We start from the raw sequence: 144,179 nt of genomic DNA, 5'->3' as shown, positions 1-144,179 counted from the left end.
CTCTGCAGACAGGGGTCCTTTCCTTATACCCCCCAATGTCTTTGAAGTTCATTGTGCATGGAGGCCCTGGGTCCAGTCTAAACCAGTTCTGGGGGTTGCGGAGCACTGAGGTGTCTCTGGCTTTCTTCTTCCTGTCAGCTTCAGGGCCAGTGGGGTCAGTTGACCACCAGGAGAGAGCGAATGTGGGGGAGGTAGGCAGGCACAGCCCAGCACTTATCTGGCATTCCTTCCTCCCTCCTCCCAAGCAGGCAGATGTGCCCTTTCATCCCCGGGATGGCTCCGACCCTCTCCTCTGGGGCTCTGCAGCCCCTTCCTGTCACATCCAGACCAGGCAGACATTCCACAAACCCAGGCACACAGAAAGGTTTAGACAAGAGAACAGCCACTTTCTAAAAGTGCTATTCTCCCACACAGGATTTAAAAACACCCTTCACTAAAAGATGTGTCATTAAATTCTGAGTCCAGGGATATCTTTCACTTATGTCCCATCTTGTTCCTATGGGGAGATAGGCTGGTATCACATGGGCCCAGCCCCCCTCCATGTTACTCTATGGAGCAAGATAGCCTTACAGCAGTGAGCACACAAAATGGCTGCAGCCCACTACCAGAGCATAGTACCTGCACTAGCACATGCTCTACCTTATCCATACACTGCACCCTGCCCAGGGGGGTACCTTGAGCCTTCCATAGGGGTGACTGATGTGCACAGACAGGGAAGGATTAGGCCTAGCCAGTGGGGACACTGGCCAGGCTGACATGGCAGTCACTGACTGCACACAGGCCCTGCGCTGGCAGGCCTGAGTCACCTTTTAAAAGCTACTCATGTGGGTGGCGCAATCTGCGCTGCAGGCCCACTAGTAGCATTTGTCATCACCAGCCCTGGCACACACAGTGCCTTCTACTAGGGACTTCGTGGTGATACAAATATGCCAATTAGGTATACTCAATCAATATCACAATTTACAGAAGGAGCACTTACACTCTGACACTGATCAGCAGTGGCAGAGTGTCCAAAACATCTAAATCAGCAAAAACGAAATCCAGCACAGCATCAAAACATATGAGTCAGAGGCAAACAGATGGGGGAAGAACCACGCCAAAAGGTGTCAGGTCTAACATCTACCATCTCTGTCTCTGCAAGCATTATGTGTGTCTCTGCTCATATTATTTCACTGTATCTACAGGCCAAAAACAGGCCACCTATATATAAGCAAGACATAACATTAATTAGTAAATCGTTTTTGACACAAAGCAAAACACATGTAATGTAAATCAGCCTTTTGTTGTATACTAGTGTTATATTGTTTACTTATTATAATTGCTATGTAATATGTTTGTAGTATTCTGTAATATGTTATTTTTTGTTTACCACAGATTATAATCTATACAAACAAAGAAAGAAATGCCTTCGAAACAAAGACGTGAAAAAGTTTATAAAAGAAAATTAAGGTCTAAGGAAAAAGAAAATCAAGAACCAACCAAAATAAAATCTTCAGAGAAAAAAAAATGCTCCTGGTAAGCAAACTAAAAATTTTCTCAGGAACTTATTGAAATGTCAAGAAAAAAACATGTTTTTGCAAACAAGAAAGAAACACCTGTAATTAGAAGAAGACAGGATGTCCTTCTAAAAATGTTAGACCTGTACAAGGAGATGATATTTTCTATAACAAAAGAAGGAGAAATCAATTTATTCAAATTCGTAGACGAATGTTTTATAACAGAATAGTATAAAATGTATTAAAAAATGTAAAGAGGTATCAAAAAAAGACCGCTTTTTACAAGAAAAAAAAAACATAGTTAAGATTGTGGATGAAGCATTTAAAGTGAAAAATAAATTGTTTAGTTTAGTAATGAATAGAATTCGTACACTCGATAAGGTAATCAATGTGTTCAAATCAAAATGTAAGTGGAGGAGAGTAATTAATCAGACTAATTTCTGTGATGTTTTTTCTGGAGAATGGAAGCATAGTTCAAGTTGTGAGCCATTTTTTAATGAAGAAAGTTACTTTCAGGATAATGATTTGGTGCATGCAGTTGACACCAGTGGTCGAGCATATGAGGTGAAGGACGGTTGTCTGGTTGAAAAAGAAGAGATTGTGCCTAGAAATACAGAAGAGGTGTTAGCTGATGAAGTTTTAGGGAGATGTCCTAAGGCTCCAGTGTATACATGGAATTGTAGTAGTATTTGTAGTGTGCGACAGGATTCAATTGATTTGTTTCGCTCTTTCTTACGGACATATACTAAGAAAAGTGTGAAATAAAAAATGAAAATTTTACAAGAGTTAGATCCTTGTAGAGTGAGAGAAAAAACAGGTTTGCATGGGCATTCACTGGCTTGTCTTTCAAGAAAAGTATGTCAGAGTGTTTTTCACCATTTTAGGATGTTGGCAGTGCATCATAATAAAGTGAGGAAATTAGTGAGAAGGTTTTATTATGCAAAAAGTCCAGCACTTGAACTAAAACAGTTAAACAGTGCTCTTTTGCATGGAACTGTATTAGATGTCAAAAAGATGTGTGATGAAATTGAGTTTTGTTACTTTGGTGAAAAAGAGGTCAGTGCAGAAATTGATACAGTAATAGAAGGTAATGTAGAAGAGAATGTAGAGATTTTAAGTATAGAAACATTTGAAAATGAAATTGCAAAGTTTAAGGTCAATTCAAGTGAAAGGCCTAATTTTTCTTGTGTGTGTTGTCGACGAACTCATTATAAGCATCAGACTAGATTAGTTGATTTATATGTAAAAAGCAAAAAGATAAATAATAATGAGTGGAAGGATTTTGCAACTTATTTGTTGGTTGAAAATTGTCTTGATTTGGGCTCTGATCAACGTATTTGTAAATATTGCTATAATAAATTAAATGAAAACAGAATGCCTGCTAGAGCTGTTCATAATAATCTGGAGTTGGTAGACATTCCTTCTGAATTGATGGATTTAAATACCTACGAGTGTATTCTGATTCAATGGGTGCATCCTTTTCAGGCTATTGTTCGCATGGAGCCTAAGACAGGGAAATTGCCTCCTTCAGATTTACAGAGATGATTAAAGGGAAGAGTTGTTAATTTGCCTCTAGATTTTAAGAAAAATATTGATATAATTGGTGTCAAAAAAGTAGAAGAGAAACCTCTGGTTATTCTAGTTAATGGTGTTCCGACAAAAAGTAAGAAAATCTGGCAAGAATTAGTGGATGTTAGGAAAGTCAAAAAGGCAACATTGTATTTGGTAAAAAATAATCAATACTATAAAAATGTGTATGTGGGAGAAGAGGAAACAACTGTACAAGACGACACTGATGTCTCTGCTGGGCAAATAGAAAAAGTTGATGTCTCTAGAAGTAAAGAAATTTATGAACATTATAGTGTTCATCCATTGCATTCCAAAGAAGTAATGGGGAATGCTATTGACTTGTTTCAGATGACGAAAGCCGAAGGAAGTCCCATTAGTGTATGGGAAGAAAGTTTGGAAGCTCTTTGTTTTCCACAGTTATTTCCAACAGGTGAAGGTGGACGATATGACGACCAACCTGTTCAAATTCCTCCATCTGAATACTGGACTTCAAGATTATATGCAGAAGATCCAAGGTTTCGTCAATGCATTCCATATTTGTTCCATCTACTGTTTGAGAGTGACTTGTCTGGACTTTCCTATGCAGTAAACCATACACTGAAAAGTGGAACACATCTACAAAATGTTTCGGCAAGGGATTTTATGGATAAAGTGAAACTGCAAAACAGTGTTTTGGAATCTCAGCTAATTAATCTCATGGCATTTCAGCGTGGTACTAACGAGTATTGGTATCGTCGTCATGGGTAGTTGAAATGTATGCTAAGAAACTTAGGAACTCCTACATGGTCCTCACTCTTAACTGTGCTGAGTATGCTTGGGAAGACTTACTTGAATTTCTACAAGAGGCAAATAAAAACATTGAAAATATTGAATACAAGACACCTGGAGAACTGTGCTCTTTGGATCCAGTTAATTTATGCAGGTATTTCAATCATAGGTTTGAAGCTATGATGTCTTTTATTACAAACAAAAAAAATCCTCCGCTTGGAGAGGTGTTGGATTTCTTTTGGAGAAAGGAGTATCAAGCAAGAGGTGCTCCTAATATACATATGCTGCTATGGATTAAAGATGCACCAAAATTTGGAACAGATTCAAATGAGAAAGTGATGAGTTTAATTGAGCAGTATTCTACATGTGCTGTTCCAAAAAGTACGGAAGAAAACAATTTAAGACATCAAGTTTTACGCTTTCAAAGCCATCATTTTGGGAAATACTGTCGTCGAAAATACAAATCCAAGTACAAGTTCTACACGAAATGTCGTTTTGCATTTCCACGTCCAGTAACATCGAAAGGAAGAGTCAACAATTTTATGTCTTCTCTGAGACATACTGTGACAAGAAAATCACCCAAAAATACATACAACCTAAGAAGAAATGAGGAATCCAAATTCATAAATGACTACAACCCAGTCATTTTGTCCATGTGGAATGCTAACATGGATATTCAATATGTGGCTGACAACTCTATTGCTGTGGCTCGATATGTGACGTCTTACATCACAAAATCAGAAAAGACGGAACTGAAGGAAATGTGGAAGGAAATTTCACATGAAAAGAGTCTAAGCAAGAAATTATACAGTTACAGTCTGAAGATGTTGTCGCATCGAGAAATTGGAGTATATGAATGTTCTGATCGGTTGTCATCAGCAAGTCTATATGCCAAATCTAGAACCATCATTTGGGTGAGTCTAGGTCTTGCTGCAACACGAAACCGAGTTTTTAAATCTGTACAAGAAATAGAGTTTTTGGCGGAGAAAGAACCAGACAGTACAGATATTTTGAAGACAAACATGTTGGATACATACTATCCAAATAGAAGTACTCACCTTGAGAATGCTTGTCTCTATGAAGTTCTGCAAACCTATATTTTTAAAAAGAACGTCACAGAAGACATCAATAAAGGTGTATATGCTGTAATTGGTTGCGAAGGCTGTCTAGTGAAACAAAGAAAAGGCCATTTGATTAATCATCGAAAATTGAGTTGTGATTCTCCAGACAAAAGGGAATTTTATTACTTAGCTCTTTTGCAACTCTTTAAGCCTTGGCGTACAGAAGAGGAACTACTTGGAGATTTACTTACTTATGAAGAATTGTTCAATGCAACCAAGGATACGATAGAATGTCCTGTTTTTTCAAATTATCTGTAAACGTTGAACAAGGAAATACAGCAAGAAGGTACAATTGCAGCAGAGATTGCTAGAGACAGTTCTCAAGATAGTCAGAGTTCTGCTTCATTGAGTCAGGATCCACTAGGAGGACCAATTATACAAAATGAAGCTGCTACTGCCATGGATGAAGTTGAAAGAGCCATGGAACAAGCTCAGGAGGAGGAGTTGACTTTGAAGATTTGGAAAAAGAACTAAACGTTGAGCAGATGCAAATATATGACGAAGTCACAGAACACATTGAGAATGGTTTATCTCATGAGAAAAAAGAGTGCTCATGTACATCATTTGTACCTGTCCGACTATATGTGAGTGGAGAAGCAGGACCCGGGAAAAGTTTCCTGATTAAAGCGATTGCAACATATTTGCAGAAAACAACGGAGTCATCGCTCTCTTGTGTTGTTACTGCTCCAACTGGGTTGGCAGCACACAACATTAAAGGGATTACTTTACATCACTTATTGATGCTGCCAGTGGAGCATGATAACAAATTACAATACCACAAGCTATCTGGAGAAGCTTGTTGTGAAGTTTCAAGAGTCCTAAAGAAAATGAAACTTCTTATCATTGATGAAGTAAGCATGGTATCAAATGTAATGCTTGCTTTTGTGCATTTAAGAATGCAAGAAATTCTTAAAACAGACTATGATGTGTTATTTGGAGGCAAACACGTCATTGTTTTTGGAGATCTACTGCAACTAACTCCAGTGAAAGGACAGCCAGTGTTTAAAATGCTTACGCATGAAGATACCAGGAAGTGCTTAGGAAGCATTGGAAATGTTAACATATGGTTAAATTTCAAATGTGCAGAACTGCTTCAAAATATGCGACAGACAAAGGATGAAGATTATAAAAATATTCTACAAGATGTAAGAATTGGAAAACTAACTGAACATGGCAAAGAAGCTTTACATGGACGATTAATTTCAAATTTGTTTCCAAATGAAAATATTCTCCCAGAGAATATTTTTAAGAAAATTCCTGAGAACAAATCTGTCGTATGCTTGATGCCAACTCTGCAAGAATGTTCAATCTTCAATAAAAAAAAATTAAAGTTGGAAAATCAAGAGATTGTGAAACTGGAAGCTATTGATAAAATTGAACATGAAGGAGCAACTATTATTTTGTCAGAAAAGTTGAAATCAAAATTGGATTCTTTAGAGAAGACAATATCTAAAACTGCTGGTATGGAAAAGACTCTGTATGCATCTTTAAATTGTCGTATAATTTTATGACATAATTTACATGTGGAAAGAGGTTTAGTATATGGAGCAATGGGTCATGTTGTGGATTTTGTGAATTACCGAAATTTAATTTGATGGTATTGAAGAAGTACAACAAATCAGTTGTTGTTCTGCCCCATTTTTGCTAGTGAAAGATTTATATGTCCGTAGAAAACAGTTTCCTGTTTCTTTGGCATATGCAGTGACTATTCATAAATCTCAAGGTTTAAGTGTTGATAGTGCTTTGGTGAATATTGGAAATTCTGGGTTCAAGGAGGGTATGGCATATGTTGCTTTATCTTGAGTCAGAACTTTATCAGGATTGTACTTGATTGATTTTGATGAGACAAAGATTAATGCATATCTAAATTGTGTAAAAGAATATAATAGGTTAAGAAGAGAGTATGCTCCGAATTTACCTCAATATCCACTGTTTGAAAAGCGTGTGGGAGGCCGGAAAAGTAGAAATGAGAAAAATCGTAGTGAAGTTGTAGCAAAAAGAAAAAAGCTAGAGGAACCAGTAATTGTAAGCAGAAACTAAATGGATTCAGATAAATATGTTGTTGGATTTCAGTTTAAAAACAGTTCTGGTGTCAACTGCTATGCTAATGTAGTGGTTAACGTTGTTTTTTTCTCCAAACTGTACAAGAACAGATTGCTGAAAATCGTGATCAAACATTTTGTTGTTTAGTAAATTCTGTGTTTGACAAATGTAGCAGTGATAGAACAAAAATACAAAGTGTTTCTGAAATTCGAAATGTTTTAGACATGTTCTGGTCAAAAACAATTTTCACAGAATATTCAGCAAGATTGTCAGTAATTTGTAATGTATATGCTGGTTGTTTTAAAAGATGAAGGTGTAGATGTAGAACATCTTTTTGGCCTTTCTTATAAATGGCAGCATGACTGCGACAATTGCTCCTTTTCAAGTAGTACTACAATAAACACTGAAAGATTTATATATTTGACTTTACCAGACTGCAAATCAGTGTCATTTAATAATCTAGTTAGACAAGCAAATCAAAGCATGGTCTGTACTCAATGTAAATCTGCAATGCTATCAACATTATTCATACAAAGATATGGACAGTATGTCATTTTAATGTTCCAACGATGTAGACCTGATGGAACTAAATTAACAACTTTAATAAAAAAAATTGTGGCTTTTCAATTATCAATTTCAGGAAGAACCTTTACAACTGCAGCAATTATTTACCATGATGGTCCTTCAACAAAATCAGGACATTACACAGCTTCTTTAAAGTGTCATAAAGGATGGAATCACTGTAATGATACTCAATTGACTTTCAAACAACGTTTGCCTTCTGACTTACGAAATTCTTACCTAGTGTTCTTACAACCGAAATTTTAGGGAAGGGTAATTGGCCTATGAAGATTGCAGCAGTTAATATAACTTAGTTTGCTGTTCAAAATTACTTTCTGAATAAGAGTGATGAAGATAATAAAAAACATGTAGTTCTCATAGAGATAGTATATGTATATCATATAGTGTGTGCTGTGGGTATTATACAAAATATTTATAAAAAGTAAGCTAGAGGTGGAAAAAAACTCTTGTTTCATATTGTAAAAGATGTTGGAGCTTTTCTTTCAGAAAGTCGGTTAAATGAGAAATTAAGAATACTCTAGACTAATTTCCAAAAAAAGGACTTTCCATATACCATTTGGCCTCCTGGAAAATTGGATGTATCAAAAGTGAGTTTAGATATGTTTTTTCAAAATTTTACATTATATACGAAAAGATTTTATGGGTTTTTTAAACACAATAATTTCGATTGTGTTTTTTTGTGCCTGCTGTTATATGATGAGTACTATTGAAGTCACTGTTTTAAGTGAAATTAAATATATTCTGAGAACAGCAAAAATAAACCATGTAACATGTTGTTGAAATTATTTTGTATTTTCTATTATTAAATATATATTATTTTCCCATTCTCTTATGCTCACTTACCTATTTCCACCTTCTAGCACTCCTCTTAACTCACCCTCACTGGCCTTTTTTCACTCTCCCTCACCTCCCTTCCCTTATTCCACTTTCCTTACTTATTCTCATTAACCACTCCTTCACGGCCCTTTCCCTCTCTCCCATACACTACTTTCCAGCTGTCAGTCGCTCTACTTCACTCCCCTTTCCCTTGTTTCCTTTCTTTGTTCCCTCATTAATTCCCCTTCTCTCACTCACCTTATTACACTTCACTCACTCCTTCTCTCACTTCCTCTGTTCTCTCACATCCTCACTCCCTTTCCCTCACTCCCTGTCTCTTATCTTCAGTCTCTCGATCCTCTCACTCTCTCACTCCTCTTCCGTCATGCTTACTCCCTAAAACTCACCCACACTCCCTTACTTACCTTTGTTTGGTCTTTTACTCAGTTCCTTTCTGCCACTCTTTCCTACACTACCTCTATGTTCTCACTCCTTCACTTCCTTTGTCTCAAGCTCACTTGCTTTTCTCCTCTCTCTATCTTCCCTTTTTCCTCAACTTCACTGCCCTTCACTCACCCTCCCTCACCCTTGTTCCCTTACTCTGGTTCCCTCAGTTATCCTCATTCATCATCCTTAACTCCCGTTCCTCTTTCTCTCTTCACACACTCACCTTTTCCCAGTCCCTTTGCTTTACTTCTCTTCCCTTTCTTTCCTTCCTTTGCTCTCTCAGTCATTCTCCTTCCCTTACTCACCTTACTGCTCTTTACTCACTTTTTTTCTCACTCCCTCTGTTCTCTCATATTCTCACTTGTCTTCCCTCATTCCCTCTCTGTTACCTTCACTCCCATTGTCTCCTCACTGTCTTACGACCCTACATTCACCCTCACTCACCTTCCATGCCTCGTTGTCATTAATCCACCGTTATTCACCCCTGCTTCTCTGTCACTCACTCCCCTTTCTTTACTCCTGTTTCTTCCTTTAGTTTTCCTAATGCACATTCCTTTAGTATCTTACTCACCTTCACTTCATTTCTCTCTCCTGCTCTTCTTCTCTGTCACTGAATGTATTCATGTCATTATCCTTTTAGCAAATTGCTCTCCCTCTATTTCTTTTTAACTCTCTCTGACCTTCACCATTCCTTTGTTTTCCTTTCTGAGTCCTTCACTCCCACTTCATCTCTTACTAACCTTTTATGACTTTTAATCTCCTACTTTGTCTCTTGTATTGTGAAACATATATTATAAATATTATATTGCCCACAGCACTTCCCCGATCAGGAAGAATTCTCACGGACACCTCCAATGGGTTTGCAGGTAATTTATTCACACAACAGACTGCACAGCAACGCGTTTCGACTTTCCTCTTGGTCACGCTAAAAAGCATAACAGTTTGCACATTCTTATACACATCTTTACTAAACATGAAAAAAGAACTGAACCACCGTGATAAATAACAATGATAAATGAAACAAACGGTGTGTAGCGGTGCCGCCATTTTAGCCTAGTCAACAATGCTGATAAGATCAAGTCTGAAGGTGACACATGCATTCTAATACAGCTCAAATTCATCAAGATTAGATTGATTCGATCACATAGTTCATTCAGCAATTGCCATATTCGACTTGATCAAGATATTACACATAACTCAATGCGTATTAGCGTATCATTTTCTTATTTATTTTTTTTACCATTTTTATTGATTGCAAGAGAGAATATTTACAATACTGAAATCGCACTAATTATGCATACATATATGAAAAATGAAACAGTGCATATAATATTCATTGTATATAAAAAAAGAGAAAAAAGAAAAAACCAGAGGCGTGCCGGTAGCGCAATACAATCATACATTTAGTTTATAAATGATCCCCATATTTTTTCCCTTCGTTCTAGTGCTTTTGGGCCTCTCAGTTTGGCCAGTGATAGCTCCATTGAATAGATTTCATGAATTAGATACCACCAATCCATAACAGTTGGGGGTTCTTTTGATATCCAGGTTCACGCAATGGCCAATCTCGCACAAGAAAAAATAATAGTTATTAAATCCTTGAAATTACTATTATTATCTTGTATATCAAGTAAAATTAAGTGGGCAGATAAGGCCGTAAAGGTTATTTGTTTTTTATCAAGGACCTCAGTTATTCCTGCCCAAAAAGTTGAGAGTTTCGGACATTTGTAAAGCATGTGTTCAATAGCAGCGGCTTCTTTATTACATTTTGGACATTTGGTACGTTCATTAGAAGTATTGCCAGATGTCCAGTTTGAGATTCTCACCCAAGCTTTATGGGTTACAAATTAAATGATATACTCATGAGAATTTTTTCATGAGAATTTTTAGTTCATTATTTCATGAGGATAACAGGATGGTCTCGCCCAAGTGGGCTAACAATTCCACAGTGAATCACGCGGCCCCAAAACATCTTATATAAGGGGTACCAAGCAAACATGTAAGTTCTCAGTATACATATAATAACACCTCATGAAAAAGGATATAATCATGCCCAAGTGGGCTAACGAGTTAAATCACAGATTCCGCCCCAGTGGGCACAATGCATCAAAGATACTTCTAATATATATTTACAAATAGTCTTGTTGCAGGTAAGATCCAAAGGAAACAACCGCCCACACCAAATAATGTGCCACAACCTAAAATAAAACAAAATAATAAAATCAGCTAATTGTATCACCTGATACACTGATGAATATTAAAATTCAAACGACAGCAGATATATATATACACATACACATGTAAACTGCACCACAGGCGCCTATACACATAAAGCAATATTTTAACAACTACGGCCCATGGCATCTCATCTCATTTTTAAAGTGCCAATTTAATGCAGTTGTATGGATAACTCTTCATTGGAATTTAATCCAAGCGGAATCTTTGTTTCTAGGTCAATGATGTATTTAGACTCTAGTTTACGCAGTAAGAGTTTCCAATTGCCTCCACGTGTACTTATAGGAACATCATCGATAACTACCATCCGTAGTAATTTCTCATCCTGAAAATGTTGTTCGTAGAAGTGTCTAGCGACAGGATACTGTCTGTTATTGTGCCTGATGGCCCTTACATGTTCTAGGACACGTTTCTTGGCACAATGGATCGTACTGCCAATATATGCCTTATTGCATGGACACAATAGTGCATACACACAATACGTGGTATTACAACTTAACTTCTTCTTGATGGTAATCTCTCTCTTGGTGCCCGCAATAGATAAAGTCATACAGTCAACGCTGTGGCTACAGGACTTGCATTTTCTACACCTTATGAATCCCCCCTGTACAGTTTTACTGGTCTTCCCTGTTACAGTGACCAAACTGCGACTCAACTCATCTCTAAGTGACTTACACTTTTGAAATGTAATCTGGGGGTTTATATTCAGGTGTTTCTCAAGATTGTTGTCTGCCAATAATACATGCCAGTGCTTCTGCAGTATCTTACGTACTTGTGTAAATATTATAACATACTTTTTTTTCTCTTTTACAGATATTAAATTTACTGAAAATATGTAATTAAGTTTACATTACTTATAAGGTAAGTTGGATGTACAAAATTTACTTTCTCAACACTTTTTTCCTTAACCTCACTACTCTTCTCTTATGCTCCCACGCCTCTGTTCCCTTATTGCGGTTGCCTCACTTATTCTGAATCCCCACATTTACTCCCCTTTTCCTCACTCCTCTCTCACACTCACCTTCTTTCAAACCTTCTCCTTTACTTTCTTTCCTCTCTCTTCCCTTCTTTCGCTCCTTCACTCTTTTCCCTTCCCTTACTCTTCTTACTCCACTTCATTAACTCCTTCTGTTTTTTCCTCTGTCCTCTTTGTTCTACAGTCCACTTCCCTCAATCTCTCTCTGTTAGCGTCATTCTCTCCGTCCCCTTAGTCTCTCACTCCTCTTTTGTCACGCTCACTGCCTATAACTCAGCCATACTCCTACACTCACCTTCTTTCAGACCTTCTCCTTTACTTTCCTTCCTGTCTCTTCCCTTCTTTCGCTCCTTCCCACTTTTCCCTTCCCTTACTCTCCTAACTCCATTTCACTAACTCCTTCTCTTACTCCACCCTGTGCTCTTACTTCTACACTCCCCTTCTCCTCATTTTCTCTCTGTTAGCCTCATTCTCTCCGTCCCCTTAGTCTGTCACTCCTCTTCTATCACGCTCACTACCTATAACTCAGCAACATTCCAACACTCACCTTCTTACAGACCTTCTCGTTTACTTTCCTTCCTGTCCCTTCCCTTCTTTCGCTCCATCACTCTTTTCCCTTCCCTTACTTTCCTTACTCCACTTCACTAACTCCTTCTCTTACTCCATCTGTCCTCTTAGTTCTACACTCCCCTTCCCTCATTCTCTCTGTGTTAGCCTCATTCTCTCCGTCCCCTTAGTCTCTCACTCCTCTTCTGTCACACTCACTCCCAATAACTCAGCCATACTCCCACACTCACCTTCTTTCAGATCTTATCCTTTACTTTCCTTCCTCTCTCTTCGCTTACTTCATTCCTTTACTCTTTTCCCTTCCCTTACTCTCGTTACTCCACTTCACTAACTCCTTCTCTTACTCCCTCTGTCCTCTTACTTCTACACTCCTCTTCCCTCATTCTCTGTCTGTTACCCTCATTCTCTCAGTCACTTTAGTGTCTCAAGCCTCTTCTATCACGCTCACTCCCTATAACACAGCAATACTCCCACATTCACCTTCTTACAGACCTTCTCCTTTACTTTCCTTCCTCTCTCTTCCCTTGTTTCGCTCTTTCACTCTTTTCCCTTTCCTTATTCTCCTTACTCCACTTTACTAACTCCTTCTCTTACTCCCTCTGTCCTGTTAGTTCTACACTTTCCTTCCCTCATTCTCTCTCTGTTAGCCTCATTCTCTCCATCCCCTTAATCTCTCACTCCTCTTCTATCACGCTCACTCGTTTAACTCAGCCATACTCCCACACTCACCTTCTTTCTAACCTTCTTCTTTACTTTCCTTCCTCTCTCTTCCCTTACTTCATTCTTTTATACTTTTCATTTACACTACTCGCCTTAGTCCATTTCACTAACTCCTTCTTTAACTACCTCTGTCCTCTTACTTCTACACTCCTCTTCCCTCATTCTCTCTCTGTTAGCCTCATTCTCTCCATTCCCTTAGTCTCTCACTCCTCTTCTATCACGCTCACTCCTTAGAACTCAGCCATACTCCCACACTCACCTTCTTTCAAACCTTCTCCTTTACTTTTCTAGTACTCTCGTCCCTTCTTTTACTCCTTAACTCTTTTCTCTTCCCCTACTCTGCTTACTCCACTTCACTAACTCCTTCTCTTACTCCGTCTGTCCTCTTAGTTCTACACTCTCCTTTCCTCATTCTCTCTCTGTTAACCTTATTGTCTCCGTCTCCGTATCCTTGGTCTGTCACTCCTCTTCTGTCACGCTCACTCCCTACAACTCAGCCACACTCCTACACTCACCTTCTTTCAGACTTTCTCCTTTAGTTTCCTTCCTCTCTTTTCACTTACTTCATTCCTTTACTCTTTTCCCTTCACTTACTCTCCTTACTCCACTTCACTAACTCCTTCCCTCTCTCCTCTTACTTCTACACTTCCCTTGCCTCATTCGTTCTCTGTTAGCCTCATTCTCTCCGTCCCCTTAATCTCTCATACCTCTTCTGTCACGCTCACTCCCTATAACTCAGCAATATTCCCACACTCACCTTCTTTCAGACCTTAACCTTTACTTTCCTTCCTGTCTCTTTCCTTCTTTTGCTCCTTCACTCTTTTCTCTTCCCTTACTCTCCTTACTCCACTTCACTAACTCCTTCTCTTACTCCCTCTGTCCTCTTACTTCTACACTCCCCTTCCCTCATTCTCTCTCTGTTTGCCTCATTCTCTCCGACCCCTTAGTCTGTCACTCCTCTTCTATCACGCTCACTCCCTATAACACAGCCACACTCCCTCACTTATGTTTCTTTCCTCCCTCACTCAGTCCTCTACTCTCACTTTTTCTTTCACTTTCTCTGCCTCTTCACTCCCTTACTCCCCTTGTCTCACACTCACTTGCCTTTATCCAGTCTGTATCTCCACTCTTTCCTCAACATCACTGCTCTTTTCTTACCCTTCCACACCCCCGTTCCTTTACTACATTTTCTTCACTTATCCTCATTCCCCTTGTTCACTCTCCTTCTCCTCACTCACCTCCCACACTCACCTTCTTTCAGTCCCCCTACTTCACTTCCCTTCCCCTCTCGTCCCTTTCTTTGCTTTCTCGCTTATTTTCCTTTCCTCTCTCACTGCACTCCACTTCAGTTACTCCTTTTGAATTTGTTAAGAATACAGCTCTTTTTTGAGAATTGGAGGTAGTTCTAAAAAGAACAGTTTTTTTTCTTCTTTTTTCATTTTTTTCTTAACAAAAACAAAAACAGGGAATGCAAAACTGCTCAACAGGAGCAATAAAAAGGGGAAAAATTAGGGATGTTTTTGAGCTCTCCCTAGCGAGAGGCACTAGGGCTGCGAGCGCTTTTATCTGGACTCAATTGCTGGCATATTTAACTGTCTAAAGTGTGTTTTTAAGCTGATAATACCGCGTTTTTACGAATTGCACTTGGGGGTTCTAAATACAAGTTTTAATTGGGGAATTTTACAGGCACACTGACACCTCTTTCCCACGCTGAATTTTCCTATCCCTGCCTCGCCCAGCCGTCTTTTGTAAATTGCTGTTGGCGGCGGCGGGCGCCATCTTAGGTAGGGCTGGGGGTGCGCTCTACTCGCGCCGCCCTCCCACCCTCCTTACACACTATATAATGTGCATCCCGGCCAGACGGCGCAGCGGGCTGGCGCAGCGGGCGCGCCGGATGCGCGCCGAAGCCGCGCCTAAGCCAAGCCCGTCTGCGCCCGTCCGCGACCGGACACGGCCCAGGGCCCCTACCCCTGGTCCGGCCGGTAGACTCACCTGGAGCAGGAATATACTACTAGGCTGTGCTACAAATATTTGCACCCCTGGGCTCCATAGTGTTAGAGTAGGGGAGAATGAAGGGTGTCGTCACTGCCAATTTCGCTTCAGCACAGCGATAGTAGACAACAAGATCTGCAACCTTTCACTGTCTTGTGGCCTCATCAATGTTAGATCGTTGAGCTGTCATAAACATGATGTATACGATCTTCTCATTGATAAACACCCCGATCTGCTGTTCATCACAGAAACCTGGCTCGACACCAACTCCGAGCCAGATATTGTACAGGCCTTACCAGAGGATTACCAGATGGTGCGCCTGGACAGACCGATAGGCAGAGGAGGCGGAATTGCGATCGCCTTTAAACGACATTGGGCGTGCAAACTAGAGCCAATTAGTTTGGCAAACTGTGAGGCGGGCTTTTTTACCATAACTATTGACGGAAGCACGACTATAAAAGGTCTGCTTGTCTATCGCCAACCTGGACCCATGGTTAGATTTAAAGGTAACCTTCTAGAGTGTGTCACTGAAACAGCAATAAGAAGAGACAAGTTTCTGCTGCTGGGTGACTTAAACACACATCTGGAAGATCCGCAAGATAAAGGAGCGATGGAGTTCAGGGAAGAACTTCACACCCTACAGCTAGAGCTCAAGGGGCAGCTCCCAACACATAACCGTGGGCATCTGTTAGATCCTATATTTGCCAATTGGGAGGATGTCCTGGTTGCCTCCCCAGAACCCCTACCCTGGACAGATCACTTTTATGTCCCATTTGTTATACACGTGCCTAAGCATAAAGTAACCGATCCTGCCCCTCTCAATTACCCCCGTCGCAGGTGGGCGAATTTCTCCTTGCCAGAGTTCAACAAAGCTCTCATCGAGGGTGGGCCCCCAGGAGGCAATGATGTGGCAACAGCTAGCAAATTACTCAATGACCGCATCACTGCTGCTCTGGACTGCGAAGCCCCATTAGGCCGGCCAACAAAAAATGCCCACAGACATAGAACTGCTCCCTGGTTTAGCGATGCGTTGCGCTGCGCCAAAAGGGAATGTAAAAGAGCAGAGAGACAATGGAGAGTGGCTTACGACGATCGGTCGAAAGAGGCCTATCTCATTAAGAGGCGCACCTATCATAATAAAATCCGGATAGAGAAAGCCACATATTATGCAGACAGAATTCAGGGGGCAGAGAACTCTGCCAGGGAACTGTTCAGTATATATAAATCTTTGGCCACTCCTAAAACCTCTACTCAAGAGGATGATTACTCAGTAGCAGCTTGCAACCGCATTGCTAGCTACTTTGGAGATAAAGTGTCCAAAATTTATTCTGCTTTTCCCGAAATTCCTCCTGCAGCGGAAGAGCCTGCAGACCTAGCAGAGATGGAAGACGATCAAAATCTGCTTCTCAACTTCACCACCCCCTCACAGGCAGAGCTAGTCAAAATCTGCAGATCTGTTAAATCCGGTTCCCCCCGTGACCCTGCATCCCCAAAAAGGTTGAGTGACAGTCTGGAGACCCTTGAACCCTATATCAGGCACGTGCTGGATGTCTCTTTCCGATCCAGTTCTATACCTGAGGACTGGAAACAGGCTGTGGTGCTTCCCCTCCGCAAGAAGCCTAATATTAGCTTTGAGAAGCTGGACAACCTACGCCCCATCTCTCTGCTGCCTTATTTTTCTAAGGTAGCGGAGAAGGTGGTAAACAAACAGCTTATGAAGTATGTGGAGGAAGGCAACATTCTTCACCCTACCCAATTCGGGTTCCGGCCCCGTCATTCTACGGAATCTGCCCTTCTTAGGGCCACCGAATCCCTCAGACAGGGTGCAGACGAGGGACAAACCATGGCTCTAATTCTATTAGATCTCAGTGCTGCATTCGACACTGTAGCACATTCCATCTTGCTACAGTGTCTGAACAAAGGAGGGGTGAGAGGAGCAGCATTGAAATGGATTTATTCATTTCTCACTGGCCGAGGCTTCCAAGTGAGGCAGGGCGACCACTACTCTGAGCGAATTTCTTTGGACCAGGGGGTGCCGCAGGGCTCGTCCCTGAGTCCAACACTTTTCAATCTTTATGTCGCTCCTATCGCCACCTTAGTAGAGAGTCACGGCCTCCGCTTGGTGTCTTATGCCGACGACACGCAGTTGGTGATCTCCCTGTCGCGTGCACCCAGTCTCTCGGCGGACATCTTCAGAGCTTGCATGCAAGATCTAGCTGCCTGGATGTCCGCCAACTGCCTCAAGCTCAACGGAGGCAAGACTGAGGTGCTGGTCGTGGGGGGCTGCCAATCAGCGTGGACGTCGGCATGGTGGCCATCCTGCCTAGGTCCAACACCCTCTCCGTGCCAGAAAGCAAAGAATCTGGGCATCTGGTTTGACACTGACCTCTCCTTTGGCCCCCAGATTAATCAGGTGGTTGGATCATGTTTTGGGACCCTTAAAAGTCTCAGGAAGACTTTGAAGTTTTTACCTGTGAGAGCCCGACAAACCCTGGTGCATGCACTAGTCACATCAAAGATGGACTATGGCAATCTTCTCTATTTAGGGACTTTGGAGAAGAACCTCAACCGCCTACAGGTCCTACAGAATGCCGCTGCCCGCTTAGTGCTTAAACTACCCAGACGAGCTGCATCGGCCGCGGCCCTCCGATCTCTGCATTGGCTTCCGGTCAGAAGCAGGGTAGAATTTAAAGCTCTATGTACGTGCCATCGGATCATCAACGGGAGATCCCCTCTTCCCCTGCAGGGACTTCTGACTACTTATGAGCCGTCCCGCTCGTTGAGATCATCTGGCTCTGGACTCCTGGTCGTTCCCAAGGTGTCTAGAGCTCGAATGGGCGGAAGATCTTTCAGGTACCTTGCAGCCTCAAGATGGAACAAACTACCCATGGCACTGAGATTAGAGCCATCAGAATCAATTTTCAGAGTCAAACTTAAAACTGCACTATTTGCCCAGTAAGGTACGCCGCTTCTATAGGTTCCAGTAAGAGTTGCTCCTCAGCGCGGGGACACGCCGTTGTGCGTCACCAAGCGCTTTACAAAACCCCCTAAATAGAAATAGAAAATAGGATGGGGAGGGCAGGGGTGTTCTTGCCTCTTACGTGTAATGAGCTTGATGCTCTGCTCACCATAGCAAAGCAATTCATCGCATTGCTTGCATTTTATAGTAATGTAATTAAAAACAGGTTGAATGTTCAGAATCATCTCTAATTCCGCTGCACGTCCTCTCCCTGATGTTGTGGCTCCTCCTGTTGATGTAGAGGCACCATCCCATGGGGGATTACGTGCCAGGTCTCAGACACTCTCCCAGGCATAGTTCTGAGGATGCCTGCGTTGAACGTGGCGAATCATTGTTGAATTTCCAAAACTGTACTTCCTTCTGGGGTCTCCTCGGGAAAGCACAGTTTGGCAGATTTTACATTCAACTTTGGGAGCATTCACCTTTTTTAATCCTTCAGGTATTGAAAAAAACTTCCAAATAAAATGTTCCTTGACCTTGGGCTGAGGAGGCTCTTCATCAATGAAACCATCTGACTCTTCACTGCTGCTGGGTGCTCTGGCAGCCATTCTTTCCACAAAATGGTAGGACAGAAAAAAACAGGGCTTGCTGTCTCCAAAGTGAAAGAAGAAGTGAAGGAAAAGGGTGGGGTTTTCATTTGTTGTAAAAAAAACTGTTAACAACCAATGAAAAGAGTTATTTTAAGGTCACATGACTTAATAATAATAACTTTATTGCGTGATTAATAAAAATCTTTGCAATGACTCTTTAGAAAGAACATTGGAGAAGATGCATGATCAACAGTTAAAAACAATAAAAGAGAATTTAAAATGAGGACAAAAGAACCGTGCAAACTGTTGTGATACATTGTGATTGTAAGAAAGAGCAGTTCAAGATTTGCCGAGTCTTTGTTAATCAAAAAAGAGTTTTCTTAAGATGCAAAAACAGGGCTTTTTGAGTCAAGTTCAATCGCTGGGTTCTGGATTTTGGATCATGTTAACTGTTTTCATGAAGCGCACTAGACTGCAGGCTAATTGGATATCATCTCCCTTGAAGCTGATCAACAGGGCTTGTCTGCGGGTTCGCACACCGTTTTGGTTCCAGAGCTGTGTTAGTTGGCCCCTGCGGGCTCTGTCTAGAGGTTTACAGCTGCATACCAAGTGCAGAGCGTCCTCTATTGGATTGTCGCAAAGCCTGCAATTGGTATTCAATTCCTGGCGTTTCCATGGGGGTAGATGTACTTTTGACGGGATTACCCCCATCCTCAGCCGCAGGAAATCTTCCTTCACCTTCCTTGAGAAGCTGGTCCTGAGGTATGGCTGAGGTAGAGCGTTAGTGTAGCCTTGAATCACGAACCACCCATGTGATCTCCTGGTTAGTGCTGCTTTGTCTTCTTCCATTGAAAGAGTTTTCACTGTCTTGTTGACAAGGCGCTTGAAGCACTTGTGTGAGCAGCTCGAGTGCCAGAGGTCTTTTAATGCAAGAGATTTTATAGCTGCCTGAAGGTAGGCCGCGGCGGGGGATCCCTTGTTTGTCTCCTGCTCTTTCCAAAGGTGGACGTTCAAGGAGTCTGGTTCAGCGTTCTTTATTTTGTGCCAGCATTTTGCATATGCACCTTTACGTGCAATTTGCTGCTTCTGTAATCCAAACTCCAGCCTTAACTGTGCGGGGGAGGTGTAGGCGGGGAGTGAGAAGAGTATTCGGAGTGTTTTACTGACCACATTGTCTAGAATGACCTCGTCGCTCCCTCTCATACATTCACTGCCATATGTTATTGATGGTAACAGTTTTGCACGAAATACGTCCAGCAAGGGGATTAAGTTTGGGCCCGCTATTTTGTTCTTGATATTTTTTAAAGCGATGGCCAGTGAAATCCCTTTGTTTTTTGTTGTTGTAGCATGTCGCTGGAATGAGCCGTTGGAATCAAAAATGATCCCCAGATATGTATATTCTTTAACTGTATCCATTTTGAGGTCATGCAGAGACCATTGAAATGTTTGCTTTTTTGATTTGTGGTTAAAAACCATCACCTTCGATTTTTCCATGTTGATGGTCAGGCCGTTTTTGTCAGAGAATGTGCTTGTTGAATTGATAAGATGTTGCAGGCCTACTGGGGTGTGGCTGATTAATATCAGATCGTCTGCATATAATAAGTTCGACAGTGTAAGACCCCCTAGCTTTGGGGTGTGGTGGTTGCAGTTGTCCAGATCTTTAGAGAGGTCAGACATAAAAAGGTTGAATAGGGTTGGTGCGAGAACGCACCCCTGCTTCAGTCCTTTTGTGGTTGGGATTTCTTTTGATAAACAGTTGCCGGCCCCCAGTTTTATTCGGATCCAGGTGTCTGAATGTAATAAGATCAATAAATTGAGCAATTTGGAGTCCACCTCCCACTTCGAAAGTTTTGACCACAGCTTCCCTCTGTCAATGCTATCAAAAGCGGCTGAGAAGTCGATGTAGCACGCATATAGTGTTTTTTTGTGTTTAATGGCAGCATCTATCAACAGGGAAAGGGCTAGAATGTTTGTCGAGGTACCTAGATTTTTTTGGAATCCAGTCTGGTTGATAGGGATTAATTTTTTCACATGACTTGACGCGCTTACGCTGCGCGCACCGGGGCGCTTCCGGGGGCGCTTACGCAGCACGCCTGAATGACGTTTTGGTAGCTTTACGGAAATGCAAAATCATTTTCATTCGGAAAATCAAAAATACTACTTTTATAAGTATGGTACTGAATGTCTTGCATTATTATTTAGTTTTCATACATATTCTTTTTTACGAACGCAGAAATAGCACTCTCGCTGCACTCTCGGGAGAGCTTACCGGTGCGCGCACCCTGAGCGCTCCAAGTCAAAATGATACGGGTAAGCTTACCGGTGCGTGCACCTTGAGCGCCCCAGGACAAAATGATTAAAAAAACATGAAAAATACATTGAAAAAATAATTAAAAATAATAATAATAATAATTAATAGTTATAAAAAACAGCTAATAAAAAACAGTTTAAAAATCATAGGTTACAAACTCGATATATAAAGGAATTAGTTTTTAAAAAACCTTGGAAATTCACTGAAAAAAACATAGGTTTCACAATCGTTATAGTTAGGAATTAGCTTTTAAAAAACCTTTGAAATCACTGAAAAAACCATAGGTTTAACACTCGTTATAGTTAGGAATTAGCATTTAAAAAACCTTTGAAATTCACTGAAAAAACCATAGGTTTCACACCAGTTATAGTTAGCTGGACATTTTACTCATACAAAACCATTGAAATTCCCACGTTATAGTTAGTTGGACTCACTATAACTCGCGCGCCCGCAATCCACTGCTGATGATGTCACATATTACATCATTCATGACATGGTCAGTGGCATCACTGATGACATCTCAAATGACATCACTGATGACATCACTGATGACATCTCAAATGACATCACTGATTACATCATCCATGTGGTAATACAATACACCTCCTCACACTCTAATCTAACCTATGATACACCTAGCGTTAAATACAAACTACCATTCCTGAAACCATTGACACAGTAAAACCACTTACCACATACGCACTCACTGATTTCTAGGTCTACACACACATCCACTCATTTACCCATACAATCTTTCATACATACAGTCACTCATCAATACAACACTATCATATGCACTCATACACCTATACAGACACTCACACACTGCCACTCATCCATGGAGTTACTCACACACCTAGTCAGTCATGTAAAGAATCAATCATAGCATAGGAGGGAGAGGTGTGGCGCCGCGGCCAGGGCGACTGACGCTGGAATCTGGGGACCACGGTTCGATCCCCGGCTCCGGCGGCAGAATAGCCCAGCACCATGTGACTCTGGGCAATAGCTTGCTTAATCTTCCCGACGGCCCCCAGTGCCTAGAGACACTTACGGGTGATTGTGCGCTTTACAAATGTGGACTTTACTTTATCACACTCCCATTTCCACAACTATACAGTTATACACACAAAACCTTGCTTATTTAAAGATAGACTAACACATACTTACTGTCTTTTACAATCACTGATACAAGTACATATTGATAGATACAGTCACTTATGCAATCACAGGCTGTTATATATAGTCATTTATATATGACAACTCTCACGTGCACTGTGTTTTACATATGTACTTACTTGGACATGTAGCACTGAGATATCCATTCAGTCACCAACACACCCATGCACACAGTAAACCGCCTACACAGCTGTTTCCTCATGCACTCTTGAACCCATACACCAAGCGAATCAACTGCTCACACATCTATCCACAGAGTCACACACCTCCCAGCCACCTCCACTCACACTCACCCTCACATACAAATACTTGGGTTATCAATCATTAACCCATATAGCCAGTCATATATCTACTAATCAATACATGCAGCAGGTTACACAACAGACATAATGATGCACACATTCTAACACTTTAGTCACTAACCCATGCATTCAGTAAGACACATTTAATCTCCCACTCATACAGTCGTTCACGCACCTACTAAATCCATTAGCCAAACACTCATACATACACTCATTCTACAATATGTTAAACACATTTTTAATTTTTAATTTACAGGAACACACATTTACTGGATGATGTCATCAGTGATGTCATCAGTGATGTCATTTGAGATGTCATCAGTGATGCCATCAGTGATGTCACTGACCATGTCATGAATGATGGAATATGTGGCATCATCAGCAGTGGATTGCGGGCGCGCGAGTTATAGTGAGTCCAACTAACTATAACGTGGGAATTTCAATGGTTTTGTATGAGTAAAATGTCCAGCTAACTATAACTGTTGTGAAACCTATGTTTTTTCAGTCAATATATATATATATATATATAACACTAACACATGCATTTAGTAAGACACGATTAATCCCTCTCTGATACAGTCAGTCACACACCTATTAAATCATCCATTCACCCACTAATTCTTCAATACGCATATATATGTACATATATATATATATATATCTCCAACACATTCGTTTGTTTTAACGAAAGTAGACGGCACTCGTGAGCTGTGATTAAAAAGTGATTTTAATGGCAGACCCCCTGCCCCCACGACAACAGACGCATTTCACCAGTAAGGCTTCTTCAGTGTCAACCCGTGAATTCGAAAAAACACCATTATATCCCCACCTCTATACCAACATAGACAGAGGACTGAAGCGCCAGCTTCGAAATGGCAGCCATCTTTCAATGCACAAACATTGCCAGAGATAAACTTTTAACTTGTTATACATGGGGAATGGTGTTAATGAAGTGCATGGGTGATTAAAACATGTTTTTGTGCAACCATAAATATACAATACGTTGCATATAAGATGCATGATAACCCATAATTCATATAACAAAGATAGCTAAGAAGGTGATCATTTTAAATCATGACATAAATGTCCACCTTAAAACATTCAGTTCTTGAGCGGTGTGTTTTACAAGGCGCAATTTGCGTAATTATAATCAAAATAAAAGACTTTGAAAATGTTATCACATTCTCAGTCTTATTGTAAAAGCCCAATTGGTCCTTAATGGACCTCGTTGTAGAGGCGCTACCTCTGTTTTGAACAATGTCTCAATGGGTGACCTGCCATCATTACTGTGCACTATATGCGCAATAAGAGTAGAACAATTTATTATTTATTTCTATTGTTTTGTTAAACATTTTCATCATAACCCTTTCGTTTCTTTTGTTTTATTCTCTTTGTTATCTCGCCCTGTATGGGCAAGGATGTTAATATGACCTTGTATGCGGTCCCACACAGCTGAGTAATAGAGAGGCTCATAGATGTTAGTGATCTATCTCTTTCAATGATACAATTCTTATTTCTCCTATATAGTTTTTTGTATGATGTTATAAACTGTCACTGGAGGATCTTATTGTTTCAGAATTTGGACCATGTTGTTATTCGAGGTGTATCCACAGTTCTTCATCCTTATTCTATCCCCTAGGCTGCATAGTCTGGAGATCGATAATATATTTGGACTCTAGTGCCCTTAGGGATCTGATTTTGTCTCTACCTCGTTCCTTGTTCTCAAGTTGGTCAATGAGAAAAAAGGTTAGTAGATCCCTATAGCTTCTGTGGTGGATTTCGAAGTGGCGTGCCACAGGATCATTTTTGTCTTTATTTGTTATGGCACGCATGTGCTCCAGGATATGCTTTTTTGCTGGGTTGATGGTACTCCCAATGTATCTCTTGGAGCAGGGGCAGACCAGGCAATAAATTACAAATTCTGAATTGCAGTTCAGAAATTTTCTGATTGTCCTAGTGGGTCGTGGGTCATTGGGCCTTCCCTCGTATTTGGTTCGCTTTTTGCTGTGTTTGCAAGCTTTACAGTGCATACACGGGAAAAAGCCTGAGATAGGTTTCATTTTAGATGTTCTTGGGGGTCCTCAAAGTGACTGCTGGTCAGATGGTCGCTGAGGGACTGGCAACGTCTATAGGTTACAGATGGTTTTGATGGTAGCCTATTTTTTAAGACTGTATCTGTTTGGAGGATATGCCTGTTTTTGTTTAGAATTTGGACCAATTAGTTTGATCTCATATTATAAGTGGTGATCATTCTAGTCACTGGTTCCGGATCTGTCGTCTTTGTTTTGTTTTTTAGGAGATCCCTCCTATTAATACGATCTACTCTGCTTGAAGCATCTGACAAAGATGCTGTCGAGTATCCTCTAGCTTGGAAACGTGCTACGGCTGCTTCTTTTGCTTCTGAAAAATCAATTGTATCAGAGCAATTTCTCTTAAGACGGAGCAATTCACCGAAAGGGATGTTAACTTTCATGCTCCTGGGGTGGTGGCTAGCCGCATGCAAAAGGGTATTACCCGCCGTAGGTTTCTGGTAGAGTTTTGTATTTAGGGATCGGCCTACCGTGAAGACCTCTAGATCCAGATAGTGCACAGACGTGTCACTGATGGTACTGGTAAATCTTAAATTGAGACTGTTGTCATTCAGCGCTGCAACGAACTCCTCGGCCGAGGTTCGATCGCCGCGCCAAATGACAAACAGATCATCATATATCTGGTCCAGATCATTATATTGTTCAACCACTTTTCATTGCTCCCTCCCCAGGCCACGTGCTTCTCCCACCAGCCCACGAATAAATTTGCTTTGCTGGGGGCGAAGCACGTTCCCATGGCAGTCCCTCTGATTTGGCGGTACATCATCCCTGCAAATAAAAAGATGTTATTGTATAGGCAGAATTCAGTCATTTGAATGAGCATGCGGTTGTGCTGATGGTATTGCATATTTTTCTTCCCAAGGAACCATTTCACTGCAGCCAACCCTTGTTGATGTCCAATACAGGTGTATAGGTTGGCGACGTCAAGGGTAATCAGCAACATATCTGATTCCCATATGATGCCGTCTATTAACCTGAGGAAGTCTTGGGTATCTCTGATAAACAAGGGTAAGTCTTTTACAAAGGGGGACAGGTAGTTGTCGATAAACCTAGATGTCGCTTCCAGGAGGCTTCCTATTGAGGAGACAATAGTTCTCCCCGGTGGATTGCTGGTGTCCTTATGCACCTTAGGTAGGTGGTAAAATGTTGGGATTATTGAATATTCACAATATAGATATTCAAATTCATCCTTGTTGAGCATCCCTTCATCCCTCCACCCTTTTAGTAAAACATGATAGTCCATGGTGCATTTTTCAAAGTCCTTTCTGTTAATGATGGAATAACAGTCTTGGTCTTGTAACTGTCTTAGGGCCTCCTTTTTGTAGTTGATGTTGTTAAAAATAACAATATTCTCCCCTTTGTCAGAGGGTTTGATTTCAATTGATTTGCCCTCCTTCAACGCGGTGATTGCTTGCCACTCCATGCGTGAGATTTTTTAGTTTTTTCTGGTTAGTACCACATTAGTGATAGTCATCTTTTCCAGGTCCTGTAAGATCACATCATTAAAAACGTCAATTGCATCATGCGTGACGTGTGGTAGAAACCTTGAGGTTTCTGGGATCCCTCTTTTGTGTTATGTCTTCTCTTCTCAAGGTCTCCATGGAGCTAGGTATTTCCTCCAGTCCTGCCAGGGAGTGCGTAGTCATCAGCAATGGTAGGTCATTGTCTATCAGGCTACTTCCGGGTTCTTCCATTCCTTCCGGTGTAGCTGCGAATGGTATTGTAGATTTAGACGCAAATATTTTCTGTAGGTTTAGCTTACGCACAAATTTGAAGATATCGATTCTGGTTTGTAGAAAAAAAAAAAAAATATATATATATATATATACATATATATATATATATATATTCACTGAAAAAACCATAGGTTATAGACCATATATAGTTAGGAATTAGCATTTAAAAAACCTTATTTTACTCACACAAAACCATTGAAATTCCATATATAGTTAGTTGCACTAACTATATATCGCGCACCCGCAATCCACTGCTGATGATGTCACATATTACATCATTCATGACATGGTCAGTGACATCACTGATGACATCACTGATGACATCTCAAATGACATCACTGATGACATCACTGATGACATCATCCAGTGACTGTGTGTTTCTGTAAAGTTTAAATATGTTTTACATATTGAAGAATGAGTAGATGTATAACTGTCTGGACGAAGGATTTAGTAGGTGCATGAATGAATGTATGAGTGAGTGATTAAATGTGTCTCACTGAGTGCATGGGTTAGTGACTAAACTGTCTTAATTTGTGCATCATTATGTCTGTTGTTCTGTAAACTGCTGCATGTGTTGATCAGTAGCTATATGATTAACTATATGGGTTATTGATTGATTGTCCAAGTATTTGTATGGGAGACTGAGTGTGTGTGTGGCTGGCTGGGAGGTGTGTGACTTTGTGCAGATCAATGTGTACTTGTATCAATGATTGTATAAGAAAGTAAGTATGTGTTAGTATATGTTTGAAAATGTAAGGTGCTCTATGTTTAACTGTATAGACAAGAAAATGGAAGTGTGATTGATTCTTTACAGGACTGACTAGGTGTGTGAGTAACTCCATGGATGAGTGGCAGAGTGTGAGTGTCTGTATAGGTGTATGAGTGCATATGATAGTGTTGTAAAGATGAGTGATTGTATGTATGAATGATTGTATGGGTGAATGAGTGAATGTGTGTGTAGACGTAGGAATCAGTGAGTACGTATGTAGTAACTAGTATTGGTGTGTCAATGGTTTCAAAAATTATACTCTGTATTTAACACTGGGTGAAACAGAGGTTATATTAAAATGTGAGGAGATGCATTGTATTGTCACATGAATGATATCATCAGTGATGTGGTCATTGATGTCAAATGAGATGTCATCAGTGATGTCATCAGTGATGTCATTTGAGATGTCATCAGTGATGTCATCAGTGATGTCACTGACCATGTCATGAATGATGTAATATGTGACATCATCAGCAGTGGATTGCGGGTGCGCGATATATAGTTAGTGCAACTAACTATATATGGAATTTCAATGGTTTTGTGTGAGTAAAATAAGGTTTTTTAAATGCTAATTCCTAACTATATATGGTCTATAACCTATGGTTTTTTCAGTGAATTTTCAAGGTTTTGTAAATGCTAATTCCTAACTATATATGGTCTATAACCTATGGTTTTTTCAGTGAATTTCAATGGTTTTTTAATAGCAAATATCATAAGCTGTCGAATGTCAAGTACGTGGTAAGTGAAAACATTTTCGTGTTTATGCACACTGATCTGCTTTGAATGGTGCCCCCCCCCTCATTTCTTTTAGGAGTACTCTCTCTTTGCACATAGTGAAGGGTAGTTAACGCAGGCCTTTGCCCCCGTTGTAATACGTCGTGCCTGCTTCTCTCTCCATTTGATTGATTGTTATCCAAGTATTTACTGTTTTAGAATTGGTTCTCTTTGGTTCATTCTCTATTTACAAACAAACACAGAGTCGCAATACTCTGTTTAGTCTTTGCAGATAACGAAAAATCGTGTAAAAAAAAAAGAAAAGGAATCGAGCAAAATCAGTAGGCCACTAATGGGATCTCTTTTTGACCTCGCTAAAATAGAAACATTAGGAACAACCCCTCATGACAAATACAAAACTAGTGAAATGAACTGAACTCCACACGATGATGGCTGCAAAACAGCTCGGCTCCGCCACCCACCCCGCCCAAAATAACGATAAAGAGCGGCTGCCATGATTGGTTGCGGAATGGCCACGACGGAGCTACGAAATGGTGCTGCTCTCATGCTAACCCCAGCTTCAGTCTGAAACATCCAGAAACACTGTAGACTACCAATTCGATCAGTTCCGGTAGCGCCCCAATGTAACCCGGTAGAGAAGAACTAGCCCTCCCCTCTTTGACTAATGGTTCTTGTTGCCTGTCCCTTCTGTTGTCATTTAACAGAACTATTTAGCCTGCTGAAAGGGGTTGTGTTCCGACCGCTGGTTGGTGCAGACATTTTGACTATATTCTGGACCTGCGTTGTCGCGTAATGCGTCATATGACGCGCCGCGTTAGCGCATCCGGAAGTCATCCGGGGCGCGACGCGCAGCGCGTAACGTAAGCATAACAGGTCATGTGACTTGTTAATAAAACTTTGCATTGGTTCTTTTTACTTTTCTTATTCTAATGATGAAAGGCTTGGTCATATGACCTAAAAATGACGCTTTTTATTACTTCCGAACATTATTTTTTCTTAAATATATGTTATAATGTTCCAGGCTAATGTACTTTCCCGGAAAATTTACAACTGTCCTGCAAGTAAAATATATTCTTTTTTCGAGAAAAAGAGCGTTTCTTCATCCCATGACGGAGCCGTTGAGCAAAACAGGGTCGACCTGCTGTCTTAGTCGCCGATACGCCTGAATATGAGATTCTTATCGATCACTTTATGTTGCAGGAATAGAAAACACAACAGCCCTTGACCATTTATCTTTACTGCGTTCCTTCGTATTATACCTTTTACCCTTCATGTAATTGGTCTGCTTTATTTCACTTGCCTTTTAATGATTCTAAAACAGTGACTATTATTAAAAACTTTACCAATGTATATACTACTACCATGTTTTCTTTTAAAAACCTTTATTGTGAAAATTTCATTATACAAATACGGGCCTATAACCACGTGGGCCGGCCACGGAGCAAACTGTAATCGTATATGATGAGTAGACATTTACACTGTAGAGGAACGTAACGGGCGGGCCATTAGGTTGCAAGAACTAAGGTGTCTAACAGTTACGGAATCGGTGGACGTACATTTTATAATTAAAATACGACAGGGCCAGTTACAATAAAATTATCTAGATATACATTTGCGGGCAAGTACCATGGGTGACGTTAATTCGAACTTTCAATAGTACAGTAATCAATAACACATCAGAACTTAATATCAATAGGGATGTCGAAATATTCAATCAATTCTCGTCCCCGCCCGCCATGTGCTTCAAAACTGCATACGTATCTCGTGATTTCAAGGTTCTGCAACCAGTACACAACAAGGAGTTACGAGTCCCATTTATTCCGGCGCCATTTTGGGCGAGGACGGGCAGGTCCAGGATATAGTCAAAATGTCTCTACCAACCATCGACTATGATGATGTTCATATGCTGTATTTATTAGAGTAACACTCATCTGTCCACATGAAATTAATTTGCCACAATCTAAACATGTCATTTTAATCTTTCCAAAGTTCTTCTAAATATTTGGGACCGTTTCCCTTGCCTCTGATGCTGTCAGTGCCACTTCTTTGATGAATGTACTAGCAGGTCAGGGGTTCTCCTCCAAATCTCTCTTTTATGCAGCACTATAATTAATTGGTGCCACCTCTCCGTATGACGATGCATGGTATAGTTACCATAACTAAAAAAAATTTCGGTTCCTCTGGAGAGTACATCGTGGCAGATTAAGCGTGTAACGTACCGGGCATTTACCTTTTTTTGCATGTACAGGAAAGGAAAATAAAATCGAGCGTCCGAGTTCTAAGGTGTCCCAGGGCCATTTTAGTGGACCAGGCCCAAATCCAAAGAACAGGCCGCCATTTTGAGAGTCCTGTTGCAGCCGCCTGTTGCTGTAGCATCAAGAGCAGCCGAAACTCAGCTGAATGGCAACTGAAACGGTAAAGGGGCGCCCCACTACAGCAGACGAGCCTCCACCTAGGAAGGCCCGTTCACGCCGCCTCCCCCCGCCCTTCGGGCACCCCACGCCGTTATTCGGAGCAGTATTGTAGGATGGCCACACCAGTGCGGCAACTTGCTAGACATCACCTCGGTGGTAACCGAATCTCAGCGCCTTGTGGTGTCTCCTCTTCAGAAAATATTCTTGCGCTACCTTTGCCCCATTCACACATCGGTCCACTACTGACGCCATCTCACAGGCTAATGGGGCGCCCCACGCCGAGTTTCAGCATTGTAGGATGACCACACCAGTACAGCAACTTGCTAGACATCACCTCGGTGCCATCCGGATCTCGGCGCCCCACTGCAGATGAAGTGCCTCTCAACTATGAAACCACCACGGTGACATCCGGATCTTGGCGCCTTGTGCTGGTTCCGGCCTATTCACACATCGGTCCGCTACTGACGCCATCTCACAGGCTAATGGGGCGCCCCACGCCGAGTTTCAGCATTGTAGGATGACCACACCAGTACAGCAACTTGCTAGACATCACCTCGGTGCCATCCGGATCTCGGCGCCCCACTGCAGATGAAGTGCCTCTCAACTATGAAACCACCACGGTGACATCCGGATCTTGGCGCCTTGTGCTGGTTCCGGCCTATTCACACATCGGTCCGCTACTGACGCCATCTCACAGGCTAATGGGGCGCCCCACGCCGAGTTTCAGCATTGTAGGATGACCACACCAGTACAGCAACTTGCTAGACATCACCTCGGTGCCATCCGGATCTTGGCATCTCAACGCCTAGTGGTATCTTCCATACAGAAAATATTGTTGCGCTGCCTTTGGCCCCATTCGCACATCGGTCCGCAACTGACACCATCTCACAGGCCAACAGGGCGCCCCACGCCGACTTTTACCATTGTAGGATGGCCACACCAGTACAGCCACTTGCTAGACATCACCTCGTTACCATCCGGATCTTGGCATCTCAGCGCCTTGTGGTGTCAGTCAGAAACTATTGTTGCGCTGCCTTTGGCCCCATTCGCACATCGGTCCGCTACTGACGCCATCTCACAGGCCAACGGGGCGCCCCACGCCGACTTTCAACATTGTAGGATGGCCACACCAGTACAGCAACTTGCTAGACACCACCTCGGTGCCATCCGGATCTTGGCATCTCAGTGCCTAGTGGTGTCTTCTATTCAGGAAATATTGTTGCGCTGCCTTTGGCCCCATTCGCACATCGGTTCGCAACTGACACCATCTCACAGGCCAACAGGGCGCCCCACGCCGACTTTCAACATTGTAGGATGGCCACACCAGTGCGGCAACTTACTAGACACCACCTCGGTGCCATCCGGATCTTGGCGCGTTGTGCTGACTTCGGCCTATTCGCACATCGGTCCGCTACTGACGCAAACTCACAGGCCAACGGGGCGCCCCACGCCGACTTTCAGCATTGTAAGATGGCCACACCAGTGCTGCAACTTGCTGGACACCACCTCGGTGCCATCCGGATCTTGGCGCGTTGTGTTGCCTTCGGCCTATTCGTACATCGGTCCGCTACTGACGCTGCCTCACGTGCCAACGTATTTTCTCCGCATTTTATACCCTATGCCGCATAACAGGTCATGTGACTTGTTTATAAAACTTTTCATTGGTTCATTTTACTTTTGGTTTCCTAATGATGGAAGGCTTGATCATATGACCTAAAAACAACACTTTTCATTGGATGAAACTTTTTTTTTTTCCCAAACGATGAAAGCCCCACCTTGTTTCTGGATGTTTCAGACTGAAGCTGGCATCAGCATGAGAGCACCACCATCTCGTAGCTCCGTCGTGGTCATTCCGCGAGCAATCATGGCAGCCGCTCCCCACCAGAAGCCTACAGGAGTCGGGGGCCCCCAAAACTTTTGATGAATCCTCAAGGCGGAGGGGACGCTTTCGAGAATGGGGTCCAAGACGTAGCAGACTAGCGTCCGATTTCCAAGGTGTCCCAGGGCCATTTCAGTGGACCAGGCCCAAAAAGGAAACAGCCTGCCGCCATTTTGAGAGTCCTGTGACAGCCGCCTATCGCTGCACCGCAAGAGTGGGCGCAGCCGCCTATCGCTGCACCGCAAGAGTGGGCGCAACTCAGCTGAATTGCGGCTTTTGACACAGTGGACCAAAAGCGGACGGAATGGCAACTGAAACGGTAAAGGGGCGCCCCACTACAACAGATGAGACTCCACCTGGAGAGGCCCGTTCACGCCGCCTCCCCCGGGGCGCCCCACGCCGTTATTCGGAGCAGCATTGTAGGATACCAAAACCAGTGCGGCAACTTACTGGACATCACCTTGGTGCCATCGTTCTGCTGCCTTGGAACTATTCGCACAACAGTTTGCTACTGATGACCCACCCCCCGCGACGCCCCACGCCAGAAATCTGGACGTTGTGCTGCGTTGGGACTATTCGCACAGCCGACCGCTACATCGTTGTTTTTCCCTAAAAATGTTTATATGTTATTACTGTTTTTGTTTTCTTGTATATATTTATAAGTTATTAAAGTTTTATAATCTTACTACTTTGTTGGAGTGCTATATATTTTTAATGTGACACATAATTGTAAAAACTTTGATGTACAAAGAGTCATCCCTGGAATCTTCCGCTTCAGGCTCGGTCCCCTCCCCAATCACAATACAGGATGGTTTTCAGATAATAGGAACGCGTCTGCTGTGACGGATCTCATCGAGTGTGGGCCTTGATCTACTATAACTCCTTTGAAGAGGGGTGATTCTTTAGAGCTGGGGCCATAAACTACATCTGCAGGGCTAGCTGATACCCTAGGACCGGCCTGGACAATCGGACACAGAGGAAAAGGAGTGTCAGAGGGTGCGGTAGTGAATAGGGCGAAAGGGAGGTGTCGGGCGGGCACAGGGTGTGATTCTCAGGGAAGAGCAGCGCAGATGGGGGGTGGTTTATTACCCATGCATAAGACAGAGAGCGGGGGTGACCACTGCCTGGGGGAGATGCTTGCGAGGGTGGGGAGCCATGCTAAGGATCGACAGCGTGCACAGAGTGGGTCTGGTCAAGGCATTTAAAATGACTGCCGTGCACGACAAAAGTGTGGCATTTGAAAAAAGGCAAGATGGCGCAGACAATGTTTTTCAACACTTCCTGATTTCCTTCGAATCGAACGTTAACAGACGTTGGGGCATATTACCAAAATTAAGCGATATTTATCCCTAACGATGCTTAGCAACGATTTTTTTACCGCTAAGCATCGTCAGAAATTATCGCAGATAAACCTTGCTATTATCAAGGTTTATCGCAAATACGATAAAAAACGACCGCAATGCATTAATATCGCTGAAAACTCAGCGATATTCATGCATTACCGAGCTAATGCTCTTAGCCATGTTATCCACCTCCCATTGGATGACATGGCTAAGAACTGCTCAGGGCAGGTGCTAGCTTTTGGAGATATTCGCGCTTATCGCGAATATTTCCAAAAGTTGATAATAGGAGATAGCGATGTTAGCGACTGTTTCCAGTCGCTAACATCTTGGCATCCCCACTTTGCATGTCATTAGTGATAAATATCACTCACATGCAAAGTGGGGCCCAAGATGGTCGCTATCTCCTACTAGCCGTCGCTAACTGGTGTTAGCAACAGCTAGGTAATACAGATATAATTTTATCTCCGCGGAGCGCTGTTACAGATATATATCTTGTTTTTGAACGTTAATTTCTCAAAATCCACTGAAGCACATATATTGACACCTAGCAAAGGCACATCGAGCTACCAGTCCCTACAATTTTGCCAAGTTTTGTGCAAATCCATTCAGCCGTTCGATTATTATTATTATATTTTTTTTTGCCCCACGGGGCCCTTTTAAAACCTCCACATCAAACCTAAGAGGTCAAGGAGGATCTACTATGCCCCCTTATGGTCATTTGCCCCTTCGCTTTGGCCTCCTCTTGTCTCTCGATCCTACCGAGAGACAAAATGGCGGCCGCTACGGACTGTTTGCAATGTTTACAGACGCCGGAGAACCAATCAGCTTCGCAAACCTCCGTTACGCGAAGCGGAGCGCTGTTACAGATATATATCTTTTTTTGAACGTTAATTTCTCAAAATCCACTGGAGCACATATATTGAGACCTAGCAAAGGCACATCGGGCTACCAGTCCCTAATATTTTACCAAGTTTCGTGCAAATCCATTCAGCCGTTCGATTATTATTATTATTTCTTTTTTTTTGCCCCGCGGGGCCCTTTTAAAACCTCCACATCAAACCTAGGGGTCAGCGAGGATCTACTATGCCCCCTTATGGTCATTTGCCCCTTCGCTTTGGCCTCCTCTTGTCTCTCGATCCTACCGAGAGACAAGATGGCGGCCGCTACGGACTGTTTGGAATGTTCACAGACGCCGGAGAACCAATCAGCTTCGCTTCACAAAGCTCCGTACCGCGAAAAGTCCGCGAACCGGAGCGCTGCCCGGTCCGCTGTTACAGATATATATCTTTTTTTGAACGTTAATTTCTCAAAATCCACTGAAGCACATATATTGAGACCTAGCAAAGGCACATCGGGCTACCAGTCCCTACAATTTTGCCAAGTTTCGTGCAAATCCATTCAGCCATTCGGGCTAAAAGTGAGGCCAACCGCCCTATGGAAAACTCAATGTTAAAAACACGTTTTGGGACCCCCCTTTTTTCTCAACCCCCCATTGACGAACCCCCCCCCAAATTTTCAAGGGCTGCTCACCCCCCCCCCAATTTTCAAGGGCTGCTCAGAAACAAAATGTGCCATTTTCCTGAAAATTTCAGCCAATTCCGTCCACAAACGCCAAAGTTATTAGACATAGAATTTTCAAAAATCCCATAGAGAAAAAATCCTAACTATATATACCTACTGGCGACCGCCAGTAGGTAATATATATATATATATCTATATATATATATATATATATCTATATATATATATATATATAGATATATATATATATATATATATATATATATATATAAAACATATCTAAACTTTACCGAAACACAAAGTCACTGGATGATGTCATCAGTGAATTCATCAGTGATGTCTATGACCATGTCATGGATGATGTAATATGTGAAGTCATCAGCAGTGAATTGCTGGGGCACAGGTTCTAGTTAGTTCAACTTACTATAATGGCCGAATTTCTCTGGCTTTGTACGAGTGAAATGTCCAACTAACTATAATGTCCCTGAAACTTATTTTTTTTTCCAGTGAAAAAATATATATATATATATATATATATTTCCTACAATGTGGTTTCTGCCGGAGCGCGCAACAGCAGGTGCAGGCGTTAGGCCGAGCCAATGGCCAAGGTAAATTTTTTAATCAAAGGTCGCCGCACTCTGGAATCTTGAAAATAGCAATTTATTACAGAGCCAGTCTGTCACACTGGTGCGTTTCGGCCAACACGGCCTTTCTCATGGCAGGGGACACTACTGTTACAACTGTTTTTATATCATTTCCTGTGAATGACAATTCCCATAGACTTCTGGGAGTTGTAGTTGTGTTCTCAAATCTAAACAGATTCCCTCGTGACAGGATCACTGTTTGCAAATTGTAAATACATTGTTTACCCTTCTCTCTGTGCACCTAGTCAGTGATAAAACAATATGTTTAGTACAATATTCATTTACATAGATGTAGCACTTGTTGCACTTTATCTGGTTGTATCACTTTACATACACTTTAAGGTAAGTAGTGTGCTGATCACGTTGGTATGTACAGTACCTTCAAGATACTTTTGGTCATTACTTTTGGTTTTATATGGCACAATGTTCAAAGTTAAAGGGGTATAGTAACCCTAATTTTGAAGTAAAGTTCTGAGTTGATCTTACTTCATCAGGCCCCTGATCGCAATTTCTTCTTTGGTTCGTCTTGGCATTGATCCTGTTTTTTAATTGTATTGACGGTTTCAGTAATTTACATTGATGTATCTTGTCTGTCTCAGATGAACGTAAAATTCTTCATCAATGTTCATCCATTTTGGATTCTTTGTACAGACCCTGATTATGTACTTGGATTCCAACTGTCTCAGTTTCTTTTTCCTATCACCCATTCTCTCATTGGTTTCCACTGTATCAATATAAAAGAAACTCAGGCTTCGCCAGTCTCCATTTTGGCACACTAGTAGGTGCTTTGCAGTTACATAGGTTTTATCTTTATTTTTTACAGCGCAGATGTGTTCTAAAATCCGTTTTTTTAGCATGCAAATGTTGCTGCCTATATACATGAGGCTTCAGTTGCATTGGATGGCATAGACTACATATTACGTTGTGCAGGTTATTCTTTAGTTAATGTGGATGATTCTTCCCTCAGGGTCTAATGTCTTTTTTGTTGATTCCAATTTTACAGGCTTTAAAGTTGTTGCATTTCTTAATGCCGGTCTGTTGTTTTTTTTCCTTTGGTTTAGATTGAAAGTGGCTTTGTACTATTACATCTTTGAGTGAGGATGCCTTCCTTTGGTAATTTGTGGTCTTTCGCCGATAATCCTGTCAATGTCTTAATCTTGTTGTAGTAATGGCCAATACTTTTGAATGCTTTGTCTGACTTTGTATGCCTCTTTGCTGAAGGTTAATATGAGCCTTGGGGCTGTTGTTTGTCACCATATTGATTTCTCTTTTTATTTTTCTATCACAATTTATGTATGTGTGACATTTTTGATTTTCTTCATGCTTTTGTTAAGATCTCTTTCTCTGTATCCTCTCTTTCTGAGTCTTTCTACACTTTTAATTATTTCTTTTTTCTGCTTCTTCATCTTTGAAGCAGTTGCGTCACATTTGGATAAATTCCCCAAATGGGATGCTCTTCAATAGCGGTTTGGGGTGAAAGATATCTGCATGAAGGATACTGTTTGTTGCCATTTTCTTTCTGTAAAGGGTAGTGTGTATTTGCCCATTATCAATGTAGACTGTGGTGTCCGTAAAGTCTACTTTGTGATGGCTAACAGAGCATGTGAATGAGAGTATTCCATGAAATCCTCCTTTTTCTGTTCCAAATTAGGAACAAATCATCTATGTAGCGTGTCCATAGTATGATTTTCTCCAGGGCCTTGTTGGTTCTTGGACCCCAGGCTATTTCCTTCTCCCAACACCTCTTCATGATGTTAGCATAGTTTGAGGAGAAGGAAATGCCCATGGCACAGCCACACAGTTGGTGATATATCTGTTTGTCAAAGAAAAAGATGTTGTTTGTCAGGCACATTTTTATCATTGTTAGGAGCATTGTGGAGTGTTCAAGTTCACTAATGTTCTGCTGTTTTAGAAAGTATGCACAGGCATGCAGTCCCACCGAGTGATCAATCTATGGTCAAAGGATACCACGTCAATTGTTATCATAATGTATGATGGATGTCATGCTATGTTCGACAGTACGGGTAAGAAATCTCCTGTGTCCTGAATGTAGGAATTTAGATTTTGAACCATGGGAGCCAGGTAGTGATCTACATAGGATGAGATGTTTCTATATAATGAATCACGCAATGACACTATTGGCCTACCAGGAGGGTTAATTAGCGATTTGTGAATTTTAGGTAAAAAGTATACCTTTGGAATTGTTGGATTTTCTTTAAAGAGATATTGTCGTTCTTTATCATTAATTAAATTGTGTTCATGCCAATTGCCCAAGGTACCTTTTACATCCTAAATCATTCTGTTGATAGGACTGTGTGTTAGTTTCTGATATTTCTCAGTATCATGTAGTTGGCGATATGCATCTTTTTTATAATCACTTGTATTTTAAATCACAATATTTCTGCCCTTATCTGTGGCCTTTATGATTATGCTGGAATTACTCACCAAAGTTTGGATTGCTCGGTTTTCTTTTATTGACATATTTTCCCTTTGTTTGTTGTTTCTCACTTTTTCCATTTTGTCAATTTCATTCATTACTGCTTCAGAGAAAGAGTTAGTTTTATTTCCTGGTGATAATTGTGGGCAGTATCTTGATTTGTTTTTTAGGCCACTGCTCCTATGTTGTTTGGGATTCATTTCAAGATTCTGAAGCATTTCAAACTTGGTAGTCTCGTCATCTTGAAGTTCATTTGCTAGGTCTGATAGGTTTTTTAAATGCAGAATTTCTTCTATAGTTAGTTCTATGTCTCTGATCTCTGCCTGTTCCCTATTATCCTCTTGAGAAATCTCATTCTGATTATTTTGAGGTTGTTTACCAGCATGCACTTTGGTAAGTTTTAGTTTACGCGCATATTTGTATATGGCAATTTTGGTGTCAGTGTGATTAAAATGTCTTTCTGGACAGAAAGAGAGACCTTTATTTATTATTTGGCATTCCATTTTCATTGGTGTGTAATCTGATAAATTGATGGTTAGATTGTCCTCATTCAATTGCTCTTGGTTTGATTCCTCAAAGGATATTGCCTTTTTGTGTTTAGATCGTCGGGTTTTCCTGGAACTTCTGAAGACTTTGTATTGCCTCTTCCAAACTCTCTGCCTCTGTCTCTGCCCCTGCCTTGTCCTTGATTCCGTGATATATTTTGATCCAGGCTGACAAGGCGCATTTCCCCAAAAAAGAAATGTTATTCGGTACATTTCTACTGATGGTTGCTTAATTTCCACTGCCACTAATATCAGATTCACTTCCTGTCTCCCCTCCTGTTTTTAATAGTTTTGTGGCATAAATTATTTTTAGCGCATCAAGGTGTCTTGCAAATGTTAGTATTTGTCCTTGTTTGTAGTCCGTTTTGTCCCTGGTGTATTTCCTTTGTTACCGTTGTTGGATTTCCTCATATTTTTCTAGCCGATCTTCCATTTCTTCGTGTAATTTGTGCATTCCTTCCTTATCGCATTGATTGATTTTAGTCTCCAGATCTTTCATTGCTGTGTGTATTTTGATTAAATAAATTTTAGCATATTTGATAAGAATCCTCAAAATGTTTTTGCTGCATTCCATATTGTTAGCACCCCACTCTTCCAACATATCGTTTCGTGTGTCCGGATGTGTGGGCATCGTAAAAATCCTTAGACCGCATGGGACTCTGTCAACTTCTAGATACTTTTGTAATGCCAACATGTCCCAACTTTTGCTTATTTTTTATATTGTCTTTCCACTTGAAAAAATATTTGCTTCAGTTTTGGATTGGACTCATTTGGAGTCATGGATATTGTTGCGGCTGCGGCTCCTTCCTGGCTGTCTGCTTTAAACATTGTTGCCATTTGTGGCACTCGTTTGGTTTTACGTGCTTCCATTTTTGCTTTAAGACCAATTCATAGGTTCCTAAAGTGGGGTAAAGGACGTTGTTTGTAATGTTGTTCCTTGCGTATTATTTAGCTGTGTCGGTTTAACCGTGATCAAAGGAAGATTTCCCTTTGCAGTCGGAGAGCCGCATATCGCTATGTTAGTTTGCAGAAATGCTGATCTCTGTTTCTTGCCGCAGTCAAATCGCTTCGAATAAGAGAATAAGGCCTACTTTTTCACCTTATAGCTAAAAACTCACAATGCGGGAACACTCCGGTAAGGTTTGAGCTCTCCTCTCCGTCCTCCAGCTCTCAACCCAGCGTGCTTGGCGTTCCATGGCTTTCTCTCGATTGGTCGCTTCCGGTGTCAATTCTGTTTCCTACAATGTGTGTCTATGGGAATTGTCATTCACAGGAAATTATATAAAACCAGTTCTAACGGTAGTGCCCCCTACCGTGAGAAAGGCTGCGTTGGCCAAACCGCGTTGGTGTGACAGATTGGCTCTGTAATAAATTGCACTGTTCAAGATTCCCGAGTGCAGCGTCCTGTGTTTAAAAATAATATATATATATATATATACTTTCACTGAAAAAACAAAGGTTGCAGGGATATTATAGTTTGGAAATAGAATTTAAACAACCATAGAAATCCACTGAAAAAAACAAAGGTTACAGGGACGTTATAATTAGAAATTAGCATTTAAACAATCTTAGCAATTTACTGAAAAATCCAAAGATTAGAGTGACGTTATAGTTAGGAAATGGAATACAAAAAAACTTTCAAATTCACTGAAAAAACTAAAGGTTTCAGAGTTGTTATAGTTAGGATCAGGTTTCACTCACACAAAACAAGTGAAATCCAGCAGTTATAGTTAGCCGAGCTAACTATAACTCGTTCACCCTCAATGCACTGCTTATGACCTAACATATGACATCACTGATGACATGGTCAGTAACATCGTTGATGACATCTCAAATGACATCACTCATGACATTATCCACTGACTATAACTTTCTAAACAGTTTGTGAATGTCTAACATATATATACCAAGGTGTTTTGGTGAATCAGTGAGTATATGAGTGTATGTATGAATGATTCATGGGAAGCATGACTAACTGTATAAGTGAGTGATTAGGTGCCTCAGTGAAGGTATGGGTGAGTGACTGGTCACGTTAACGGCTGTATGAGCATGTTAGTTGGTGTGTAAGTTGCAGAATGGGTGTGTGAGTGGAGGTACACATGTGGCTGTATGGGTGACCGATTGGCTGTCTTAGTACCTGTATGGCTGTATGAGTATCTGTGTGAGTGGGTGAGGTTATGTATGACTGCTTGATGGATGTATGAGTGGGTGAGTCAGTGGTAGTATAGGTTAGGGAGTAAATCTGTGAGGGGCTGTATGGGTGACTGAGTGTGTGTCTGACTGTGTCAGTGAGTGAATGGATATGTCAGTGGTATATGGGTGAATAAATGCATATGTGAAAGGCAGTATAGGTGAGTGTTTGAGTATATGAGTAACTGTATGTGTGAGTGAGTGATTGTGAGAGTGGCTGTAAGGGTGAGTGTGTGCTTGTGTCAGTGATAGTATGCGTAAGTGAGTATGTTTTAGTATCTATACGAATACGTGAGTGGGTGTGTATATAACTATATGGTTGAGTAAGTAGCTGTGTGATTGAATCTAATGGTCAGTAAATAGGTGTGTTATTAGCTCTATGGATGACTGACTGTGTGTGAGTAGCTGTATGGGTATATGAGTGGATGAATTAGTGGCTGTATTAATGAGTGAGTTGGTATATGAGTGACTATATGGGCAAAAGAGTGGATATGTAACTTCTGGTATGGTTTCTCAACCATTTTGATAATGGTAGTGTTTTAAGTTGGAGTGGGTGTTTGGAAATTTATATTGGGATATGAGTGGGTGTATCAGAGATTTTGTGGATGATTTAATCAGTGATTTCATTTGAGATGTCATCAGTGATAGCATCAGTGATTTCGCTGACAATGTCATGTATGATGTAATATGTGAGGTCATAAGCAGTGTATCATCGGGGCATGAGTTCTAATTAGCTCAGATAACTATGACTGCTGAATTTCACTGGTTTTGTACGAGTGAAACCTGAGCCTAAATATAATGTCCCTGTAACCTTTTGTTATTTCAGTGAATTTCTATGTTTTTTTAATTTCATTTCCTAACTATAACGTCCCTGTAACCTTTGATTTTTCAGTGAATTTATAATGTTTTTTAAATGCCAATTTCTACCTATAACATTCCTGTAACCTTTGTATTTTTTACTGATTTTCTATGTCTTTTTAATTATATTTTCTAACTATACCAACCTTGTAACCTTTGGAGGTAGCAGGAGGACATAACAAATGCAAACATTCAAAAACCACCACCACATAAAAAATATAGCTTAAACAATTCATACCAACAATTACAATGCACACATTAATAACTTAAAGAACATTCGTGCACATATATTTGTAATAACTTGTTAAAAACTGTGTTTGAACCCTACGTTCTGTTTTCGTGATTGTGCAGAGAGTCACAATAACTTTGGTAACCACGACAACCATGCCTTTTTTAGGGGGTGCAAAACACAGAAATGGACGCATTTTTACGGTAATTTAGACTTATTACTGCACTGCTTAAAGTCATATTGTTGTAGGGAGTTTGCATTAAATCAACCATTTATACTGATTTTCCATTTTTGTGGTGGCGCTGGGTGTTGCGATAATGTCGGTACCCACGATCACCGTGAATATGTCACAAAATGACAAAACAACTGTATAATAGCATGAACAACTCCCTTAATATCTCTATAACAGAGTCCATAACTTTTTGCAATCTATTACTGTATGCATTACTGTATCACAAAGAGTCTCATTCACTGTATAAGTATTTTGCAGGATCTGTGAGACGATGCATCAGTCTATCAATACTTCTGTAACAAATTGTATGACTGCCTCAGTACATCTATGAGTGGGTGCATCAGAGTCACAAAAAGTCTGTGACTGGTTGCATAAGTCTTTCACTCAATCTGTGATTAGGTGCATGAGTGCATGAGTGCCTTTGTACATTTGTAAGTAAGCATATGACTGACTGAATCTGTGAGAGGGTACATGAGTGTCTAAGTGGATGTCTGAATGGATGAATTAGTTGGTGCATGAGTGTCTGAGTGGATCTGTAACAGAGTGCATAAATCTCTCAGTGGTCTTTTTGTAGTCTTTTCCTAGCGGATCTACCGGGGGAGCAGGAGTGTTTCTGGCAGTGGGTGTGTGGGTTTCTGAGTGTGACTGTGTATTGGTACATGAGTCTCTGAGTGTATAACTAGCTGGGTGCATAAGTCTCTTAGTGGGTCTATGAGTGGCTGTGTGAGTGACTGTATGGTTGTTTGAGTGTCAGGATGAAACCAGTAATCTTAAAAGAATAAGGTGTAACTCTAATAATATAGATGAAATAACAACAACAGCTAAAGTCCTATATTGTCAGATAGAAGCAAATTTAGACCAGCCCTTTTAAAGTTGAGAAAGATTTGTCACATCTTAAGATGGAAAATGTGCATCTAGGCAAAGCCTGAATCAGAAGAGAGCTGCAACAATCATTACTAAGGTGGTAAAGGGCACTGTCTCTAAAAAATTAAAGCAATCTATAAATCGAACTTTAACAACAACAACGCAAATTTCCGGACAACCCGAATCTACAAGGCACTCTCCGTGAATTAAGGACATTGCTTAAACAAAGGAAATGGGTAAATAAAAGAGCAAAGGAAAATAAATTATGGGCATAACTTCTCCATGAGGCAAACCAGAAAAATAGTGCCACATTTAGGCAATCAGTAGACAAACTGCTGACTATCTTTTCAAACACTTTAATGATCTTGAACCAGTACTCGTCACATATCCTGGAAATGTCAGTGCCAATAATGCAACCTGGGCAGCAGCAATCCATCAGCACATAAGCGAAGACAACAGTGTACAACTAAGGTCCATGCAGTGCTGTGAGGACCACCCTTCTGTTGTCACCGTAGCGAGAATGTATTCAGCGTAGCCTCATTTTGTGTGTGCATAGCCGGCTCACTCTGAACACCCCATAGCCTCTAGTTCCCTTCCCTAAAAATATCTAGGGTTTTGTGTGTAGATTTAATGTAAATAGAACTACAGTTGTCATCTTGGATATGACATCTTTCATACATGATGGTGTGGTTTTCCGTTCTAACACCAAGCAAAATACATGATGCAACTTAAGGCACTCTCTGCTACTTACTGCACCACTATCAGCGACAACACAAATGCTACCTGCATCCTAGAGGGCAGGAGGAATATATAGGTGGCGGCAGTCTAAGACTAACTACTTTGCCTCTTGCTTGCCCCTCTTAGATGCAGACTCCTAGTAATTGGGCAGAATGCAGTCACTCACAATGATTAAATGCCCCTGTGGAGACGTTTACGTAGGACACACTGAACGTAAACTAAAAATCCGTATGAATGAGCACAAAAGCACCATCAGACTGAAATCCACGAAAACTAGTGTGGCGGAACATTTCACTCAAATGCAACACAACGCCAGCCAACTACGAGTATGTGTTCTAGAAACATTGCCAAGAATGGAAGGTTCCACGAATAAAAACAGGTTACTCAAGCAGGAGAATTATTGGATTTATAACTTGGGCAGCTTGAAGCCAGGAGGACTGAACGAAAGAACAGAATTTCTTTGTTACTTATAATGAACATAGCTTTAAATCGTGATTTACAATAATATGTATGGTATCATCAATCTACATTTAATAATTTGCTAGCATTTGTAGCAGCACAAATACATAGCGGTAGTGAGCACTGGCGCTGATCCCCATAAACAGGAATTCAATAAAGTTAGAGCGTACATATACAATAAAAAACGGGTTAGAGGGCGTTAAATAGGGCGCACGCGCGATGAAGGTAACACCGGAAGAGAGGAGGATTTGTCCGTAGAGGAATGGCGCGAGAATCGAAAACGCCGAGGTGAGCAGTTAAGCAGCCAGGAACAGGCTCCTTAAGGGCGTAAGATTAGGATAAACATAACTCTCCTTTCTAGAAGGAACAGCATCACGTTAAGTAAGCGCGAGTTTTAAGCACTTGATAGCGCGTTCGTTTAGCACATTTGGAGCTGGTTAGACATTGAGAACAGCATTGCCAGCGCGTAACGCGAGGCCACCATTTCAATATCGCGGCCAAACACGGTAACAACCTTAGCAATCCCCACCCACAGTAGGCGAGCAAAATCATCTGAAACAATTTTAAACAACGAAGCAACATTCACGTTTAATAATATGTGTACAAAGTTAAATGTGAAACGTAATAATGCATTTTATTTAATATGCCAGTTGATTCACCGCTGAAAGAATTCCTTTAATACACGTTGCTAATGGTGAATGAATGTATATGTATAGCGGATGTGTTACATTGGATATAAATCGTTTAGAAATATTATAGGTTAAAACTATATTTTTTTGAATTGTAGATATACTATTTCCCTGATGAAGGCAGGAAGACACTGCCGAAATGCATTGGATTTTCATGTGAAATAATTGAAAGCATTTCATGAAGAATAAATGAAATACATTTGAACAATGGATTAACAGTGTCATTTTGAACTTACACCAATATATTTGGAACTTGAGCAACAGAGAACTCAGAGCTGATTCAGCACACATCGGTGCCCGGGGGGTCAGCTACACCCAATTAGGTATAGCTGCTATCACAGTTCTATATACACAACTCCAGACGGGGAGAGAGCCCCGGAGGCACGAAAAACACGAAGATCTTCCAGTTAGAACAGCGGTGCTCTGTCCTACACTCACAGTATATTACTTAACCCGCCTCAAAGGATAGAAGCACGCATATGAACAATCTTGGAATTGAAAAATGCAATACGAAGACATAACAGCCTCCACAGACAGGAGAGCAGCAACGTTCGCTTATGCGACAGACGCTAGTGAAAAAATCTACTCATTAATTCAACCATCGGGTAAAGAACAAGTCTACTCAAAAAACAAGGAGCAACAAATAAGACACCTGCTATATTTAACCCGGAAGGAGATCAACCAGAGAATGCACGCATCCACTATGATTAAATATCATAAAGCCCAAAGGATACCAAGAGGCCTCAGGATTGCACTCAAACCCAGCTTATGTAAAAATTCGAAAAACTTCACTGAAAAGTGGTTCGCTATTCTGAACAAATGCAGTTTAGATCTCATCCTATTGATCATAGAAGAATTGGCCCAAATATTAGAAGAACTCACTCAAGAAATCGAACAAACTAAAGCAGAAATAGGCAAACTAATCACGCCTGAAGAACTAGCTGCAACTCTAGAAGATATAAACACACAATTAATAAAACACACCCAAGAAGTCAATGAGCGTAAATTACGGAAGTATAAGCGAGATACTTTGGATTACAAGCTACAAGAGGTCTATACATGGGCGGAGGTCTATGCGAGAAAACGACAATCCAAAGGGTACACGTCTCATACTGACACATCTTCCACGGATAGCGAAAGGACAACCCAGTCAAAAAACAAACCTCAAAAAGAACCACAGTCAAAAGAACAAGCCACCACATCCACAGCGGTATCTTTTTTAGAGGAAGGTCGGATAGAAATCGAAGACTCCGGAGGGGACGTAGAAAAAGAAACAGGATCCAACCAACCGCAAACACGCTCCACACTAACCAAGAAAGAGAAGAAGAAACAACAACAGACCAACAAAACTTAGTGTTGAACATATCAGATTACACTTTCAGTGAAATCCAAATAGCGACACTACAAAAAGGATTATCATTTGTCCCAACAGCTCATACCAACACCCTAGAGCTCGAAGTAAGTTTATTCAAACTCACAAGAAAATTGCGCCTCAGACACTTCTTTGAAAACATTGTGGACAAACAACCTACTATGGAGACTAATGAACTAAGGGGATTGAAAACCAGAAGCACATTCATGCCACCTATTAGTCACAAGACCATAGACCTATACGAACAACTATGCAGTAAAGACTTAAAACAACTAAATACTAAACCAAAACCGCACAAAACGAACATCACGAAGAAAGAATTTGGGATTCTCAGATCAATAGCAAAGAATCAGAATATTATATGCCAAAAGGCAGATAAAGGAGGAGCGTTAGTCATCCTCAATAAGACATACTACCAAGACACTATGAAGGAACACTTAGGAGATACCAATCTATACATGGAGATGAACACCAATCCTACAGCAGAAATTAAAAAAGTATTGCAGGTCATTGTCCAAAAAGCACATGATCAAGGAACCATCACGGAGAAGACCCTCAGATACCTCACACAGGAACATCATAGAACACCAACGATTTACCTAGTTCCTAAAGTTCACAAAGACTTATTGAAACCACCTTGTAGACCAATAGTGTCCACCAAACAGAGCATCCACGAACCAGTCGGGAAATACCTTGACAAATATTTGCAACCACTAGTGTTAAAAACTAGATCATATCTGAAAGACACCACAGACTTCCTTTTGAAACTGTCCACCATCCAACCAGACGGAAACATGATTATGGCCACGATTGATGTAAAAGCACTTTATACTTCGATACCGCATCAGCAAGGACTGGAAGCTATTGAAAGCGCCCTTCTACATAGTGAGTACTCAGAAGAACAACAACTATTTATCTTGGAACTAATGCAGTTCACATTACTGCATAGTTACTTTGAACAAGACAAAAAATGGTTTATGCAACAAAGTGGGACATCCATGGGAAATTGCGCCGCTCCGGCGTACGCAAATCTGTTTATGGCAGCATTTGAGGAAGCTCATGTATTTCAAGACTCGGTTTGGATTAACAACATCGTCATGTATGTACGGTTCATAGATGACATTTTTATCATATGGAGAGGCTCTCAGAACCTACTAGAAGAGCAATTACAAGGCATGGACAAGAAAATGGATCAGATTGGGTTCACATGGAACATTCACGAATCCATAATACAATATCTGGATGTTGAAATAACGAAAGAGGTTGATGTATTTTCCACAAACCTATATCGCAAGAGAACAGACAGAAATAATTTGTTGCAATACAAAAGTCATCATCCTCCAGCCCTTATAAAACACCTTCCTTATTCCCAGATGCTAGGGGTGAAGAGAGTGGTCTCAGAGGCGTCCACATGCAGAGAACAACTAAACGCTATGAAACAAAGATTCAGAGAAAGGGGATACCCTTCAGACATTACTCAAACAGCTCTAATACGAGCCCAACAAAAATCCAGAGAAGAGCTACTAACCAGAAAAACATCTCCACCCAGCAATCGCATTACATGCGTGAGTAAATTCTCCACAGTCAGCACCCAATTCAAGCAAATCATTAAGAAGCATTGGCCAATGCTAACAATGGAACCTGATTTCAAAGGAATATTCTCAGAAGAACCCATCTTCGCACACACTCGTGCAAAAAACTTAGCGGATTTTTTAAAACCATTGGATGAAGAACCTCCCAAAATATCATTTAGAGGAACGGTTCCGTGTTATAATTGTGGCACATGTAACAACATCATCAAGGGATCAAGTATAACACATCCACAAAAGGGATATCCCATCTCATTAAAAGTGAATGCAACATGCGACTCTAGTAATTTAATTTACATGATTAAATGCCCCTGTGGAGACGTTTACGTAGGACACACTGAACGTAAACTAAAAATCCGTATGAATGAGCATAAAAGCACCATCAGACTGAAATCCACGAAAACTAGTGTGGCGGAACATTTCACTCAAATGCAACACAACGCCAGCCAACTACGAGTATGTGTTCTAGAAACATTGCCAAGAATGGAAGGTTCCACGAATAAAAACAGGTTACTCAAGCAGGAGAATTATTGGATTTATAACTTGGGCAGCTTGAAGCCAGGAGGACTGAACGAAAGAACAGAATTTCTTTGTTACTTATAATGAACATAGCTTTAAATCGTGATTTACAATAATATGTATGGTATCATCAATCTACATTTAATAATTTGCTAGCATTTGTAGCAGCACAAATACATAGCGGTAGTGAGCACTGGCGCTGATCCCCATAAACAGGAATTCAATAAAGTTAGAGCGTACATATACAATAAAAAACGGGTTAGAGGGAGTTAAATAGGGCGCACGCGCGATGAAGGTAACACCGGAAGAGAGGAGGATTTGTCCGTAGAGGAATGGCGCGAGAATCGAAAACGCCGAGGTGAGCAGTTAAGCAGCCAGGAACAGGCTCCTTAAGGGCGTAAGATTAAGATAAACATAACTCTCCTTTCTAGAAGGAACAGCATCACGTTAAGTAAGCGCGAGTTTTAAGCACTTGATAGCGCGTTCGTTTAGCACATTTGGAGCTGGTTAGACATTGAGAACAGCATTGCCAGCGCGTAACGCGAGGCCACCATTTCAATATCGCGGCCAAACACGGTAACAACCTTAGCAATCCCCACCCACAGTAGGCGAGCAAAATCATCTGAAACAATTTTAAACAACGAAGCAACATTCACGTTTAATAACATGTGTACAAAGTTAAATGTGAAACGTAATAATGCATTTTATTTAATATGCCAGTTGATTCACCGCTGAAAGAATTCCTTTAATACACGTTGCTAATGGTGAATGAATGTATATGTATAGCGGATGTGTTACATTGGATATAAATCGTTTAGAAATATTATAGGTTAAAACTATATTTTTTTGAATTGTAGATATACTATTTCCCTGATGAAGGCAGGAAGACACTGCCGAAATGCATTGGATTTTCATGTGAAATAATTGAAAGCATTTCATGAAGAATAAATGAAATACATTTGAACAATGGATTAACAGTGTCATTTTGAACTTACACCAATATATTTGGAACTTGAGCAACAGAGAACTCAGAGCTGATTCAGCACACATCGGTGCCCGGGGGGTCAGCTACACCCAATTAGGTATAGCTGCTATCACAGTCACTCACAATGCCACACACCACTAGCAGCAATAAATATCCCTATTTAAAAAAAAATACAGAATCAGCTCTTAATTTTTAGGCTAGACTTTTCAGTCCAGCTACCCCGGCCCCAGATCCACAGATGAGTTAGCACAGTAGTAAAGCAAATATATTGACACTGTATGGGTGAAGTACAAAATCAAAAAGTAGGCCAAAATAAGAAAAAAAAGTTTTTCTTATTGCAACTGCATTGGTGTGCACAGATATGAGTGCAACACTGAAAATGGGTGAGCCATCCTGAGGAGACTAAAAAGGCTGAGAGGAGAGATACCTTAGGGTGTATTTAGGGTTTGAAAATGCGACTGATTAATCCTCCCTTGCAACTCCAATGCTTGCTTCTGAGAGAGTTGAACAATAACTAGTAGTTAAACTCAATGCAACATTTTCTTCTCATTATGTAATCGTGGCCAATAGTTGCTTTAGGTTATTTCCTATGGTATCATCCTGCTCCAGTCATGTTAGGTCACTTCCTGTGATGTCATTTCAGGGACTAAAGGCATTAAAGTTTACTCCCTCTGCCTCAGTGAAACTATGTCTGTGTTTTCTTGATTCCCCTGTGAATGTTTGCAGCTTGCTTGCTTGCTTATGAGCACAGCACTTGTGGAGGTCAGAGGCATGTTTTTATTGTGCGTGGCCTACACGACAACACGCACAAGAGGGGCAATGTTCACCTAGCTAGGACTGTTTATGTTGTTCACAGTATCATCTTATACCAGGGTTCTATGTCCTCATGAGAAGAGGATGGAGGGCTTATCAGAGACAAATGAAAGCTGTATATTTTCAAGTTATTGTTGGAAAGTTGCATATCTACACTGCAGTATAAAACACCTCATGTCATGTTTTTTTCAAAAGTAACATTTACTCTATTCGGTTGCAAGCTCCAAAATTAATAGATAAATAAAAAAGCTCCCAATATGTTAAGTGATGGAAATAACATCCTTGCCATTAAAGAACTATTTCCATTGACACACCTCCTGCTTTGAAATTATTTTCAACTGCAGGCCCAAAAATCGCGGAATTTCTAACCACTTGGCTAGTCTTCCATGTAACCTTTTAACTTTGGAAGGAGTAAAAACATTAAAGGGTGGACCCTCAGCTTCCGAAAATTGCAATCATACACTAGAAAGGGGTAGCTCTATATGACGCGTGAATGTTAGATGTTTCTCAAGTGAGGGGGCGGATATCACCCAGGTAAATTAGTGCCCCCACCACATTGGCTGGGATCTGTATCTTATTTCCATGTATGGATCTATCTGCATAGGGTCCTATGATGAAGCAAGCCACAGACCGTACCTGTGGATGAAGACCCTATAATATATATATTTCTATATATAATATATGGAATTATCATCAGATAGTTCAATACATATCTGGAAATAAGATACAGATCCCAGCAAATGTGGTACGGGCACTAATTTACCTGGGTGCTATCCACCCACTTGCTTGGGATACATCTAACATTCACACATAATATAGGGTTACCCTTCTCTAGTGTATTGTAGTCTTCCATATGCCCAACCCCCTTTATTCAATGTTGTCACTTGAACATAATCAAATCAGTTGGATTGCCTCAGAAAAAGACCACGTGGCATTAATAATGGACAATCTTACAACCAAACCCTTTCAAGAGGATTGCACCCGATAGCAAAATCATAATCATAAAAATCATAAAATGTGATCTGCAGCAACGTAAAATATATCTTTTAAATAGGTCTTTGTGCTATAATAACAGGATGTCTGATATGATCTAGCTGTAGCACACAGAATCAGTGTTCCTAGAGTCTCCTTTAGCAATTCATGCTCAACTACCTAAGCTGAGGGTGTCAATACAATAAATCTAAAATGTACCCTGAAATATAGCAAGTGATTACCCTAACATTTTACAATTAATTTAGCCGTCCTGACCTAATCCTTCTGCCCTAATGCATGAGAAATGTAAAAAAAAAGTGATTGATGAAATGCTTGAGTTAATCTCAGACATTGGTAACTACATGGGACAACATTCCAGTCCATCTTCTTTTTGTCTGTCATGCTACATCTGACAGGAACCAGCCGCATCCAAATTTCGCGGGCACTTTTTTAAAAATTGCGGCATTTTTACAAAAGTGCCGATTTCGCGGGCACTTTTGTAAAAATCGCGGCATTTTTACAAAAGTGCTGATTTTGCGGTAAACCGCAAAATCGTGGAATGAAGAAATTCTGGAGGGTCTGCGAACAAAGCGGTACTGGTCTGGACTGTTCCCATGAGGCACAGGGTCGGACTGATTTGCATATGCCCATTGAGGTACTGGGTTTTTAAGAACCGGCACAGAACCGGTATCCCAGCGGTGCCAGGGAATCAACACCCAGAGACCTCGGGTTCTTCCTGATCCAGACCTACAGAAACTCAGAGTCTTCTAGGTGAAGTCAAAGATTAGTTTATTGGCTGCAACCAAGGTAACAAGTGTCCTAGAAGTACAATACGGGTATATTCTCAGGACACTGCACACTTTTACAAAGTCAGGCTTCTCTTCTTATACACGGTTTTGGGCTCCAGGCAAAACATTCTTGGTTGTAAAGTAAATAGTTAACATATTTCTAGTACAAAGAAAAAGCAGAGTCATGATGACATGTCCATATTTCACTTCGTGCTGCCTACAACAAATCACTTGGCAAGGCCCAACATTTCATCAGATATCGCTGGACCCCTAATAAAAACGGTCCCCTCCCCACCATAAAGTAAGTGAAGCAAAAGAGTGGAGATAGATGTGAGCGAGATATGGCAGGTGTGCTCGCTGAAATGGTTTTATGGTTTGTTGAGCCTAGATGCTATCTTGCTCGGCCACTGGGAGGGGAACTGACCTAACGATTTCGGCCTGGGGCAATGGTTCCAACTTGTATAGGTCATGGAAAAGTCAATTAAGGAGCATGTGTCCTTGTGGAGTTGAATTCGACTGGATTAAGGCCTATGTAAAGGGCAACATATAAATGGGAGCCAAGGGTTCAGAATGAAAATGACGATTTCGAGGTGAAATCGTCACTCGAACACGCCGAAAATACATGTACATGATGTACTCGTCATTCTTGGTCTTTTGATACCAAATTCGTCATGTTTCAACGAAGTTTTTAATTCTCGAGCCCAAATAATTATACGAATCCAGATTTTCAGAACCTCAAACCCTCCTTTTGCCCTTACATAGGCAATTAATCTATCCTCATGTTAGTCTGAGTCCAGATCTATATTCCTAAAGTCATTGAGATGTTGCTGTAACATCATTCTAGTACTTAGTTCATCTCTTGACACAGGCTTCCTTACACATGATGTAACACAGAGGCCACACATTGCAGGAGCACACTGTATGCACAGACAGAACAGGAAAAGAATGGCCAAGACCATCCCAATGACCATCAGAATTTTCCATCCCCAGGCAGATATCAGTTCCCAGAACCATCCCATTAATGACCAATCTCCTTTATCCACATGAATAGATTCGGAAATCTTATGTAGTTTGGAGATGGCCCTGTACACGGTTGGAGCATTATCTGGGATGAAAATGCAACAACTAGATTGGATCAATTTGCATACTCCACCTCGGTCTGCAAGTATAACATCCAAAGCGACCCGGTTCTGAAGGGTCATAAGTCGATCCGACTGGAGCTCAGCAGTCAAGTTACTAAGGGCACCAGCAGTTTCAGTCACGGTGGATTCAACTACCCTTGTTAATTGCCTTATGTTTCTGCTGTTAGCCATGGATCCCCAGAACGGCAGAAAACCCTTTGCAAAGTCCTCAAATTCTTGACCTGCAGTGTCTTCTTCACTCAAGACACCTCTAACTACCCTTGTCCGGTGGTAATCCGCCGCTGCTGTGTATGTGGGAGGCAACAGGAATGAAATAAAACATGAGCCAGAGAAGTCAGGGGGCAACCATGTATAGGCTCTATCGTGGCAGATGAAATAAGTACCCTTAGCGGCTAAAAACGCAGGGGAAGTCTGGGATCCAAACACATATGTTTCCGTGCAGACACTCTTCCCTAGCTGAGCTCTGGGATTCTTGCCAATACCTTGCAGACACAGGTGACCCTGATGGGGTACCATCCAGATTGGGGAGGATCTTTTGGCTTGCTGTTTCTCGCTTAAAGCAGTGCCATATCCGGTCACATTCCAACCTACATATGCAAGTATTTCATCATCTGGAGTATCTTCATAAGAAGTTACTTCCCTGATCATGTCGACTATACCTTTGACTAGGGCGCTAGTCTTGAGGTTGTCTTTTACAGAACGTAGGGGTTGGATTTCTCGTGCATATATGAACATGGTCCCATATGCCCATACTGAACCATTGTGACTAAATGGCAAGACCAAATAGGGAATACCTTTATCCGTTGTGTGGGGCATGAGGCCGCACACCCAACAGTTAGTTGTGTTCATTACAAGTTGGTGTTGGTGTAATAACTGAACAAAGGAGTTATTAATGAATTCTAATCTCCTATTTGATTTGTGGTCAGGCAGAGGGTGGAAAGAATGAGAGGAAACAGTAGGAGGAGGTATGGGTGATGCTGTGGGCGCAAATGTTACATGGAAAACATAACTTATCAAAAAAATCATTACGCTGGATAGCATAAAAATACACAATATTATAAAACTCTTCTTTGTCATCGTGTTACACAGTCTCTGCTTCAAGTTTATTTGTCTGGCAGGTATCTCCACATCAGGAAACTCCATCCTCTCTAAGGTGCTGCCCGCGGTGGTAGGTTGCCTCTGCTAAAGGATGCTTCCGTCAGTCTAGGGTAACTCCCTTGGACCAACCAGAACTACCGACCTAACGTCGTCAGCTGCACCCCAAAGACTTTAATCAACCGCGGCCCTAGCAGCGGAACCCGGATGGCGGTTCGAAAAACAAAAATAAGCAAGTTACCTAGATGGGAGATCTGCACTTTCAAAAATAGGACATGGGGAAAAAAGAAGTGTTATATTTGTCCATGGATCTTAGTCTTAAATTGTAAAAAAAAAACAATCACTTTATTAGTCAGTTTTTTCTCGGTCTCAGATTGTAGCGTCTTTTTCCTGGTATTGTCTGGTCATGAAACAGCAGTTCAGGTTCAAAAGAGTTCAATTGTTCTGATGGTGGCACAGTTTTTTGCAAAATGTTCTCTCTTTCACATCCAGGGTTAGTTCCTGTTACACGGTCATCGCTAACAGGTATGATACGTGGCACAGCCGTGTGCTCTGAGTCAGTGACACCCTTCTGGACCCACTGGTCATAGGGCAGAGGGAAGGGTACTTTTTTTACAATGGATCCCGTGGACCCAGTTGGCCTTCCCCTCCACCCGAACGGCTGACCTCGTGGACAGAAGGACGAGGTGAGGCCCGGTCCACCTGGGCTGGTCGTTCTTTGTTCTTTGGAAGTTGCGGACGAGAACCCAGGAACCGGGGTCAATGGCGTGACCTGGAGTCTCAGAGACCGGAGGCAAGGTGTTGTGGACCTGTTGATGCAAAACACGCAATTTAGCCGTCAATTCATACAAGTAATCAAGCAAAATAGGATGTTGCAGCTCGCTGAACTTCGTGGGCCTAGGCACTCCCATATGTTGGCTGGCCGGCCAAAGACAATTTCATAAGGGCTGAGTTTCACTCGCGAATGCACAGTCATTCTGGTGGATAGGAGTGCTAAGGGTAGAGCGTCAGGCCACTTAAGACCTGTGCTCGCTTGGATTTTGGCCAATTTAAGTTTAAGTGTGCCATTGTAACATTCCACTAATCCAGCTGATTGGGGGTGATTTGCAGCGTGGAACTTCTGCCTGATGCCTAGCCCTTCACACACTCTTTTCATCACACGACCCACAAATTCACTTCCGTTGTCAGACCAGACCATTCTAGGCATTCCGAACCTGGGGAAGTACTCTTTTACAAGGGCTTTTGCTGTGGACAAGGCAGTATTGTCTTTTAGGGGATAGGCTTCTACCCATCTTGAGAAAGCACAAACAACCACGAGCACGTATTTTAAGTTGTTGCACCTCTCCATATGTATGAAATCTAGCTGCAAAACCTCGAACGGATACGCAGGAGGTGCAAAATGACCAGCTGGAGTTGGGGTTCCCCTACCAGGATTGTGTTTCAGACATACCATGCAATTCTTGACAACATTCTCTGCACACTTGGGAATCCCTGAATTCTTCCATACTGGGGCCAACAACTCGCAAATCCCTTTCGCACTGATATGAGCCATTCCATGAGCCATTGTAACCATTGCAAGTACATATGCATCGGGTAACAACCATCTCTGATGCTCTGTCAATTCTATCCAACAACCATTTGCATCCATTCTTCCTGTACTCTCTCTCCACATGCTCAACTCTTTCTCTGTGGCCTCAGCTTGGATGGACTTCACACTCTCTATCATGTCCTCACATATTCCAATATCGCCAGTCCATCTTTCAGGGCCTGCAACATACATTCGGCTCATCACATTCTTTGCAGTTTCCTTAGCGGTTTCATCAGCAAATGCATTTCCACGGCCAACATCATCAGTCACCTTCTTGTGAGCACTACATTTCACAATCGCCACTTGCAGGGGTAAGGTCAGTGATTCAAGAAGCTCATTCACCAACTGACCATGCTGAATCCTAGCTCCATGCGAGGTCAGGAATCCACGCTCTCTTCACAATCGTCCAAAACTGTGAGCCACTCCAAACGCATACTGACTATCGGTGTAGATAGTCACTCTCATTCCTTTAGACAATATACATGCTCTCGTCAGTGCGACTAGTTCTGCGGCTTGAGCTGAACCATGTGGTATTCGTGCAGTTTCAACGACTGTGTGCAAAGTTGTGACAGCGTATGCTGTGGTCACGTTCCCATTTGGGAGCTTAAAGCATGAACCATCCACCCATAATGTGCCCTCACATTCAGACAGAGGAGTGTCAAATAAATCCACTCTCCCTTTTGTCTCTTCCTCTGTTGTGAGGAAACAATCGTGCTGTTCTAAAGCGTCTGATTCCTCTGCAATAGGTAACAATGTGGCTAGGTTTCGGGTACTGCACCTTTTTATGTGCACATGGCTCGCTAGCAGCGTTAATTCGTAACTGGACAGTCGAGCACTAGTTAAGTGCTGTGTCTTGGTCCTATTTAATAATGTGTCTACTGCATGCGGGACCATCACGATTAGTGTATTGTTCATTACTAGACCTGCAGACTGTCGAATAGAAACAGCTGCTGCTGCTGTGGCCCTTAAACAACTTGGCAATGCTTGTGCTACCGGATCCAAAGTGGACGAAAAATAGGCGCATGGCCGCTGTCTACATCCGAATGACTGAGTCAACACAGACAATGCACAGCCCTCCTTCTCGTGGACATATAATGTGAAAGGCTTACTGTAGTTGGGGGTACCTAACACAGGAGCCGAACATAATGCTGTGCGTAATTCGAGAAAACTTTTCTGACACTCTTCAGACCAAGGAATGGGATTGGGTGTATTTTTACACGTTAATGCCACCAAGGGTTTGGCCAATAACGAAAAATTTGGAATCCACTGTCTACAGTACGATGTAATGCCCAAGAAAGCACGCACTTCTCTCTGTGTTCTTGGCACACTCAATTTCGCTATTGCCTGAATTCTTTCTGGTGTCAATTTCCTTCCCTCCTTCGATAAGAGGTGACCTAAGTAGGTCACTTCTTGTCGGCTATATTGAAGCTTGGAAAGTGACACTTTGTGATGCAGATCACACAGATGACGCAATAATGTCAATGTGGCCTTTTTACAAATTTCCTCGGTATCTGCAGCAATGAGCAAATCGTCCACATGCTGTACAAGAGTAGCACCTTTAGGCAAAATAATCGTGTCAAGCTGTGTTTTCAGGGCTTGACTGTATATTGAGGGGCTTTCACAGTAGCCTTGAGGAGCGCGTTTGAAGCGGAAGCTTCGACCTCCTAAACTGAAGGAAAAAATATCCCTGCTCTCCTCAGCAATTGGAATGCTGAAGAAAGCATTCTTTAGGTCGATTGCCGAAAACCACGAAGCAGAAGCTGGAATCATGGTTAATAATGTGGTAATGTCGGGGACAACTGGGAATTGTGGCACAACTATCTTATTTACTTCTCTAAGATCAATCACGAATCTGTACACAGGTGGCTGAGAAGGGTCAGTTCGTTTTAAAACAGGCAGAACAGGACTATTGCAAACATTGCCTCATGTTTCTTCAATCACATCCTTTTCAATCAATTCGTAAACGATCGCTAGCAAAGCTTTTTCACCCTCATTAGATATTTTGTATTGAGGAATTCGTGGCATTTTGACATTGGATTTCAATGTTACAACATATGGTGGAATTTCTAAAAGACCTACATCATTAGGACCAGTAGCCCAAAGGATATCTGGGAGAACCGACAATTCTGCTGGAAGTGCATCTCTCGACAAATACATTGGAGAAACCACTTTCTTACCTAAGGTGAGTTGTTCTCCTGAAGGAGAACAGTACAAAGTCGCATACAATCTTTTTAGCAAATCCAATCCTAGCAAATTTTCACCACAACCTGTTGTCAGTATAAGGGGTGCTTCGAATTCGCAGGGACCAACAGAAAGAGATAAAGGGTCAGAAATCGGATTTCTAACTGGGGGGGCCAGAAAAACCTACAGAAACGTTTATTTCGCCAGACAAAGGTGCGCCAGGGAGTTTGGAGTGCATAATAGAACTCTCTGTAGCACCAGTATCCAACAGAAAAGGTTGTGACACACCTGATGTAATCACCTCAACGTAAGGTCCACTCTGATCTACTGGAACTGAAACAACTCCCTCTCTTTGTCTATGGCTGTCCTAGCAATCATTGCTTTCCCACTGCTCATTTTCTGTGTAATAATCATCCACGTAGTATTGAGCTGTCCTGTCGGATACGTTATTTTGCTGATCAAATCTGTTCATAGAGTTTTGTGGTGGAAGGGGACGTGCGTCCTGTGGGGCGTTTCCACGTCCTCTACCTCTAGGTGCTTGCTGACTGCCACGACCTCTAACACCATAAACTCCATTTGCACGTTGTGACAGAATAGGACAATTATACTTGTAATGACCCTCTTGTTTGCAATATAAACACTGGTTGGGGCCTACAAGCACACGGGATTGGTTATACTCGAATCTTGGCGAGTTTCTCTGATACTGTTGATGCTGCTGAAAAGTATTTTGGTAATGATTTTGACCATTATTATTTTGATTACCACCACCGCGTGGCGGATATGCTTGCTGTGGCAAAACCTTCGTTTTTAATTCTCTAGTTTTCTTTTCTACTTTATCTTTCTCATCTTTGTCTCTATTCTGGTAATATTGTGCGGTAGCCAATATCAGGGCTGAAGATGAGACTGCCCAAGAACTTTCTGAATCTTTTAGTTTTTTACACAATTCCGGAAGCAGATGGTGCACGAATTTATCGACAAACAATCTCTGACCACCTTCTGTGGTCATATATTGACCGCTGTGGTCAATGAATGTTTCTTCGAATCTAGTGAAGAAATCTGAAACAGTTTCTTCTTTCTTTTGCTTGCATGCAGACAACTTATCCCAATTTACGCGTATTGCAGGCATTATCGTTTTCATGTAATCTACTATTTTACCAGGGAGTTCTGCTAACAAAGGCTCAGGTTTGGCACCACCAACTTGTCGGGCATCTGCAGCAGTAATATTAGCCCATGAGTCACCTAATTCCTGGTCATGATCTATATGGCGAATTTTACCCCATAAAGGCTGTGGAACAACATTCCCAAATAGCATATCGATATCTGCTAAATTCATTATACATGACCCAGCAGTTTGTGACAACTCTTTATAGTACCCTGCAGGATTTTTACGTGGATCTGGTAATGTTAGTTTGAGTGCTAAAACTTCAGCTCGCTTCCATGGGACATGTACCCATACACGTTGGAAATGTGGCAAAATAGGTGGGTTAGCGGTTGTGTCACCCTCTCTCCATTGTGGGGGAACTTCTCTCATAGGGTATTGTCATGCCTTTTTCCTACTGGATGTACTAGATTCAAATGGTGACCCAGAACTGCTTCCCTTACTTCGATATGATAACAACATTTCAACTGCTTTTTCCACATCTGGACCTACAATCATACCCTCTCCAAATTTAAACCGTACACGACACATCTCTTGTGGGATGCATTCCTGATCATTGTCTTCTAAATCCTCGCAAAGGAAAACACACATTTGTTCGAAAACATATCTCTGGGTCGCTGCTTCCCATTGATGGAAGACTTCCATGACAGACTGTGTTGCAGGGTTTCTGTACTCACACAGAACTGTGCACAGAGGAGTGGAACCAGGTCATCGTTGTCAACAGGACGCGCACCAAAAACCGAATTTACCATCACTGGATTGAGACGCATTCCGCCTCGTTCCATGGGAGCGGCCGCACCCCCCTGGGGACCACCAGGAAGATGTCGACCAATGTATTGCACTAAAGCACGAATCACGGAAATGGAAACTACATGTAGCCTGCGAATTACTGCCAGGGTACAAGCCCCGTGATTCGGGTGCGGGGTAAAGCCACCCAACGCAGGCCAATTAGTACCTGGAATTGAGAGTGGACCTAACCTCGCACGGGACAAAGAGTGGGGGAGGGCGCCATCAAACCAAACTCGATGCTGCCAATGATCAATAGGTATTTCCAATGCCCTGTATGGCGTATATTCAGCCGGGACATCCGAGGCGGTGTAGGAGTGGTACAAACCAGAATTAGCGTCCACAGCCGGAAACGTAACCCAAGAGTAAAACAACTCGTAAGGAAACGCCGGATCTGCACTTACCACGAAAATCACAGCCATCCCATCTACTGGGACCTGGTACGTCTGAAGATGGTTGCGTACCGCTTACGCGACTATGCTGCGCAATAGCCACCGCTGCCGCCATCACAGAATTGGAAACAAGAAAACACAAAGAATACTTTGTAGCACAACTGGGTAGTAATTCAAAGAAACCGTTTAAGTAAGAATCAAGCTTGAATAAAGACCTATTTCAAAAAATAGGTAGGTTTCACCAACACCCCGTTTTCCGGAAACGGATGTGAAGGGGTTAAGGCATGAATGATAAACTACTCGAGTGTCATGATATAAGACCACCGAAACCGTTGGGCGCCATGTTGCAGGGTTTCTGTACTCACACAGAACTGTGCACAGAGGAGTGGAACCTCGGCAAATTAGGGTGTCCCAAAACTTACCTTAGCAACCAACTCACCCCTTACCGAGCTAGCTACAGTGTCTCATTGGACATATCAAACACCCAATGTTTAGACAAACCAGAACATGAACTTACAGTACCTCAGGGTACGTGGGACTCATGAACACTCTTTCGTTATATTATCATTACAAACCAGAACATGGAGTAAAGAAGACACATGTGCATTTGAAATGTTTATTTACTAATGCCGTCTTCTCAGGCGCAGTATCTTTGATAATACAAGTATACTTATTATCAGTAGCAATATTATCAGCATAGTTACTAAGACATAAAAAGCGAATGGTGACAGCATGTTAACATGCTGTAATGAATAAGAGTTAACAACACTTATATCTCACCCTCCCTGACACATATATTATATTATTAGCTAAGAAGGTCTCTTTGGGTTGTTTTAGGGCGGGCCCATACCTTAGTGTCCTAGCATGAAGGAATCACATCAGCATACACCAGCTCTCTCTGCATGTGCACCGCATCAAGTGTGTTAACCATTCTCGTGCAAAGCAATATCAATCCCGCCTCAAGCCCAAGTTGGCAAAGGCTGCACTTGTGTTATGACTATGAAGGCGTGGAGATCAGACCTCATAACAATTCCATATCGTGTTGCTCCTGAAACTTCAGCACTCTCCGTGCAGACATGGTTTATTAAACAAAACTGATATCAGAGCAATAACATATTATTCTCACATACACCACGGCAAACCACTAGGTTGAAAGCTAAGTCAACAATTAAGGGTCGTGTGCAGAAGTTGCAAGAAAGGAAAAATGGCGTTTAAATCTCAAATGTACCTATGCTAACTTAACACGATAGAAGGATATATAGGAGCTATACAACAACTGTATATCATATCTTACAGTGTCCATGACCCGTTTCCGTGCTAAACTATTCAGTGAATCTCTCTCTTGATAATCAGGCAGTCGACTTTGCAACTGTCTTCTTCCCATGTTAGGGGTCGTAGTAGGCGACCCGAAAAGAGGTAAAAGAAGATTAGTAACAGTGTTGGCCATTTTCTGCCGAATAGAAGGTGAAACTGAAGGACAAACAGATGGAAGAACGGGGTGAGATAAGGTAGGTGTAGAGATAGCAGAAGAGGTATCAGGAAAAGTAGAGGGGGCACTAGGCAAAATCGTAGAGGGAGCATTAGAAGACGTAAAAGGTACAGTAGGCAAAATCGTAGAAAACACAGGTGAAACAGAAGTAGTCGGTGGGCCTGGAGGAGGCTGCACCGAAGAAGTAGGAGCCAGCTGAAGAACTGCTGGTGGGTGCTGTTAAAGAGCAGGAGGCATAGTTTGCGCAACTAAAGGTTGCGGGGGTGCTGTGGCATTCTGCGCATAGGGGGGTGGTGAATTTAGTAAATGCGACATTAATGGGTCTTTTTCACGCTCTTTTGCTGCCTCTTGCTGAAGAGACGGCAAAACTGGATAACACTTATCTATTGCCAATTTACGTTGCCTGTGCAACTGCTCATTTATCTGCTCTTCCTCATTATCTTTAAACTGCACAGCAGCTTGCATTACTGATAGTCCCCCTTCTCTCTTATTTTTCTTAGCTAATTTAATTTCTTTTTGTTTGGCTTCTTTACGCCATAAGCGAAAAGAGTCAAACATCGCCGGCCGGGCTTTCTTTTTAAATAGTTTAACTTCGAGGTTGTCTAAGATTTCAGAATCAAAGCTACCATATTGGGGCCATTTTAGAACACCATCTTTCCTGGTGTATTTAATCCACACTTCGTTGTAGATGATGGGGCCTACCCCATGTTTTACATATAGCTCGTAAGTCGGAGTTCCAACTGGAGGAACCGGACATGAGTCCTCCAATCGGGAGTCCCTTTTATTACTACCAAGACAAAACAAATTCCCAAGTCTAAGACTAGGCATCTTCTCTCTCTAGTCTAGTTCCAAACTTCAAAGGATTATCGATTACGATATTTCTCGTGAATACACGAGTCCTTCGGTTATGGTGCTTGCAAGTACCATTACAAAACCTTGTATCCAAAAGATACCACAAAGTAAGTCCACCTAAGGACTGGGAGACGCTCCACTTATACTTAACTGAAATATCGATGACGTCACCAGAAGACTCGTCTCAGTGTTTCGCTATACCAAAAACTTCAAGGGTCCAAATCAGGGCGATAGCCAGGGTAGCAGTCCTTGTAGCCGTCGGGAAGCGGGGAACCTCGCAGCAAAGACCTTCGGACCATGTCGACATTCAGGGGTCGATGAGGTGGTTGGCCGTCCTCCGGAATTTCCACACGAAGCTCCTCACGATCTTCTGGCTGACTGGTACCACTGGAATCGCCCCACGTTGGGCGCCAACTGAGGTACTGGGTTTTTAAGAACCGGCACAGAACCGGTAACCCCGTGGTGCCAGGGAATCAACACCCAGAGACCTCGGGTTCTTCCTGATCCAGACCTACAGAAACTCAGAGTCTTCTAGGTAAAGTCAAAGATTAGTTTATTGGCTGCAACCAAGGTAACAAGTGTCCTACAAGTACAATACGGGTATATTCTCAGGAGACTGCACACTTTTACAAAGTCAGGCTTCTCTTCTTATACACGGTTTTGGGCTCCAGGCAAAACATTCTTGGTTGTAAAGTAAATAGTTAACATATTTCTAGTACAAAGAAAAAGCAGAGTCATGATGACATGTCCATATTTCACTTTGTGCTGCCTACAACAAATCACTTGGCAAGGCCCAACATTTCATCAGATATCGCTGGACCCCTAATAAAAACGGTCACCTCCCCACCTTAAAGTAAGTGAAGCAAAAGAGTGGAGATAGATGTGAGCGAGATATGGCAGGTGTGCTCGCTGAAATGGTTTTATGGTTCGTTGAGCCTAGATGCTTTCTTGCTCGGCCACTGGGAGGGGAACTGACCTAACGAGTTCGGCCTGGGGCAATGGTTCCAACTTGTATAGGTCATGGAAAAGTCAATTAAGGAGCATGTGTCCTTGTGGAGTTGAATTCGACTGGATTAAGGCCTATGTAAAGGGCAACATATAAATGGGAGCCAAGGGTTCAGAATGAAAATGACGATATCGAGATGAAATCGTCAGTCGAACACGCCGAAATTACATGTACATGATGTACTCGTCATTCTCGGTCTTTTGATACCAAATTCGTCATGTTTCGCCGAAGTTTTTAATTCTCGAGTCCAAATAATTATACGAATCCAGGTCTGAACTGGGGTGGCAGAGTGGGCTAAAGAACGAAGATGGATTAAACCCAGATCTGTTGACTGGGTGTGAGTGTTTGATTGGTTCAGATGCTCCGTCCATCACCACCCCCTTTTGTGCCGCTTTGTTCGCCATAAGTTGGCAGGGTATGCTCAGACGTGAGCCCCTTGCTCACTTTGCCACTGGATTCAAGCAAGCCTGGCTGAAGATGACTGTAATGCCAGAAACCGGTCCTAGGAAGCTTGTTTCCGGTCCAGGGAAGGCATGGCTTGGCAGTTCGGACTGGACTGTTCGCATGAGGCACAGGGTCAGACTGATTTGCATATATGGTCATGTCTAAACTGGGGTGGCAGAGAGGGTTAAAGTACGGTGATGGATTAAACCCAGATCTGTTGACTGGGTGTGAGCGTTTGATTAGTTCAGATGCTCCGTCCATCACCACCCCCTTTTGTACCGCTTTGTTCGCCATAAGTTGGCAGGGTATGCTCAAACGTGAGTCCCTTGCTCACTTTGCCACTGGATTCAAGCAAGCCTGGCTGAAGATGGCTGTAATGCCAGAAATTGGTCCTAGTAAGCTTGTTTCCAGTCCAGGGAATGCATGGCTTGGCAGTTCGGACTGGAGTGTTCCCATGAGGCACTGGGTCAGACTGATTTGCATATGGCCATGTCTGAAATGGGGTGGCAGAGTGGCCTAAACAACGGTGATGGATTAATCCCAGATCTCTTGACTGGGTGTGAGTGTTTGATTGGTTCAGATGCTCCGTACATCACCACCCCCTTTTGTACCGCTTTGTTCGCCATAAGTTGGCAGGGTATGCTCAGACGTGAGTCCCTTGCTCACTTTACCACTGGATTCAAGCAAGCCTGGCTGAAGATGGCTGTAATGCCAGAAACCGGTCCTAGGAAGCTTGTTTCCGGTCCAAGGACGGCATGGCTTGGCAGTTCGGACTGAACTGTTCCCTTGAGGCACGGGGTCAGACTCATTTGCATATGGCCATGTCTGAACTGGCGTGGCAGAGTGGGCTAAAGAACGGTGATGGATTAAACCCAGATCTGTTGACTGGGTGTGAGTGTTTGATTGGTTCAGATGCTCCGTCCAACACCACCCCCTTTTGTACATCTTTGTTCTCCATAAGTTGGCTGGGTATGCTCAGACGTGAGTCCCTTGCTCACTTTGCCACCTGATTCAAGCAAGCCTGTCTGAAGACGGCTGTAATGCCAGAAACTGGTCCTAGGAAGCTTGTTTCCGGTCCAGGGAAGGCATGGGTTGCCAGTTCGGACTGGACTGTTCCCATGAGGCACAGGGTCAGACTGATTTGCATATGGCCATGTCTGAACTGGGATGGCAGAGTGGGCTAAAGAACGGTGATGGATTAAACCCAGATCTCTTGACTGGGTGTGAGTGTTTGATTGGTTCAGATGCTCCGTACATCACCACCCCCTTTTGTACCGCTTTGTTCGCCATAAGTTGGCAGGGTATGCTCAGACGTGAGCCCCTTGCTCACTTTGACACTGGATTCAAGCAAGCCTGGCTGAAGATGGCTGTAATGCCAGAAACCGGTCCTAGGAAGCTTGTTTCCGGTCCAGGGAAGGCATGGCTTGGCAGTTCGGACTGGACTGTTCGCATGAGGCACAGGGTCAGACTGATTTGCATATATGGTCATGTCTAAACTGGGGTGGCAGAGAGGGTTAAAGTACGGTGATGGATTAAACCCAGATCTGTTGACAGGGTGTGAGCGTTTGATTAGTTCAGATGCTCCGCCCATCACCACCCCCTTTTGTACCGCTTTGTTCGCCATAAGTTGGCAGGGTATGCTCAAACGTGAGTCCCTTGCTCACTTTGCCACTGGATTCAAGCAAGCCTGGCTGAAGATGGCTGTAATGCCAGAAACCGGTCCTAGTAAGCTTGTTTATGGTCCAGGAAAGGCATGGGTTGGCAGTTCGGACTGGACTGCTCCCATGAGGCACAGGGTCAGACTGATTTGCATATGGCCATGTCTGAACTGGGGTTGCAGAGTGGGCTAAAGAACGGTGATGGATTAAACCCAGATCTGTTGACTGGGTGTGAGTGTTTGATTGGTTCAGATGCTCCGTCCATCACCACCCCCATTTGTGCCGCTGTGTTCGCCATAAGTTGACAGAGTATGCTCAGACGTGAGACCCTTGCTCCCTTTGCCACTGGATTCAAGCAAACCTGGCTGAAGATGGCTGTAATGTCAGAAACTGGTCCTAGGAAGCTTGTTTCCGGTCCAGGGAAGGCATGGCTTGGCAGTTCGGACTGGACTGTTCCCATGAGGCACAGAGTCAGACTGATTTGCAAATGGTCATGTCTGAACTGGGGTGGCAGAATAGGCTAAAGAAAAGTGATGAATTAAATCCAGATCTGTTGACTGGGTGTGAGTGTATGATTGGTTCAGATGCTCCATCCATCACCACCCCCTTTTGTACCGCTTTGTTCGCCATAAGTTGGAAGGGTGTGCTCAGACGTAAGTCCCTTGCTCACTTTTCCACTGGATTCAAGCAAGCCTGTCTAAAGACAGCTGTAATGCCAGAAACCGGTCCTAGAAAGCTTGTTTCCGGTCCAGGGAAGGCATGGCTTGGCAGTTCGGCCTGGACTGTTCGTAGGAGGCACAGGGTCAGACTGATTTGCATATGGTCAGGTCTGACCTGGGGTGGCAGAGTGGGCTAAAGAACGGTGATGGATTAAACCCAGATCTGTTGACTGGGTGTGAGTCTATGATTGGTTCAGATGCTCCATCCATCACCACCCCCTTTTGTACCGCTTTGTTCGCCATAAGTTGGCAGGGTGTGCTCAGACGTGAGTCCCTTGCTCACTTTTCCACTGGATTCAAGCAAGCCTGGCTGAAAACAGCTGTAATGTCAGAAACCGGTCCTAGGAAGCTTGTTTCCAGTCCAGGGAAGGCATGGCTTGGCATTTCGCACTGGACTGTTCCCATGAGGCACAGAGTCAGACTGATTTGCAAATGGTCATGTCTGAACTGGGGTGGCAGAGTAGGCTAAAGAACAGCGATGAATTAAATCCAGATCTTTTGACTGAGTGTGAGTGTATGATTGGTTCAGATGCTCCATCCATCAACACCCCCTTTTGTACCGCTTTGTTCGCCATAAGTTGGCAGGGTATGCTCAGACGTGAGTCCCTTGCTCACTTTGCCACCTGATTCAAGCAAGCCTGGCTGAAGACGGCTGTAATGCCAGAAACTGGTCCAAGGAAGCTTGTTTCCGGTCCAGGGAAGGCATGGCTTGGCAGTTCAGACTGGACTGTTCCCATGAGGCACAGGGTCAGACTGATTTGCATATGGCCATGTCTGCACTGGGGTGGCAGAGTGGGCTAAAGAACGGTGATGGATTAAACCCAGATCTGTTGACTGGGTGTGAGTGTTTGTTCGGTTCAGATGCTCCGTACATCACCACCCCCTTTTGTACCGCTTTGTTCACCATAAGTTGGCAGGGTATGCTCAGACATGAGTCCCTTGCTCACTTTACCACTGGATTCAAGCAAGCCTGGCCGAAGATGGCTGTAATGCCAGAAACCGGTCCTAGGAAGCTTGTTTCTGGTCCAAGGACGGCATGGCTTGGCAGTTCGGACTGGACTGTTCCCATAAGGCACAGTGTCAGACTGATTTGCATATGGCCATGTCTGAACTGGGGTGGCAGAGTGGGCTAAAGAATAGTGATGGATTAAACCCAGATCTGTTTACTGGGTGTGAGTGTTTAATTGGTTCAGATGCTCCGTCCATCACCACCCACTTTTGTACCGCTTTGTTCACCATAAGTTGGCAGGGTATGCTCAGACGTGAGTCCCTTGCTCACTTTACCACAGAATTCAAGCAAGCCTGGCTGAAGATGGCTGTAATGCCAGAAACCGGTCCTAGGAAGCTTGTTTCCGGTCCAAGGACGGCATGGCTTGGCAGTTCGGACTGAACTGTTCCCTTGAGGCACGGGGTCAGACTCATTTGCATATGGCCATGTCTGAACTGGCGTGGCAGAGTGGGCTAAAGAACGGTGATGGATTAAACCCAGATCTGTTGACTGGGTGTGAGTGTTTGATTGGTTCAGATGCTCCGTCCAACACCACCCCCTTTTGTACATCTTTGTTCTCCATAAGTTGGCTGGGTATGCTCAGACGTGAGTCCCTTGCTCACTTTGCCACCTGATTCTAGCAAGCCTGTCTGAAGACGGCTGTAATGCCAGAAACTGGTCCTAGGAAGCTTGTTTGCGGTCCAGGGAAGGCATGGGTTGCCAGTTCGGACTGGACTGTTCCCATGAGGCACAGGGTCAGACTGATTTGCATAAGGCTATGTCTGAACTGGGGTGGCAGAGTGGGCTAAAGAACGGTGATGGATTAAACCCAGATCTCTTGACTGGGTGTGAGTGTTTGATTGGTTCAGATGCTCCGTACATCACCACCCCCTTTTGTACCGCTTTGTTCGCCATAAGTTGGCAGGGTATGCTCAGACGTGAGTCCCTTGCTCACTTTACCACTGGATTCAAGCAAGCCTGGCTGAAGATGGCTGTAATGCCAGAAACCGGTCCTAGGAAGCTTGTTTCCGGTCCAAGGACGGCATGGCTTGGCAGTTCGGACTGAACTGTTCCCTTGAGGCACGGGGTCAGACTCATTTGCATATTGCCATGTCTGAACTGGCGTGGCAGAGTGGGCTAAAGAACGGTGATGGATTAAACCCAGATCTGTTGACTGGGTGTGAGTGTTTGATTGGTTCAGATGCTCCGTCCAACACCACCCCCTTTTGTACATCTTTGTTCTCCATAAGTTGGCTGGGTATGCTCAGACGTGAGTCCCTTGCTCACTTTGCCACCTGATTCAAGCAAGCCTGTCTGAAGACGGCTGTAATGCCAGAAACTGGTCCTAGGAAGCTTGTTTCCGGTCCAGGGAAGGCATGGGTTGCCAGTTCGGACTGGACTGTTCCCATGAGGCACAGGGTCAGACTGATTTGCATATGGCCATGTCTGAACTGGGGTGGCAGAGTGGGCTAAAGAACGGTGATGGATTAAACCCAGATCTGTTGACTGGGTGTGAGTGTTTGTTCGGTTCAGATGCTCCGTCCAACACCACCCCCATTTGTGCCGCTGTGTTCGCCATAAATTTGACAGAGTATGCTCAGACGTGAGACCCTTGCTCCCTTTGGCACTGGATTCAACCAAACCTGGCTGAAGACGGCTGTAATGTCAGAAACTGGTCCTAGGAAGCTTGTTTCCGGTCCAGGGAAGGCATGGCTTGGCAGTTCGGACTGGACTGTTCCCATGAGGCACAGAGTCAGACTGATTTGCAAATGGTCATGTCTGAACTGGGGTGGCAGAGTAGGCTAAAGAAAAGTGATGAATTAAATCCAGATCTGTTGACTGGGTGTGAGTGTATGATTGGTTCAGATGCTCCATCCATCACCACCCCCTTTTGTACCGCTTTGTTCGCCATAAGTTGGAAGGGTGTGCTCAGACGTAAGTCCCTTGCTCACTTTTCCACTGGATTCAAGCAAGCCTGTCTAAAGACAGCTGTAATGCCAGAAACCGGTCCTAGAAAGCTTGTTTCCGGTCCAGGGAAGGCATGGCTTGGCAGTTCGGCCTGGACTGTTCCCATGAGGCACAGGGTCAGACTGATTTGCATATGGTCAGGTCTGAACTGGGGTGGCAGAGTGGGCTAAAGAACGGTGATGGATTAAACCCAGATCTGTTGACTGGGTGTGAGTCTATGATTGGTTCAGATGCTCCATCCATCAACACCCCCTTTTGTACCGCTTTGTTCGCCATAAGTTGGCAGGGTATGCTCAGACGTGAGTCCCTTGCTCACTTTGCCACCTGATTCAAGCAAGCCTGGCTGAAGACGGCTGTAATGCCAGAAACTGGTCCAAGGAAGCTTGTTTCCGGTCCAGGGAAGGCATGGCTTGGCAGTTCAGACTGGACTGTTCCCATGAGGCACAGGGTCAGACTGATTTGCATATGGCCATGTCTGTACTGGGGTGGCAGAGTGGGCTAAAGAACGGTGATGGATTAAACCCAGATCTGTTGACTGGGTGTGAGTGTTTGTTCGGTTCAGATGCTCCGTACATCACCACCCCCTTTTGTACCGCTTTGTTCGCCATAAGTTGGCAGGGTATGCTCAGACGTGAGTCCCTTGCTCACTTTACCACTGCATTCAAGCAAGCCTGGCTGAAGACGGCTGTAATGCCAGAAACTGGTCCAAGGAAGCTTGTTTCCGGTCCAGGGAAGGCATGGCTTGGCAGTTCAGACTGGACTGTTCCCATGAGGCACAGGGTCAGACTGATTTGCATATGGCCATGTCTGCACTGGGGTGGCAGAGTGGGCTAAAGAACGGTGATGGATTAAACCCAGATCTGTTGACTGGGTGTGAGTGTTTGTTCGGTTCAGATGCTCCGTACATCACCACCCCCTTTTGTACCGCTTTGTTCACCATAAGTTGGCAGGGTATGCTCAGACATGAGTCCCTTGCTCACTTTACCACTGGATTCAAGCAAGCCTGGCCGAAGATGGCTGTAATGCCAGAAACCGGTCCTAGGAAGCTTGTTTCTGGTCCAAGGACGGCATGGCTTGGCAGTTCGGACTGGACTGTTCCCATAAGGCACAGTGTCAGACTGATTTGCATATGGCCATGTCTGAACTGGGGTGGCAGAGTGGGCTAAAGAATAGTGATGGATTAAACCCAGATCTGTTTACTGGGTGTGAGTGTTTAATTGGTTCAGATGCTCCGTCCATCACCACCCACTTTTGTACCGCTTTGTTCACCATAAGTTGGCAGGGTATGCTCAGACGTGAGTCCCTTGCTCACTTTACCACAGAATTCAAGCAAGCCTGGCTGAAGATGGCTGTAATGCCAGAAACCGGTCCTAGGAAGCTTGTTTCCGGTCCAAGGACGGCATGGCTTGGCAGTTCGGACTGAACTGTTCCCTTGAGGCACGGGGTCAGACTCATTTGCATATGGCCATGTCTGAACTGGCGTGGCAGAGTGGGCTAAAGAACGGTGATGGATTAAACCCAGATCTGTTGACTGGGTGTGAGTGTTTGATTGGTTCAGATGCTCCGTCCAACACCACCCCCTTTTGTACATCTTTGTTCTCCATAAGTTGGCTGGGTATGCTCAGACGTGAGTCCCTTGCTCACTTTGCCACCTGATTCTAGCAAGCCTGTCTGAAGACGGCTGTAATGCCAGAAACTGGTCCTAGGAAGCTTGTTTCCGGTCCAGGGAAGGCATGGGTTGCCAGTTCGGACTGGACTGTTCCCATGAGGCACAGGGTCAGACTGATTTGCATATGGCTATGTCTGAACTGGGGTGGCAGAGTGGGCTAAAGAACGGTGATGGATTAAACCCAGATCTCTTGACTGGGTGTGAGTGTTTGATTGGTTCAGATGCTCCGTACATCACCACCCCCTTTTGTACCGCTTTGTTCGCCATAAGTTGGCAGGGTATGCTCAGACGTGAGTCCCTTGCTCACTTTACCACTGGATTCAAGCAAGCCTGGCTGAAGATGGCTGTAATGCCAGAAACCGGTCCTAGGAAGCTTGTTTCCGGTCCAAGGACGGCATGGCTTGGCAGTTCGGACTGAACTGTTCCCTTGAGGCACGGGGTCAGACTCATTTGCATATTGCCATGTCTGAACTGGCGTGGCAGAGTGGGCTAAAGAACGGTGATGGATTAAACCCAGATCTGTTGACTGGGTGTGAGTGTTTGATTGGTTCAGATGCTCCGTCCAACACCACCCCCTTTTGTACATCTTTGTTCTCCATAAGTTGGCTGGGTATGCTCAGACGTGAGTCCCTTGCTCACTTTGCCACCTGATTCAAGCAAGCCTGTCTGAAGACGGCTGTAATGCCAGAAACTGGTCCTAGGAAGCTTGTTTCCGGTCCAGGGAAGTCATGGGTTGCCAGTTCGGACTGGACTGTTCCCATGAGGCACAGGGTCAGACTGATTTGCATATGGCCATGTCTGAACTGGGGTGGCAGAGTGGGCTAAAGAACGGTGATGGATTAAACCCAGATCTGTTGACTGGGTGTGAGTGTTTGTTCGGTTCAGATGCTCCGTCCAACACCACCCCCATTTGTGCCGCTGTGTTCGCCATAAATTTGACAGAGTATGCTCAGACGTGAGACCCTTGCTCCCTTTGGCACTGGATTCAACCAAACCTGGCTGAAGACGGCTGTAATGTCAGAAACTGGTCCTAGGAAGCTTGTTTCCGGTCCAGGGAAGGCATGGCTTGGCAGTTCGGACTGGACTGTTCCCATGAGGCACAGAGTCAGACTGATTTGCAAATGGTCATGTCTGAACTGGGGTGGCAGAGTAGGCTAAAGAAAAGTGATGAATTAAATCCAGATCTGTTGACTGGGTGTGAGTGTATGATTGGTTCAGATGCTCCATCCATCACCACCCCCTTTTGTACCGCTTTGTTCGCCATAAGTTGGAAGGGTGTGCTCAGACGTAAGTCCCTTGCTCACTTTTCCACTGGATTCAAGCAAGCCTGTCTAAAGACAGCTGTAATGCCAGAAACCGGTCCTAGAAAGCTTGTTTCCGGTCCAGGGAAGGCATGGCTTGGCAGTTCGGCCTGGACTGTTCCCATGAGGCACAGGGTCAGACTGATTTGCATATGGTCAGGTCTGAACTGGGGTGGCAGAGTGGGCTAAAGAACGGTGATGGATTAAACCCAGATCTGTTGACTGGGTGTGAGTCTATGATTGGTTCAGATGCTCCATCCATCAACACCCCCTTTTGTACCGCTTTGTTCGCCATAAGTTGGCAGGGTATGCTCAGACGTGAGTCCCTTGCTCACTTTGCCACCTGATTCAAGCAAGCCTGGCTGAAGACGGCTGTAATGCCAGAAACTGGTCCAAGGAAGCTTGTTTCCGGTCCAGGGAAGGCATGGCTTGGCAGTTCAGACTGGACTGTTCCCATGAGGCACAGGGTCAGACTGATTTGCATATGGCCATGTCTGTACTGGGGTGGCAGAGTGGGCTAAAGAACGGTGATGGATTAAACCCAGATCTGTTGACTGGGTGTGAGTGTTTGTTCGGTTCAGATGCTCCGTACATCACCACCCCCTTTTGTACCGCTTTGTTCGCCATAAGTTGGCAGGGTATGCTCAGACGTGAGTCCCTTGCTCACTTTACCACTGCATTCAAGCAAGCCTGGCTGAAGATGGCTGTAATGCCAGAAACCGGTCCTAGGAAGCTTGTTTCCGGTCCAAGGACGGCATGGCTTGGCAGTTCGGACTGAACTGTTCCCTTGAGGCATGGGGTCAGACTCATTTGCATATGGCCATGTCTGAACTGGCGTGGCAGAGTGGGCTAAAGAACGGTGATGGATTAAACCCAGATCTGTTGACTGGGTGTGAGTGTTTGATTGGTTCAGATGCTCCGTCCAACACCACCGCCTTTTGTACATCTTTGTTCTCCATAAGTTGGCTGGGTATGCTCAGACGTGAGTACCTTGCTCACTTTGCCACCTGATTCAAGCAAGCCTGTCTGAAGACGGCTGTAATGCCAGAAACTGGTCCTAGGAAGCTTGTTTCCGGTCCAGGGAAGGCATGGGTTGCCAGTTCGGACTGGACTGTTCCCGTGAGGCACAGGGTCAGACTGATTTGCATATGGCCATGTCTGAACTGGGGTGGCAGAGTGAGCTAAAGAACAGTGATGGATTAAACCCAGATCTCTTGACTGGGTGTGAGTGTTTGATTGGTTCAGATGCTCCGTACATCACCACCCCCTTTTGTACCGCTTTGTTCACCATAAGTTGGCCGGGTAATGCTCCGACGTGAGTCCCTTGCTCACTTTGCCACTGGATTCAAGCAAGCCTGGCTGAAGACGGCTGTAATGCCATAAACCAGTCCTAGGAAGCTTGTTTACGGTCCAAGGAAGGCATGGCTTGGAAGTTCGGACTGGACTGTTCCCATGAGGCACAGGGTCAGACTGATTTGCATATTGCCATGTCTGAACTGGGGTGGCAGAGTGGGCTAAAGAATAGTGATGGATTTAACCCAGATCTGTTTACTGGGTGTGAGTGTTTAATTGGTTCAGATGCTCCGTCTATCACCACCCCCTTTTGTACCGGTCTGTGCACCTGCGGCACGGAGAACCTTATTCACATTATATGTATCTGCAAAAATCTAAAGGACCTACGGAAATCTTTGTTGAAACCATTCTTAAACCAGCATGGAGTCAGGTCTTGTAGACAGGCGGTGATGCTGTGCTTTAATCCAACTTTAGTACAGCTCAATTGCCGTATTGGAAATTTTTTCGACCTAACTGACCAAAGGCTGAAGAATCTATCTTCCATTGTTACCAATTAAATCTGTATATGGCTGCAACTTTCTGAGATCTGGCCCTGTAATGCTACATCAAGTTTTCCTAGCTAGTATTGTGACACTACAAGCAGGTACAACTGGTAGACGTCACTTGCCACTAGGAGCATTCATCAGTTTAAATAGATAACCCTTACCAATCTGACTTTTAACAGACTGAGCATTAACTGTATTATGGATTTAAGCAATTATGAGTCAATCAGTAACCTCATTTTTAAACAAATTCTTTTTTTATGGATAACACAAAGAAGCTATTTTAACCTTGTGACTTCTTTATTTAATATAATCTCTGATTTTATTCTTTATGTATCATATGCAATGGTTTTAATTAATCAAGCATTATAAAGTAAACAAAATAAAAAAAGAGTGTCTGAGTGGGTCCATGAGTGGATGTATGAGTGTCTGAGTGGTTCTGTGAGTGGGTATATGAGTGTCTCAATGGGTCTGTGAATGAGAGCATGGGTCTCTGAGTGGGTGAGTGAATGAGTGCATCCATGAGTGTCTGAATATACATATATATCCTACTGGTCAACAAAAACAAATTCAGCATAAAGTGGAGGGTAAAGACAAACTATTTGGGGGTGACTCTCCAGAGAGGGCAATGTTGAACATACCCCTTTACACAACACACCCCATAACAATGAAAACACTTTAACACTTCTTAAAAGTATGTACCCCAGCATCCTTACAACCCCTTAAACCTGCCCATCTTTAACCCCTAAAAAATCTCGTTCTACCCTTATTTAACTGGCAAAACCCTAAATAAATACAAAATAAATATTTGTATACTTAAGGTTGTGTCACTTAAAACTATTTAAAAAGATACATATCTGCATGGTAAAGTACTGTATTTACCTGTGTTGTAGCAACTGTTGTGCTACTTACGTGTATGGCAATCACCACATTCTAGAGGCCTATTGTGATATATAGTTCTGACACCTGCCATATATGCTAATAATTCAGGAGGTAATAAAAGTTACAAAGCTAATTACAGGAAGAGATGTTTTGTGAATATTTTGGGCACCATTCCCCTAAGGACACCTAACCTTCAGATGTTCAAAACAATTATAAAGATAATGTTAGAGGTGTGGAAATGGCGAAAACTTAAATGCTAATAAGAGATAGTTTTATGGAGAAGATAATAACATAATGATGTATTTATAATCTCTACTAACACCACTGGGTTCGGGCTCCCAACAGTAAGGCGAAGCCACTGACCTATATTTAAACTAAACAAACGCCAATACTGTTTCTTATGTTTTATGATCCAAACTATACAACCATATTGAAATACAAAACAATATACGCTAAAGACTGCTAGTTCTGTCTGGTTATCACTTTTTAATTTCTTATTTCTCAAAAAAGATTATTTCAATTTTTGCAAATTATTTACATTTTTAAGATCACAACACCAATATCACATTCAGACATACATCTGTATCAATGTCAATATACCCCATAAGCAATCACAGTCACTCTCATTCCACTTTCATCCTCTCAATCAACTTCTTAGAAATAACTCACACATTCACACATTCAAATCACAAATTATTTTTGCAATTTACAATGCAATTATACTAGATCATTTGAAAACAAAGCCATAGAACAAAATAATATCCACATTTCGTCATTTTATACATAATTCAGATTAGATTTGAACATTCCCTTTGGTATTTACTGGCGGCTGCTTCCACCCAATTACCTCTAGTTCAACTCTTACCTTATCTTGATGTGAGCTTACTCAACCCGTTGTAAGACACTGTATTAGAAGACAAAACCAAAGAAAAACCTAAAGCCATGAGGTTGGTGACAACAACTTGGTAGTCCCAGCCATTATATACGACAACAAAGACTTTCATCAGTCTTGTCTAGCTCTGCCCATATTATCTTCAATATCTTCTCTATGCCTGCAATGCCTGGACATTTATTTATTTATTTATTTAAAAGGTTTTATATAGCGCTCCTGGACCCTGGCGTATCAGAGCGCTTTACAGACAGATAATAAAAGTACATATCTAGAACAAATAATAGACAAAAGAACAAATAAGCATCTAGAACAAAATAGAACATCGTTACAAAGTGAATAAAAATTTGCATGGGATAAAGCATTTCAGTTAGAGGAGGAGATTGAGGAAAGGGAGTAATTTAGGGGTAAGTAGGGGGGATGAGGATGGGTTGAAAGATAGGAGAGAAAAGGGTACAAGGAGAAGGAGGGGAGGCAGTAGGAAAAGAAGAGAGACGGGGTGGGTTGAGGAGAATGAGATGAGGACTGAATCAGTATAGGCACTTAGGTGCCCCAAAAAGATGAAATAACACTCAAAAATATATCCACTAGACTCAAGATGCTGAGAAGTGAACAATGCAACAAATCACTCACTTTCTACGATTGAATATACGATGTGCAGGTCTTCTTTGTGCATTTCAAGCACTCTGGGGAGACCTGTTGGCGATAAACCACTTAGAATACTATTCGCTTTTTAAACGGAATGAATAAGTGGAGAAGTGTGGCTCACTAGTTAGAGCAGTAGGCCCTGATGCAGAGGTCTGGCCCGGGACCAGGGTTCAATTCCCGTCGCGGCAGAGTCTTTGGCTCAATGTCCTCGGACCTGATCATTCTCGCCTCAGTGCCTACTCTAATCATGGGTCTGTTGTACATTGTTTCTTCATGTAATATGGTTGCCTGTTGTCTTAGTCCTTTCTTAGTGTTCTCTCATTCTCTGTCTACCACAATGCCTTTGTATGTTCTGACTTCCACCTGGAGAATTCCATGGGTGTCAGTTGGTGGTCTGGTCAGCTGGCGAGGTTTTGTACTCAGCTGTGTCCTACATTAAATCTATATGTAATCAATCTGAAGTATCCTGTCATCTGTCCGCATCAAATTACAACATTTTGGCGACGTTTTCTGCTGACCAGACCAGAGAAGAAAACATCAAACACAGCCTGAGCTACGCCTCGCGAAAAGAACCCACTGCGGCCCACCTATCTGCTGCCAGTAACATTGAAAGCTGGAAAAAGAGGAAAATGAGGAAAAACTAAAAGGAAACTAAGACAAGAAAAGAACTGTGAGTACTCATCTCTGGCGGTATGGCGCAATCTTCAGTGTGGCAAGAAGTATGGTAGAGGAAAATAAAAGCGGCAAAGTAAAAAAAAAAAAAAAAAGAAGGTTGAAACGCAGTGAGAATAGATGAAACCAGCTGTAGCACAGTGAAAAGAGGAAAGCAGCTGAACGTATTTATAGCGCAAAGAAACCTGTCCAAAGTGGCAACTAAAGTTGAACTAAACTAAATATGAAATGGCTGTGCTGTGAAACTCTTCTCAAAATTAAAAGGAACCAGTATCTGCAGAAAATTGGTCCAAAGAATCTCTCCTCTGCTTCATGTATGTTTTAAATGAAGTGCTAGAAACGGGAAACAGCACAGATTTAATCAAAAGTATTTATGAATGCAAACCAGCTGGAAAAATTAACGGGTGAATCGGATAAAAAAAAAAAAAAACAGACACAGGCTGCCAAAAACGAGTGGATTACAGTTAAGAGGAGAAGAAACAATATTCAAATTCTTCTACCGTGAGTCTGTTGCGCAGTGAAATTTCCATCTGCAGGTGAATGTCCTATCTCCGTGTTGATCTGCTCTTCATCAAGGCATATTTCCTAATGATGACGTAGTTGTATTTCTGTTAGTCTCAGTGGAGGAGCAGCGTCATTGGTGATGTTGAGTGCCCAGCGTCACTTAAGAGTGGAGATGTAACCATTCCTTGCTGCCTGCCTGAGTGAGTCATCCCGCAATGTCACGCAACGTGAAACGTCACTGCGTGAGGTTAAACATCCATTTTGTATTCTCCATGTACTTTTGATCCCATGGCAACGGAGTTACCAGAGCACAATGAAATATAAAAAACTCGTGTGTTTGTGGTGCCGTGATAGAGAGCGAAGTTGAAGGGGTTCTCTTCACTCTCAATCTCATTTTCTTGTCACTTTCGTGGGACAGCGCACGTTATTGGATGACATTGCTGCGCTCCAAGGTTCTTGCTGAAGGTATAATTGAGCGAAGAACTTGTCGTTTTGTTTTCTAACCTTGGCACTGTTCATCATATGTTATTTGTTGGACAGGCAACGTTCAACACGAAGGTCTGCACTCGTTTTGGTGTATTCTAAGACAGTTTATGTGTGGAATCCTTTGCAGCAGCGCCATCTTGTGGTCTTTTTGAGTAATCTCGTTTGTCTTATAGGGCAAACTATCCTATTTGTTTCAGCTAACCATTTCCATTGTGGTTTTGTGAGAAGGACATTTCAGTCGGAAGCGAGTCTGCTGATCCTGAACAGCGTTCCACATTGTCAAATTTTTTGTAAGATCGAGAGCAGAGTAAAGCTAGGCCATTATTGGGCCGTCGGACTCTAACTACAACTGGGAGCAAAAAAAAAAAAGACCCGAACCATGATAGAGAAGCATGTTCCAAAGCCAAATGGACAAAGGTCTCAGTAACAAGAGGGGACTGAATTCTCACGGCAAAGAGGAGACAACGGTTGTTCGAAAATTGAGAATGGACAATGGTCGTTCAACAGGGGACAAAGTTTGTCCCGATACAAGGAGCAAGTACCAAGATAATGAGCCTAGACAGTAAGTAAAAAAAAAAAAGGGGACAAACGTTCCAGGTGAGACTCAGGACAGGAGGTCCACAACGGGGGACAAAGGTCCCGGGTGAGAGTCTGGTCAGTAAGTCCACAATGGGGACAAAGGTCCCAGGTGAGACTCTGGACAGTAGGTCCACAGCGGGACAAAGGTCCCAGGTGAGTCTCTGGACAGTAAGTCCACAGCGGGAACAAAGGTCCCAAGCAAGTCTCTGGACAATTAGTCCGCAGCGGAGACAAAGGTCTCAAGCGAGTCTCTGGGCGGTAAGTCCACAACGGGGGGGACGAAGGTCCCTGGTGAGGCTCTGGACAGTAGTCCCAGGTGAGTCTCTGGATAGTAAGTCATTAAAAGAAGTAAAGGGGTTCTTGACAAAAGTCAAAGGCGAGTCTCTGGACTGTAAGTCCAAGGAGAATCTATGGACAGTAGGTCCACAACAGGGGACGAAAGTTCCTGGAGAGACTCTGGATGGTGAGTCCCTGGTGAGTCTCTGGATGGAAAGTCCACAATGGGGGACAAATGTCCCAGGTGAGACTCTGGACAGCATGTTGTAAGTGAGTCTCTGGGCTGTAGGTCCACAACGGGGACAAGGAACCCGGGATTGTTACTGGGAAAGATCGAGGTGTGTCACGGGACTGGAAAGAGTCATGGATCCCAGTGTCTAGCAGGGAGAGAAAGAAGTTTATCATCAAGTGTCCAGGACTGAAATTGTACAGAATAATGACTAAGTCTGGTGACTTCAAAGCTTGGAAAAATCTGAAATGGGACAGTGAGTCCGGAAGCATGTCAAAGAAGCAAGGAGGGGATTGTGTGTCGGAGCGATTGTGACTCAGAAGTTTCCAGTTGAATAAAGAAGAAGGTTTAAGTCCCTGATCCATGAGGAAAATTGTGACAGTAGGGCTTCAAGACGTTCCTGGTCTAAGGTGCCAGATTCACGAGAGAGAGTTGTAACAGAGAGGTTCTGAGAGGAACCAGGATTACGAGCTGTCCCACAACAATGGTAGTGTGTGAGTTGTGTTTTGATGTTAGGCAACTCATTAGCTTGTGTTTTGGGGGGGTTATGTTGTTTGTGGTCACCCCTGTTTGGTTGTGTTGTAGGTGATTATGTCACCAAGTGTGTTAGTAAATGCTGCATGATTGTGATATGAGAATGCTTGTACTAGATCAACACCAGGTTCACTATGACGGTTGACTGGTCTTGCCTGCTGCGGGTCTCTTTATCTTTGTAACCTGTTTGGTTGTGTTGTAGGTGCTTATGTCACCAAGTGTGTTGGTAAATGCTGCATGATTGTGATATGAGATTGCTTGTACTAGATCAACACCAGGTTCACTATGACGGTTGACTGGTCTTGCCTGCTGCAGGTCTCTTTATCTTTGTTATTGGTTGGGTTGACTTGTTGATATTAGTAGAGGACAATTTTCATGGAGCCACATAGGGCTAATTAAAATGATCTATTTCCCTATTGTACTCTATCTAGGAGAGGTGTGTTTTTACCTGGTGTGTTTAACCTATTGTGTGTTTTGGGGGTCAGTGTGGAAAGTGTTTTGAGTGCTGTTGTGGCTGTACTTTCCTATGGTGGTGTCTTTTACCCAAAGGTGTACCCTTCTTTGGGGAGGGTGTGGGACCAGTCAGTACCCATGGTATACCCTATGTAGGGCATGTTGGAATTTTAGTTCCTGGGTGGGTACCCTGCGTAACCTATTGTGTGTTTTGGGGGTCAGTGTGGAAAGTGTTTTGAGAGCTGTTGTGGCTGTACTTTCTTATGGCGGTGTCTTTTACCCAATGGTGTACCCTTCTTTGGGGAGGGTGTGGGGCCAGTCAGTACCCATGGTATACCCTATGTAGGGCATGTTGGAGTTTTAATTCCAGGGTGTGAACCCTGTGTAGCATATTGTGTGTTTTGGGGGTCAGTGTGGAAAGTGTTTTGAGAGCTGTTGTGGCTGTACTTTCTTATGGCAGTGTCTTTTACCCAATGGTGTACCCTTCTTTGGGGAGGGTGTGGAGCCTGTCGGTATCCGTGGTATACCCTTTGTAGGGCATGATGTAATATTAGTTCCAGGATGTGAACTCTGTGTTGTACCCTCCTTTGGAGAAATAGTGTTGGATGTTAGTCAATGCCACATATCAGTTCCCAGGTTGTCATTGGGTATGTTGTGTTTCTTCCAAGGGTTTGTGTTTACACCTACTTTTGGTTGATAGGGTACCTGACCCTGTGATGTACCCGTGTTTGGGGAGGTCGTGGGTGTGAGCACCTTTCCTTGTTGCATTGATTTTCATTCTTCTAAACCTTGTTTGGTTTCCCTAAGGGAGGGGGGTGGAGTATGTAGTGATATTTCTGATACCTCGTGTGGTACTTAATTGGTTTTGTATATCTTGTTATTGTACTACATGGGGTAGGTGTTGTTTGGTTGTTTGTGTGTAGTGTCTCATCCTACTCTTCACTTTTCATTCTTTGTCTTTGAAGACTCTTTTGTCTTTATGGTTGTTGTTGCAGTCTCTTGTATTGTAATCTCTGTTTTTGCTTTATTTCATTTCTTTTCTATAAAGGAGGGAGATGTGTTGTACATTGTTTCTTCATGTAATATGGTTGCCTGTTGTCTTAGTCCTTTCTTAGTGTTCTCTCATTCTCTGTCTACCACAATGCCTTTGTATGTTCTGACTTCCACCTGGAGAACTCCATGGGTGTCAGTTGGTGGTCTGGTCAGCTGGCGAGGTTTTGTACTCAGCTGTGTCCTACATTAAATCTATATGTAATCAACCTGAAGTATCCTGTCATCTGTCCGCATCAAATTACAACAGGGTCCCACTCTGCAACTATGTGCAATAGCTTGCTTAATCTCCACACCGGCCCAAACAACGCTAGGATGCCTGGCTTCACCTTTGGGTGCCCAGGAGTGGGCACCTCACAGGAACAGGCCAGGACGGGTTCCTCAGCGGTATTCGTACTGCGCTTAGAGACCTCTGGGTGATAGGCACTTTACAAATGCAAATTAACATAACATAACATACTCCATATTTCCAGGCATTGCAGGCATAGAGAAGATATTGAAGATAATATGGGCAGAGCTAGACAAGACTGATGAAAGTCTTTGTTGTCGAATATGATGGCTGGGGCCACCAAGTCGTTGTCACCAACCTCATGGCTTTAGGTCTTTCTTTGGTTTTGTCTTCTAATACAGTGTCTTACGACGGGTTGAGTAAGCTCACATCAAGATAAGGTAAGAGTTGAACTAGAGGCAATTGGGTGGAAGCAGCCACCAGTAAATACCAAAGGGTCAAAAAACAAATTCTGTGTGTTTTGGTCTTTACAGCAATTTGGTCCTGAAGGGAACTCCACTAACAAGAAGAGTTTGAAACGCGTAGACCGTTTAATGCCATAAGAATTTTCAAATCTAATTTGAAATATGTATAAAATGACGAAATGTGTATAGTATTTTGTTCTATGGCTTTGTTTTCAAATGATCTAAGTGTAATTGCATTGTAAATAGAACAAATAATTTGTGATTTGAATGTGTGAATGTGTGAGTTTTTTCTAAGAAGTTGATTGAGAGGATGAAAGTGGAATGAGAGTGACTGTGATTGCTGATGGGGTATATCGACATTGATACAGATGTATGTCTGAATGTGATATTGGTGTTGTGATCTTAAAAATGTAAATAATTTGCAAAAATGTAAAAAATATTTTTGGAGAAATAAGAAATTAAAAAGTGATTAATCCAGCCAGAACTAGCAGTCTTTAGGGTATGTTGTTTTGTATTTCAATATGGTTGTATAGTTTGGATCATAAAACATAAGAAACAGCATTGGCGTTTGTTTAGTTTAAATGTAGGTCAGTGTCTTCGCCTTACTGTTGGGAGCCCGAACCCAGTGGCGTTAGTAGAGATTATAAATACATCATTATGTTATTATCTTCTCCATAAAACTATCTCTTATTAGCATTTGAGTTTTCGCCATTTCCACACTTCTAACATTATCAGCCACTTTATAATTGTTTTGAACATCTGAAGGTTAGGTGTCCTTAGGGGAATGGTGCCCAAAATATCTCATAATATCAGAACAAAGGAATGAAGAGATGGGGATTCCACTGAACACTGGATGGATCCCTTTGAGAAACCCTTAACTTCTTCTTCTAATGGACATCACTTTGCAAGCAATGTATACATTTTGTACTCAACTAGAGCTGGCAAATAGGGGATGGGAGGCTTCACAATTAGTAGTCAAGTATTCAAGGAAATAAAAATGGCTTGCTGGTAAAATCTCCTACTTCTTCAGAACCAAATGATATGGGAACAAAAACAGAGGAGCCTCCCCAAGCATAGTTGTATAATGTTACCTATTAGTAATGGTCTTCCTCCTCCTAGCCCATCCTGTGAGAATTTGAAAAGCCCTGGTGAAATTTCAGATGGAAGAAAGAGAGAGATTGTAGAAGGACTGTGGAGAATTGCAGAGACGGCTTGCTGTCCTTCCAGATGGGCCAGGCAAGCTGATCGATACAAGCTGATTTGTTAAAATGCATAAATTCTCAGAAGAAATTAGTGGTGGAACCAAACTGGCCTGAGAGTAAGTGAGGAGCAGTCTTTTATCAAGGGTTAAGAGACAAATTAAAAGATGCCATATCTCAAATACCAAATTGCCCCACAGAAATTTCAGCTTTAGTTGACCTGGTTTTGGAAATAGATTTCTGACTGGTGAGAGGAAAGGAGAGAGAAGAAAATATTTCAGATCCACCATACCATGATTTGATCGAGTTAAAGCAGAACGCACCAAATCTGCAGAGAACCAACAGTGACCTGACCCAATGCAGATTGGAACTCATGGACCTTTGACTAAAGAGTAAAAAGACAAGCGAAGAGAAAATCATCCTTCACTTTATTGTGGTGCAGGGGCACATTTTGTGCGAGTTTGCCCGATGAAGCCTAAGCCGGAGGAAATCTCGCAGCACCATCGGTAGAGGCAGTTGGACTGAAGGATGCAGACAAAGGAACAACTCTGATTGAGCATCGGTTGGCAAACACTCTCCAATCGTCATCACCTCCCCTGATACTATCTATGACAATGAAGATTCGAGAGAAAACCTTGATTGGCATCGCAGTAATGACAGATTCTGGAGCCACAGGAAACTTCTACAATCTCAAGTTTGCAGACAAGGTGGGATTAAGGGCAAGTAAGAAAACATGAAGTGAACCAGTACGAGCAGTGGACTGGTCTAATCTGTCTTCTGGGCCCATTGTGAGCCATACCAAACAGGTATAATTAATCTCTTCAGAAGGTCACGAAGAAGTAATTCAATTCAACTTAATTGATGCACCTCAATTTCATTCTGTGTTTACCTTGGACCACAGAACATAATCCTACCATCGATTGGGGAGCCAGAATCATAGCGATGGATTCAGCATTCTGTAAAAACCACTGTTTTGGAAGAAAAGAGGAATTAAAGGATCAAATCTAGCACCTTCCTTATGTGATGCTGGTACATCAGTTTGCGTGATTCACACTAATAAAATTCAGTTGGAATACAAGGAAGTTGAAGATGTTTTCAGTGAAAAGGAAGCAGAGAAGCTACCACCTCATTGTGTATACGACTGTAAGATAGATCTCGAAGCTGGAGCCAACTTGCCCTGTAGCCGTGTCTATGCATGAACAGAAAAAGAGAACCAGCACTTGAAAGAGTACTTAGACAAGTATCTTGAAAATGGTTTTATCAGACCTTCAGAATCCTCAGTGTGTTTGCCATTATTTTTCGTGCCCAAGAAGGAAGGGGATCTGAGGACCTATATCGACTATTGCGCTATCAACAGTATTACAAAGAAAAATCGTTACACCTACCCATCAAGTCGGTACTTCTAGATCAAGTGAAGGGAGCTCAGATGTATACGAACCTTGATCTGTGAGGGGCCTATCACTTAATCCGAATGAGGGAAGGTGATGAATGGAAGACCAAATTTAGAACTAGATATGGTTTATGTGAATACCAGGTGATGCCCTACAGATTGTGCAATGCACCAGCCACCTTTCAATACTTTATAAATGACGTCTTGTGTGAATTAATTCCTCAGTGTGCAATTATTTATATAGACGATATCCTAGTTTATTCGGCTACCAGAGAAATAATTCAAAAACAGGTACAAAGAATCTTACAAAAACTCAGAGAAAATGAGTTGTATGAAAACTGGAAAAATGTGCCTTTAATGTCACCTCAGTGGAGTTTTTGGGATTTGTCATCTCCCCTATAGGAATCACAATGGTAAAGAGAAAATCAAGGCAGTTATAGAGTGGAAATCTCTAGCAAGTTTCAAAGAGGTACAAAGCTTCATTGGGTTCGCCAATTTTTATCGAAGATTTATTAGCAAATTCTGTCATAGGATACTACCTCTTACATGACTGCTCAAAAAGGGTATCCAGTTCCACTGGTCCGAAGAGGCGGAAAAGGCCTTTGAATCATTAAAAGCAGATTTTACTACAGCGCCTATTCTCTTGCATGCGGATCCCTCCAACACATTTAACGTGGAAACTGATGCGTCGGATCAGGTAACTGGAGGAGTGTTATCACGGAGGCATGAGGTCACAGATCAACTTCATCCAGTAGCCTACCGATCAAGAAAATTGAGCTTGGCGGAAGCAAACTACACCATTTCAGAAAAAGAGTTGGCAATAAAAGATGCCTTTAAGGAATGGCGCTATTACTTGATGGGGGCGAGACACACAGTAACAGTGCAAACTGATCATCGCAATCTGAAGTTTTTTAAATCAGCCAGGACCTTGACCCCCCCCACCACTTTGATTTTCGCTATACTTTGCAGATTATGACTTTGTAATCACCTTCCGACCAGGAACCAAGAATGGGAAGGTGGATGCCTTGTCGAGAATTGACACAGAGAATCCTAAGGAACCAATTGATGACCAGAGATTAATTCCTGAATCATAGATTGTGAGTGTGGTTCGCCATGGTACCATGGAGGAACAGATTCTGAGAACTATGAGTTCAGAAGAAATGCTGAAATGGTCTGAGGAACAAGACGGAAGAGAAGTTCATCAGCACATACCATTTAAGGAGGAAGGATTGTATCTTCCCACTCAAGAACTGCAAATTCAAGCAATGTATGAATGCCATGAAAATCCATTGGCTGGCCACAATGGAATCCTACAGACTGAAGAATTAATAATAAGGAGGTTTTGGTGGCCAAAAAGGACCAATGACATACATAAATATGTTAAAACATGCAAGATTTGTGCTCAGGGAAAATCCAAACGACAAACCCCAAAGGGTATCTGCGACCCATGCCTACCCCTCCTCATCCATGGCACACTGTCACCTTAGACTTGATTGTGGATTTGCCTTCTAATCAAGGTTTCAACACCATATTAGTAGTAGTGGATGCATTCACTAAGATGGCACACTTTCTGGCCCTAAAGGGAATTTCTAATGGCAAATAGCTAGCCACACTCTTTAGCATACTAGTGGTGTGAGAACATGGGATTCCTAAGGTCCTAGTCTCAGATCGGGGCTCTCAGTTCCGGTCCCACTTTTGGAAGGATTTTGTCAAGGGGTTAGGAATAGAGGCCAGGTTCTCCAGCAACTATCATCCAGAGACAGATGGACAGAGAGGGTGAATCAAGAGTTAGATCAGTATCTTTGCCTATTCCTGTTAGACCAAGAGGGTGATTGGCCTGAGTACTTGTAGGCTACAGAATTCACACATACTAATGTGAAGAATGTGTCCACAGGGTATTTCTCTTTCTATTTGAATTATGGTAGGTATCCAAACTCCTTGATAACGTCCATCTGAGAATCCAACTCAAGCAAAACAGATTTACAAAACCCATGCAGACATGTGAAGAAGAGCAGGACCGATCTTAAATGTAGGTGTATGGTTAAGTACTAAAAATCTCAGGTTGGCAGGAAATCATAAGTTCCAACCACGATTTGTTGGCCCATACTAAATAGATGAGATTACCAACCCAGTAACATATCGTCTAAAGTTATCAGCTAAAATGAAAATCCACCCAGTCTTACATATCTCTTTGTTGAAGAAGGTACCCCCAAATTTAAGAATTCACCACCCAAACCAGTGTAACTAGGAACTGGAGTGGAGTTTGAAGGGAATAGAATCCTATATTCAAAAAGAGTTGGAGGCCAATTCTACTATCTTGTGGCCTGGAAGGGTTATGGACCTGAGGAAAGGTCTTGGGAAATGGATTTGAATGTCCATACCCAAGATGAATGAGATTCTTTCACTAAATATTTAAAAAAAAACACGACAGGAAGAATCTCCTTTGCGAGGGGGTACTGTCAGGATTTGAAAGACTCCGAAATATTCTACCTGTGGAGTAATAATGCAGGGATCCTCAAGAGGTTATACTACTCCAACATATCTTACTTGGAGTAGCACTTAGCATAGTCTAAATGCCAAAATGGCCGCTCGTGTTCTCAGGTACGCGGTCTAGTTGTTGTACATGTGAACTTTATCCTCAAAATTTGATTTAGGGTTCGCCGTTTGGAACCATGCGCAATTCTCTGAAGTAATTCGGAAGATACGCACCTTGTCCCTGAAGAGCCTTTTTAGTCAGGTAGATTCAACTTTGATTTTTTGTCGGATGAGCAGCGTCGGTTAGTTAGGGAACTTTGTTACTGAGCACGTCGGGTTCTCTGTCTAAATTTCTGAAGCGCAGGCCTCTCGAATTATTTCTGTCATCGAGAGCATGCACAATATCTTCATTCCTGCGCATGCTTGCAATGCGAAAAACCTTGTCTCAGTTGTTTGGGAGATATGCAGCCTGCCGGAGCGTCAGAGAAGTATTCCAGTTGTACCGAAGACTCCCTGTAATCTTTCAGTCTCTTTTCACTTGGACATTGGGTGCTGCAGAGCTTCTAGTTGTTTGAAGCTAAGTGAATTCAACTTCTGTAAATAATTATTACGAAACATTTGTATTTGGAATTCTGACAATTGTAAGATATACTCACCTTTCTTCATTCTCCCATTTATTTCTGAAAAAAGACAAAGAATTTCTAGTTATTTAAAATGTTCTATGTTTAACCTTAAAGTTTGCTAATAACTAGAAATTACTAGAATTCAACTCACACGAAAGAAGAGAGCCAAAGGTCAAGGACAGAAGGGTATGTAGAGAAAGTCTCAGAGATTTGAGAGAAAGAATAATAATAGGTTGAAAAAATATATATATATTGGTTTTTGCTTTGAGTCTCCGTTAGGTCTCTCACAAGTTTCAAGTTTATTTATTATATGATTACGGAACTCACATGAGATCCACATAAAAGACAAAGTAATACATTTCCCAAAAATCTTCATTAAGGAACATTATATATACATCGGGGGAAAAAAAAATATAGAAATATACATGATAAAACTAAACATCAAAACATTCCCCTAATACAAATTCAAGAAACATTTAAAAAAATTAAACAATTTGAAACAAAACATTTCATTGGGGGGATTATTCATGGCAGCAATGAAAGCAGTAGCAGATAAAATATTCAATTGGAGGCAAATCGGTCTTAACCACTTGCGCCTGTGCGACATTAGTGCTGGGCAGACAAAGATGACATGAGTTAAATCCTAATTATTCATATTGCAAAAATCACATGTGGCTGATGAACCATACCATCTAGATAAGAGTGATTTCAGAGGGAGTAAATCCTGCCTTAATAGAAGCACCAGACGCCTAACTCCATGCGGAATATTCCAATGAACATAAGGTTGCGCTTTCCTAATCATACAGGAATCAATGACTGGAGTGGTGCCTTTATTCTGAATACGAAACTCTCTATCTAATCTAAACCCTAAATCCCAAGATAATACGAAAAAAAGAGCTGGGAGTGCGATATTTATGTCAGAAACAATTTGAGTATTTAATAAAAAAACATATAAATCAATCAATGCGAAAATACAGTCAAAATTCTTCTTTTTCTTGTTTTTTCTGCAGCCGACGCGTTTCGTCCTAGAGGCAGGACGTCATCAGGGCTGCAATAGTAAACACACAATACAAATACATCATTATATGTATACAATGTTACTCAATAACCTTAGTAACCTGTGAAATGAAACAACACATCTACAGGTAACATATTAAATACAATACAGCTCCTGGTGCCGAATGATACTGTCCGAACATTAATTGACATAACAGTTCTACTGATAAGTGGGAATACATTCCTCAAATCATCCAATTGATTCCATCAAGTGCATAATTCACAACATATTTGTTGTGCCTAATTTTACACACTAACATATTTAATCTACATCCTGTGATGAAGTGCTAGCAAACTGTTGTACAAGTGTTAAAAAACAATCATTCATGGATAGTGGACCGCTCACCTAATATTTGTTGAAATGAGAATCTTCTTTTATTATGGCTCCTAATTTTAAACCAGTGGTCTAGGCAACAGTTACTTCAAGAGGCCGATTCTTCATATGCACTCTAGTAATATTGTCAGACTGGGGTGAGGCAGAAAAAACGGAAAAACCAATGAGTTACCCAATCAGTTTCTGAATATCCACCCAGATAACCTTCACTACTCAGGTTCTCTTATTATCCTGTACTGCCTCCATGTGCCAAACCATGATAGTATCCATACCTTTTCAAACTTAACAGCAGAAGTGCGAGCTTAAGACACCACTCCAAAATGTTAATTCAAATGAGTCAGCTAATTTTGAAAAATAATTACTTCCTATTTGAGGATGAATGGTTCCATCAGATCAGGGGCACGGCGATGGGATCCAGGTTTGCTCCCTCTTATGCCAATCTATTTATGGGCTGGTATGAGAGGGAGCACGCCTGGTGCCGCAGAGCTGGTGAGTGGATGGATCTGGTGGTATTCTGGGCCAGATTCATCGACGACATCTTAATAATATGGAGAGGTACTTCCGATGAGCTTGAAAAGTATTTGCACTACTTGAATCATAATGATTTCAATGTGAAACTGACAATGAATCATAGTACATCCAGTATAGAATACTTAGATGTGACACTGACAGCAGTTGGAGATAAAATCAGCAGCAGTCTATTCAGAAAAGCAACGGCCACCAACTCGATCTTAAGAGCAGACAGTTTTCACCCAGGATCTGTGATTGGGGGAATACCTTACGGGGAAATGGTCAGAACCCGCAGAAATTGTAGTGGGGATGAAGACTATACTAATAAACTTAATCAACTGAAACTGAGACTAAGTAAGAGAGGCTATGCCAAAAAAGATCTTGCAAGGGCTAGTGAGAAAGTATCTAAAATTGACAGAGCAACCACTTTACTTCCAAAAAAGAGAGAAGTAGTCAGGCATAAACTTTCCTTTGTCACAGCATATTGTGTCCAAAAAGAAAAAATTAGACAAGCACTAAGTAGAAATTGGACCCTATTGAGAGGTGTCCCGGGCCTATCCACAATACTGGATGATAGACCCGCAATCACGTTCAAAAAATGCCCGACCATTAGGGATAAAGTTTCGACGAATTATATTCGTCCAACAAAGAAGCCAACGACAGATTGGTTATCCACCCAGCCTAAAGGCTTTTACACCTGTGGATCCTGTGTTATATGCTCGCACGGCATTAACAAAACAAAAACTTTCAGATTCAATGGATCCAAGCAATTTTACATTAATGATTTCATTAATTGCAACAGTGTAGGAATAATCTATGTTATCATCTGTAGCTGCAACAAAGTATATATAGGCAGCACCAAAAGACCCTTAAAAATAAGAATGCAGGAGCATAGACGAGCAGTAATGAATCGTGACACTAGATCCCCACTCTACGTGCATATGGAAAAGGAGCATGGTGCCAACTTGGGATTTAAATTCCATGGTATACAAAAGGTGCCGCAGCATGTTAGGGGGGGGAATTGGGAACTACGAATCCGTCAAACAGAAGCACGTTGGATAATCAAATGTCGCAGTATGACTCATGGCTTAAATATTGACTCTGAACTACACCATTTTTTGGCATAAAATCTTTAATAATTATTGTTTTCTTTAAGGATACTTCCTTATTAAGTGCAGATTTTTTGTGTCCATTGTACACATCCTGAGATGTTGAGCAGGCAAACTGTTGGTCTCTTTATTTTTCATGGGATATTTTCTTATTGAGTGTATACATATATAATCTATTATTAGACCAATCAGTTGGTAATCCTTCCGAGATAATATGGAAATATTACATTAATATGCCCCGGTATGACAATCATTTATATTAAGACATACTCGCAAATTATTGACTAAAAGGGGGATACACAAGCACAGTAATAATAAGAAGAGGCAGAGGTCGCAACGGTATTTTTGTTATGAGTGTGCTGGTACACGGAGGTATTGGATAGTTATACTTCTCTGCTGATGAGAGTTTGCTAATGGGTTTTGGAGATCTTAAACGAACGTGTTAGTAAATATACAAAGATGTAATCTCGTGCAAACAAGAGTAACATATAAGCATAGCAATAATAAGAAGAGGTAGAGGTCGCAATGTCATTTTTGTTATAAGTGTGCTGGTACACGGAGTTATTGGATAGATATATTTCTCTGCCGATGAGAGCTTGTTAATTGGCTTTGGGACATTTAAAACGAACGTGTGAGTAAATATATAAAGATGTAATCTCGCGCAAAATGGACAATGGTGTACGTGGTGTATGGTGTAATGGAGCACGTGTAGACGGTTTTTTTCATGATTGTAGACGAGCGCGCATATGCGTATTATTAGAGGTTATCATGATGCAGAGATTACAAGAACTATCCAGGGAAAACCTCCTTTTAGTATATATCAAAAGTTTTTTATACATGCGGACCAGACTGGAAACTTATGCCCATCCAATGCGCAGGACCGGAAACACTATGGCGAACAAATTGACTTGCAGAATAGTTGACTGCGCATGACCGGATATACTATCGATAATGAACAGAGGCAGCGATCCAACCTCGTAACAGCGTAGTGCGCATGCTTGGTAAATGACAAGCGGCAACGAAAAGATAGCGGACCTGAATGGGAACTCACATTCATTGACAGGTGAACGGCATAATAATGCGCGCGTAATTTTTGGAGGCTCTGATTGGCTATAGGAATCTTTTTTAACCAAGGGAGATTGGAGTAACCGCACTTCCGGGATTTATCGCACCCGGTTGGCGTGGTCATAGGTTTCACGAGGCGAGTTTACGAAGGTAAGCGAGAAACTTAGGTAGCGGGGAACATAAGAAAGAAATTCCAATATAAGATATGCCAAATTTACAGCATCTGTTCCTTTTTTCTTTTTCTGTTATCAATATTTTTTAGAATAAGCAGTTTATGAATAGATGGACATTGTGACTGCAGACATAGAAGTTGTTTTCCCGCTTGGCTGCACTATATTGGAAAGCGGTGAGTTAATAGGGAAACACCCTGGGCTTATATTAAAGAGGACTAATATAGAATTCTTGATTATATTAGTGTGTTCTGGATATTTTGTAGGTGCGAGAAGCCACGGGTGGATCGTTTTTAAGAGACTCTCGATTTAAAGAATGGTTAAATCGATTTAGAGAGAAGACGAAACGTTAAGTTTGAAAAGGTATGGATACTATCATGGTTTGGCACATGGAGGCAGTACAGGATAATAAGAGAACCTGAGTAGTGAAGGTTATCTGGGTGGATATTCAGAAACTGATTGGGTAACTCATTGGTTTTTCCGTTTTTTCTGCCTCACCCCAGTCTGACAATATTACTAGAGTGCATATGAAGAATCGGCCTCTTGAAGTAACTGTTGCCTAGACCACTGGTTTAAAATTAGGAGCCATAATAAAAGAAGATTCTCATTTCAACAAATATTAGGTGAGCGGTCCACTATCCATGAATGATTGTTTTTTAACACTTGTACAACAGTTTGCTAGCACTTCATCACAGGATGTAGATTAAATATGTTAGTGTGTAAAATTAGGCACAACAAATATGTTGTGAATTATGCACTTGATGGAATCAATTGGATGATTTGAGGAATGTATTCCCACTTATCAGTAGAACTGTTATGTCAATTAATGTTCGGACAGTATCATTCGGCACCAGGAGCTGTATTGTATTTAATATGTTACCTGTAGATGTGTTGTTTCATTTCACAGGTTACTAAGGTTATTGAGTAACATTGTATACATATAATGATGTATTTGTATTGTGTGTTTACTATTGCAGCCCTGATGACGTCCTGCCTCTAGGACGAAACGCGTCGGCTGCAGAAAAAACAAGAAAAAGAAGAATTTTGACTGTATTTTCGCATTGATTGATTTATATGTTTTTTTATTAAATACTCAAATTGTTTCTGACATAAATATCGCACTCCCAGCTCTTTTTTTCGTATTAGCTTAGTTTCATCCGGGGTGGGACGGTGCCCCGGTAGTTGGTGGAGTGTCCAATAGTGTAATTTTTTGTGTACTATCCCTAGTGCACTGTAACAAACCCAACGTCGTCCCAAAGTCTTGGTCCTAAATCCCAAGATGCTGACTTCAGAATGGATTTCAACTGATATGCTGATAAAGAGAATAAAACATCTTCATCTAAATGTAAATGGTTCACAGCATATCTAAAGTTTTTTTAGAATCAAGGAGTAATCATTAAGGTTCCCCAGCAGCTCAGTTTTAATGCGATATCTTAACGTGCCAGGTTCACCCGTAGCCAGGCTAGAAGCCCAGTGAACGCTCCCCGCTAAACCTTGAACCCAACTGCTACGTAGACCAAGTTCCTGTCTTAAAGCTGCTGTTGAACTGGCTATATTGATAGTAAAAAGGCTACGTAGGATTTTACCTTCAGAGGAGTTTAAAAAACTCCAACTTTTTATATCAATTAATTCCATCCCATAAAGTAAGGAAGCAGGAATTTTTGCTCTAAATACCTCCAGTAATATCGATAGGTGTCTTCTGCCTGTGGCTTTATATAGGGACACCAAGCTTTTTCCTTGGACAATAGCTTTCCGGATGTTATTAGCTATGTGAGCTTTTTCACTTAAATTGCTCATAACAATTTTGCCAAGGAAAGTATAAGATTTTACTGTTTCCAATTTTTGGGCCCCCACGGTCCAATGAAAGTTCACGTATTTGGGATTTTTCCTGCCCGATAGACACATCACTTTGCTTTTTGCGATATTTATTGTCAAATGATTCTTTCCTGCATATTTGTGTAATGCATGCAGTCGATTATTCAACCCTTTAGGCGTTAAATCAAGAATCAAAATGTCGTTAGCATACATAAGACATATAATTGGGGAGCCCCCCAAATTAGGAGCAATACCGGTACTTGCAGAGAGAGCCTAGGGTAAATCGGCTACATACAGGGAGAACAATAAAGGAGCTAACAGGCAACCTTGCTTTAACCCATTAGATGTAGCAATAATTTTAGACAAACCTCTTTCCCCCCCCAACAACACTCTACACCAAGTATCCGTATGCAAAGCATGAACCAATCTAATGAGGGGGGACGGCATCCCCAAATCGAATAGCTTTCCCCACAATACTGATCTTTCCACTCGGGTCTCTCAAAAGCTTCCTCATCAACAAAGAATATTAGAGGTACTACAAGAGGTCAAAGGGAACCAGTGAGCCTTGGCAGTCTCTTCTATGTTTATTATTTTGGCTGAAACCCCTCCTGCCCTCAGCCTACTGGACACCTAATTATACTAAGTGGGTGTCTGGGGGAGTTCGGAGGGGATTGGAATCAAGCAGCATTTGCTCCTGTGCAAGTCAAGGTAAAGGCCTCCCTGACACCCAGATGTTCAAGTGTTGCTGCACATAAACCTAACTTATTTAGGTATTTTTATGAATATTTTTAGGTAATTGTATGTTCTTTTTTATTTTATTTTGTGTGAAATTTATGTAAATTTGTATTGTGCAATTACACAAATATTTCAGAAAAATGATATAAAAAATTTTCAAAAAATGTATTGTCTCATTCTAGCATGAAATGCACCCTTGTGTTAAATTTTCGACGAGGGAATACAATTTGCACTAAAATAAAGCAGACAAAAAAAAACAAATGACCCCAAACAATCACTAATAGCTACCCATCAGCTTTTGTTGGAGTTACAGTTACATTCATCGTACTTTGTGCCTAGAAAATTCCTTACTGTGTATGATGTCATTATACATGTACATGATGGTTCAAATTACAGCCAAACATGATTTTGGGTAACATGTGCGACCTTTTCATTTTGCGAGTATCTAATTTGCACTCGCAATTAGAGACTCACTAAGTGAAATGTACTAAGGTGTCTCAGACCCATTAGTGATTCCCAGTGAGGTCGCAATGGACCTGCCTCATCAATATTTATGAGGCAGGTCACAATTTGTGTCCCAATTGGGAATGGGCAATACCAGGGATGGTGGCCTGCTGTGGACAGCAAACCATCATGCCTGTGTTAACTATTCAACGTTTTTTTCAATGAACAGCTCGTTTTCCTTAAAGGATGTATTTCAAAAATAAAAAGAAAAAACATTTCTGTTTCATTTCATAAGCGTAGGCAGTGGTCCGTGAGACCACTTCCTGCTCTTAATAAACATTTTCGCTGCCAGACACAAAGCGAAAGGGATTCCCTGGGACCCTTTCCCAATTTTGATTGGCTTACCACCTACTTGAAGCAGGCTGTAAACTGCGATTGTTTTGCAGACGCATTCCGGCTGCAAAACAATCGTACATGCCTTAGGACTTGCTCTGAGGAAGGTAGGCCCTTGACATGCCCCTTCCTAATAGCAACTCACAAAACCTATGAAAAGGTAATAGGTTACCGACTTGCAAAATAAGGTTGATACATTGTGCAAGTCATTTTAGTGGTCGTAAACAGTCCGATTCTCCATTTGCGACTGCTAAAAACAGTCGACCTGTGCCCCTATTTCGAGTCTTAGAATAATATGAACCATTGGTAATTATTTAGCGCAATTTCCTTCCCAGTGTGTTAGCTCAATTGTTCCATTACGGAAGATGACAAATTGTACATTAGTCATAGTCCAGCTCCAATAGAAGCTGTTCTCCAATAGAAACAATTCAGCATGAACTGTTAGGCCGTGTCCTCTCTGAATGGGAACACAAACTTCATAAGCCGCAATATTGTGTACAGCTTCAGTCATTATCAATCAATCAATCAATCAATCATAGCATTTATAAAGCGCACAACTCACCCGTGAGGGTCTCAAGGTGCTGGGCTACTGCTCAAAAAGCCAGGTCTTGAGGAGTCTCCTGAAGGTCAGCAGGTTTTGGGTCTGCTGTAGGTGGATGGGGAGGGTGTTCCAGGTCTTGGCGGTGAGGTGGGAGAACGAGCTGTCACCGGAGGTTGCTTTTCGGATGCAGAGGACTGTGGCGAGGGCGAGGTAGGCGGAGCGGAGCTGACGGGTGGGGGTGTAGAAGCTGTGTCGTCTGTTGAGGTGCGCTGGTCCGGTGTTGTGGAGTGCCTTGTGTGCGTCGATGATGAGCTTGAAGGTTACCTTCTTGTTGATGGGGAGCCAGTGCAGGTCTCTCAGGTGGGGTGTGATGTGGCTGTGGCGAGGGATGTCGAGGATCAGGCATGCAGAGGCGTTCTGGATGCGTTGCAGCCATTTCAGGAGTTTGGCCGAGGCTCCTGCGTAGAGGATGTTTCCGTAACCAGCCGGCTGCTGGCGAGGGCCTGGGTGACCGTTCTTCTTGTTTCGGTGGGGATCCGCTTGTAGATCTTGCAGAGCATGCAGAGGGTGTTGAAGCAGGAGAAAAAGACGGCATTGACCTGCTTGGTCATGGAGAATGTGGAGTTGAGGATGACCCCTAGGTTGCGTGTGTGATCGGTGTTGGAGCTGTTCCCAGTGCGGTCAGCCACCAGGAGTTGTCCCAGGCCGAGGGGGTGGATCCGAGGAGGAGGACCTCTGTCTTGTCTGAGTTCCGCTTCAGCCAGCTGTCCCTCATCCATTTGGCGATGGCCTTCATTCCTTCATTGAGGTTGGTTTTGGCTGTGTGGGGGTCCTTGGTGAGGGAGAGGATCATCTGGGTGTCATCGGCATAGCAGATGATGTTGAGGTTGTGGAGTCGGGCAACATGGGTGAGGGGTACCATGTAGATGTTAAACAGTGTTGGGCTGAGGGATGAGCCCTGGGGAATGCCGCAGATGATCTCGGTGGCTTCGGAGCGGAAGGGGGGAGGCTCTGTGTTCTGCCGGAAAGGAAGGACGTGGTCTAGTCCAGGGCCTTCTTTTGGATCCCGGCGTCATTAGGCGTGTGTGTAGTGTGTGGTGGCAGACCGTGTCGAAGGCGGCTGATAGGTCCAAGAGGATGAGGGCTGCGGTTTCTCTGTGGTCTAGCAGGGTCCTGATGTCATCGGTGACGGCAATGAGGGCAGTTTCGGTGCTGTGGTTGCTGCGGAACCTGGACTGGGACGGGTCCAGGATGCTGTTTTTCTCGTTTGTTGAGTTCTTGAGATCATTAGGGTCTGCCTTTGGTTTCTTGAGTAAGGCGTTGATCTCGGCGTGCTTCCAGCTCTCTGGAAAGGTTGCTGTCTTGAAGGAAATGTTGATGGCTGTCCGGAGATGGGGTGCGATGGCGGTGCTGGCTTTGTTGAAGATGTGGTGCGGGCATGGGTTGGACAGTATTCAAGATCTTGATGGTGTTGCTGTCATCTATGTTGGTCCAGAAGAGCAAGCGGTTATTGCGGATGGTGGTTGAGGGGGCGGGGGTCTCAGTGGTTGTCGGGGCGGTCCTGGCATTGAAGCTGTCGTGGATGTCTGCGATCTTGCAATGGAAGAAGGTGGCCAGCGCGTCGCTCAGGTCTTGCGAAGGTGGGATGTCGTTGTTGTTGGAGCTGGGGTTGGAGAGCTCCTTCACGATGTTGAAGAGCTCTTTGCTGTTGCGTGCGTGATTTTCTATGCGGTCTTTGAAGGAGGCCCTTTTAGCGGATCTGATGAGGTGATGGTGTCTGCGTGTGGCGTCCTTGTGGGCTGGGTAGCTGTCCAGTGTTCATTCACGGTGCCAGTTGTTCTCTAGCTTTCGGCAGGTTTGCTTGGAGGCATGGAGGTCTTCAGTGAACCAGCTGGCTTTCTTGCTGGTGTGGCTGCTGGAGAGTTTCTTGAGCGGGGCGAGGGTGTTGGCGCAGTTGTTGATCCACTGTCTGAGGTTGCGAGCGGCAGAGTCCGGGTCGCTGGGGTTGGAGGGGGGCTCTGGGTGAGAGTGGTGGTTAGCTTGTTTTCTGTTACTTTGCTCCAGCAGTGGCGAGGCATCTGTAGGTTGTGTGGTGCGTGGTGGGTTTCCGAAAGGTGAAGTGGATGCAGTGATGGTCGGTCCAGTGGAGTTTGGTGGTTTGGTTGAAGGCGATGTGGGGGCTTGCAGAGAAGATGGGGTCAAGCGTGTGGCCAGTGGAGTGAGTGGGTTTTGTAACGAGTTGTCTGAGTCCGAGGTTGGCGAGGTTGTTGATCATTGTGGTGTAGTTGGTGTCGTTGTTGTTCTCGAGGTGGAAGTTTAAGTCCCCGAGGAGAATGGAGTCGGTGGAGGCGAGGGCGTGAATACTGACAAAGTCGGAGATGGAGTCACTGAACTGTGGTCGGGGTCCAGGGGTCTGTAGACGAGGATACCTCTGAGGGTGGTGTTGGGGTCGGTGCGGATCTGGAAGTGCAGGTGTTCAGCGGTGCTGAGGGTGTCATTGGTGTTGATCGAGACTCTGAGGGTGTTCCTGTGGATGATGGTGATTCCTTCCCCTACTCCATTGATGCGGTCTCTGCGGGTGATCTTGGCTTTGGCTTTGACGATGTCGGGTGCCGAGGAGGGGTTTAGCCAGGTATCCGTCAGGAAGGTGACATCCGGGGAGGTTGAGCCAAGTAGGTCCCAGAGTTCAACGGCGTGTTTGAGGGCGGAGCGGGTGTTGGGAAGAATGCATCTGAGGTGGTTGGGTTCTTTCCTGGTGGGTGGGTTGGCGGTAAGTGTGGGCTGAAAATCTGTTCTGCTCGTGGAATTTGAACATTTTTGGCAATTTCACGGTCCAGGAATCGTGCGTAATTGTCAAAGAATTCGCAATTCGCAAGCTGGTGGATTTTTTTGCTTTGTCGCTTTTCAAAAATGCAATCTCGCACACGCGGCGTTCACTTACCGTGATTCTGAGTTCGCCAAATTTTTTTCCCCCCGGTTTGCCTGACCTGCGCCATTTTTGGATCCTGCTGCGTGATTGTGCGAAACTTTTCGACCGCGAGTACATCATATTGGCCCGCCATCTTACACTGAGAGAGTTTAAGAACGCGACCACATCATAAGGGCCAGTGATCACGCATCGCAAGAGTAAACAATTGCGAACACGTAGATGCGACGTGCAGCTGACTTCCGGCTGTAGATTTGAACAGCTCGCTTTCCCGAACTTGCAAAAATTGCAGTTTTGCACAAGAAATCCACCTCAGGCAGCATAAACCTTCTGAAAATTATTATTTGGATTAGAATAACTCCTCAGATTGACATTTGGCTGCACTTTTTTGTGGAAGGAGTCCATTTTTGGGGGGGTGGGAGGAAGGAAGTGCCCCAGATTTTCCAACTTCCTGTTCCTGTCCAGCAGGCTCCTCCCAGTGCTTTGTCCATGTCCTAGTCACTTTTCATTTGGATCTGGAGCTGAAAGGATTACTTTTTGTGGCTGCTGCTGGATATTTGTATTTGAGGCCTTTTTGTTTGGATCACTTTGGGATTACTTTTGGATTTGAGATTTTACAAGTAAGTTGGTGTTGTTTGTTTGGGGCATTGCAGTTGTTCCAATTTTTTTACTTTTTCACAACTTTAGAAAAAATATATTGTGGGTAGCCACAGTATCCAGTAGGCCCAGGCCAATGGGTGCATGATGCAACTGTTTCAGTGAGTTTTGTTGAACTTAAATATCATTTTGTCATGGAATTGAATAGCTCACTGTTATTTATATGTGGAATTTATTTTTAAATTTGGGGTGCATGTAAAGCCACACTAGCCAGTAGGCCCAGGGGTAGTCAGTGGTGCTTGGACCAAGACTTTCTGTGGGGTGTCTTGAATTTAAACGTCATTTAGGGCATGGATGGCATTGGATTGTGGCGATTTTTGTGCGTTTTTTGATTTTCTGGTGTGTAGTGTGGGCCTGGCCATGTGGGTAGGGGCAATTTTGAGGCATGGTCCAGGCAGGGCCTGGCCATGTAGGTGGGAGTCAAGGGGCCATTTTGAAGCCAGGCAGGGTGCTTTGTGCCATAGGCCTGCACCCAGTCTGCCTTGCTTTCATTCATTATGCCCAGGGGTACTCAGTGGTGCATGGACCAAGGCTTTCTGTGTGTTATCTTTATTTTAAACACCATTTAGGGCGTTGATGGTATTTGATGGTGGTGATTTTTGTGCGTTTTTTTTATTTTTTGGGGTGTTGTTGGGGCCTGGCCATGTGGGTGGGGCCATTTTGAGGCCTGGTCCAGGCAGGGCCTGGCCATGTGGGTGGGGGTCAAGGGGCCATTTTGAAGCCAGGCAGTGTGCTTTGTGCCATAGGCCTGCATCCAGTCTGCTTCCTTTCATCCATTATGGCCAGGGGTACTCAGTGGTGCACTGACCAAGGCTTTCTGTGTGTTCTCTTGATTTTAAACACCATTTAGGGCATGGCTGGCATTGGATTGTTCACTCCTCCTGATGAACCATTGTCTTCCAGCTCCCCAGCAAGAAAAAGGTCAAGGAGGGCTATTACAAGTTCTTCTTCAAGCCCCCTTCCTTCTGATGATCTCGATGTTGATTGGAACCCACCAATGCAGTGTGAGAGGGAGGCATGCCATGAGCCTAAAAGGTAGGTTCCCGCAAGGCTTTCACTTATAGGTGATGACGACGAACAAGAAGTAGAAGTGGTGTATTCTGCTGCTGATTAACAGTCTGACAATGACGGCCCAGTCATCACAGTCGTCACTCCAGCCCCAGTGGGCATGCAGCAGACAGACATTTTTACCCTATCCCGAATTGCTGCTGGGCGGCGTGGCAGTGGTACCACCACCAACCCAAGTAACTACTACACAAACACGGCCTGCAGCTGCCATATTTTCTCTTCAGAAGGGCCGGCAGGGACCTCCATCCAGTTCGACCTCCGTTTCCTCAAGTAGTGCTGCTGTAACTGTAAGTACACAACAGAGTCAAATTCGGCCACGCCCATCCTCCACTTAATCTGGCATTGAAAGTAGCACCTCCACCACCACCACCACCAGAAATTTCAACTCCCCAGTTTGGGACTTTTTTAGTATTAGCAAAAAGGTGGAAAACCTAGTTATTTGTTCGATTTGTAAAACTGTAGTTAGTCGGGGTAAGCTTGGTACCAACTATGGTACCGGAGGCCAGAGAGGTCATCTCCAAAAACACCACACTATCCAGTCAGAGGGGCACCTAAGTAAGATCCGGGCAGCCAAAAGTACAACAAATCCAAATGTATCCATTGATATTGCATCTGATGATGACGAGGGGCTGATCATGCAGGGGGGAGGTGAAGAAGCGACATACATTTCTTCTGGTACACACAGTACCCCTGGCAGCAGCACTGCCATGGTAGCGCCCACACACTCTACCCCAGGAACATCTATGAGGCACACTAAGAGTCTGGGAGCTACACCAATGTGAAAAAGTACATCAATGAGCCTAACTGGGTTGAAGAGGTCTGGATCCTCCTCATCACATATGAAAACGGTCCAGACCACCATTAAAAGCATGTTTTGGTCGGAGGTGACATTTGAACGCAACCACCCAACGGCACATCTTTATAATGCATGGCTGGCTAAAATGTTAGCGCTGGACCTTCTCCCTTTTTCTTTCGTGGAAGAGGTGGGTTTTCGAGAATTTGTGGCATTAGTCTTGCCTAAATGGAAGGTTCCTAGCCGGTCCTATTTTGCCAGAGTTGCGGTTCCAGCACTACATCAAGATGTACTGGAGGTGATTGGGGCAGCTTTGCAGAAGAGTGCTGTTCACACTATCCACCTGACAACAGACATGTGGACCAGTTACCAAGCCCTTGATTACATATGCATCACTGTACACTGGGTCTCTTTTGCAGGGGATAGAGAGAAGCTATCTGCAGTAGTTGACTGTGACACAATTTTTCAAGCTACTCGGAAACATGCAACAGTAGCCAAGTTTGCCATGGATAAATCTCATAATGCAGTAAAAATTTTGGAGGAGTTTAACAGTAAGGTCTTTGAATGGCTGGTGCCAAGAAAGCACATGATTGGTTATGTTTCAACGGATAATGGCAGTAATATAGTTAAGGCCATGAATGATGGTGCCTCCTTAAATCTTTATACTACGGCTATTTCAGAGTGCCTTGTTTGGCGCACAGTATTAACATTGTTGTTCAAGATTTCTTGAAAAAAGAAAACACAGTCAGCAAGTTACTGACCACCTGCCGAAGAATATGCAGACATTTTAACCATTCTTTTAGGGCACGGAAGCAGCTGAAGATCATTCAACGTGATCGTAGAGTGCCAGTCAAATGACTCATCCAGGAGGTGGCAACATGTTGGAACTCAACCTTCTACATGCTTGAGCGTCTGTTTGAGCAGTGCTTGGTAATCAATGAGCATGTCTTTGCACTGGGTACTTCTATGAAAGACATGAGGCTAGAGGTGGAGGAATGGGACCTAGTCAAAAGCCTGACAGACATGCTTCGTCCTTTTGAGGTCTTCATGCATGAAGTCAGCAGGGAGGACTGTACTTTTGGCAAAGCTATCCCATTGTTACGCATGCTAGAGCACCAACTGAAGGCAGTGTCTTCAACGTTCAAAGATGATACTGACAAGCGAGACGCATATCAGTTGGTGGAGAGCTTATTAACCCGCCTACTTGACAATGCAAGGCTTAAAGCAATACATTCAGAACAACATTTCATTTGTGCCACTATTATGGATCCACGCTACAAAAAGGCAGTGGCCAGCAATGGATTCATTCCTTTTAAAGAAGCAGATCTTTCAAAGTACAAACATTGGCTAGCTCTGGCAGCCACTCGGTTCGAAAAAGAGCGGCAGGAAATTGAACAAACCGCCACAAGTACTACTGAATTAGCAGGCCATCTGGCGTCAAGGTCCACTTCTGTGGCCAAAGTCACTTTCCCTCAGAGCCGTTACCAACAGCAGCAACCGTATCATCATCATCCTCCTCACCTGCACCAGGCCCAGCCATAATATTGTCGGAAGCGGATTGGATAACTCATAAAGGGTTTGCTCGTTCCAGTGCTGATGCAAAGGCCACAGATGGTACGCAAAGTGGAGCACCCCTAGAATCCCTGGTTGGCCTTGAGTGGATGGTGCAGGCCTATGTGGATGACCCAACAGAGGTCTACATTGACCACAACCCATTGATGTATTGGTTTGGGAAAAGGGGTCAATGGCCACTGATCACCAAGCTGGCTCCAAATTATTTGTCTTGCCCACTCGCAAGCATGTCTTCTGAACGTGTTTTCAATGCTGCTGGTGCCATTGTAACTTCAAAAAGGACCCGCCTCTCACCCAAAAATGTGGAGAAGTTAACAATGATCAAGATGAATCTGCACTTCATACCACCAGATTACAAAATACGTGAATCCACGCAGGAAGAAGAGGAGGACACCAACTTAGGTGGCGGAAGTTCTTCTCTGTTAGCTGACCTACTCCCATTACAAGTCAAAGAGTTTGAGGATGAGCTCTATTTCCCTGACACCTAGGTCTGAAATACTGACTTCCTTTTTTTTCGTCCTTATTCACGTTTTATTCCTGTGTGTCTTTCCTTGTTTTGCAACTTTTACCACAAGAAAACTCTAATCACAACAAATCCATCACCAGCACTGTCTTCGTCTTATTTCTGTTTTGAAGGTGCCGCTGTCTGCCTTCTTGAAGTTCACAATTTCACAACCCAGTCATGCTCCTCTATCCCCCTCCTCCAGACTCCCCCTATCCATTTCCCTCAAGTCAGATGGCTGGATTACGCAGAATCTAGAAACTGTCTCTTCGTAGACGTGTCCCCTAAAAAGAAGTGGGACTGGAATTACTGACTATATGCTGATGCTGACTGTTACTTCGGAAATTGACTCGAGAGGCTGCCCTGTGGGGCTTAACGTTAAGGAGAAGATGCGGACAAAAAGTAGAACAGGTAATGAATAATAATGATGAGATGGCATGCACTGCAGTGGACAACACTGGCTGTCTGGCTCTGTTGAAAGCAATTGCTGTTTGTTTGTTGTGCATGAAATGAATCATATGGGTTCTGTTATTATTTAATCTTTTAATTTTGCCCACTAAATCTGACTCAAGTCTACTCTGTTTTTACCTTGTTTAATTCAAATTGTATTTGTACTGCAGGGGCCACTATGCTGCATTCTTTAATATGGAAAATGTCCTTGGACGCACCATGTGTAGACTGTGACTGCATGAACAACATTGAGTTTGCCAATATACCATGGTGATGATGAGTCTTGATGATTAAAGTTACATAATATCTTTATTCTTTACAGTCACTCACTGGGATGGATGCTGGATCATCATTGTCGGTTTACGGAAGAATTATGGCCATTTTGTGAGTGGCAAACAGGTAAGCAAGTCAACAACAACCACTTCAACACTACATGTCTGTCTAGTCGTGGCATGGAGTGGTCAAGCCAGTGTAGTGTTGTTATGCCAGAGTCCAGACAGAAGCTCATGTAAAATTGCGGGTATGTGGCTTGCTGCATACAATTAGATATGCTTTATCTGTCAGTGTCAAAGAGGTATGGTACATCAGGTTGGTTCACTCAGTGGTGCCTGCCTTGACCGTCTGCATGGCCCTGGCCTGCTGTGGGCTAATTATATTACTATCCTTGAAAAGGAGACTGAGAGTACGCACTTTACAAATGATGCTTGTTGTATGTAATACTGTTGCCTCTGAAACTGAAATTGCTATTTTTGCACTACACACCGTACCTAATATTTTTTCTCCGTGGTGTTTTTATAACATCACCTCCTGTTTTTCCCTCAACAATTACAGGCCGGCTTTTACCCTGTTGCGATGGGAAAAACAATCATTAATTCAGGCTTACCATTAGCAGTGGACAGTGTGTCTGGTCGCCAAGATTGATCAACGGAGCGTCAGATGGAATGGAGGAGTAACGCGAATAGGAGGAATGGCTGGATGCATGCAACTTCCCAAATTGAACAGGACAACTACAACATACAGTTACAGTATCCTCTTCACTTCCTTATCTTTTAAATAATGTTATTGTTGTGAACTTCTATGAGTCTGACTCTGTGCATTTGTTTGCTCTCTGCTTCAAATTCATCCCTCCAGCTATTTGATAAGTTTCTTTGCTATTTCTAAAACTAATTTAATGTATTAATAAGTGTTTATTCTCTCTGAGGGCAGATAGGCAAGTGAAATTGCGTACTTACTGCAGCCCTGTACTGTCAAATAATGTTTCTTCATAGTTAGTAAGTTGTAGTAAGTACTACTTTTCAGTAACCTAACCATCCATTTAGCAAACAACTTCATGCATGCAGTAGTGCACTTCCTTTATGTCCCTTAAAAGATTTATGGATATCTTCGATCCAAAGATTTGTTTTTCTTCATTTGTTGTTTGTCCAAGCTGTGTTTTTTTCCTCTCTCCACAAAACTTTCCCAAAAACTCCCATTCCCATCAAATTTTCAAACCCTAACCCTCTTCCCCCGGGCTGTGTGGTTTTCATTGAGGTGTGACTAAATGACAACAGTAATTCCACACACTTGCTGGGGAGGATAAGGTCAAAGCAACAGAAAATACATTTCAAGGATGGTGAAGGAATCCGAGGATATGTTCTTACTAAGCATGGGCGGATTTTGCGGATTCGCGATCCGCGAATTTGCGGATTTGCGTATTCGCGGATTGCGAAAATACGCGAAATCCGCGAATTCTCGCGGATTAGCGGATTTTTTGGGGGTGTGTGTGTTCGCACGGGTTTCTGCAAGTTCGCGAGGGTTTTGTACTATTTCGCAAATTGCGAACTTACTTGTCGGGTCGCCAGTTTAGCGAACTTGTTGTTTGTACGTGCCCAGTCTGTTTGCTAAGCTTTCTTCATCACTGCCACTCTCTGTCACCACTGGCACTCTCTTTGGTCACCCATGCCACCCTCTGGCTCACCCATGTCACCCTCTGTGTCATCACATCACCCTCTAGTTCACCAGTGTACATTATTGGGGCAAAGCAAAGCACTGCCATCCTCTGTCAACACTGGCACTCTGGTTCACCCATGCCACCCTCTGGCTGGCACACCCATGCCACCCTCAGTGTCATCACAACACCCTCTGATTGACCACTGAGTGAACAAACACCTGCTAAGTGCCTTAAGTTTTGCAAACAACAACACCTGCCCTGCCCCAACTGACATTAATGAAGGCTGGCACCTGCTTGTCTGCTCCCTTTCCTTTTTGTTGCAAATGCAAAGTAAATAATTTTTTTTAACAGGATGCAATGGCATACTTGTAACTATTCTGTGACTGATAGAGCAGGGTCACACAATAGTTGCAAGTAGGCAACCGGATTCTGGAGGGCCCCTTCAGGAAGCACTACAGGTAAATGGTTACAAATGAATAGCTCGAACTTTTGCACCTGCTCGTTCGTTTTGCTTTTGCAAAACTCGTTTTTCGGTAATTTCGCCCTATTCGCGGGGCGCGTCGTAGTGCGAACTCGCCCGTGGAAGCCGCGAACTCGTGCGAGTTACCTCAAGGTTGAGTATGGGCGCCGCCATTTTGTTTGCGTGACGTATTTCCGTTTCCGCCCGCTAAGTGTAATCTCGTCCGACTCGCGCCTTGCGAATACAAGTTCGCACGAGTTCGCGAGAGAAATCGCGTGCGAACTTACTTACTCGCGCGTGATCGGGCCGCCATCTTGTTTTTCATTCATTCCTATGTGTCTGGGTATGGTGTTTCTATCCTCTCTATATCTCTGCCATCCTTTGCTTGTTTTACTATTTTTTTGATCTATTTAACTTATTTTCTATCCCTGTATTTTTCTAGATCTATATTTTTGTGTTTTAGGCTATTTTTGTTTACTTTTGAACTACTTTTTTAAACTTTTACTTTCCTTCTTCCCTACTCTTATTTTTTTTCATTTTGTCTCTTCTTTACTGCTCACACCTGCCCAGAACAAGAACATGGTCAAGACAGCTGTGAAGCTGCCCAAGACGGGCACCGCAGCCCGTGCCCGGCTCCCGTGTGGTCGATTGAGGGCGGAAATGGTGGTGCCTCGGGAGATTTTCAGCCCTGAGGAGGTGGGCGCACTTGTTTTTTACGTGCAGCGCCGTCTCCCCAGGACCATCGCGGCAGGCGGCAGGATTGCTGCTGGTTACACCAACAGCCAGGAGCGACGGAAGCGGTGGGCGCAGGTGTGCCGGGCCCTTTTTAAGATCACGGGGGTCCAGCGCACCTACAATCAGGTCACCCACCGCTGGACCGACATCCTTGACCGAGAGCGTGACCTGCTAGACGTGCTGGGAGTGGAGGTCCCCGGTCTTGGTGAGTAGTAGTAGCAATTTTTTCATTAATATTTCAAAATCTTCTGTGCATTTCATGTGCACTGTTCTCCTTCTCTGTGCCGGTGCCACTGCTTATTTGTTATCTATTTTGTGTTCATTTAATTGGGCTGAGTATGAGTGTATGTTACAGAACTGCGTAATGCTAGACACAAAGGGGCAGATTTACAAGCCCCTTGTTCCACGTTTACACTGCCTTACCTGATGCACAGCGACGTAAACGTGGCGCATCCCTGCGAGTCATGCACAACGTGATGCATCTAAGGAGATGCGCCACGTGAATGCCTGGGCCTGCGCCTCAATGGGTGCGTTCCCACGCAGGGGGGGAGTGGGGGGTGGGTGTTAATATACGCCACACCATGGCGCCTCTCTTGTGGCGCTGCGTCACAAAATTGACGCAAGAATGGAGCAGAAGAGCTGCAAGGGGCTTGTAAATCTGCCCCTAGAGTAGAGGCTCAGGTGCAGTCCTTCCTTTGTAGCCCTCTTTTTGGATGAAATAGTAGGTTCTTGTTCTTTCTAAATGTTTGATTTGGTTGACAAGGACATCGGCAAGCAGCAATCATCAATGTTTTCTGTTATTTCTTTCATGTTGTACGTTAGGTCCGCCCAGGGGCAAATCTGCTGCAGCAGTGGCTCCAAAGGAGGAGGATGCAGGCCAGGGCGGCGAGTGCTCCTTTGCTGGCCCCAGTAAGTTTTCTTTTAAATATAGAGGACCTATTGTTGTCCAAGCATTCCTAATTTAATTGTTTTGAAATAGTGTTTAGATAGGAGCAAAATCAATAATCCTACTGTTGCAGGGACAATTCTCCACAAACCGAACTATGGACACCAAAGACCAGAGTAATAATATTTCAGAGGGGCGTGTTTGGCACACTGTATAAATAAACCTGGTAGTGTCAGCAGCACAGATTCCTCCTTCCAAAAATTGCAAAACTTTTCGCTCAGTCACTCTAGTCCGGACTCTCTAGAGGAAAAACTACAGAGTCAATTCAAGTTTAAAAGCTTTATTAAAAGTTTAAGTAAACACATATATTAAAATAAAGTTAGTTGGAAATGGAAAAGTGCTTGGTGCTGATTTGATGAGTTCTGGAATGGTACACATTTCTTGTGGTCGAGCCGAGCTTTCACCTGGTTTCAAGTTGATGTTCCTCTCTTGTCATTAGAAGTCCAGTTTCTGTCTGTTCAGAGAAAAATAATGTGTGTGAAAAAATTAAGCAAGCATTCAACAATTGTGACAAAAAAATTAAGCAAGACAACAGCTTTCCCTGGAAGGAGGGACATTTACTTTAGACTACAGTAGACAGTCAATTACTTTTTCAGTTGTTTTCACATTTTTTCATTCATAGTCCAAATACTAGTGGAGTGGTGTAATCTAACATTCTTAAATCTATTTTGTAGGTGGAACATCTGGTGGCGGGGCCAGCTCGGATGTGGTCATCATTGACTCGGAGTCCGAGGGTCAATCTGGGGAGGAGTCGGACCAAGAACAAGTACAGACTGTGAGGCAGGAGACAGTGGCGGTGGCGAGTACAGGTAAGCTGGATCATGGTACTATCTGACTCTTAGATAGGATATGATGTGTATCCAGTGGTGGCCCAGTGACAAATTACAATATGGTAATTACAGCAGGCTGGGACCGAAAGACAGATAGAGGCAGAGACAGAGAGAGAGGAAGACAGAAGGAGAGATAGAGAGGGAGGGAGCCAGAGGGAGGGTGAGGGAGGGAGACAGAGAGAGAGAGAGACAGCGAGGTAGAGGGAGACAAAGGGAGACAGAAAGAGTGAGACAGAGAGAGAGAGAGAGAGAGAGAGAGAGAGAGAGGGAGGGAAACAGACATATCGCCTGGGCCTGGTGCAGATGATACGGTTGCTGGTGTGGTTAACGGCTCAGAGGAAAAATCACTCACTTCTGCCAGATCTCTTTCATATGAAAGAGCACCAAACCAAGGATACAAGAGAGTTGTGGGAAGGGAAATGGTGATTCAAGCGCCCCTCCCTGCGGACGCCCATGATACTGGCCTGAATAGTTTTGTACTGCCCTGGCTAGTTGCTAGTTGTACTGTGACACAACTTCCTGCTGAATCATTTTGTGTTAATCATATTCCTAAAGAGCATTGCTTACAGATTATGTCTTTCTTTCTTCATATAGTTGGCAATACTAAAACCTCCAAACCAACGAGGAGTATGCTGGCTGTACTGACCCGGCAACGGAGGCTGGAAGCAACTGTTGCGGAATATCGGCGACTGGTGGAACTCGAGGGGGATGACACGCACTCCAGTGCATCCAACTTAACATCGTCTACATCCTCCTCTGTTACCCCACGTTCTGCCGGTAAGCACAGTGCTCCAGCGAACCGGAGCCGTGCCGGAAGACGCCACCGCCGAGCAGCAAAAGCTGCACCTCGCAGCACTGTTAAAGGTCGCTTGCGCCGTGCACTCCGCAGAGTGTCAGACCTAGAGGCGGAGGTCCAGAAATGGCACAAATTTCAAAATGTGGTGGAGGGCCTCCGCCTAGAGCAAGCCATCCTCCAGGAAAAATATGATGCCCTGGCCCTAAAGCATGATGCCCTGGAGGCCAAACTTACCAGCTTGCATCCATAGAGTGTCCCTTGCCCCTTTTTTTGAGACTGTTGGGGGGTGGGAATTGGGAGTTGGGTTTTTTGGGGACTTTTGAGGACTATTTGTTGGGGTTAGGGAGGGTCTTGCGGGAGATTATTTTGTTAGGGATATAAATATACTTTTTCAAACTTTATCTGAGCATACCTGTTATTTTACTACTTTTGAGCTGGGTGGGTGGTGGTTTTGCAGTAATTTCATTTAACAGAACACTGTCATCGTGTTGGTTCACGTGCAATAGGCCACATTTTTTCCTAAGTAAATGCCTGTCACAGACTTTGTTAATTCAAGAGCCCTAGGACTTTGCTGCTAGTACCACTGTCACTCTCTCGCCTCTCCGAATACTCCATTATACTACCTCCCATCCAAAAGCTTATCTTACCTGTAATTTGTGTTTGAGGGCTGGCTCCACCTGGAATTCACAGAGTCCTAACGCGTTCTGCAGCAGGGCCACAACTGGAGTTTCCCGGCGTGGATTTTCTGCAAATCAAAAGCAATCAACATTAGAAATGTGGTAGCGGTGCTGACACAACCCTAAAACCTAGAAACCCCAGAGACAGCACCCCTGAGACAGGCAAGCGAGCAATAGAACGCCTACACGTTCACGTGCAATAGGCCACATTTTTTCCTAAGTAAATGCCTGTCACAGACTTTGTTAATTCAAGAGCCCTAGGACTTTGCTGCTAGTACCACTGTCACTCTCTCGCCTCTCCGAATACTCCATTATACTACCTCCCATCCAAAAGCTTATCTTACCTGTAATTTGTGTTTGAGGGCTGGCTCCACCTGGAATTCACAGAGTCCTAACGCGTTCTGCAGCAGGGCCACAACTGGAGTTTCCCGGCGTGGATTTTCTGCAAATCAAAAGCAATCAACATTAGAAATGTGGTAGCGGTGCTGACACAACCCTAAAACCTAGAAACCCCAGAGACAGCACCCCTGAGACAGGCAAGCGAGCAATAGAACGCCTACACGTTCACGTGCAATAGGCCACATTTTTTCCTAAGTAAATGCCTGTCACAGACTTTGTTAATTCAAGAGCCCTAGGACTTTGCTGCTAGTACCACTGTCACTCTCTCGCCTCTCCGAATACTCCTTTATACTACCTCCCATCCAAAAGCTTATCTTACCTGTAATTTGTGTTTGAGGGCTGGCTCCTTCATTTCTTCATTTCTTCATTGTGCAGAATCCAGGCATCAGCATTATGGGTAATGGATAGGGTGAGTCTGGAGGAGGAGGACTCAGGATAGACGACCAGGACTGAGTTCTTGTCAACTAACTGTTGTGAACCGGTGGAATGCTGCTGCATCAAAATCAAGACAGTTCTGCTGATGTGCTTGTTGTTTGATTGGGTGATTACAGTTTTGTTGGGAATGTGATGAAGCACTTGCTAAAGAAAGACAGACATACAGGAATAAAAGTGAATAAGGAGGACTATTTACAATTAATGAATGATTGATTGAGTCATTTTCAGAACTCGCTGTCAGGGAAGCAGAACTCGTCCTCATACTCTGCTAAATCATCAGTCGGGGTTACTTCTGGTAACTGAGGAGAACTTTCCTCGGGTAGGGCGGTGTCCTCTTCTTCCTGCGTGCATTCTCGTACTCTGTAATCTGGTGGTATGAAGTGCTGGTTCATCTTTATCAAGGTGAGCCGCTCCACATTTGCGGGCAAGAGGCGGGACCTTTTGGAAGTCACAATGCCACCAGCAGAACTAAAAACACGTTCTGAAGACACGCTTGCGAGTGGGCAAGACAAGTAATTGATAGCCAGGTTGGTGAGCTCTCGCCATATTTTTCTTTTCCCATGCCAATACGCCAATGGGTCCTCAGTAATATTGACCTCTGTTGAGTCATCCAGATAGGCCTGCACCATTGAAAGAATGTCCTCCCGGATTCCTGTACTTTGCACTTCTGTGTCCTTTCTAGGACCAGGAAACCCTAGCTGAGTTAGCCAACTCGCTTCAGACATATCGCATGTGCCTGGTGCAGATGATACGGTTGCTGGTGTGGTTAACGGCTCAGAGGGAAAGTCACTCACTTCTGCCACAGGCACAGATGGTGAAGTGCTTTTTTGGGACGCCTGATCGCCTGCTGATTGACTAGTAGTACTGTCTTCTCCTACAGTTTCCTTCCGTTCTATTTCAAAACGAATGGCTGACTGAGCTAGCCAACCTTTGTACTCTGTAACATCCGATGTTTCAAAAGGAATTATTACTTTGCCAAACAATGGCTTTTTGTAACGTGGATCCAGAATAGTAGCACAAATGTAGTGCTGTTGTTTCTTGATATTTACAAGCCGTTCATTGCTAACTAGGCGTTGTAATAATCTCTGCGCCAACTCATGTGCTTCGTTCTTTCCAACGTCCTTTAATTGTGAAGACACCACCTTGACTTGGTGCTCGAGCTTCAGCAACAGTGGGATAGCTTTGCTCAAAGAACAGTCCTCCCTGCTCACGTCACGCGTGAAGACCTCAAAAGGCCGAAGCATGTCTGTCAGGCTTTTAACTAGCTGCCATTGCTCCACCGCTAGCATCATTCCTGTCGTATCACCACCCAGGTTGTAGAAATACTCATTGACTACTGGAAACAGCTCATGCAGACGCTCAAGCATGTAGAAGGTTGAGTTCCAACGTGTTGCTACCTCCTGGATAAGTGCTTTCACTGGCATTCTACGTTCATTTTGCTTGCGCCTCAGCTCCTTCCGGGCCTTAAAAGAATGGTTGAAATGTGTGCATATTCTTCTGCAGATGGTCAGTGTTTTGTCGACTGCAAGTTCTTTTTTCAAAAAATTTTGCACAACAAGGTTGATACAGTGCGCCAAACACGGCACTCTGATATAGAAACCGTCCTCCATGGCCTTAACTACATTCCTGCCATTATCTGTAGAAACATAACCAACCTTGCAATTTCTTGGGCGCAGCCATTTCAAGACCTTTTTGTTAAAGTCAGCCAAAATGTTGACTGCAGTATGACTTTTCTCCATGCCAAACATGGCTAATGTTGCATGTTTACGAGCACCCTTAAAAATCTCGACCAAATCACCACCTGCATTTATCTGTTTAATAACCCCTGAAAAAGAGACCCAGTGTGCAGTGATGCACATGTAATCAAGGGCTTGGCAACTGGTCCACATGTCTGTTGTCAGGTGTATAGTGTGAACAGCACTCTTCTGCAAAGCTGCCCCCACCAACTCAAGCACCTCTTTGTGTAGTGCTGGAACAGCAACCCTGGCAAAATAGTACCGGCTAGGAACCTTCCATTTAGGGGCCAATGTTGCCACGAGTTCAAGGAAACCCACACATTCGACAAACGAAAAAGGGAGAAGGTCCACCGCTAGCATTTTTGCCAGCTTAGTGTTATAGAGGCGTACAGTTGGGTGGTTGCGTTGAAATTGCGCATCTGAGGAGAACATGCCTGAAATGGTGCGCTGGACAAATTTACGGGATGATGCGGATGCCTTCTTCGACCCACTTCTGATCAGTGTTGACATTTTCCGCATTGGTGTGTCTCCCAGACTCTCAGTGTGCCTGCTATGTGTTACGGAGGGTGTGATGCTGCAAGGGGTACTGGGTGCAACCGGACACATGTCTGACGCTTCTTCTACCTCCCCATCATCTTCAGATGAAACACCTACTATGGGTATATTTTGGCCACTTGCCCTTTGGGATCGCTTTCCCTTGACTTTTGCTAGGTGCGGAAACCATTCGACAGCGTGCTTTCTTTCAAGATGACCTATCTGGCCTCCGGTTCCATAGTTGGTACCAGTCTTACCACGGCTAACTCTAGTCTTACAAATGCAACAAACGGCTATGTTATCATATTTTTCATGGACACTAAAAAAGTTCCAAACTGGGGACTGGAAACTTCTGGTTTTGCCGCACGAGGTGATACTGCTGCCAATGCCAGATGAAGCAGTGGTGGATGAGCCTTGCAGACATCTACTGGGTTGTGCAATTATTGCAGCAACCTTACTTGAGGGAGTCGAGCGGGATGGAGTCCCCCTCCGGGGAGAAAATATGGGAGCTGTAGGTTTTGTTGAACTTGTGGTACTACTTGACTGCGTTGGTGGTGCTACCAGTGGCACGTCGCCAGGGTCACGCTCAGCATGACGTCGGGATAGGGTGTAAATGTCTGTCTGCTGCATGGCCGGTGTGGCTGGACTGACATGTGTGATGACTAGGTCATTGCTGTCATCCTCTTCAACAACATCAGAATGCACCACTTCATCAAGTCCGACGTTCGGATCCATAAGTATAAGCTTTCCGGGGCCCTTCCTTTTAACATTTGATACCTTTCGCAGCTCATGGTGTGCCTCCCTCTCAGACATCGGAGATGGTTGCCAATCCAGATCCAGATCATCGTCTGATGGAGCGGGGCTTGAAGAGGAACTTCTACACATCCTCCTTGATCTTTTCCTTGCTGGGGAGCTGGGAGAAAATGAATCATCAGGAGGAGTGGCTTCGTCTTCCTGACATGATACCCCGGCTCCAAAGTCAATTTCCTCCTGTGCCCCTACTTCTGGAAGAACAACCATTGTGGGAACTTGCACCGCTCCATGGCCATCTTCACTGACCTCTACTTGCAAGTCTCCATGGACCTCTCCTTCTCGGCCTTCTCCTTCTCGGCCTTCTCCTTCTCGGCCTTCTCCTTCTCGGCCTTCTCCTTCTCGGCCTTCTCCTTCTCGGCCTTCTCCTTCTCGGCCTTCTCCTTCTCGGCCTTCTCCTTCTCGGCCTTCTCCTTCTCGGCCTTCTCCTTCTCGGACAGCTCCTTCTCGGACAGCTCCTTCTCGGACAGCTCCTTCTCGGACAGCTCCTTCTCGGACAGCTCCTTGCGCATGTACTTCTGCTTGTACTAGTAGCCCATGCAGTTGTTGTTGCGGCTTTGGTTGTTGAATAGTACTTGTGAGATGAGTTAAAACCTGTGTTGATGGCGTGCTGCTACTTTCTTGCGATGATCCAACATCACTGGTCGTTGGTGATTCAACAACTAAACAGGCTACCTGTGCAGCACTCATGGTGGGCCTTTGTTTTTTTGGTTGTTGTTGCCCAAAAAATGTCTTGGTTGAGCAACCAGTCGCCTTGGTAAGTGGTGCCACTTGCTTCTTCTTCTCCTTAGTAGAGACATCTTTCTTGGAAGAGGACCTACGGGCACCTCTTTTTGGAGCCATCTTCTTCAGATGTCTTAACAACAGGCCGCAGCAGCACTTCTTCCTGGCACTGATGCTCAATGATGATGCGTAGTTTTGTGCACCTAAACGCAAATGAAGACAGAGGAACATCAGTAAATATAAATGTTGCATATCTAGCGCTTGAATAAACAGTTAGCAAGTAGGCATTTATGAATACACACGTGCACACCACACAATATGGAATTTTCATAATTAGGAATTGCTAAATTTTTGGGAAACAGGAATTTAACAATGATCCAAGAGAGCACACACACAGAGGGTTGTGCTTTCATGTACCCCTGACTCCGCCTGGGCACCATGGGTGAAAGCAAGGCACAATGGGTGTAGGCCTATGTCTCATAGCTCACTGCCTGCCTTCAAAATGGCCGCTTGACCCCCCCATCCACATGGCCAGGACCATGCCTCAAAATGGCCACCACCAACATAGCCAGCACCCAACCCCTACTCCAAAAAGTGAAAACACACAACACAAATCAAATCACCACAATCCAATGCCATCCATCCATTTTCAGAAGGCTTATGCTGCCTGCTGGTGGTTTTCCGGTGCAAAATTGCATTTTTTACAATTTCGCGAGTGCGAGATTGTTGCTTCACGGCGCGAACGTGGCAAAAACCCACAAAATCCGCGAACAGACCGATTCTGGGCCCCCCTGGGCATAATGGATCACATCAGAGCACAGAATCATGTTAACAAAAATAATTTCAACAAAACAGTTGTATCATCCATGCACCCATAAATAAGCCTGGTGGTTTTCAATTCATGTGCAGCAGAATTGTAATTTTTACAATTTCGCGAGTGCGAGATTGTTGCTGCGCGGGACACGAGCAGTGCGAACACAAGCAAAAACATCCTCAGCTCGCGAACTTGCAGATTTTCCCCCCAAAAAGTCGAAAAAAAAAACACACACAAAAATCACCACAAACAAACAACATCAACTTACTTCTTTGTGAAATCAAAATTCGAATCCAAAATTAATCCAAAAAGCCTCAAATCCAAATATCCAGCAGCAACCACAAAAAGTAATCCTTCCCAGTCAAGAATGATCGAAAAGTGGCCAGGAAATGGAGGAGCTTGCTGGACAGGAACAGGAAGTTGGAGACTGGGGCACTTCCTTCACCCCACCCCTATGGGAGGAGCTTGCTGGACAGGAACAGGAAGTTGGAGACTGGGCCACTTCCTTTACTAAGTAATTTTTGTACTTTCGCTAGTGCGAGATTGTTCCTGCCCGCGCCGCGGACCGCGAGCAGCGCGAGCAGTGCGAACACAAACAAAAAATCCGCTTCGCGCGGATTTTGCGTATTCTCGCCGCATCCGCGAGAGTTCGCGGATTGCGGATTCCCCGAAAATACGAAAAATCCGCGAGCGTAACGGATTTTACGCCCATGCTTAGTTCTTACTGTGTACTGTACTATCTATCGTACTGTTCTAATGCTACGCTCAGGCCACTCAATGTTTCATTTCCTTTTTTTCATATGCTGCTACTGCCAGTGTGTACAACTACTACTACCACCACCACAACAATGACATTTCATCTGTCCAGGATTCCAGAGCCAACCTTAATCGCCATTTGCCATGCACCCAGCCCTGTGCCTAGCCCTATTCTCAAACACGAATCACAGGTAAGATAAGCATTTTGGGGGAGGAAGAATAATGGAGTAGGAGGAGACGGGAGACTGACGGTAGTACTAGTAAAGTAGTAGGACAATTGATTTCTGTTAGAACTGGGGGTCTCTAGTTTGCAGAGGTAGGTACCACTGTCCAAATAGTGACCCTTGCTTCTAGTCAGGTTAAGGAGGAAACCCTCTGAGATAACCCCTGCTCACCCTCTAGGTAGCTTGACATGAGCAGTCAAGGCTAATCAGAAGGTAATGTGTAAAGTATTTTTACCGACACTCACAGTAACACAGTGAAAACACCACAAACTGACTCCACAACAGTTTTGAAAAATAAAAGTATTTAATCTAAAAAACGACAAAAATCCAACATACACAGTTCAAGAATATGGTTTCAAAAGAGTTCTTAAGGTTGCGATAAAATAATCCACAGATGCGTGAAAAGTTCACAGTTGCGTCACGTTTAGCCAACAGTACCTTTAGTTGCGACAAAGTTCCAAAAGCAGAAGCTGGTGCGGTGGAAAATAAGCGATGCGTTGCTCCTGAGACCTTGGGGAGGCGATGCGACAACCCCGCTGCAGCAGCGGACGTGTTGTGACGAATCCGGTCTGTATGGGGAGGAAGGCTGACTTGTATGGATTCCGGTGCGTAGGTTCCGTAGGAAGTTTGTTCTCGCAAAGGTACGATGCGACGATCTCGTAGAGGCTGCAGCGATCTCTCTCTCGCAGCTCCTCGATGTGATGGCTCTGCGACGATGTTCGCTGTGACGTGATTCAGTCCGCAAGGCAACCTCACCCAGCGACGACAGGCTCTGCGACGACACTCGCAGCGATGGTAGTCTTCCCGCACTGGTCTGGTGCGTCCCGCAAACGAAGGATGCGACGGCTCTGGCAGCGGCAACAGGTACTGCGACGATCTCGGCCTTCGAAGCGGCGGGAATTTCCTCACACTGTCGGGGATGCGCTCCGCAGCGAGCGATGCGATAACTTTTCTGTATCAAAGTCTTTATAGCTTAGTTTCCAGCTTCCCAGCACAGGTACAACTTCCAGATGCGCCACACATGGGCCACACACTCCAGGAAGGACAGAACTCCCTCAGTAGAGCTCAGGGGAAGCTGGGGGTGAAGTCCTTTTGTTCCTGGGACTTCAAAACAGGGAGCCAGCTCTTCTCAGGCCCTTGGAGGTTCCTTCAAGCAAGGAGACACAGCACAAAGCAAAGTCCTTCCCCTCTCCTTGGCAGCAAAGCAACATCAGGGCAATCCAGCAGAGTAACAGCTGGACAATCTTCCTTCTTCAGTTTCAGATTTCTCCTTGGCAGAGGTTCCTTCTTGATTCCAGGATGATCTAATTTTCTGTTGTCAGGGGTCCTCTACGTATACCCCTAAAAGTCTTTGTTCTCTTTGTGCAAGTGGGCCCTGAGCCCCGTCTGAACCAGTTCTGGGTGTTTCCTGAGCACTTTGTTTTCCTGGCTTCTCCTTTCCTTTCAGAGTGAGGGGCAGGGTCATCAGCTGCCCAGCAGGAGGTGGAGCAAGCATTGTGGAAGGCAGGCACATCCCTATTCAGGCACAGGTGCTATCTCCTCCCACCACTCAAGTTGCAAATACAGTCATTCAGTCTAGGGCTGACTCAACCAGCCTCCTGGGGAATCCCCAGCCCTTGTCACTCTCAAACCAGACAGTCAATACACAAACAGGCCAAGCCACACAGGAAGGTTAGACAAGAGAACAGCAACTTTCTAAAAGTGCTGTTCTCAAACACAGGATTCAAAAACAACCTTTCCTAAAAGATGTGTTATTAAATTCTGAGTTCAGGGATACTAGACTCTTATGTCCTATCTTGTTCCTATGGGAAGAAATCCTGGTAGCCACTGTAGCCAGCATCCCCCATGTTAACCTATGGAGCAAGATAGCCGTACAATAGTGAAAAACGAAAATGGCTGTAATTCACTGCCAGAGCATGTCACCTTCACCAGTACAGGCTCTACCTTTCACATACACGGCACCCTGACCAGGGGGGTACCTTGGGCCTTCCATAGGGGTGACCAATGTGCACAAAAAGGGAAGGATTAGGCCTGGTCAGTGGGGACACCGACCAGGAGGACATGGCAGTTCACAGACTGCACACAGGCACTGCGGTGGCAGGCCTGGGACACCATTTTGGGGCTACTCATGTGGGTGACACAATCAGTGCTGCAGGACCACTAGTAGAACTTGTCATCACCAGCCCTGGCACACCCAGTGCACTTTACTAGGGACTTCTTGGTGATACAAATATGCCAATCATGTATATCCAATCATAATAACAATTTACAGAGGGAGCACTTACACTCTGGCACTGATCAGCAGTGGCAGAGTGTCCAAAGCATCTAAACCAGCAAAAACCAGCAAAAACGAAATCCAGCACAGCATCCAAAATACAGGAGGTAGAGACCAAAAAGACTGGGGAAACCACGCCAAAGATGTCAGGTCTAACAAATTCACTAACTCTGTCTGTGACACTTTTCAACAAATTTGAATCAACCAGCCAGTTAAGTTTCAGGAAAACAAACGTACAGTTGAGTTAACCCCCCCTGCCTCCCCCACAAAACAGTAAATACACGTATGCTATGTTTAAGTTGAAAATAAATAATTATTTACACCCTAACAAAATAAAACTATCCCACAAGACCCGACCCACCCCCCTCCCTAACCCCAAACAATGTCCATGAAATGTCGCGAAAAAAAGTTCCAAATCCCCAACTCCCAATTCCCACCCCCCCAAAAGTCTTTAAAAAAAAGGGCAAGGGACAGTCTCTCCTCTACTTCCGCCGGTGGCGTCCTTTGGCCAGGTGGTCACGATGCTCTCTGCGGAGGTCCTTGAGCAGGGTTTTCAGCCGCGCCAACTCCTGCTCAAGGTTGGACATTCTGAGGGTCAAGCGGTGCAGATGAGCCTTTCACCTGCTGAGGGGGGGAGCTGATTTTTTTGCTGCTTGGTGGTAGCGGGTGGCTGCGGGACCACGGCTCCGTACCGCTGAAGGCTTGCGTTAACTTGATGACCCAGGGTGGACGGTGGAGGATGCAGCTGTCGTGGATGTTGATGTCGACTGTAACTGCGTGTCCTCCTCCTCCTAAGCCATCAGCCGAGGATATTCGGCGACAATTGCCTCCAGTTTCCGTTGCCGGGCCCGTCTAGCCAACTCCTTCCATGTTAGTTTGGGATTAGCATCTATATGAAGAAAGAAAAACATACTGTAACCAATGCTCTTGAAGATTAACACAAAATAATTCAGCAGCAACTTGCAAGCACAGTACATTACATTTGTGGCACGTATCTATCTAAACTCCCACTTCGTCGCCCTCTGCTCTAACATTAGTGGGAGTTTCAGGAATTCTACTAGCACTATATGGACTCACTACATTAGACTCTCTTGTTTAGCGAAATTGGTAAGTAAACTTGTGGAAGCCGGCATAATGCCAGCGCTGTCAACTTGCACCTGAAAAAAACAGATGCAAGCCATGATGACACAGACTTGCGTTACTGTTACCAGTCCAGTACATGCAGGTGGTGAAGCTCTTACTTTTCTATTATGGGTGGCACTGGCCATACTCTGTTACAAGGGCTACTGCTTAATTAATTTAACTTTCACCCTGCCCTTCGCCTGACTACTACAAAAGGAAAATGGAGAAGATAATATGATCATCTATCCCTTCACAGGATATTTGCTTACATATGGGATGACATTAAGGTGCTTTGTTTTTGATTGAGTGAACACCGATAGGCCACACATGAATGACAGAGTTGTAAAAAAATTATTAACAGAGGTAGTGAGTGATTGGTCACCGTAATCGCCGGATATATGCTGTGCTTGCAAACTACTGTTACTAGTCATGGTAGTATTCTGAAAAATTACAACATCTACTTTCCTCGGCTTTGCTACTCTGGCATGGACGTGCGGTGTTACATGCTCTTCAAAGTAACACTCTTCATCCAGTGACCGTCTACTCTGTCTACATACACCTATGCTAACTATGAGGAAGATACCATCCAGTCAGGCAGGCATCCATCCATTCAAAGTAAATGTCAATCATTCTTCTTAATGTCTGACTCTCAACTGGATAAACCTTACTTTTTCTCACAGAAAAAACCTTTTGCTTTTTTTTTGTAAAACGCCAGACATGCATCCGTGCTTGACTTGCATTTGAATTTGAACCAAAGTATATATTGCGCACACATACAGTTTCTGTTTCACCTACCCAGGCAGTCCTCTTTTCTTTCTCTTTCCACCCATCCTTGCTTCAGCGTTCACCGGCCATGCATCAGACAATGCATCAGATTCCCAGCCACCTTGGGCAGCATTCAAAAACAAGTATCATTCTTTGCCAGTCATTAATTTTCACTCGCTCGTCCTTCCTTACACCCTTCTCTCCCTTTTCGTTCATCCCATCCATCAAGTTCATCTCTGATCTGACTTGGCTTCTCTATAAAACTTTCACAGCTGAGTTGAAGTCAAATTTAGAGGAGGCCATTGGTTACTCGTCAACTCCCACCACTATTGCTAATGAGAAGTCAAGGGTGAATGTCTTCTACTTGGTTGACAAAAACTTAGTTCTAAATTTGTAAGTCTTCTTAACAATAAAGTGTACTTGTACTGTACAACATATACACCCCTGCAGAGAGCGCATTTTGCATTCTCAATGAGTAAGGAATATAATAAATTACCAATGCCCGCCACTACCGTGGCATCCCCCACAGCAGTTCCTGCTGGCTGTGGCACCGCATCAGACCCTGGAGTGCCCACCTCCGCGCTGGCCCCGGCACTGGTGGTTGGCTGTGCCGATGGTGTTATGCCTAGAAAAAACATTTTAATATTTTTAGATGCCATATACACCACTCCCTATTTTGTCTAGAAAAGTTACTATTACTACATAAACAAATTTAATAATTTGTGACACTCTAGTCTAAACTAAAAATTTCCCTTTCTTCAGGGAAGGGTGTTTCTTATTTATGCTTAGCCATAACATGTGATACTACACTTTTTGACACAATTGATGAATGCTTGCTTTTTAACACGCACCATTTTTCTCATAACAGACAGAAGCTTCCCTTCAACGAACAAGAGCAAGATCATCCTTATTTCTTAGTCGGAGTTGTCAACGTTTCATCCCCACCAAGACTTTAAGTTCCAACCAGGTGAGGGCTCTCCCACAATTAATGTGTGAAATCAGCCACTTTTCAGTCGTTCACCGTTTGTTATATGACATTGATTTTAATAAATGTTTTTATATAATGCACAATTTAAATTTTTACAGAGTACACACTGAGCTACTTGTTTTACATTAAATAAAGCTTTAAAACTTACATAGACTCTGTGGTTTTGGTCATGAGTGAGTGAGCAAAAGGGTTTGCAATTTGCAAGCATGAGTCTGTGACTCTGAGAGGTCAGGACTCTGACTCCATAGTCTAATGTTCTCTGAGTTGTATAATCATTGGGGATCATCGCTGCATTCGGGAGCAAAATAAGTACTCTCTGACACACTAGCTAGTCACTAAGGAGATTGGAGGATCAACTTCTGGTATGACTGAGGTATGTGGAAAGTCTAACTGCGCCTATTATAATTTATAAACAATGCCCTATTTCTTGTCCATAGTTCTGTATGTGCAGAATAGTCCTTGCAACAGTAGTAGTATGTCCTCCTATCCAATCAAAAAGTAAACTAGTATCTTATTCTTGGTGGCCATTATCATTTTATCGTTGGGAATTGTCAAAGCATAAACATTTAGAAGACTTCAATAGACATAATGGACAACTCAGATGACTGCACTCAGTGCCTAGAGCTATTACTAAATAGGAGTTTTGTTTAACAGTACACCTTTTGCCAACTGTGCAAGCTTAGCTAGCTACAGAGACAGACTAATAATAATCTAGTAGTAGCACAGAGATTCATAGTAGAGGCAGGATAAGAATTTAGAAACAGTCTACAAGAAGATCAAAGACGATTAAAGAAAAAATAGAATTATGAGGAGCATTTGGAATAAATAGGTGCTGTAAAAGATAGGGAAGTATAATTAATAACATTAACAGGAAAACTTACTGGGGCCAGCAGAGGAGCCCTCGGCAGACCTATCCTGGCCTTCCTGTTGTTGTTCCTGCTCCGCCGGCGCCTCTACCTCCTCCTCTGTCCTCTTGCCCCTGAGGAAGCTGATGTACAACATAAAAGAAAGACACAAACATGGATGATTGTTGTCAACCAAATCAAACATTTAAAAAAAACAATAACAAATTATTTCGGGGAAATAGACAACAATTGCACTAAACTTATTGACCTATCTGATGTGGTCTACTAGGATATTAGTACTGCTGGATTCGCAGACCGTCTACTTGGAAAGTTATGTAACTCACTAAACCAACTACAAAAAGGTTCTACTAGGAGGGAAACATCCTTTACGACGCAACTTTTACTACGCAGTGCCTTTACAACGCAGGTTTTTCAACACAAGTCATTACAACGAATTGCGCTGGAGGGCGCTCTAGGATAGGTAATAATTTAAATTACTATCCAACACCTTCCCTACTATCCATGGGGACTGGAGTTGGTATAGTAAATTAAACTATTCACTATCCAGCACCCCCCAACGAAAGTCTTTGTAACGACTTGCGTTGAAAAACCTGCGTTGTAAAAGCATGCGTGGTAAAAGCATGCGTTGTAACAACGTACATCCCTACTAGGACTGGCAGGCAGCACTCCGCAGCACGCGAAGTGACAGACACAGTCCGTCATGATTGCAGACCACTAAAAAGTACCTACTAAATAACCAGTCATAATATACTCAAACTATTCAAACTATCAATCCACCACCACTATCTCTTGGCAGGAATACAAAGGAAGAACTGGACTTGAGTCTCTAGTGTCTAGCGTTACGCAGTTCTGTAAAGTACTCACTCATACATAATCACTCAGGCCAAATGAGCACAAAATTGAAAACAAGTAAGCACAGTAGCACCGCAAGTGAGCAGGTGAGCACCTGCAATCACAGAAGCTTTTGAAACATAATTTACCTGCAATGTAATCGGCAGCATTCTTGCTCTTCGGAAAAAACAAATTGCAATATCACACAGAGCAGGGGAAAACAAAGTAGTGTTTAAATACTAGCTACTACTACTCACCAAGGCCTGGGATCTCGACTCCAAGCAGGTCGAGCAGTTCTTGCTCCCGGTCCAGGATGTCGAACCACCGGTGCGTCGCCTGGTTGTAGGTGCGCCGAAACCCAGACTCCTGATACATGGCCCGGCACACCTTCCTCCATAGCTGGCGACGCTCCCGGAGCCCGTACCCGGCACCGGGCCTGCCGCCTGCCGCGATGGTCTTGGGGAGGTGGCGCTGGACGAAGAAAACCAGTGCGGCCACCTCCACTGCGCTGAAGATCTCCCGGGCTACTATGGCCTCCCCCCTTAAGCACCAGCAAGGGAGCGGGGTGTGGGACCCTTCCCCTTCATGTTCTTCCCGGCTCCCTTTGCCGTGGTCCTGGGCAGGAAATGAAAATAATATAGGAAAGAAAGAATAGGGAAAAAGTAAATAAAAGTAAAGAGTTAAAAAAAGTAGTTTTAAGTAACCAAAAGTAGAAAAAAAACACAAAATATAGATGTACAAAAATAAAAAGATAGGTAATGAGTAAAAAAAAGTAAAAAAAAGTTCAAAGAAACAAAGGATTGCAAAGATTAAGGGAGGATTGAAAAAGCATGCCCAGAACCATAGCAATGAATGAAAAACAAGATGGCCTTGCCCATTGTGGCCGCGTGGGTAAGTTTGCGCGATATTTCCCCCGCGAGCACGCAAAACCGGACGCAAACACGTAATTGCGGCCCGCACTCAACGCGAGCATGCTACTGTCGCACGGAAACGGAAATACGCAACACGAACACTGTAAACAAGATGGCCGCGCCCATGTACGACCGCATGGGTAACTTCGCGGTCACCACACTGAAAAAAAACCCGCGAACACGCAAAGCGCCCCGCAAACACGCAAAAATAAAAAAATCCTCAAATTCGCACCCTCCTCGCAGCGTTGAGTGTGAGGAGGGTGCTGGATTCGTAGCGGTGCCGGGTGTTGTGGCGGTCGCAGGGGCCAGGGGTTCTGGCACTGTGCGTGGTCCAGGCTAAATGAACGCAGACGGGCTTCGCCTAGGCACGCCTTCAGTGCGCTAGCAGCACATCCGCTGCGCGGCATCCATATAAGGGGAGGTGGGAGGGAGAAGCAGCTGGGAGGCAGGAGCGAGCGGCGAATGGGCGAGCAAGAGGCGGGGCTGCAGGGACGCAGCGGCAAGAAATAACGGGTGAAGGACGGTGGGGGGGGCGGAAGGCAAACAGGGCACAGAAAATGGCAGGAGGGAAAAAAATAAGTAAATCAGGCAATCCAAACAGGCAAGTACAACCAAAGCAAAAGACAAGTAACACCAAAGCAGTGCAGCAGTGTAATGAGCGACCTGCCTCCCTTCACCGCTACGCAGCATCCATATAAGGGGACCCGGGAGGAGCAGCTGGGAGGTGGCAGCAGAACGGCGAATGGGTGAGCGGGGGGGGCGTGACGCAGGGACGCAGCGGCGGGTAAAAAACGGGTGAAGGACGGTGGGGGGAACAGAAGGGAAACAGGGCACAGAAAATGGCAAAAGGGAAAAAAATGTAAATCAGGCAATGCAAAGAAGCAAGTAAAGCCAAAGCAAAAGACAAGCATCACCAAAGCAGTGCAGCAGCGTGGGGCGTGACCTGCCTGAGAGCAGGGTCAAAGGTCGCAACCTTGTTTGATACAACCAACAGGGGGCCCCACAGTCAGCAAATACCGACACCATTTACAGTGACTCAGTTGGACAACGTAAAATAAATTGTTGCAATTGCTTGAGTTAATCTTGTCTCACTGTGAAGCGCAATCATAGTGAGAGTATTGAATACTATTGCTTTTCAGCTTGCATGTGGCAAAAAAGCCAAACCTTGGATGAAGCAACAAATTAAATTCATTAAAAATGAATGAAATGGTCTAACATATCAGGTCAAAAAAGTGGAAGTGCGGTTTGGAACAACCCTGTTGTCCATGCACTGCTCATTGCTGTGTTTGCCATTTGCACTTCTCCATTATAATATTTTCTGAAACCCAAACAGAAGTAACTCGAAGCAACCAGACTGCTGAAGCTTGCTATTTGTTCCCATTACCTGCCATTCATACCAGTGGCATAGGAAGGGGGTGACAAAATGGAAAAAATATGTATTTTAAACAAATATTTTTGCCATTTTGTCAAGCCTGGCGGTGACATAAAATTTTCTGCACTGGGTACAACCTGACCTTGCTACGCCACCAATTCACACTGATGCAAAATTATGTTGTTATAAACTTAGGCCTCCTTTATGAGGCCGTGGGTCACCTTCACGCTGCTGGTGCATAACTTTTTGTGACTCACCAGCAGCGTAAAAAATGTGTCTTGTTGCACCATATTTACAAAGTGGCGCATCTAGGTAGATGCGTCACTTTGTAAACCCCTGCGCTACATTATACCTATGCCAGTTATAATGTATGCAGGGGGGGCGTTCTGATGCAAGAAAGGGTCATAGAAGTGACGCAGTGAAATCTATAAGATTTCACTGCGCCATTTCTAGGACACAATGCGTCAATTTCTGATGCAGGCCCTTTCACATGGGGCTTACCCCATGTGAAAGAACACATTGCTGGAGTTGCGTCACTTTTGTGACACACTCCAGCAATGCATCACTTTTGCGCCATACAGATACATCAGAAATACTGACGTATCTGTAACTCCTTGCGCCATGATGCGTCATACTGCAAATATGACACATCATTGGTGTCGCAAAGAGGGCGCAGTGAAATGTGACGCATCGCTGTTTTCACGCATCGATGCGTCACTTTTCATAAATAAGGCCCTCAGCTTCCTGTAGCAAATATGTCATCCTTTCTCTGGAAATAAGCAACCCAAACAAGCATAACTAACTACTCCCCACTAATGTATTTTCCACCTAATGTGTATTCGTCGCAAAAGGGTTGGAAATGTTAGCATGGTACGGTAGTTGAAAACATGTAAATAAAAAAATCTAATATGTTGTTCTTCATCAGGAATTCAGAAGAATTTTATAGTTCATTCTTATGCATTTGCTATTCAAGAACTATGTTTTACCCACTTACATTATTAAGGAGATCTCTGGAATAGTTAGAAAGAATGTTTAGACCGTAACAGATATTATGTCGGTTTTATGAAGAATTTAAAAGGTTAGCCGTTACATACCGAGCCACACTAAAAACTGCATGTCATAAAATGAGGTTAATCGTAATGTGGATTTCCTGAGAAACACATTAAATCTTACCAAAGTCATCAAATATGTCATGTTTCTACACAACTGAACAGATTTCCATTTATGTTACTCGTTAAAGTAATGTTCTGCTGGGCTCAATGATGACAAATCTCGAATTCAAAACCATAAACTCATTGACCCATATCGTCCACTAACTATAAGCAAATATTGGGTCAAAGTTTAATCCAGATTGAGAAAAGAAAATGTAATAACAATGGCAGAAAATATAAACACATTAAATGTACTTTCTTTGTTGTCCAGGATACTTTAATTAAATATGAAATTTGTTGATGAACAGTGAAAGAGCCAGCATGAAAAATAATGATGCAAAAGCATCACAGACTGGCTTCTAAGTTCAGGATCCATGTTTCAACTGCTATCCCTGGGAGCTCCTGCTTTCTACTACCGTTGCCTGCATCCATGAGTCTTTGAAAACCTGAGAACAATCCTGTTATTTGCTAAACTAGTGCTTGTGTGGTATGTGTCTTCAGTCTCAGTCTCCTGTTCTCTCGCATTGTTTGTTTTTCTCCTCTTAATATTCCATCCAGTTTTCTCTTTATTCTTTACACTCTGGATTTCTGTTGCATTCCAAGTTTGGGCCACTGTATGTTGCTCTTCTGTATTCATTTATCACGTGACCTCTGGCTTGGTCTCTGCTCTGATTGAGGAATGGAAAGGCTTCTTTGATGTGCCTAGAAATTATTTTGAGACTTATATGTCTCACCTTTTATGTAAGTCTTGGTCTTCCTTGCACTAAGTACAGCAGTCTTTATACCAACAGGCCCAAAGTATGACTTTGCTGTATGCCTATAGGGCAATTTGCTGACATCAATTCAAAGGGCTTTCCCTAAGCTACGTAGAGGCCGCTTGCCATATACTAGTACATCTCTTCTTTTGATCAATTCTTGTTAATCTGTACTCTTACTGGTCTCTCTATGTGTCTCTGCATACAGCTGCGCTCTCCAATTCACCCTATTAATAGTAAGTACATCAAAAGCCAAATCAGATTCCGTCTCAGGTGAAAACGTCTGAACCTTTAAAAAGTCACCTCATGACTTCCAAAAGCATTATGATAACATGACATTGGCAGATTGTGTGCTATACAAATGCCAGTAGCATAAGGTAAAGTAATGTAATATAACGCAACGTCACAGTTACTGTTGATTTTGCATTAGATGGTGAAATTACTTAAGCTTTATTTACTATCGGGCACAATGGAAGTAAAGTACCAGAATCTTTTGTGTGAAGTATTAATGCTGCACACATTGCGAGTCTGGCAGTAACAATGCTCATTCTGGAGATTTGGTTATCATATTACCACCAGCTATTACATAATGGTAGAAATAAATGCAAACAAGCATTTACAATGCAATAGGTTTCTGTTGGAAAGTGGATAATTGGTAGGTACAAATGTAGGTCTGCCATTGGCAATAAGGCCACTAACATATGGTAGGACTCAACATAGGTCTTAGAAAATTATTCCTATGCTCAACCCTTGGTAGCTTTGCAGCCAGCAAGCAGGCTTAACATCAAAGATAGGTATGTAAAACATTAAAAAAAACACCAATTTAATAAATAATTAGGACACAACACATAATAAAAATCCAACACTAATTTCTAGAAATAGGAACTAGTTGTATCTTTAAAATGAAACCAAAATGACAGAAATCCAATGTAGGGCACCAGAGATATGAATTTTAAAAGATTTAATAAAATATAGCACTTAGAAACATATAGCACCATATTGTGATACCTGCTCGCGATAGACCGGGCCAAAGTCAAAGTTTCAGGCCGGACACGATGGAGCCCTGAGCGGCTACAGCTCGGGGCAAGTCCCAGTCTCAGTTTCTACCTTCACACTTAGAAACTTTTCTGGAGCTTTTCTTCCCAAGGGCCCTCAAAGCTGCAGGCTAGTCCGGATTCGGTGAGGGTTCGCCGGCTTGCCTTTCGATGAGGTCCCGGTCAACTTTCCTGCAGCGGACTTAGAAAATTTCCCTTTAACGCTTCAGCGGGGCAATCCAGGAATCCAGACCGGCATGTGTTATAAGGCTGGCGGCTTGGCTCTCGCGTTGTTCCCGGTCACCTTTTCTACGAGTGCACTTAGAAACTTTTCTTGAGCTTTTTCTCATGGGGTCTCTCGATTCTCCTCATGTTGCCAGATCCAGTGAGGGTTCGCCGGCTTCAGTTTACTTCTAGTCCCGGTCAAACTCTGGAAGTTGGATCGATGGAGCTTTTAGCGGGATGAACCTGGTTGGCTTGGCCGGCTCGCGGTTGAAGGCAGGCGGCCAGGCTGGCCAGGTTGAGCAGGTCCCCCTAAAGAGTTTTTTTCAAAGTTGCTCCAAAGTTCTTCAAACTTCTTGAACGTCTTCCTGAAGCTCCTCAAGGGAGGGGTCCCAAAGTGTCGCAAACTCACTCCAAGGATCGGCAAGCTCCAAGATGGTCCTTGAAAGTTGAGGACTTTGGTTCCCACAATCCACTGGTACAAAACCCTTACAAATCCACTGGTAGTTCTCCAGGGTGTAGATTTAGTTGGTGATGTTACAGATGAGCTTTTTTAACCTGTAGCTTTCAGGGAGTTCATTCTTTAGTTATTTTTCAGCAAGATAATCCACAGGGCTGTAGTTTCAGATGGTGCACTCATCAGAGGTCAGGCCTTAGAAACCTTTGCACAGCAAAACTTCTCATCAGGGCACTTCTTGCTTCAGTAAGTTTCAAGCAGCAGATATGGAGGGCTCTGCCCCTCTCAGATACTTATTCCAAGTTCTCTGGGTCAAGCAGGAGGTCACTTCTGACCAATGGGAGTAGGGTAACTCCTCCAATATATGACCACATCCTGTGTGGCATTATTTTGTCTCAGAGTGCATCACAACTTCCAAATCCATAATGGCTGATTTTCCAGCAAGGAGGTAAGAGGTGGCTAAACACCCCCCCAGGATGGCTAATTTACTTAGACTCTCCCACCTGCATCTGCTCATACCTTCCCTAAACCTACCATCTGCCTAAGGTGGGAAGTTCAGAGTTGTAAATGACACTGTTCTCTGCCCTCCTCTTTGAAGAACATAGTTTACGACTCCTCCCCCTGGCCTGGCATTCCTATAGAACAGCACGCTCCCCTGCCAGCAGAGCTGGTGAACCCAAGGGGCTCTTTATCAACTCTTCAAGGCAGCCTGGCTAATCCACTTAACTCTGACCAATCAGGGAAGATCACTGGAAGGCTGAATTTAGACTTACAAACAAGAAAGTCTTATAACTTCTTGTATGTACACTTTAGGAGAAATTCAACAATATTATATTGTTGGATTTATTAATACCATTCTGGGATGTCTTTGAATGGCATTTCTAGCCCTCTCCTAACAAGAGATATTAATCAATAACTTCCTACCATGTTAACCTATGTAACAGAGGATTTGCAATGGGAAACATTACTTGGGCCATCTTTCCAGCACCAGACTTACGTACTTGTCTTATATCTACAGCAACCCCACCCCATGTGCAACTAGGGGAAACTTTAGGGGTTCTGAATCTGTAGAAATATTGCAGATTCTCCCTCCACAGTGCTGCTAGCATCAAAGTCGAATTTGAGCAGCACGTTACCGCAATGTGGGGAGTGAAATTTCATTTAACCCAAGGCATATAAAACTCATTTTATAAGGGTGTACCTTATACATATCTGACCTCCCACCCATGGGACACCTAAGGGAGATCCTGGGGGTTCCTAATATGCCAAAACATTGTAGGTTATACATTTCTAAGAGCCCCTAACCCCAAAGTCGAGATTGGGCACATTTTACTTTTTAAAAGCCGTCCTGGCACACAGGGCTGCTTTTAAACTGACCTCAGGCTTCAGCAGTGCACACGTGCAAGAGCTGCTGGCCTCTAAACTGCCAAGCTCTAAGGTACTAGGGACTTCTAGGTAGTTTCAATCCTCTGCCCCATTATATACTAGGGGCCTACAGGGTAAGTCATGCCAAACACACGGGAACCCCACCATTACATTGTGTACCGTAGTGTATGTTGGTGTTTTAACTGTATTCTACTGTGTCTCTTTCAACATAGCACTGGCCCTGGGCCTGGCCAGGCAGAGCCCAGGGTCAGTCAGAGTCAGTTACCACCAGTATCAGTCAGCAAAAATTTGGGGGGTACCCAGTGCACAGGATGACTTTGCAACAGTCTCACATTTACAAGAGTTTAAGCTATTGGCACTGTAAATAACAATGCCTTTTTATCTACTTTGATAATTAACACAAATAAAAGGCATTGTCATTTACAATGCCAATAGCTCAAACTCTTGTAAATGCAAGACCTATTTAATTTCAAAGAAGCTGCAGCCATTGTCCCGGGCTGCTTGGAAAGTGAAAGTGCGCATGGCAAACTGAATGTTACAGGAAAAGCATGTCATGCCTGCAGTAGGAGAAACTTGTTAAAGAAAATATTGCTTGAAGACTAAATAAGACATACCCTGTAACAACAGAAGTAAAAGGGCCAGTACTCATGGGAGATTACAAATGAAGTCAAGGTGGTAGTAAGGAGGGACTAGCAAGCCTATTAACGAATCAAAAGCCAGCGTTCATGAAGGTCATTGACGCAAGCCAATGCAAAATATGAGCAGAGAGTGGGCAGGGCTTCAAGTCCATGCTGGAAGACAGCAGAGCATGCACTGCCCAGGCTCGACCTGAAAATTTATTTTACCCAAAGAAACCCTTTTTATCAAAATTAAGCTAATGAAAGACTTTCTAACCTAGATGAAGATTGTAACTTTTGAACTGCACAATAACAAAAGGCTCCCTGTAAAAAAAGCAGTAACCTACTAAACTATACACATAAAACATTGTTCTATAAACTGCATATGACACTCTCTTTGCAGAAGGCATAATAACGCTTTGCGCTGCCTTAGATGAGTCAAAACTGCCACTAGACAAAACTCCAATCTCTCAGGTACATTAATCACCAGAGTTATCTTGTCACTTTTATTGTTACCTAAAAACTGTTGGATACACAAGGAACTCTGCAGCACTTTTAAAACTGCTGTATAACCGGACCCCAGTAAGAGACGCGAACCCAACACTTCCAGCCTCCCAGGAAACACACAATGCCCAGTAGGACCAGTCCGGACTGGCTTACAGTGTCATAAACACTAGGACACTAGAATTCAGGTATGACTTGTGCAGATGGTACACTCACAACCACTAGGTTCCAAACCACGCAAACCTACATCTGTATTCAAGGTCATGTGAGTGTCGATGACACCCTTACACAAGTGCAACCCTTGTGAAATGCCTGAGGGTTTTGGTGGGAATATTTTGCACTGTTCACCCCTTCTTTCAGTGCGGCACCTAAAGCTGCACATGGGACTTCTGCTCTCATCCACCCAAGGGATGTCCCAGTGGATGCCGCATCCATAGTGCAGGATACACTGCAGTGCCCATGGAGAGTCGACCCCACACCCTTGTCTGCACGTGCGAGAAACATTGTGAAATCAACTAAAGGATTGTCGTAGCTTTTATTGGAAGAAACAAAGAAAACTGCAGTGGAATGACATTCTGCAAAAATCAGATAAAAGTAGGTAAAATGACAAGCACCTATTTTTGCCCCATATTCTCAAATGGTTCTCACTACATAGCAGAAAAAGCAGTAAGCGTGGTTAGATCAGATCCACAGGAGGTCATACCTGGACTCTCCATGATCGTGTCTGCTCATTTTGCTAGTTTACCACAGAGCTCTCTAAAGTCAGTCCTGGAGGGCCGGATCCATGACAGATTTTTGAGATAACTGCATTTAGCTAAATGGGGATATGCTAAAAAGTTGGCATGGATCTGGCACTCCAGGACCGACTTTGGAGAACCCTGGTTTACCACATGTTTATCATACTTAATTTCCTCTTTACAGCGCCTCAATCGCTTCTGGCCACTTTGATGCTAGTGGCAGACATTCACACACAGCATTTGTGTTTTGATTTTATTATGGTGCACATACCTTTTGGAGGAACTGGTAGCCGAAGTGGCCAAGGAGCAGGAAACGTAAGCTGAACCCCTACACACTTTAAACTCATCAGAAAGGTGTCCCTACTAAAATACGCCGAACCCTATGTTTTGTTTACAATGTGTACTGGTGTTCAATTAGCATATCACAAACACATGGAATTTGTTATATATTCAAGGGGTGACTGAGGCCAGAGCTGCCGACTTTGGAGCTGGGGAATAGGTTTGAGTCTTGGCATTGGCTCAATATCCTATATCTCCGGCCAAATCACTTGTTCTCCTCATGACTACCAAGAATGAATGTGTCCATGTGTAATATAACTGGTGCTCATGTAAAGTGGTCCTTTACCTTCGGGTTGAGTTTGCGCTATATAAAACTGCACTCAACCTCCCCCCTCCCCCCCAAAAAAGACGTCATTGGCACATCTTATTTGTGTGCATACTCAAGTATATGTATGTAGGGATGGTGATGTGCCTTATATCTTTTGTGCGATGAACGGAGGGATGTATCATTTATAGTGTCCCAAACCACCTCCACATGCCTTTCCTAAAAATGGACGCCATGCGCAATATGGAAGGGAATCAGTGCCTCGTGGTTAAATTGCTGACCCTGCAAAGCTGGGATAGTATATCTAATCCCGGCACTGGCGTAACGAAAACTGAGGGGGCCTCCCTGCATGGTACGTAGAGGGCCCCCCTCTGGGCTCAATCATGAGCTCTCTGGCCAGAGTGCAATGCCGAGGGGGCCCCTTGGAGCTTGAGGCCGCACCGCATGGGCTGCGGTGGCCTGTTACGACCCGGTATCCCGGCAACGCAACTGTTTAGTACATCTTGTGATTCTGCGCGATCCGATTGAGACGCATGAACCTGTATGTATACACAATGCAAATGTCTCTAACAAAAGAAAGCACTGTGCAGTGTGCTGCCTTATTCTGCCTAAATGCATATGCCATGCCTCGCTGTTCACTGAACAGTTTTCTTTGGTCTACTTCAGCCAGGACCCAAGCTCCATGTTGCTGCTACAGTGTAAATGTTTCTTCAACTTGATCCAGTGTTTCACGCTACCACAGCTAGTGAGAAAAAATAGGGGCAGATTTATGTTGGGAATGCGCCACGTTTGCGTCACGCAACTGCGGCGTAAACGTGGCGCATCCCTACGACCCATTTACAACGTGACGCATCTAGGCAGATGCGTCACGTTGTAAAGCCCTGCCCCACTTGTGGGCGTTCCGGCGCAGGGTGGGCGTTCCGGGGCAGGTGCGCCTCGCAAAAGTGGCAGAGTGAAATCTGTAAGATTTCACTCAGTCACTTTCAGGCCAATGCTGCGTCAAGACCTTCGCCTGCTTGAAGCAGGCGTAGGTCTTGACGCAGCATTGTAAAGATGGGGCACCCCCGAGCCTTGCTGGAACTCCAGCAATGCGCCATCTTTACGGCACAGATGCGTCACGCATCTGTGACGTTTTTGCCCCATGGTGCACCGCATTGTAAATGCGGCGCACCATGGGTGGCGGTGCAGCGGCGCAAAATAACTGGCGCATCCCTGGGGATGCGCCAGTCATCATAAATCTGCCCCATAGTTTCTAGATCATAATAAAATTAGAAAATACAAATATAATTCATGCTTTCAATCTGTTTTATGGAGTGAAACAGTGAGAATTGGAGAAGACTGGGCGGTCTTAGAACACGTTTTTAAATTACCCTTATGAAAAGTAAATACAAATAATGTAAATCACATCTAAATTGACTAACATAAATTCCAACTGAACTGTGATAAACCGTCCTAAACATATTGCTGTGTATCTCTCAACCTACACCAGAATATTTTGTTCCAGAACTCTTTTTTTTAGAACCCACTACCACCCCCAACGACACCCATGCCCAGATGGACTGACAAACGATACCATCACAAAGCCCGACTTTGAAAGTCGAATAAAGAACATGTATGTACCATGCCACAGATTCAAAACTAGGACGTGGCGTTTCGCCTTTCGGCATTATTACACCGAATCTCCAATGTCAAACGAGATACTCAAGCTTTGGCTGGAAAAAAAACAGCAATAAAAAAAATCACAAGAGTTCCAATTATGTCACTGCTATGCCAAATGCACATTGGTTGCCTCCAAGTGCATGTTTACATGCATTCCACTGGACTTTCTCACACCCTCTTATTTCAAATCACCCACGCCCCTGTAATGTTTGAGACTGCGGGAGCGCAGTCTAGTTGATACGCACGTAGCCGTGCGTTAGCGGGGGCGTGATACGTCACCCCGCGCTATAGATAAATAAAGGAGGCGTGGTCACGGAAGTTAGTCCGGACCACGCGGAATGCAAATCTGGTGTCCCGAGTCCCGTTACTCAGCGCAGCTGCGTTACCGCTGCGCACCAAGTACTTAGGACTTAACAATGGCGACGAGGGCCAGCCGAGCCCATGCTGTGCTGAGCATTGCCCTGTAGTCTGCTCCGTTGCCGTGTGTCCACGCGCCCTGGCCCCTGCTGGCCCCACACGCTGCGGCCCCCGACTGCAGCTGTCTGCCCCACGTGGGAGTGGCGGTGCATGACGGTGACTTTGCAGGCAGCCCCCACAGCGATGCCTGCACGGAAAGGAGGGTTTTGACACGCTGCCTGGCAGGGGAGTCGACATTTATGGACCCTACGCCAGGTACCTGCACAGCACTGCATGCCATCGGCCTCCATGGCCTCAGCACCTCTATCTTGGCCTAGAGAGGTCACACCCCAGAGGCTATCAGCATAGCGTCCACCGGCAGAAGCATTGCCCAGCGCGTCCCGGCGATCCGAGTGGGAGATCATACAGGGAGGAGCCCCAGTCCTACGATGCTCGTCCCTGCATACCCACAGTAACACGGTCAGCTGCCACCTGCCGCCATGGCGAACCTCCCGCCCATCGAACCATTCATGGTCGACGGTGCCCCAGCGTCCCTGGCTCCGCGGTGGAGAGACTGGACGGAGCGACTGCAATTTTACTTCGAAGGCGCCGGCATGACGAGGGAAAAACGCAGGGCACTTCTTCTCCATCTTGGCGGGAAGGACATCTATCGGATCTACAAGACCCTAGTGGAAGCAACCCCTCATACCTATGGCACACTCCTCATCGAGCCCATGGCCAGTAAAGACTACGAACGTTTCATCTTCAGGCAGGCGCGACAAGGAGCTGATGAGTCCCTGGACGCCTTCCATGGACGACTGAAAGAACTGGCAAGCACATGTGGCTTCCGAGACGAACAAGAGGAAATACGCGGTCAAATCATTCAAAACTGCTACTCCTCCGAACTGAGGGTGAAAATCCTCCAAGAGGATGGAAAACCATTAGCGGACATCTTAAAGCTAGGCCGCTCCAAAGAGCTATCAAAAGCAAGGGCGTCGCACATGGAAGCTGCGCTCCACGGGCCCATCAAGACAGAACATGCCAATGTGGCAGAGCAGATCAACGTTGTCCGACCGAAACAACGCCCGTTCGGGAGAGGAAATAAAAAGATAGGTAATGAGTAAAAAAAAGTAAAAAAAAGTTCAAAGAAACAAAGGATTGCAAAGATTAAGGGAGGATTGAAAAAGCATGCCCAGAACCATAGCAATGAATGAAAAACAAGATGGCCTTGCCCATTGTGGCCGCGTGGGTACGTTTGCGCGATATTTCCCCCGCGAGCACGCAAAACCGGACGCAAACACGTAATTGCGGCCCGCACTCAACGCGAGCATGCTACTGTCGCACGGAAACGGAAATACGCAACACGAACACTGTAACCAAGATGGCCGCGCCCATGTACGACCGCATGGGTAACTTCGCGGTCACCACACTGAAAAAAAACCCGCGAACACGCAAAGCGCCCCGCAAACACGCAAAAATAAAAAAATCCTCAAATTCGCACCCTCCTCGCAGCGTTGAGTGTGAGGAGGGTGCTGGATTCGTAGCGGTGCCGGGTGTTGTGGCGGTCGCAGGGGCCAGGGGTTCTGGCACTGTGCGTGGTCCAGGCTCAATGAACGCAGACGGGCTTCGCCTAGGCACGCCTTCAGTGCGCTAGCAGCACATCCGCTGCGCGGCATCCATATAAGGGGAGGTGGGAGGGAGAAGCAGCTGGGAGGCAGGAGCGAGCGGCGAATGGGCGAGCAAGAGGCGGGGCTGCAGGGACGCAGCGGCAAGAAATAACGGGTGAAGGACGGTGGGGGGAGCGGAAGGCAAACAGGGCACAGAAAATGGCAGGAGGGAAAAAAATAAGTAAATCAGGCAATGCAAACAGGCAAGTACAACCAAAGCAAAAGACAAGTACCACCAAAGCAGTGCAGCAGTGTAATGAGCGATCTGCCTCCCTTCACCGCTACGCAGCATCCATATAAGGGGAGCCGGGAAGAGCAGCTGGGAGGTGGCAGCAGAACGGCGAATGGGCGAGCGGGGGGGGCGTGACGCAGGGACGCAGCGGCGGGTAAAAATTGGGTGAAGGACGGTGGGGGGAACAGAAGGGAAACAGGGCACAGAAAATGGCAAAAGGGAAAAAAATGTAAATCAGGCAATGCAAAGAAGCAAGTAAAGCCAAAGCAAAAGACAAGCATCACCAAAGCAGTGCAGCAGCGTGGGACGTGACCTGCCTGAGAGCAGGGTCAAAGGTCGCAACCTTGTATGATACAACCAACAGGGGGCCCCACAGTCAGCAAATACCGACACCATTTACAGTGACTCAGTTGGACAACGTAAAATAAATTGTTGCAATTGCTTGAGTTAATCTTGTCTCAGTGTGAAGCGCAATCATAGTGAGAGTATTGAATACTATTGCTTTTCAGCTTGCATGTGGCAAAAAAGCCAAACCTTGGATGAAGCAACAAATTAAATTCATTAAAAATGAATGAAATGGTCTAACATATCAGGTCAAAAAAGTGGAAGTGCGGTTTGGAACAACCCTGTTGTCCATGCACTGCTCATTGCTGTGTTTGCCATTTGCACTTCTCCATTATAATATTTTCTGAAACCCAAACAGAAGTAACTCGAAGCAACCAGACTGCTGAAGCTTGCTATTTGTTCCCATTACCTGCCATTCATACCAGTGGCATAGGAAGGGGGTGACAAAATGGAAAAAATATGTATTTTAAACAAATATTTTTGCCATTTTGTCAAGCCTGGCGGTGACATAAAATTTTCTGCACTGGGTACAACCTGACCTTGCTACGCCACCAATTCACACTGATGCAAAATTATGTTGTTATAAACTTAGGCCTCCTTTATGAGGCCGTGGGTCACCTTCACGCTGCTGGTGCATAACTTTTTGTGACTCACCAGCAGCGTAAAAAATGTGTCTTGTTGCACCATATTTACAAAGTGGCGCATCTAGGTAGATGCGTCACTTTGTAAACCCCTGCGCTACATTATACCTATGCCAGTTATAATGTATGCAGGGGGGGCGTTCTGATGCAAGAAAGGGTCATAGAAGTGACGCAGTGAAATCTATAAGATTTCACTGCGCCATTTCTAGGACACAATGCGTCAATTTCTGATGCAGGCCCTTTCACATGGGGCTTACCCCATGTGAAAGAACACATTGCTGGAGTTGCGTCACTTTTGTGACACACTCCAGCAATGCATCACTTTTGCGCCATACAGATACATCAGAAATACTGACGTATCTGTAACTCCTTGCGCCATGATGCGTCATACTGCAAATATGACACATCATTGGTGTCGCAAAGAGGGCGCAGTGAAATGTGACGCATCGCTGTTTTCACGCATCGATGCGTCACTTTTCATAAATAAGGCCCTCAGCTTCCTGTAGCAGATATGTCATCCTTTCTCTGGAAATAAGCAACCCAAACAAGCATAACTAACTACTCCCCACTAATGTATTTTCCACCTAATGTGTATTCGTCGCAAAAGGGTTGGAAATGTTAGCATGGTACGGTAGTTGAAAACATGTAAATAAAAAAATCTAATATGTTGTTCTTCATCAGGAATTCAGAAGAATTTTATAGTTCATTCTTATGCATTTGCTATTCAAGAACTATGTTTTACCCACTTACATTATTAAGGAGATCTCTGGAATAGTTAGAAAGAATGTTTAGACCGTAACAGATATTATGTCGGTTTTATGAAGAATTTAAAAGGTTAGCCGTTACATACCGAGCCACACTAAAAACTGCATGTCATAAAATGAGGTTAATCGTAATGTGGATTTCCTGAGAAACACATTAAATCTTACCAAAGTCATCAAATATGTCATGTTTCTACACAACTGAACAGATTTCCATTTATGTTACTCGTTAAAGTAATGTTCTGCTGGGCTCAATGATGACAAATCTCGAATTCAAAACCATAAACTCATTGACCCATATCGTCCACTAACTATAAGCAAATATTGGGTCAAAGTTTAATCCAGATTGAGAAAAGAAAATGTAATAACAATGGCAGAAAATATAAACACATTAAATGTACTTTCTTTGTTGTCCAGGATACTTTAATTAAATATGAAATTTGTTGATGAACAGTGAAAGAGCCAGCATGAAAAATAATGATGCAAAAGCATCACAGACTGGCTTCTAAGTTCAGGATCCATGTTTCAACTGCTATCCCTGGGAGCTCCTGCTTTCTACTACCGTTGCCTGCATCCATGAGTCTTTGAAAACCTGAGAACAATCCTGTTATTTGCTAAACTAGTGCTTGTGTGGTATGTGTCTTCAGTCTCAGTCTCCTGTTCTCTCGCATTGTTTGTTTTTCTCCTCTTAATATTCCATCCAGTTTTCTCTTTATTCTTTACACTCTGGATTTCTGTTGCATTCCAAGTTTGGGCCACTGTATGTTGCTCTTCTGTATTCATTTATCACGTGACCTCTGGCTTGGTCTCTGCTCTGATTGAGGAATGGAAAGGCTTCTTTGATGTGCCTAGAAATTATTTTGAGACTTATATGTCTCACCTTTTATGTAAGTCTTGGTCTTCCTTGCACTAAGTACAGCAGTCTTTATACCAACAGGCCCAAAGTATGACTTTGCTGTATGCCTATAGGGCAATTTGCTGACATCAATTCAAAGGGCTTTCCCTAAGCTACGTAGAGGCCGCTTGCCATATACTAGTACATCTCTTCTTTTGATCAATTCTTGTTAATCTGTACTCTTACTGGTCTCTCTATGTGTCTCTGCATACAGCTGCGCTCTCCAATTCACCCTATTAATAGTAAGTACATCAAAAGCCAAATCAGATTCCGTCTCAGGTGAAAACGTCTGAACCTTTAAAAAGTCACCTCATGACTTCCAAAAGCATTATGATAACATGACATTGGCAGATTGTGTGCTATACAAATGCCAGTAGCATAAGGTAAAGTAATGTAATATAACGCAACGTCACAGTTACTGTTGATTTTGCATTAGATGGTGAAATTACTTAAGCTTTATTTACAATCGGGCACAATGGAAGTAAAGTACCAGAATCTTTTGTGTGAAGTATTAATGCTGCACACATTGCGAGTCTGGCAGTAACAATGCTCATTCTGGAGATTTGGTTATCATATTACCACCAGCTATTACATAATGGTAGAAATAAATGCAAACAAGTATTTACAATGCAATAGGTTTCTGTTGGAAAGTGGATAATTGGTAGGTACAAATGTAGGTCTGCCATTGGCAATAAGGCCACTAACATATGGTAGGACTCAACATAGGTCTTAGAAAATTATTCCTATGCTCAACCCTTGGTAGCTTTGCAGCCAGCAAGCAGGCTTAACATCAAAGATAGGTATGTAAAACATTAAAAAAAACACCAATTTAATAAATAATTAGGACACAACACATAATAAAAATCCAACACTAATTTCTAGAAATAGGAACTAGTTGTATCTTTAAAATGAAACCAAAATGACAGAAATCCAATGTAGGGCACCAGAGATATGAATTTTAAAAGATTTAATAAAATATAGCATTTAGAAACATATAGCACCATATTGTGATACCTGCTCGCGATAGACCGGGCCAAAGTCAAAGTTTCAGGCCGGACACGATGGAGCCCTGAGCGGCTACAGCTCGGGGCAAGTCCCAGTCTCAGTTTCTACCTTCACACTTAGAAACTTTTCTGGAGCTTTTCTTCCCAAGGGCCCTCAAAGCTGCAGGCTAGTCCGGATTCGGTGAGGGTTCGCCGGCTTGCCTTTCGATGAGGTCCCGGTCAACTTTCCTGCAGCGGACTTAGAAAATTTCCCTTTAACGCTTCAGCGGGGCAATCCAGGAATCCAGACCGGCATGTGTTAGAAGGCTGGCGGCTTGGCTCTCGCGTTGTTCCCGGTCACCTTTTCTACGAGCGCACTTAGAAACTTTTCTTGAGCTTTTTCTCATGGGGTCTCTCGATTCTCCTCATGTTGCCAGATCCAGTGAGGGTTCGCCGGCTTCAGTTTACTTCTAGTCCCGGTCAAACTCTGGAAGTTGGATCGATGGAGCTTTTAGCGGGATGAACCTGGTTGGCTTGGCCGGCTCGCGGTTGAAGGCAGGCGGCCAGGCTGGCCAGGTTGAGCAGGTCCCCCTAAAGAGTTTTTTTCAAAGTTGCTCCAAAGTTCTTCAAACTTCTTGAACGTCTTCCTGAAGCTCCTCAAGGGAGGGGTCCCAAAGTGTCGCAAACTCACTCCAAGGATCGGCAAGCTCCAAGATGGTCCTTGAAAGTTGAGGACTTTGGTTCCCACAATCCACTGGTACAAAACCCTTACAAATCCACTGGTAGTTCTCCAGGGTGTAGATTTAGTTGGTGATGTTACAGATGAGCTTTTTTAACCTGTAGCTTTCAGGGAGTTCATTCTTTAGTTATTTTTCAGCAAGATAATCCACAGGGCTGTAGTTTCAGATGGTGCACTCATCAGAGGTCAGGCCTTAGAAACCTTTGCACAGCAAAACTTCTCATCAGGGCACTTCTTGCTTCAGTAAGTTTCAAGCAGCAGATATGGAGGGCTCTGCCCCTCTCAGATACTTATTCCAAGTTCTCTGGGTCAAGCAGGAGGTCACTTCTGACCAATGGGAGCAGGGTAACTCCTCCAATATATGACCACATCCTGTGTGGCATTATTTTGTCTCAGAGTGCATCAAAACTTCCAAATCCATAATGGCTGATTTTCCAGCAAGGAGGTAAGAGGTGGCTAAACACCCCCCCAGGATGGCTAATTTACTTAGACTCTCCCACCTGCATCTGCTCATACCTTCCCTAAACCTACCATCTGCCTAAGGTGGGAAGTTCAGAGTTGTAAATGACACTGTTCTCTGCCCTCCTCTTTGAAGAACATAGTTTACGACTCCTCCCCCTGGCCTGGCATTCCTATAGAACAGCACGCTCCCCTGCCAGCAGAGCTGGTGAACCCAAGGGGCTCTTTATCAACTCTTCAAGGCAGCCTGGCTAATCCACTTAACTCTGACCAATCAGGGAAGATTACTGGAAGGCTGAATTTAGACTTACAAACAAGAAAGTCTTATAACTTCTTGTATGTACACTTTAGGAGAAATTCAACAATATTATATTGTTGGATTTATTAATACCATTCTGGGATGTCTTTGAATGGCATTTCTAGCCCTCTCCTAACAAGAGATATTAATCAATAACTTCCTACCATGTTAACCTATGTAACAGAGGATTTGCAATGGGAAACATTACTTGGGCCATCTTTCCAGCACCAGACTTACGTACTTGTCTTATATCTACAGCAACCCAACCCCATGTGCAACTAGGGGAAACTTTAGGGGTTCTGAATCTGTAGAAATATTGCAGATTCTCCCTCCACAGTGCTGCTAGCATCAAAGTCGAATTTGAGCAGCACGTTACCGCAATGTGGGGAGTGAAATTTCATTTAACCCAAGGCATATAAAACTCATTTTATAAGGGTGTACCTTATACATATCTGACCTCCCACCCATGGGACACCTAAGGGAGATCCTGGGGGTTCCTAATATGCCAAAACATTGTAGGTTATACATTTCTAAGAGCCCCTAACCCCAAAGTCGAGATTGGGCACATTTTACTTTTTAAAAGCCGTCCTGGCACACAGGGCTGCTTTTAAACTGACCTCAGGCTTCAGCAGTGCACACGTGCAAGAGCTGCTGGCCTCTAAACTGCCAAGCTCTAAGGTACTAGGGACTTCTAGGTAGTTTCAATCCTCTGCCCCATTATATACTAGGGGCCTACAGGGTAAGTCATGCCAAACACACGGGAACCCCACCATTACATTGTGTACTGTAGTGTATGTTGGTGTTTTAACTGTATTCTACTGTGTCTCTTTCAACATAGCACTGGCCCTGGGCCTGGCCAGGCAGAGCCCAGGGTCAGTCAGAGTCAGTTACCACCAGTATCAGTCAGCAAAAATTTGGGGGGTACCCAGTGCACAGGATGACTTTGCAACAGTCTCACATTTACAAGAGTTTAAGCTATTGGCACTGTAAATAACAATGCCTTTTTATCTACTTTGATAATTAACACAAATAAAAGGCATTGTCATTTACAATGCCAATAGCTCAAACTCTTGTAAATGCAAGACCTATTTAATTTCAAAGAAGCTGCAGCCATTGTCCCGGGCTGCTTGGAAAGTGAAAGTGCGCATGGCAAACTGAATGTTACAGGAAAAGCATGTCATGCCTGCAGTAGGAGAAACTTGTTAAAGAAAATATTGCTTGAAGACTAAATAAGACATACCCTGTAACAACAGAAGTAAAAGGGCCAGTACTCATGGGAGATTACAAATGAAGTCAAGGTGGTAGTAAGGAGGGACTAGCAAGCCTATTAACGAATCAGAAGCCAGCGTTCATGAAGGTCATTGACGCAAGCCAATGCAAAATATGAGCAGAGAGTGGGCAGGGCTTCAAGTCCATGCTGGAAGACAGCAGAGCATGCACTGCCCAGGCTCGACCTGAAAATTTATTTTACCCAAAGAAACCCTTTTTATCAAAATTAAGCTAATGAAAGACTTTCTAACCTAGATGAAGATTGTAACTTTTGAACTGCACAATAACAAAAGGCTCCCTGTAAAAAAAGCAGTAACCTACTAAACTATACACATAAAACATTGTTCTATAAACTGCAT

Source organism: Lissotriton helveticus, chromosome 2_1 (genome assembly GCF_964261635.1).
Source record: "Lissotriton helveticus chromosome 2_1, aLisHel1.1, whole genome shotgun sequence".
In the NCBI taxonomy this organism is placed as follows: domain Eukaryota; kingdom Metazoa; phylum Chordata; class Amphibia; order Caudata; family Salamandridae; genus Lissotriton; species Lissotriton helveticus.
The sequence above is the reverse complement of the archived record's forward strand: the minus strand, read 5'-3'. Positions refer to the sequence as shown.